Raw genomic sequence first — 126,546 nt, 5'->3', positions numbered from 1 at the left:
GTATTCCACCATCTTGGTGTCTCTTCCCCAGTATATACTACTTTTTCACCTTTCTGTGTGTATATGTGTGTGTGCGTGCACACGCGAGTGTGTAGTGGTAAGGTAACATTGATGGCCTTCCTTGGTGTTCTCAGAGACTATATGGAGAGGGTGAATGGGCTGTTTATTAATATATCAATAAGATCAATGTACCAATAATACCAGTAAGATATTTGGTTCCTAGCTCATGCGAGTGACAGTAACCAATTAGATTGACAGAGATTGAGGAAAGTGCTAAACGAGTTCAACTATTTGAGTAACCCTGATCCAAGCAAAGCCCAGTCAACACTCTTCCCTCAAGAAGAGGAGACAAAGAATATGCAGGTCCAGAGAGGGATTATGGACTTCAATTCTCTGTTCACTAGAGGCTACCCTGAAGTTCCTGCCATGTGGCCTCTCCCTAGGGCAGCTTACAGCATGCAGCCTTGCTTCATCAGAGTCAGCAAGTGGAAAGAACTCATGAGAAGGCAAGCAAGACAAGAGTCATGGTGCCTTGTGACCTGGTCTTAGAAGTGACATCCTCTATCTTACAGGAAAGTCAGCAGCGCTATCCTGCACTCAAGGAGAGAGGATTACAGAAAGATTGAATCACTGAAAGGAAGGGATCCCTCTGAGTTATTTAGAAGCTGCCTACCACACTGACCATGTTTTTAAATTTCAGATTGAGGGAAATTGTTCTTATTGGTTACTGGCACAACATACTAAAATTCATTTACTTAAAGAACTCAAGGCATGGTTGCCACAGGAATTTCGGGCACTGGTACTGATGTAAATGAAACCTTGTGTGACTGATATTACAGCTGCTTTGGCAATACCCTGCAGTACATACTGAGGCTGTTAGGGAAATTTGTTGGAACTGTTTGTAATGAGGTCTTGGCATCAATACCCAGAGTTACTCTTGGGTTACACTAGGCTAACTTCTTGCAAATGCCTATTGTTCCCAAGGAGATTGAGAAAGAATAGAAAACCATTCTTCCCATAAACTAGTAATTCATTCCATGAGTTGCAAAAACTTCTCAAGGTTGGCTAACAGCATAATCTTCACTAGGGGGCAGTAAGTTTCTCATGATAAATCTTTTATAATAGAATTTCCGTTGACTAGCACTCCTCTATTTGTGTGGTCAAATGTAAGCTCTGTTCACCTTTGTGAATAAAATATTGGTAATGATGAGGTTTATAAAATTTCTTCTGTTTTAGACTGAAGAGATTCCTTTTCCACCCTCTGATCATTTTAAAGTGGAAGATTTTTCTCCAAACGTCTAATAAAATCCTATTCTAGTTAATCCTATGTAATCTTATTCAAGTTAAGAAAACTTGTTAAGTGAGTTCTTTATATATGTTAGAACTCAGACAGGGTAATATATTTGGTTGGGGTAACTAACAATGAAAGTCAGACTGCCTTAAACAATGAGAAAATTTATTAATTGGCAAAATAGGAATGCTACCAAGTTACAGTCAGCTTCAGAAAAAAACAGAAAAAAGTATATTGTCAGGAGAAAAATAATGGTAATAAAAAATATATTCAACAAATTGAGTTCATCTTCCACATCCTTAACAAGTCTTCTTAACTTGGCACCCAAAGATTGGTTCCAGAACTCCTGTGCATATCAAAATCCACAGATAGTTAAGTTCCTTATATAAGGTGGTATAGTATTTGCATATACCCTATGTGCATCATCCTGTTTATTTAATTTTAAAAAAGTTTAAAAGATTTATTTGTTTATTTGAAAGAGTGACATAGAGAGAGAAGATAGATACAAAGAGATATTTTTCATTTGCTGATTTACTCCTCAAATGGCTGCAAATGCCAGGGCAGGGCCAGGTTGATGCCAAGAGCCAGGAACTCCACCCAGATTCCTTACGTGGGTGGTATGAGTCCAAGTACTTGGGCCACCTTCCATTGCATTTCCAGGCATATTAGCAGGAAGCTGTATCAGAAGCAGAGCAGTTGGGACTCCAACCAGCACTCAGATATCGGATGCTGGTATTGCAACAAGCAGCTTAATGTCACAAGGTGGGCCTCCTCTTGTATACTTTACATCATCTCTATATTATTCATAATATATAATACAATATAAATGCTATATAAATGGTTGTTATACAGTGTTGTTTAGGGAATGACAAGAAAAACAAGTCTGTATATGTTCAGTACATATTACTTTATAAAAATATTTTTGAACCATAGCTGTTTGAATCCACAGATGCAGAACTCATGAGTATGGAGGTCTGATTGTATACATGAATGTGTATGTATGCATCATATATTTGCTCATGATATATGTCTCCTAGGACCGTGGGTATATTTGCTGTGCCTTTCAGAATCATCTTTTGATGAAGGATATGCATGAAATATTAACCTATTGTTAGCGGCTGGTGCTGTGGCCCAATAGGCTAATCCTCTACCTAGCGGCGCCGGCACACTGGGTTCTAGTCCCGGTCGGAGCACTGGATTCTGTCCCGGTTGCCCCCATTCCAGGCCAGCTCTCTGCTGTGGCCCAGGAAGGCAGTGGAGGATGGCCCAAGTCCTTGGGCCCTGTACCCCATGGGAGACCAGGAGAAGCACCTGGCTCCTGCCTTCAGATCAGCACGGTGCGCCGGCCGCAGCGCGCCAGCCGTGGTGGCCATTGGAGGGTGAACCAACGGCAAAAAGGAAGACCCTCCTCTCTGTCTCTCTCTCTCACTATCCACTCTGCCTGTCAAAAAAAACAAAAAACAAAAAACTATTGTTAGCCAGATCTTTGCTGCCATCTGTTCATTGTCAATCACTTTGGTTGGTGGCATTATTTTGCTGTTTTCATTGATCAATTTCAGGAACAAATTATAACAGAATGAAGGACTTGGATTAGTAAACTGAGGGTCAATTAAGAAATTTAAAAATATTATTTATTTATTTGAGAGGCAGAGAAACAGGAGACAGAGGAAGAGCTCCTGTCCACTGGTTCACCCCTCAAATGCCCAGAGCAGCCAGTGCTAGGCCAAGACAAAAGTTAGGAGCCAGAAATATAGGCCAGGTCTCTCACATGGGTGGCTGGAGCCCAGCACTGGAACCATCATCGCTACCTCACAGGATCTATATTGGTGGGAAGCTGGAGTCAGGAACTGGTATCAAACCCAGCCACTCTTGACATGGGACTCATGCTTCTTAATTGACTTCTTAACTCCTAGACATTCTCTTTTTAACAGCTAAAAGTAATACATGTTGATCAAATGGAATTATACTGATGTATTTAAAGCTAAATGTGAAAATAGACATATCACATCCCATTCCCCAGAATTACTCATTTTAAAAAACACTTTGCGGGGCTGGCACTGTAGCACAGCAGGCAAAGCTGCCACCTGCAGTGCCGGCATCCTACATGGGCACTGGTTTGAGTCCTGGCTGCTCCACTTCTGATCCAGCTCTCTGCTATGGCCTGGGGAAGAAGTAGAAGATGGACCACGTCCTTGGGTCCCTAGACCCACATGGAAGACTCGGAAGAAACTCTTGGTATCTGGCTCCGGATCAGCCCAGCTCTGACCGTTGTGGCCATTTAGGGAGTGAACCAGCAGATGGAAGACCTCTCTCTCTCTCTGCCTCTGCCTCTCTCTAACTCTGCCTTTCAAATAAATAAATAAATAAATCTTAAAAACAAAAACAAAAACAAAAACAAAAAGCACTGCATGGGGATGGCATTGTGGTATAGAGAGTTTAAGCCCCTGCCTGCTATGTTAATATCCCATACAACCAGATTGGAGTGCTGGCTGCCCACTTCGTGGGCCAGCTCCCTGTTAACGGCCTGTGAAAGCAGTGGAAGATAGTCCAAGTACTTGGGCCTCTGCACCCAAGGGGAAGGTCTGGAAGAAGCTCCTGGCTCCCGGCTTCAGATTGGCCCAGCTCTAGCTGTTGCAGCCATTTGAGGAATGAACTAGTGGATCGAGGATCTTTATCTTTCTCTCCTTCTTTTCTCTCTGTAACTCTGCCTTTCAAATAAATAAATAAATAAATAAATAAATAAATAAATCTTACTTTGCTGGGGCCAGTGCTGTGGCAAAGTAGGTTAAGCTTCTGCCTGTGGCACTGGCATCCCATAAGTGCACAGGTTTGTGTCCTGGCTGCCTTTCTTCCAATCCAGCTCTCTGCTAATGGCATGGGAAAGCAGTAGAAGATGACCCAAATGGTTGGGCCCCTGCACCCAGGTGGGAGACCTGGAGGAAACCCCTTGCTTATGGATTCAGATCAGCCTAGCCTCTGGTCATTGCGGCCATTTGGGGAGTGAACTAGCAAATGGAAGACCTCTCTCTGTCTCGCCCTCTCTCTGTAACTCTGCCTCTCAAATAAATAATCTTAAAAAAAAATCACTTAGTTCCACTAGGATGCCATTCTGTAACAGTAGGGTCATGACTCCAGCACAGCCTAAAGTCTGCTTTTCTGTTTAGAGTGACATAGTAGTAAACAGAACAGTTTTGTGACCTATAGGTTTGTTGTCAATGAGTTATTTTACTATGCTATCTTTGAGGTTAGTTGCTGCAGTCTTTTTACATTTGTCTTTTTTTTTAAAGATTTATTTATTTGAAAAATAGAGTTACAGAGAGAGGTAGAGGCAGACAGAGAGAAAATGGGAACTGCAGATGTGATTACCATTAAGGGGAGAGAGGAAGAGAACTTTGAAGATGGAGAAAATGGGTTATGAGCAGAGGAACACAGGCAGCCTCTAGAAACTGCAGAAGGCAAGCAAATGAGTGCTCCTTGCCAGAAGAAATTTTTCCAACCAAAAAATTGCTAGCATAGTAAAATTCATGTTAAACTTTTTAAAAAACATTTATGTATTTATTAATTTGAAAGGCAGAGTGATAGAGAGCTCTTCCATTTGCTGCTTCATTTTCCAGGTGGCTGTAACAGCCAAGTCTAGACCAGGCAGAAGCCCAGAGCCAGGCACTCCAACTGGGTTTTCCATGTTAGTGGCAGGGACCCAAGTAATTGGGCCATCTTCAGGAGCTTTCGCAAGCATATATCAACAGGAAGCTGGCACAGAAGCTGAACTGGTACTCTGATATGGGATGCCAGAAGCTTAAGCCACTGCACCACATTTGGGCCCCACACTTATACTGAACTTAATAGAAGATAATAAATTGGGGCGGGTGTTGTAGCAAACAGGGTAAAGCAGCCACCTGGAGTACAGGCACTGTTTCAAGACCTGGCTGACCTCCACTTCCCATTTAGCTCCTTGCTAATGCACCCTGGGAAAGCGGATGATGGCCCAAGTGCTTGGGCCTCTGCACCCACGTAGAGACCCAGAAGAAGCTCCTGACTCCTGGCTTCAGATCAGCTCAGCTTCAGCCTTTGCAGCCATTTGGTGAGTGAACCAGTGGACGCCAGACCTCTTTCTTGCTCTCTTTCTCTCTGCCTCTGCTTCTGCCTCTCTGTGACTCTTCAAATAAACAAACAAATCTTAAAAAAAAAAAAAACCTAAAAAGGAAATTTATCTTGGTTTATGTCACTGAATTTGTGGTAATTTTTTACAGCTGTAAACATAAACAGTAAAAACACTGTTACTGTGTGTTTCTTCATAATCAATGTATAATATTGATTTAAAACTCGATCTTAATTTGGCATTTTTAGTAGAAATGTATTTGGTACATTTATAAATCTTTCAGTTTTAACAAAAACATGCTGTTGTATGTACATACCTGCCTAATAGCAGTGCAGTTGTATTTGTTATTTGAAGAAAGAGAGAGGAGCTGTGTCCTTTCCTAAGGAAAACGGGCTGAGGATAGGGTTGTCAGTATAACATACTGGTTGCCCAATTGAATCTAAAATGTAGATTACCAATGAGTAACTTTATTATTAACTGCAAATATTGCATGGAACATACAGTATTTGTGGAATCTGTAACCGTATGACTCACTTCTCAGCCTCGGTTTATCTTTAAAATAAGAATAAGAATGCCTTCTTCACTGAGCTGTTAAATCCAGATGAAAACCAATCTATTTACTAAAGCTAACTTTTTGAAAAGAATCACAGGGCTAAGGCTTGGGCCTTGCTCGCTGCCTCCAGGCGGAGCGCTGGGTTTGGGGGTCCTAGGTCCGCGTTCCCCGCCTGCTGAGCCCCTCTCCTCCAGAGCAGGCTGGCCACACAGCGAGCTACGCGTCCCTTCAGAGCCCACCTCGTGGTCGCTTGGTGTCCAGCTCCTCCCACGGAGCAAGCCCTCCTCAGCGCAACACTTCTCCCTAGGCTGTTTTGGCCCCTCCCGGCTTCCGCAGCGGTCACGTGCTTCTGATCACGTGACAGGCACTCCTGTCATTCTACTGCAGCGGCTCAGACTTCCTTCAGCCGGTGCGGTCCTAAACGTCTCTTTGGGCTGGGATCCCGTTCACTTTTTGGTCTCCGGGTGTCCCGCCGCTGCTCGGGTCTCCAGACCGGAAAGAGGACGCCGCTCGACTTTGACTCGGTTCCCCAGCCCAGCTGTGGCCCCGGCGTCCCGGACCGCCGCACCCTCCCTGCCACCTTTGGGTGCGTTGTGGGGGTCCCGGTGCTTGTTTTGTCTCCGGCACCCGCCCAGGTGAGGCTACCCTTGCGGTTTCTCCAGCTTCGCTGGTGCGTGCGGCCTCTCGCTGCTTGTCCACGCCCGTCTTCCTCTGGCCCCGGAATTCCTTTCCTTCTAGGCCTCAGGTTTGCGAAAACAGGCAGAGCCTTCCCTGCAGGTGGAATGACTGAGGGGCCGGGCCCGGTCGTGGTGGGGGATGGGTTTGGAAAGGCCGCTGGGGCTGTCTCCTCGGTTGCAGAGTTCCAGCTTGGCCCGGACGAGGCCTGTTCCTGCCCGATCTAGGCCTGGGTCTTGTTTAGGCAGCAGATCCTTAGATCTAGAGATAACGTTCCAAACTGACTAAGGTCGTTGGGAACCCGCAATAGAATTTTGAGTTATGAATTTAGCTTCTTGTGGCCAGACCCTGAATTTATATTTTGCGAATGGGAGCCTATGTTTTGTGTTGCAATAAAAATCTGTGTCCTTATGAAAGGCCTTTTATTGTAGGATCTTGTCTTCAGCCTTGATTCTCTGTTGGTTGTACCTAAATTGTAACAGACGTTTGTTCAACATTTCTTCCAAAATTGATTTTGAAAATACTGTAAATTTTGATTGATAGGGAAACCATTGCATTCCGAGAAATTACTGTCCCACTTTTTATATTTGAACTTGAAGGGATCAATTTTAGAAAGAGATTATAATTTTTATTATTTCAAATGTTGAAAAGTAAACATTAATATAGTAATTGCACTTACCTGTCAGAAAACAAAAATTGTCTAAATTGTATAAATTTAAAATAGTTTCCTATCTTGTGTGCCTAGTCTACTTAATCATGATTTCTGATGTCCGTATCTTAAGTGGTCACCTGACAAATCTCATTGCAATACTGATGACAATTTAAAAGAGCTTTCCTAGGAAAGAAAAAGCCTCTAGGAAATGCTTTTATGAATCAGTGCATAATTGGGCAAGATTTGGAATATAATGAATGATAGTGCTTTCAGACAGGATAGTTGTGAAGTAATAATGCCTGGTATTCTGTTTTTGCATTGAATCTAAATTGAAGATCTGTTGAAAAACACTCAAGATTATAAAATTTAAATGACCAAAATGGATATCCGAGGTGCTGTGGATGCTGCTGTCCCAACCAATATTATTGCTGCCAAGGCTGCAGAAGTTCGTGCAAACAAAGTGAACTGGCAGTCCTATCTTCAGTGAGTACCAATTTGCTGTGAATCATGGATAATCATGTGCTTTTGCATGGTCATGCTTCTATGAGAGAAATACTGGAAAAAGTACTGATAAATGTGGAAGAAACATTTCCTCAGAATAATTCCTGTGTTAGAGAGAAAAGGTAGAGTGGTGGAAACAGCTTGGGCCTCCAGTGGGGAAGTGGAGCTGCTCATGGTACATTTGATCTCTGTTAAGAAGTACTTTTTGAATGAGTGGGAAACATGGGTGAAAGTTGACTGGCTGTGTAGGGAGGAGGGGGATAATGAGTAAAGTGAGCCAGACTCTTTAGTGTGCCATGATGGGTTAATGAGGGGACCAGTGGTGTTGCAGAGTGGCTCACATGACAAATTAGTTGAGTGTTGAATTTGTGAGACTGGGTTTGAATTCTGTTTCTCTAGTAATAGAGTGATTTAAGGCAAATTGCTTACCTTCCTTGAGGTTCAATAAAGTAAATGTGAAATAGGAATAACTATCCTACAGACTTGTTGCAAAAATGAAGCATTTAAAGTATTAGCACAATTGAATACAATCATTAATATATTGACTCCACTTAATACATTTTGATTCTTCTTCTTGGTGTGTAGATTTAGTTTAAAGATAAGGAAATGGAAAGGCTGATTGCCTGGTATGGTTGGTTTAAGTTATGTAGATATATTGGAAAGCTACATTATACCCCTTAAAAGTGTGCAAGCATTGCATGTTAATCCAAAATTGAAAAAGAAAAAAGGTTTAGTGTGATGGTGTTTCAGTATCCTGTAAAATGTATCTGTAAAATGAGCATTCATTTGTTTTTGACCATATTTTATCCCGACTTAATTTGATATTTATTTGTTATATTTGTAACAGAATGAGTTACTAAGGAAATTCAGCTCAGATTTGCATGTGTGTTTTGGAAAACAAATTGGGGAATCTGATTTTGATACTTAACCGTTAGTTTTGCTGTAGAAGGGATATACATTATATGAAAGCAATCCTTTTATTTGTTAATTTAGTCACTTATCATTTATCGACTACCTCACAATTCTGAAGCATTTTCCCAGTCTTTGGGGCTACAGAAAAAGATAAAAGATACAGAGTACTGTCCCTAAAGGAACTTACACATTCGTGAGGAAATCAGATGTACAAACAACATTTTAATTCAGTTCAATAATGGAAGGATGCACAGGATCTGATGAGAAAAGACCAGGGAGATTTCCTAAAGGGGGTGGTCCTTGAACTGAGATTTGAAGAATGAAGATTTGAAGTATTTAGCTGTGTGACCACAAGGAACAGTCTTCTAAGTAGACTAGACCGTATGACAAAGGCAGGGAAGCAAAAAGTGGGAGTCACTCATGTTTTAGAGGCAGTCGGTGGGGAGGCAGTGAGAAGGCCAGAGAGGGTCTGATTGTGCCAGGGTCTGATTGGGAAGGTCCTGTGTGTTACTGGAAGTAATTTGGATTTGATACTATCAATTAGTACTTTTCAAGGTGAATTTTTTCTTTTTAAAGATTTATTTTATTTATTTATTTGAGAGGCAGAGTTAGAGAGAGAGAGAGAGAATGGGAGAGACTCTGAGAGACGTCTTCCATCACCTGGCTCAATCCCCAGATGGCCACAGTGGCCTGAGCTGGGCAGATCTGAAACCAGGAACCAGGAGCTTCTTCCCGGTCTCTGACATGGGTGCAGGGGCCCAAGCACTTGGGCCATCTTCCACTGCTTTCCCAGGCTATCAGCAGGGAGCTGGATTGGAAGTTAGCAGCTGGGACTTGAACCAGCACCCATAGTGGATGCTGACACTGCAGGTGGAGGCTTAACCTACTAGGCTGCAGTGCCGGCCTCTCAAGGTGATTCTTAAGCTGTGGTTGATTTAAAGAGTAATAATAAGGAAGCTTGTCATGTAAAGCAGATGAAAAAGCTTAATGAATTGGGGTCATTCACCATCTTCAGCAGGGCTTCAAGGAGTATGGTTTTAGTCACTGGTTGTTGGAAACTGCTGACATTTACAGCTGACAGTCAGATGATCAGATTTGCCTCTTGCATGGATTCTTCTGCTTTCAGTGTAAAGATAGCAAGAGGCAAAAGATTGAGATAAGTAGAATTTGTATGGATTTGAGAACATCTTAGTCATCAGCAGGTAAGAGAACTCTGGGATGACTGCTGGATTCCCATGTTAAGAAGATGGATTATCATGACAAGGAAAGGAGGAGTAGAGACTTTCTAATTCTTTGTTCATTGGTATCTGTGTAATTGTTTAATTCCCCTGTGAAGTTAAGAGGTCTGAGCTCTGTTCCCTATTTTCTTCAGCTCGAGTGCATTTAGACTAGAGGATATGGAATTTGATGTTTACAAAGCCTGAGTCTGTTTGTAACCTAAATAGAATGATATTGTTGATCATAAAGCAGTGGCTGACTGGCAGAGTGTTCTATTTGGAACACTTTTAGTTACAAGGAGTTTTTCAATTGCTTTCTCTTTGGTTTCTTTTGTTCCATGGGCCTCTGTGCTACATATGTTATATTTCCTCTTTTTCCTATTTCTGTTCTTTATTCTATTGTCTAGCTCACAATTTCCTATATAAAACTCCTCCACTCTATATGTCCGTGTGCTGTGTGTGCCTGCTGTTCAGCGTATTGAGTGGGGACACTAGGGTATGAAATGGACCTCTGTTAAAAGAGCTTACAGATTGTTTGGGTTGGAACTGACATACCAGTCATCACTTCAACATAACCTGCCAGTCATATGAGTGGGGTCAATAATAACAAATATAAAAGGACTGAAGAAAGCAGAAACAAAGGACAAAAAGTGAAGTGGTAATTTCAAAGTTACTTTTCTTGAAAGGCAGGAGCAGGGAGACATTAGAAAAATAACCAGTGAACTTTTGGTTTCATTTTTTGGTAAGGATTTAAGCAATGGAGACATTGGCTGCTTTCTCTCCTGATTTCTCAAGGAGGAATATTCTCAACTTAGTTTCTGTTTGGTGATGAGTGACTCTCCTTTGGTTTTTATTTAGTCTGTTGGGGCCTAGTATGGGAGTTTTGTTCAAAACAGTAGCCTCTTCTAACTTTATTTCAGACTACCAAGGAGAGAGGAGAAAGGTAGGGAATTCTCTGTTGTTTGCTCACTGTGGCTTTTCAGTTCTTATTGAACAAAATAACTTATTCTTGCTTTCTAGGGGGCAGATGATTTCTGCTGAAGATTGTGAGTTTATCCAAAGATTTGAGATGAAAAGAAGTCCTGAAGAGAAGCAAGAAATGCTTCAAACTGAAGGCAGTCAGGTGATCCCATATGAGCACATCCCCATGTCACAATGAATTCTAGAAAAATCTTAGTTGTTGTATATTACATTGTAGGTATGGATCATAATTTAACTAAAATCCCTTTACTGGAAAATATTTAAGTGATTTCCAATTTTCTTTGTTAATTTTGAAAGTAATGTTGTACTGAGTATGTTTAGACTACCTTCTCTACGTTTTTGAATACCTTTTTAGAATAGCTTTCCAGAAGCAAAGTGATTATTTCAGAGTATGTGAAGTTTTAAAATTGTTTAACTTTTTTTAAAGAATTTTTTTCTATTTTAGTTCTTACTACTTAAACAAAACTATGTACACATATCATTCCATTTTTGCAAAAACAAAGTTCATTTTTGCATTAATAAATGTGTAGATCATATATGCATAGCAAAATATCTAGAGAAGTATATACTGACATGCTGACACAGGAAGAAATAATGTTGCTTGGATTTTTTTTCTTTAATAGTACTTCCCCATTTTTCTGCAACAAACATGTATCTCAAAAAAGGGTAAAACTTCTGCTTTAGTTCTTATTACTTACTACTTTCCAACTTTAGTTCTTTCCCATTGTTTTATGGTTTTTTTTCATTATAATTCGTAAGGTTTTTGGTACTTTTTGATTGGTTTAGAAATCCTTTTACATAGAAAAATTATTAACATTTGCCATATTTGTGGCAAACATGGATACTGTTTCTTTTAATTTTTTTAGACTTTTTCATATACAGTTTAAAATGTTTACGGAGTTACATATGTTGAAGTGTTACTTTTTTTTTTTTTAAAGGTTTATTTATTTATTTGAATGTCAGAGTTACAGAGAGGCAGAGGCAGAGACAGAGAAGTCTTCCATCCACTGGTTCACTCCCCAGATGGCCACAATGGCCAGAGTTGAGCTGATCCAAAGCCAGGAGCCAGGAGATTCTTCTGGGTCTTCTACATGATGCAGGGGCCCAAGGACTTGGGCCATATTCTACGGTTTTCCCAGGCCATAGCAGAGAGCTAGATTGGAAGTGGAACAGCTGAGACTCCAACTGGTGCCCATATGGGGTCCCAGAACTGCAGGTGGCAGCTTTACCTGCTATGGCACAGCGCCAGCCCTGAAGTTTTACCTGGTATTTTTTTTTTTCTGACAGGCAGAGTGGACAGTGAGAGAGAGAGACAGAGAGAAAGGTCCTCCTTTTGCCGTTGGTTCACCCTCCAATGGCCGCTGCGGCCAGAGCGCTGCGGCCGGCGCACCGCGCTGATCTGAAGCCAGGAGCCAGGTGCTTCTCCTGGTTTCCCATGGGGTGCAGGGCCCAAGCACTTGGGCCATCCTCCACTGCCTTCCGGGCCACAGCAGAGAGCTGGCCTGGAAGAGGGGCAACCGGGACAGAATCTGGCGCCCCGACCGGGACCAGAACCCGGTGTGCCGGCGCCGCTAGGTGGAGGACCAGCCTGTTGAGCCGCGGCGCCGGCCTAGTTTTACCTGTTTTTGAGATACATGTTTGTTGCAGAAAAATAGGGAAGTATTATTAAGGAAAAAAAAAAACCCAGCAATATTATTTCTTCCTGAAAATACTCTATTCAAAATTTCCTTTGGCAGCACGTCAGTATATACTTCTCTAGATATTTTGCTACACATATATAATCTACACGTTTATTAATGCAAAAATGAACTTTGTTTTTGCAAAAATGGAGTGATATGTGTACATAGTTTTGTTCCTTTAAGTGATTATATTTCCTCTCACCCCATATAAAGATATTTCTATGGCTTTTAGAAGCAATTGTGTCATTTTCCATTTAATGGATGACTCATAATCCCTCCATGTTTTAGTTATTGCCGTTTTTCCCTGTTATAAGCAGTCTTGTGTTAAACATTCTTTTTTCTTCTAGTAGATTCTAGAAATATAATTATAGATTCTAGAAATGTAATTATTGATCAATTTGAGCATTTGTAAGAGTTTTGACATATGCCATGAAAATGCCTGCTTGTTAGCTTGTACCAATTATAAGCCTGCCAGCAATGTAGTATGCACTCTGGGTCTAACCAATCATTTTTATGTTTTTGTCATTTTGATAGGTGAAAAATAGGATCTTAATGTAATTGTAGTGTTGCACTTTTTAAAAATGATTTTTTGACCTCTGCTGAGTCCATAGTGACTACTTCTATTTATTTTTATGTGTCTACTTTTCAGTGGAGGTGTTTTTACTATTCTTACTGATTTGTTAGGTTTCCCTTATGTGTTACTTATACATAAGGTTCTGTATATGTCTTATTTCTCTAGCCTGTTGGCTGAGTTTTAAACTTCATTTATGGTACCCTTTGCCATATTAAAGTTTAAATTGTACAATCAGATCTATTCCCTTCTTTCCTTTGTGATGTCTGTTGTTGGTGTCATCCTTTGAAAATGTTTCCTTACCCCAAGTGCACATGCACTGGAAGAAACATCTCGTTCAGTTGTTTATGCAACCAAGGCATAAATGAGTCTGTATCATGTACACAGTAAGACTGGGAGAATGGTGTTAATAAGTCAAGACAGTTCCCTTAAGAAGTTAAAACCATTCTTTCTTAATTGCAATATCTGGTCTTCTACCGGTTGTTGTCAGGAAGTGTCTGCTTTTGTCCATACAAAACAGCAGTATATCTGAAAAGAAGAATTGTGACAGAAATGTCACAGGCAATTTATTTTATTTTATTTTATTTTTTGGCTAATAGGTTAAAGAGTTTCCCCTTTAGTATTTTGACTAAAAATACCCAATTATTTATTACTGTTAACTTTTTAAATGATGTTACAGGTATTAATTTTGTAATCTCTTCAGTTCTGTTATTCATTATGGTAAGTAGATTTTCTGTTCATGGAGGACATGGTTCATAAGTATGGGATAAGCTCTGGAATGAGTATGATTTTGATAAGGTATGATTTCATTGTAACATGACCTTTATTACATTCTGTTTGTTACATTGAGGATTTATTGAGTTAATGAACACTGAATGAAATGTACTTGAATTTATACATCCTTAGGAAAACTGAAAGTTTGTCAAAGTATGACTCAAGACGTATGCTTGAATGGTGTTGCGTACATAAAGCCATGTTGAAGGGGGAGCATTGTATTCCATTTTATTTATATGATGAGTTTAGAACCTGGTTTTTCCTCCCCCTTTCTCCCCCCTGCATTGGAAAGGCAGAATGAAAAAGAAAGAAGGAGAGAGAGAGGCTTCTATCTGCTGGTTCACTCCCAAATACAAATGCCAGCAACCAAGAATTACATTCCAGTCTCTCACATGGGTGGCAGGGGCCCAAGTACCTGGGCCATCTTCTGCTGCTTTCCTGGGCATATCAGCAGAGAACTTGATCAGAAGCTGAGCAGCTCGTATTTGAACAAGTGCTCTGATGTACTAATGATAGAAAATATATGAAAGGAATTTCAAAAGAGGTCATGGAGAATGTGCATTTTTTTTTAAAAAGATTTATTTGTCTACTTGAAAGGCAGAGTTAGAGAGAGAGAGGGAGACACAGAGAAAGAGGGAGAGATCTTCCATCCACTGGTTCATTCCTCAAATGGATGTGATCCTTGGATTGGGCCAGGTGGAACCCAAGAGCCTGGATCTCCATCCACCAGTGGATGGCAGATCTCTCTCTTTCTGTGTCTCTGTCATTAGTATCTAAAACTTAATATATTTATATCAAAATTTATGAAGGAAATGATTTACTAAAGGTACATTAAAATGTTGTTTTTGAAAATGAAAACAATAATTGGAATTAATTTTTTTTCTTAGTGTGCCAAGACATTTATAAACCTGATGACTCACATCTCCAAGGAACAGACAGTGCAGTATATACTGACTATGGTGGATGATATGCTGCAGGTAGGCAAATCTTTCCTTACCATTGGTGATGTCATCTATTGATGTGTTTCACAAAATCAACATTTTTTTTAAGGTTTTACTTGTAGCATTGGTTCTTTAATAGAGTGTAATAATATATTTTTCTTAATTATGTGAGTGTAATTTACTAATAGTACTAAAGGTGGAAATGCTCACACATTAGCATTTTTTGTTACTTTTCAGGATATCATTTTTAGGATATCAAGTAATCAAAGTGTATTTTTCCTTGAGATACCATTTTTTGTTGAACACCAGCAAAGTTTCGTGAATCACTTGAGACTTTGGATGCTCTATGTACTTCCATATATGGTTCATTTTCTTTCAGTCAGTCAACAAATTTTGATACCTTTATATTCCAGGCTAATACCAGGCTCTGGGGGTTTGACACTTTTGTTTCTTTTAAGAACAGTTTTGCTTATTATCTGAAACATTTCCATTTGTGTCAAATTTCTGTTTATTGCCTTACTGCCCATGAATGCAGAGGGGCTTGCTTTATTCATAATTTTGTGTTTTAGACTAGAGTTGAGTCTAGGCTTAGAGGTGTGCAGAGCAGTTCCTAGGAGATAACCCCTCCAGCTGGTGAATCCAATTGCTGTCTGCTTGTCTCAGGGGACTTGAAGAGACCTGCCAGTATATGTGCCCATGGAGTATTATTCTCCTTGTTTACAAGAAAAAACATATAGTGATGGATTACTGTGTTCTTGATGAGGATTCAAAGATTAAGAAGAATGGTGTTGTCTGGCTGGGGACCATCACGTTCTTTACAGGAACAAAGCAATTTTATTATGTGAGGAAGGAGCAACCTAAGCCTGGGCTGATGCAGACCTGTCTGAAAATGACCTTGCTCTGTCTCAGCACTTTTTCCTTTAAAATAGTAATTAAGAAAAATGAGAGTGTTAAGGTTGGCCTTGGCTGTCTTGATTATTGTATGGGGCTGCACCTTGGAATGCAGGAGCTGTTAGTTGGCATGTAGACTTAGGTTTTATATGCATGTGCATGCACACTCATGTCCTCAATTATTTTACATATATACATCTCTATAAATTAAAATCCATGAGTTCATAGTGATCTCCCATTTCATTTCAGCTCAGTACTGTAGATCAATTCAGTCTGTCTTTTCCCTGTTTGTAAGTCTTTTGTGACAGTAACACTGCAAGCTCCACTTCTCAGTGTCTTCGCTTGTTATGTTCTACAATACTCAGAAAGTTTTTCAAAGTTGCTGACTCATACAACTGTGAAAAACAAGCCTTTTACATAGAATTTAATATTTCTTTGTGGTTCTTTGTCTTAAAAGACTGAGGCTATGTAATTGCAATATTGTATTCAAGTTTCTTTCAGAGTGTTGGTTATTTATTTTTATTTTAATTAGTTTTTAACAGATTCAATGTGATTTATAGATACAATTCTAAGAACATAATGATATTCCCTTCCTCCCTCCCCTCCTCCTCCTCTCTCTCTCCCACCCTCCTTCTTTCAACTTTTCTGTCTTTTTAAATTTTTGAGATAACATTCTAAAATTACATTACAGTAAAAAGGTTTATTCTCTGAAGGGAGGAGAGAATTTCCACTTTGATTATGGCCTTGTCTAAATAAGGTTAGAATTTGTGAACTCAAGAGGCTTCCATAGCCTTGGCAGCTCATTGACAAGAGCCTTGGGTGATTACTGACATCATAAATAAGAGTGTCAGTTAAGTCAACAACAGGAGTCACTGTGCACTTACTCCCCATGTAGCATCTCTGTCTTTAATGTATTGTACTATGTGAATTAATGGTAAAATTAGTCTTCAAATAGTACTTTATACTTTGTGTGTCTGTATGGGTGCAATCTGTTGAAATCTTTACTTAGTATATACTAAGTTGATCTTCTGTATATAAAGATAATTAAAAATGCATCTTAATGAAGAATGGGATGGCAAAGGGAGTAGGAGATGGGATGGTTTGTGGGTAGGAGGGTGGTTACGGGGGGAAAAACAGCTATAATCCAAAGGTTGTACTTTCAAAATTTATATTTATTAAATAAAAGTTTTCTAAAAAAAAGGTTTAATACCTCACCAAATAAATTTAACAAGTGAAAAGCAGAAAGTCCCTAGTTTAATGGGAATATAGACAAAAGCTATTAATTATTGAATGGGAAAATGACCATTTCCCCAAATATACAATAATTTTTCAAGTAATCTCATATCATTAAAACTATAGTAGTACAACATTCCTAGCCATTGGTTTGTTGAAGATATAAAACAGAAGTTTTATAAAACTATGCAACCATACTGGTAGACAATTCTTTCTTTTTTCTTTCTGTTTGCTCTTTAAATTTTAACTCCCACATGTAAGGGAGAACATGCAATATTTGTCTTTCTGGGTCTGCCATATTTCACCCAATATGATGTCCTCCAGTTGCATCCATTTTGCTGAAAATAGTAGAATTTCATTTTTTATAGCTGCACAATACTTCATCGTGTATATATACCACATTTGCTTCCTTCATTTGGTGATGGACACCTTGGTTGCTTCCAGTTTTGGCTGTTGTGAATAGTGCTGCTGTGTTTGTGCAAATATGTTGCTGATACATTGTGTTCAAGTATTTTGAGTATACTTCTAGTAGTGGGATTGCAGGATCATATGGCAGGTCTATTTCAAGTTTTTAGAGAATTCCCACACTGCTTTCCACAGTGGCTGCATTAATTTACATTTCCACCAACAGTGTAGAAGTGTTCCCCTTTGTCCACATCCTTGCCAGAATTTATCACTCTCTGTATTTTAGGATTTTAGTCATTCTGACAGGGGTGAGATAATGTCTCATGATAGTTTTGATTTGCATTTCCCTGATGGCTAGTGATGTTGAGTATTTTTTTCATATATTTATTGGCCATTTGTATTTCTTCTTTTGAGAACTGTCTATTGAAATGCTTTGCCCATTACTTGATTGGTGGTTTTTTTTTTAAGTTTTTAAAATTGCTGATATATTCAGAATATTAATCCTTTGTCAGGCCAGGTGTTGGAGGTTGTCAAATGAGGAGATTTAGGTGAAGTCATCCAGAGGTTTTCCTGTAGCACTGTGAGGAAGGCGTAGAGTTGAGGCAGGGTAAAGGCCATTAGGCTGGAAGGTGGCTGTGCAGGTCCTGCTCAAGAATGGGAGGGCATTTAGTCTGCCAAACATGACTTCAAAGGGGCTGAGTTGTACAGTTTTTTTTTTTTTTTTTAATGAGGATCTGTTTGTCCTCTCGACCTTTCCTGATGATTGAGGCCTATAAGGAAAATGACATTTCTAAGGGATATGAAAGTCCTGAGGGACTTGTTGAGACACCTGGGAGGTGAATTTGGGCCCAATGTCTGATTGGAGGGAGGAGGAGAAGCCAAAATGTGGTATAATTTCTGTTAGGAAGTGAGCAACCATGGGGGCCCTTTTATTTGTAGTGGGGAATGCCTTGACTCCCCGAGAAAATGTCAACGAATACACGGAGAAAAAATTTCACTCTATGCACAGGTGGCATGTGAGTAAAGTCTGTCTGCCAGTCGATGGTAGGGAGGGAGCCCTGCATCTGGTGAATGGGGAACTTTGGAGGTGAAAGATTGGTGCCAAGATTGTCTGTTGGCAGGCGGGGCAGGTCTTAATGAGGTTTTCTAGAAATTGTTGGTCTAGGGTTTGTAAGGACAAGTGAGTCTTTATGAATTGCAGTAAGACTTCAGTGGAGGGATGAAAAAGGGAGTGTAGAGATTAGAGGATTTCAGGGGTAGAAGGGTTAGATGGGTGTTGGGATGGTTTTGAGGTTGTAGCTGTCAGGGCAAGTAGAGGGCTCTGGGAGCTGAGGGCAATCTGTTTTGCCGCTTAGTCTGTGATTTTACTTAAAATGGCCAAGGGGGATTTATCTCTTTGGTGACCCTGACAGTGGAGTATGGCAGCTTGTTTGAGAAGGAGGGCTGTATCGAGAAGAGCTTTAATGTGAGAGGCATTGACTATAGGGGTGTCCTTCTGAGTGAGAAAGCTGAGTTCTCTGTAGATTAGGATATTAGAGTGAAGAATATTATAGGTGTATTTAAGATGTTTACCTGTTTATCTTTTGTTAGTGTGAGAACCTGGGAAAGTGCAATAAGCTCTGGGAAGTAGTTTTGAGTGGCAAGGGTTGTGCTTCTAAAAGAGTGTGTTTAGAGAGACTAGAGATGTTTCCTTGTATGATTGCATATCCTGCCACACAGGGCAATGTCTTTTGGGAACTGTCATTGATGAACCAATGAGGGATGTGGGGGTCTTGGAGAGGCTTGTCAGTGTTATGGGAAAAGGAGTGAGGAATCGGCTTTGCATTTTGAGGTGGGCCCAGGAGGGAAAGAGGAGGAACAGAGAAGGAGTTCATAGGAGGAAAAGAGAGGAATGCCTGTAGGTATGGGGGAGAAACTGGACCCGCATAGTTGGAAATGGGGAGTGAGAGAATAGAGGGAGGAGAGAACCTTGGACTACTTGCCATTCTGTTTGAAGATGTTGCATAGGTCCATAAATAAAGGACATTTTGATTAGAAGTGCCGAATTTTGGCCAGTGGTTGTGGTTATCTAATTTGTATTGAGGCCAAATTTGTAAGCAAAGATGTGTCATTTTGCAAACTTGGAGGTCTGTCAGTTCCAGAGGTTTAAGATTTCTTAACATGCAGGCCAAGTTTTTTAGGAATTCAAATTCTGGACCCCTGGTGTGAAGCAAAGGACTCCTGCCTGTGGGCCAAGTTGTCACTTGACATAGAGACTGGAGAAATGGAGGCGCAGTAGTGAAATTGGGTGTCCCCTCCATTCACTGTGGGGCAGGCTGAAGCTGGAGCCAGTAGATAGAGTGTGTGCAGCAGTGGACTTAGTCCCCTCATTCACTGGTGGGTGCCACCAAAGCCAGAGCCTAAAGGCAGAGGATCTGGGTCCCCAGGACCTGAGGCCAGTATCCTAGGGCACCTCTTGTATATGTCCTGACAGAGGAGTCTTACCTTACCTCTCAAGGGGCTGAGGCCGGTGTTTGGATGTGATTTTGGTTGAATGACAAGAAGCCTCTGCTCTGGAGGTCAGCTTAATCGAAAAGGAAGGGAGAGAAGATGAAAATCTGGTCAGCAGATAGTGGTGTTCCTGAATGCCTCCGCAGGAAGGGGATTGGCAGGCTAAAGGTGAGACAAAACTTAGGACCTAAGCAGCTCTGGGCTCCTGTTCCCAATCAGGTCAGAAATGAAAGTAAAGTAGAGGTGCAAGGAAAATAGAGGTGATAGGAAAGAGAAGTAAGAGGTGGGCAGGGATTAGAGAAAAGTTCAGGATCTGATTCTGGAGCAGTATTGTGTTCTTCTGGAGGTGTCATGCTACCTTGCTGCTTCTTGTCTCCCGTGTCCCTATGTTGACTTCTGCTCATCTGGGGTATTCATCTCTTCTTTATGGAGAAGGTTTTATTGTAAAAGAGTTTATGGTTTAGCTGGCCTGCAGGTATCACTTGGCTTGTTGCTTTGCTTTAGTTCTAGTTGAGGCCAGGAGTGTAGTCTCTGAGTGCTTTCTTTTGTCTTAATCTATGTCAGCTGTGTCTAAAAGTGACACAGCGGACTAGCTTGCTGCAGATTGTAGGGCTAGGAATGTGGCTTTGAGAAGAGTAAGGGTTTCCTTGGTGTGTATCTTTGGTCCACACAGAGTTCAGGGTCCCCCTGGTGGATGTACTAGCCAAGGCCTTGTTCTTGGTGCTGAAGGAGACAAGGATGGTAGCCCCTTTGTCCTACTGGCAAGCCTAAGTGACGCTGGGGTTTGTGGCACCAATTGCTGTGGCTCTAGGACTGTGTGATACAGATTGACCCTTCCTAAGGTAAAGTCAGGAGAGTCTAAGTGATGCTGTGGCTTATAATGCCAATAGCCCTAGTCTTAAGACTAGGGGATGTGAACGGAACCCTATTTCAGCCCTATAGGGTGACTTCAAAGTATACAGGAGATTTTACTCTGGAGGATGGATATGAGTCCAGAGAGGTGGAATACAGGTAGGTTCTTCCCTATGTCCACCAGGTAGATTGCAGTGGCACTGAGAAATTTAGAACGAATTGTTAACAGTCATGCTGTTGCAGGGTATAGTGGGGTCATTTCCTGGATTTCCCAAGGTGGAACCAGATTCTTTTTCTTAAGGATTGCTTCTGGTGTTAGCCCCTAGAAGCTAAGGTGAACCCCTCTTGCTGATACAGAGTGTGTGAGTGTAGCTCTGGGGCTAATGCCCCACAACTCCCACCATTGCAGGATGCAGGGGATCTGTTCTTTGCTCTACATGTTGCCCTGACTCTTGCTATGAAGCTGGTAGAGCAGATGTGTGCTGTGTGACTTGACTTTTTGCTGCCGAGTTTTGTGCTCCGTGGGAGTGGAGCAGGGGAAGGAAGCAAGTCGGCCTCCCTGCTGCATGCCAGGCAGTTGCTCAGATCACTGTCAGCTCTTCAGGCTGAAGTAAAAGTAAGAGAGTGACTGTAGAACTCACTGTCAGCTAAAACTGTGAGTAGTAGGGTGCATGGCGATTTCTTCCTGCGTTGAGGTGGTAAGGTGGCGGTTCATAGCCAGTAGCTGGCTGCAATGCAGAGCTGGCAGAGGCAGTGTCTCTGGCTTCTCTTCTCTTGTCCCACGGAGTCTTTGTTGTTTTCTTTTCACTTCTTTGCTGGAAATTTCTGACAGACACCCGGAAATGTAGTCCTTCTTTTCTTATCCTAGAGCAGATTAAATTAATGTGACTATACCCTATTCAGCCATATTGGATCAATGGTTATTTTTTATTTTTTTTAAATCCTGTTATAGTCATTTGTTTCTGTTTATATTATACTTTAGTTTTTTTCTCCTTCATCTTTGTGCATGCTTTATTATTTTTGAGTGTGTAAAACATTAGCATGCTCCCAGAAGTCAAAGTTATGCAGAAACTTATGTTAAGAGAAATATCATGAACACCATTCCATCTCTTGCACCTCATTTCCACCTACTTCTTATCAGTGATCAACAACATTGGTTTCTGCTTTATCTTGTTTTCCTTCTTTTTGTAAAAACAGGCAGATTCAGTATTTTTCTTATCTCCCTCCTTTTGTTATATAAAGATACTATAAGCTCTTGTTATTTTCTTGTTTCCCTTAACAAAATACTTTCTAAATCATTCCATATCAGTTTATAAGATATTCCTTTTAAAAATTGCTTTTTAGAAAGCTTTTATTTAGTAAATACAAATTTCATAGGTACAGCTTTTGGAATATAGCAGTTCTTCCCCCCCATAGCCGTGCTCCCACCCCCAAACCATCCCACCTCCTAGTCCCTCTCTCATCCCATTCTTCATTAACATTAATTTTTAATTATCTAAAAAATTATTTATGTTCATTTTATTTGAAAGGCAGAGACAGAGCCAGACAGATGCAGAGAGATCGTCTATCCTTTGGTTCACTGCTGAAGTGCCTGCAGCAGCCAGGACTGGGTCAGGCCAAGGCAAGAGGCCCAAAACTCTATCTGTGTCACCCACTTGGGTGGCAGGGACCCAAATACTTGAGCTGTCACCTGCTGCCTCCCAGGGTGTACATTAGCAGGAAGCTTAATAGGAAGTGGAGTTGCCAGGATTTGAACCAGGTACTCTGATGTGGCATGTTGGCATCCAAGTAGCTATTTAACCACTGGGCCAATTGTCTACCCTTCCTTGCCAGTATTTGTTTGACAGCTACATAGTGCTCCATTAGTGGATCTATCATAGTTTTTTTTTTTTTTTTAACATAAATGGCATTGAAATTGGTTCATATATAATGTATATATATATATATATTAAATTTTTATTTATTTGAGGTTAGAGAGAGTCAGAGAAAAATGGACAGATGGACAGAGAGCATCCATCTGTTTTTTTTTTTCCCCCCCAAATGCCTGCAGTGGTCAGGGCTGGACTGGGATACAGCAAGGAGCTGAGAATATAATCTGGATCTCCTATCGGGGTGGCAGGATCCCAGTTACTTCAGCCATCACTCTTGCTTTTCAGGGTCAGCATAGGCAGGAAGTTGCAGCTAAGATCTGGGGCTGGGTGTCAAACCCAAGCACTGGGCATCTTAACCACTATGCCAAACACCTCTTCTCAGTATTTTGTCACTGGAAATGATGAAGCAAATAGTAGCCTTGTACAAATGTATTTTCATATTGTTGGGCATATACTTCATGATAAATTATTATAAACCAGCTTGATGGGTGAAAGGGAACTATATTATGTAACTTTGTTAAGATGCTGGCCATGTTCCATTCTGCATTCCTATCATGCATGGGTGAGTACATTTCCTTTCAACTTTGCCAACCAAGGGAGTTGTCAAGCTGTTATATTTTTGCAGTTGTAGTGGTATCTGAAGTTGCCCATCTTCAGAGATTCTTAAATATCACAAATACACACATATACACACTTGTACTCCATGGGTATTTGCTCATGTTTTTGCCCATTTTATTTTTTCTATCAGACTGTAGGTCTTTTTTTCCCTTGCAATTTTTTTTAAAGATTTATTTATTTATTTGAAAGAGTTACACAGAGAGGAAGAGACGGAGAGGGAGGAGAGGGGGAGGAAGAGGGGGAGGGAGAGCGGGAGGGGGAGAGAGAGGGGGAGGGGGAGAGGGGGAGGGAGAGGGAGAATCTTCCATCTGCTGGATCACTCCCCAATTGGCTGCAATGGCCGGAGCTGAGCTGATAGGAAGCCAGGAGCCAGGAGCTTCTTCCAGGTCTCTCACACAGGTGCAGGGACTCAAGGACTTTGGCCATCTTCTACTGCTTTGCCAGGGCATAGCAGAGAGCTGGATCAGAAGTAGAGCAGCCAGGACTTGAACCAGGCCCATATGGGATGCCGGCACTGCAGGCAGTGGCCCCACCCACTACACCACAGCACTGGCCCCTCCTCTTAATTATTTTTTAAAAAAGATTTATTTTATTTATTTGAAAGATCTACAGAGAGAGGTAGAGAGAGCGAGCGAGGTCTTCCATCCGCTGGTTCACTCCCCAGATGGCCACAACAGCTGGAACTGCACCGATCTGAAGGCAGGAGCCAGGAGCTTCTTCCGGGTCTCCCACGAGAGTGCAGGGGCTCAAGGACTTGGGCCATCTTCTGCTGCTTTCCCAGACCATAGCAGAGAGCTGGATCGGAAGAGGAGTTGCTGGGACTAGAGCCAGCACCCATATGGGATGCCAGTGCTTCAGGCCGGGGCTTTAACCTGCTGCATCACAGTGCTGGCCCCCTTCCTCTCAATTTTTAAGCGTTCTTTACATACAAGAATATGTCAATACATAGTACAGTTTGTCGTCATTTGTCAGTTACATTTTAAAATTTTTAAAAATTTATTTGAAAGGCATAGTGGAAAATAGGGAGAAAGAGTTGTTCCATCTGCTGGTGCAATCTCTAGATTATGATATTAGCCAGTGCTGGACCATCCCAAAACCAGCAGGCAGAACTAGATTTGGATGTCCCAGGGACCTAGCTACTTGAGCAATCACCTCTGCCACCCCAGGAGTTAGAAGCTGAGTTAGAAATGGAGCCTGGCACCTAGACACTTCAATATGGGACACGTGTGTCTTCACTGCTTTGCCAAATACCCATCCTGTGGTTTACTTTTATTTATTTATTTTTTTTAAGATTTATTTGAAAAGCAGAATTACAGAGATATCTTCCATCTGCTGGTTCACTTCCTAATTGGCCACAATTGCTAGGGCTGGGGCAAGTCAAATCTAGGAGTCAGGAACTCTGTCTACATGGTTGGCAGGGGCCCAAGGATTTGAGCCACCTTATGTTGCTTTCCCATGTGCATTAGTAGGGTACTGATTTGGAAATGGAACAGCCAGCACTAGAACCAGTGTCCATATTGGATTCTGGTGTTGTAGGTAGCTAGCCCACTATGCGACAACACTGGCCCTGATGCTGATTTTTTTAATGGTTAATTTAAAGATATGTTCTCTGTCCTCTTGTTATTCTGAGGGCATTAGTTTTGTGTAGTTTTATTTGGCCTTTTTGTTGATCTCTCTTTATGAAGGATCAACGGTGAGATTCAGAGATTCAGATTTAGGTGGCTGACATTATCTTCAGCTACCAGTTCTGTATATCTCTGTGTGTGTGTGTATTTGAGTGAGAGAGGTGAGGGAGGGGGAAGTACAGAGCATGTGTGAGTGCTCCTATCTGGGTTCACTGCCCAAATGGCTGCAATGATCGGGGCTGGGCCAGGCCAAACCTGGAGCCAGGAACTACATCCATGTTGCCATTGAGGGTGGCAGTGACCCAGCCACTTGATCCACCACTGCTACCTCCTAAGGTCCACATTAGCAGGAAGCTAGATCAGACTGAACCCAGGTGCTCCAATATGGGATGCATGCCTCTCAAACAGCATCTTTATTGCAAGGCCAGATACCAGTGTGGAAGAACACACATTGATGTGACATAAAATGAAAGATTGAGAAGCAATACAGACTTGATAATGTTTTTTTTTAGTAAAATTCATTCTGATTAATTATATTTCTTTCTTTTTTAGGAAAATCATCAACGTGTTAGCATTTTCTTTGACTATGCAAAACGTAGCAAGAACACTGCCTGGCCCTACTTTCTGCCAATGTTGAATCGCCAAGATCCCTTTACTGTTCATATGGTAAATTTTGAATTGATTACATTCTTCATTTTTTTTACTACAGTGTAAGAAGGGAATATATTTTTTAAACATTTGTTTTTTTCATAAGTTAACAGCTAAAATTGTGATCACATTCTGATTTAAGCAAGAAACAAATCTCCTCTGTTTATGAGCAGGTAACTTGCCTGCTCCCAGAGGAATGGCTGCTGTTATTAGCTTCTCTTTTTAGTGTTCAGTAAAGAAGAGTCATTGAGAGATCAGAAGGAGAAGGTTTCCTCAAATGGAGTTAAAATTTTTTAGACTATAATGATGATTTCATTAGCATCAAAATCTGTGGTGAATTTACACATACCAACAGCTCAAGCTTGTCTATAGCAGGATTGACCATGTTACTATGGAAAAATTTTGCTTTGAAACAGTGACTGCATTTTACTTTTATTTTAATTAAATGATTAAAATTACTTTTTAATACTTTAAATGCTATGTTTGGCAGCCAGCCCTAACACTGAAGAATCTTTTATGGTGTTTGGAGAAGGGATGAAAAGAAGGTTGAGAGAATAAACCTTTGCACAGCCATGCCTTCTAGAATCCCATCATGGAGTAGGCTGTGTGTGTACAGCCAAGAGACCTGAGCATTGTTTCATAGATGCCTTTTTTTTTTTTTTTTAAGATTTATTTATTTTACTTGAAAGAGTTACAGAGAGAGAGAGGGGTAGAGAGAGAGGTAGAGAGACATAGAGGTTTTCCATCCGTTGGTTCACTCCCCAGATGGCCACAACGATTGGAGCTGTACCGATCCAAAGCCAGGAGCCAGGCACTTTTTCCAGGTCTCCCATGCGGGTGCAGAGGCCCAAGGACTTGGGCCATCTTCTACTGCTTTCCCAGGCCAGAAAATCCAGAGCTGGATTGGAAGTGAAGCAGCCGGTACTTGAACCAGCGTCCATATGGGAATCTGGCACTGCAGGCAGCAGCTTGACCTGCTACACCACAGTGCCGGCCGCTCATAGATGCCTTTAAAAGTTTTCAATTCAAGGACCAATGCCAGTGAAACATTTTTGAGCATGTGTGTTCTCTCCCTCTCTCTTTGTCCTTTACTCCCCCTCCACATGTATCTATATTCATTTATATGCCAGTGTATTTGCATTTGTCTACATTATAAAACATTTATAAAAAGAGAAAAAAGAGAACTCATGAAATAAGCAGTACATTAAAGAATATTTTAAAACACTTGCTAGCATATTCTTTCAAAGAGTAGGAGCATGTTTTTATTGTAGAGATAGCTGGTTTAAAAATCTCCCTAATGTTGTAATATAATTGACAAGTTATATTATAGAACAAGTATACACCAAGGGCACAATTCACCATTAATTGTGTAGCTAAATCCATGTTAACTTCTTGATGATAAAAAATTTCTTTTGACCAATATTATCAATTTTGAGGGTCAGATTGTCATTGGTATACTATGTACCAATGAAGAGCTTAAGCTAGGGAGTGGACATATCAGGTTTCATGTTCCTTGGTCTTTTCCTCTGTGTTTGTATACCCACTGCTACTGGTAATATTTTTAGTTTTTGGGTTCCAAACAGGAATCTTATGAAGTCAGCTGTTTGTCATATACTGTATTTGTAAAGTCACTTATCTGAGCCTGTGAAAACTTCAGCATGTCACTAATCAGTAGTGAGGGAGTGAAGGTGCTCTGATTATAGCCCCTGTGTGCAGAATTCTACATAAACCAGGGCACGCAAGCAAGTGTCTAATCTTACTTTTGGAGCTTAAAATAATACAAGGCTCACTTAAATGTAGAGTCTGGAAATTCAAGGTGATCTCATAGAGTTTAGAAATATAATTGTGGTTACCAGAGGCTGGAGAGGGAAGGGTGAAGCGAAGGTCAGGGAAAGGTTGATTAGTGGGTGCTAGGTTATTGCTAGATGAGAATGAGTTCTGAGGTTCTATTACATAGTAGGGTGGCTACAGATAATATACTACATATTTTGTTACGAAGAAACTAACAGATAGGATTATTGGATGTTTTCATTTTAAACAAATGCTACAAGTTTGAATAAATAAATGATATGTTTACTTGATTGGACATTACATAATGTATACATGTACCAAAACATCACATTGTAGCCCATTACTATGTACAATTTTTTACATGTCAATTTTTAAAAAAAATAAAAAATATTAAAGTGGGAAAAATGTGGGGAATGGTACAAAATTCATAAAATGCAACCGATTTTGTTTCACTTTAGTGGAAATATTAAAAAGTATATTTTGAATGTTTATATTTCAAACTTTTTAAAAATGAATTATAAACAATGGTTTTGGGCAAGAGGTGAGTGTTAGAAAAATCATGTGGCAAAGTGGTTACAAATCCTGGACTTGTTAGGAACAGGGTGAGATTTTTAGAATCAATATAGTATTCAAATGTTTTTCTCTTTTGTTTTTAGGCAGCAAGAATTATTGCCAAGTTAGCAGCTTGGGGAAAAGAATTGATGGAGGGCAGTGACTTAAATTACTATTTCAATTGGATAAAAACTCAGCTGAGCTCACAGGTAAAAGAAATTCCTTCTAGTATCTTTGAGTGGAATGTAACATCCATGTTCTCTTAAGTTCTTATGGTAAATATGTTACAATTTTTTAAAAAAATAATGCCCTTTGAACTTGGTACATTCACCACACTCCTCTTAAGTACAATAGAATACTTTGCTTTCTTTGTTTGGCTACAATTCAAACCTTTCTGTCTTTTCTGCCACTCTGCATTTTCTACTCCTGCTTTTCAGAGGTCAGGGAGTATCTTGTGTTCCAGGTGGCTGCCAAGATTACAGTACTCGAGGTTGAAGAATTTGGTTTTTCTTCAAGATTGATTTATTTATTTGGAAGAGTTACAGACATACACACACACACACACACACACGCATGCATGCATGCACACACACATACATACAGATTGATTGATTGTTCATCTGTTGGTTCACTCCCCAAATGGATGCAATGGCCCAGGTTGGGCCTCGCCAAAGCCAGAATCCAGGAGCTTCTTCTAGACCTCCTACGTGGCAGGGTCCCAAGTGCTTGAGCCATCTTCAGCTGTTTTTCCAGGAGCATTAGTAGAGAGCTTGATCAGAAGTGGAGCAGCCTGGTGCTTATGTGGGATGTTGGCGTTGGAGGCAGCAGCTTAACCTGCTGCACCACAATGCTGGCCGCGTAGGTTGGATAATTGAAATGACCTGCACAACTCCACAAACACTCACATGAGACTTTTGACAAAGGAAGAAAAGTGGTACAGCAGGAGAGAGCATGCAGATGAATTCTGGGGTTGAGAAACTACAGGCATAGCTTCCATTTCTGCATTAGGGTTGTGAACCACTAAGATTTGTGCAAACTTTTGTTTCGGGAGACTTCTCTGAAAGTTTCTAAACGGAGTTTTTAAGTCCTTTTGATAACATAACCGGACCAAACTCTCTAACCAGTGATACCAGTAAACAAAGTGCCCTGGGTGCTGCCAGGAGGGTGCAGACTGAAAACACCACATTATAGATCAGCCTGCGTGGTATCCCTAAGTAAGCCTGGAGCTGCCAAAATGACTCTGTCTCACACAGTGGCTCCTTCCCTTGATTTCACAGTTTCTCAGTGGGATTGAATAGTGAGACTGAAAATTAAGACATGGCATCTGCTTATTGGTTGTCTTAGTTGCTTCTGGGCCTCTCTAGCTCACTTTTCCCTGGAGGAAAAGAGCTTGCTGGTGTGATAGCCCAGAAAATGACAAGTTTTCTGGTTTTAATCTTCATGGTTCTTCAGGATGGGGCAAAGACAGGACACTTAGCATGGCTCTGAGGAGGCTTTTTGTTAGGCTTCCAGTAACTAAATGCTACGTGAGAGGTCTAATGTGATTGATGCTCAGAAAAGAAATGAAATGAGGGTGGGGTGAGCACTATCTGGAGAAGAAAAGACAGAAGAGTGTATTGAGATTTTGGTTTGGGGTTGGACAACATGAAGGAAGGAGACCAAGAGGAATACTTTTTCTGGTTTTGTTGCCAACAATAGATTAAAAATATGTCTATTTGAAATAGACTTTTTTAGTTTTTATTTTTTGACAGGCAGAGTGGACAGTGAGAGAGAGAGACAGAGAGAAAGGTCTTCCTTTGCTCTTGGTTCACCCTCCAATGGCCGCCACGGCTGGCACACCGCGCTGATCCGATGGCAGGAGCCAGGTACTTCTCCTGGTCTCCCATGCGGTTGCAGGGCCCAAGTACTTGGGGCATCCTCCACTGCACTCCCTGGCCACAGCAGAGAGCTGGCCTGGAAGAGGGGCAACCGGGACAGAATCCGGCACCCCGACCGGGACTAGAACCCAGTGTGCTGGCGCCGCAAGGTGGAGGATTAGCCTAGTGAGCCGCGGCGCCGGCTGAAATAGACTTTTAGTAAGTTGCAATGTAGATTTCAGGAGACTTTGCTAGCGTTATTTTTACAGGTTTTAATTTGAGGCATGAGAGAGAAATGTCTTGACAGTTGGTTAGATTCACTATTGATCTTATCATTGTCTACCTTTGTGAGAGAGCCTAATTGCCTTTTGTATTTGAATAATTTTTTAAAAGATGTATTTATTTATTTGAAAATCAGAGAGAGACAGAGAAAGAGACAGAGATCTTCCATCTGCTGGTTCACGCCCTAGATGACTGCAGTGGCCAAGGCTGGGCCAGGCCAAAGCCAAGAGGTTCATCAGGGTCTTCCACTGGAGTGCAGGGACCCTAGCACTTGGGCTATCCTCTCCTGCTTTCCTAGGCCATTAGCAGTGAGTTGGATCATAAGTGGAGCAGCTGGGACACAAAGGGGTGCCCATAAGGATGCTGGCATCGCAGGCAGTGGCTTTATCCACTGTGCCACAACGCTGGACCCTGGATGGCTATTTCAGTGTCTTGAACAAAAATAAATCTTTTAAATGTCAGTAGTATCAATTTTAGCCTCTTTCTGGACTTAATTTTAAAAGATATTTTTAATAAGAACCACCAATTTCTAGATTTTACTGTTTGTGAGGTATTTCAAAAAACAAGTTTTTAAAACATGAAAAATCAGTATCTGAAAATGAGGTTTCAAATTTCAAAATGTTTGTTACTTTGACTTCAGAATGCTTAACTAGGAAACACTGCTCTGCCCCTCTCCCCCATTTTCTACTTTGAAATTCTATCTCCCTTTATATAAACTTCACCCTGCGTCAGTGTTGGCTTTCTGATACTAAGGGCCTCTTGTACCTGGGTCATGAAATAAAATTGGTGGAGAAGAATCTCTATACTACTGCAGCATGCTGCTAGCTTTGTGGGCCCTTTCACCTTTGACTTCTCATAGAAGTCACATTTATTTCTTGCCTCACAGGTGATTTGCCTTTCCTGGAATGGTTGACTGGTTGTAACCATGGTGGGGGAGACATTTCTGTCATCACTAGTGAAAGATAAAACAGATATCTCCGTGTCTAGAACACTTCTAATTAGAATTGAGCTACTTGATATTAGATAAATGCTCTTCAGGACCTCTTCTGTGTCTCTTAAGCGCACTCTATATCAGTCTTTGGCTTTAACTCGTGTTCTGGCCTTTCTGCTCTGTAAGCCCTTCTGCTATTGGGCCCCTCAGCAGGGCACCTTGTGCCTCTGGCTTTTCTCTTCAGAGTCTGGTCTTGCTTCAGCCTGCCTGTTATCCCACTCTCTTTGGCTGTGGGCAGACACATCATGTGCAGAGCCTTTGATCAGGATTAAATTATAGACTCCTTTATGAAGGTTGTGTAGCTGCTTTGTTCAAATGTCACATATGACATTTGTTCAAATGTCATATATCTGGTTTATCTGGAAGGTCTCTTTTTCTCTATCATGTGTGTTTTCTCCCTTATAAAGAGGACCACAACTTCATGATTCTAATAGAAATAAACGTACAAAAACCAAATTAGTTGCAACTTTGGGTATTTTTTTCCTCTGACTTTATGTGACATTTGGAAGCCTCCTTTTGGTAGTTTTATGCTTTGTTATGGAGGCTTGTGCCTGACACTTACTGAATCAAACAAAACTTTTCTTTTGGGAGTTCATTATCACTTTTCTCTTGCACTTTTCAACTTCTGACTTTCTGCTTTAAAATTTCTTTGGTCATTTCTATATAATACCTGAGATTTTGTTTGTTACTTTAACTTGATAGTACTTCTCTAGATAACCTCGTTTGATACTATATCATCTCTTCCTGTCATTAGGCACCTATTTTGAAAAACTTTGCCCCAGAATATAGTGCAAATAGTTCAGTTTAAAGCAGTCATCTTGCTGGTAGTCATTCAACAGGTAAATCCTGAGACTTAGAAATTTGCACTAGCCTCACAGAATTTAACTGGAGCTTAATATTCAGTTTGTTAGTAATTTATTAAGAAACTATCTGGAAGACTGTAATGAAATTCAGAGTATTTTGTCATCCTCATGCTTTCTTCAAGTAGAATTAGAGAAATAATTATAAAATTCATCCAGCTCCCTTCTGTAAGATGTTAAGTTAGGATAAAATTAAAAACAAAACTAAGTAATAAGTTATTTATTTTGTAATAGAAACTGCGTGGTAGCGGTGTTGCTGTTGAAACAGGAACAGTCTCTTCAAGTGATGTAAGTATATTCCTTCTTAATTCACTATCTCTTAACATCCTAAAAATAAATTATTTTGAGTCACAGAATTCTTAAAGTGTTTACTAGTTCCCAAACACTTAATTTCATGGATTTGTTTTATCACCTCCAATTAGGTTAATTGTGTTGCAAAACTGTATGTAAGTGTTTATGGTCCATAGTGGTCCCTTTTTCTGTGATAGATATGAGACTTGTTCTTCCCTATTGCTCTTCTTTTTCCAGATCACTTTATTTCAGACATGAGAGTCAAAGCAAGAGCCTAAATTCAGATGTATAACTGGAGTGAATAATCATGAAATCACTCTCTTCAAACTTCAGTTGTCTGATAAACAGTCTAATGACCTAATTGACAGGAGAACAGTGCATCAGTTGCTGGGAACTGAGTTAAATGATGGCACCGAAACTTGCAGCTGCACCATGCTGCTCAGTGCTTTAAGTGAGACTATGTGAGGGCCAAACTTGTTCCCTACCTTTTTCATGATCTCTCCATACATTTTTGTAGAGCCAGAAGATTAAAGGTTAAAAACCGTCCTATCTCCCAATGGTCGTTTCTTGACGTAAATTATCTTTCCTTCTTGGGAATGAGTTAACTTTGCTGTATCCCAGGAATAGCTTAAGATAGCAATAAGTTTGGACTAGTCAGGTTTGGCACGATGGGAGCCAGTCTAGAGAAAGAGAAAGAAGAGAAATGTAGGTGAGGTGCATATGATTTCGTTTGTTGGAAATATCTCTGGGAAACTGGGAAGTGTCTTTAGAGGGTGTTGTCTCTAACCTGCCTGTAATTGACCTAAATGAAGCTCTGTAGATACCATTTAATTAATGCCTATATTGATTACTGAGGCTTCTGTAATTACCTGTATGTGTGTCCTAAGACTGTAGCTGGCAGCAGAATCCAATTCTTTCTTTAATTTACTCATTTTCACTTTATTTGAAAGAGAGACAGAGGGACAGACAGAAATCCTCCATCGGCTACTTTACTGCTGAAATGTTCACAACAGCCAGGGCTGGGTCAGGCCAATCCGGGAACTCAATCTTGGTCTTCCACATGGGTGGCAGGGACCCAACTACTTGAGCTATCACCCAGGGTGCACATTAACAGGAAGCTGAATTGGAAATGGAGGAGCTATATCTGACACTCTGATGTGGGATACAGGCATCCCAAGCAGCCTCATAGCTGCTGCACCAAATGCATGCCCCAAGAATCTGTTTTCAGGGCTAACAGCTGGGATTGTCTTGGGGTGTAGGTTGATAGAAATGGAAATGAATCTTCCAAAGTGGAATCAGAGGAAGCTGTCAACTAAAGAAGCCATCTTAGAGCCAGGGTGGGGAGAAGTAGTAGGTAGGGAGTCTAATTATTTGGTCATAGGCAGGGTTTCACGTGGGAATCTTTATCTCGTGTGCCTTGAATTATTACCAGTTTGAAATTTTTGAAAAATTGTTCAGTTTTTGTATTTTATACATATTGGTGGATTTTTAAAAACAGATACTTTCAGGATTGTCTTACAAACTTGCCTAGGTAGTTGTTACAGTGTTGGTAAGTTATTAGAGCTTAACATGAGAAGGTATAAGCTCTGCAAACAGGACATTCTGATTTTGCTCTTCTTTCTCCAGTGTACTGACAAAACAAAACTGATAAGTTGGACTGGCAATGCGTTAGTCAAAGTGATTTATCAGTAGATTCATACACATATGTTCCAAATGGAATTAGTGGGTGTAACTGTGAGAATGGAAAAGACGGCTTTTGATTTCTCTCTTCTCTTGAGTACCCTTCAAACCTGAACATTTTCTGACGCTTCCTGAAGGCTCTCACTTTTTCAAATGACGGTCACTTGAAAAGAAGGCCTCAATAAGTGGACTGAGAAAGGTGTCACCTCTTCCTTTGATACCTGTGTTTTAAAAGGGGAATCTTAGTCTAGTAGGTACTACTTATTGAGCACCTACTATATACATGGCTCTGTTTTACTTATTTGACATTTACATACCCTTGAAGATCCACTTGCTGTCTTTTTCGTTGTTCATACTATTAGCCACACTTTGTGGCTGAGCCATGGGGCCAAGCAGAAAAGAGTACCAGTGTGCCCAAGTCATATAACAAATGAATGGCAGAGCTGCAACGAAATGGGTTACTCCCTAAGAGAACTGGACTGGAATTGGATCTTTAATGCATCTCTCAAATCAGAATGTCTACTCAGATTTTTTAATATATCCATATCATATCTTAAAATCCCCTTAGGTTTTCAGAATGGAGACAAACACAAACTGCATTCCATAACATTGCCACTTGATGGCAGTATAAGACAAACAAAATTTTGCATTATGAAATGCAAAATGAACACAGTTCAGCAGTCTTTTAAAAATAGTCACAGAAGTATTATCATGATTTATCAGTGGATCATTACAAACATTTTAATTTAAATGACATTATATAAATGGGACTTCCTCAAAATGCATTATCTTTATTTAGTTGTGAAAATAATAGACAACATCAAATTACAGGTAGTTACCTTAAACAGCCTGTTCAGTTCTTTACTGGTTCTTGAAAGGGAATTATAAATCATTTCTTCTGAGGAAGCAGTCCTGCCTGGGAAGTAGATTGTTGTGCTGATGTCCTGGTAAGAGGATGCTGTGATCTCTGACAGGATCTGGGAATTTTTTGCTTGTTTCTTTGTTTCCCTTTTTCCTGTGCCCACTTTCTTTGTAGGTGTATGTAGGAGAGCAGGGTGACTTCTTGCTCCTTAATTTGACTGTAACCTGTTCTCTAGCTCCTGTTGTTACAGATCCTGGTATAGCATTTAGTATTGCGTGATGGACGTTGTTTCACAGGAAATAAGTGACTTGATGAAGTTGTACGTTCTCCTTTGATCTTGCATCTTAATGTTTCTGCAGCAGCTCTGTTCTTTAGACTTGTGATGATAGAAAGGTTCTGTGTATCCACACTATCCTCTACAGAAGCCTTGTATGTCACTGGAGCACTTGGAAATGTGGCTAGTGAGAACAAGAAAGTAAATTTTCAATTTTAGTTAAGGATTTTTAAAAGCAGCTTTATTGAAGTAGATTTTACATACCATGATATTCATTGATTTTCAGGTGGGTGGACCTTAGTGTATCTGAGCTGTGCAACCATTGCCATAGTCTAACTTTGTGACATTTGTAGCACTTCAAAAAAAAAAAAAAAAAAAGAAACCAAATCCTGTACACATGAATAGTCTCTTTCTCATTTCTACTCTCCTCCCAACCCCTGGCAACCACATATCTACTTTCTGTCTTGGGATTTACCTTTTTCATGTAAACAATGATACACAGGGCCTTGTGTGCCTGATTTCTTTTGCTTAGCATAATGTTTTTTGAGATTCATCCATGTTTTAGCAAAGCTAAACCTAACAGCATTTTAGATGAGGAGAAAATATTTCTTTCTTTCTTTCTTTTTTTTTTTTTTGACTTTTGACTAGATTCCTTAAAGTTGTTTTCTGTGGCAGTTCTGATTCTGATGTCCTTGCTAGTAGAGGTGTTTTTTTTTTTTTTTTTTTTTTTTTTTTTTTTTTTTTTTTTTTTTAATCTTGTCACTTTGGCTTTGTTTTTAATTGAATGCTGCACTGATGTGACATTTGGCCATTTTACAGAAGAGGGGAGGACTCCCTGGGTTTAGTGCTTCACTTTTTGTTGATAAATCCATCAAAAGTGCTACCCAGGAGCCAGAGTTGCGGTGCATTGGGATAAATACCCTCTTGCAATGCCAGCATCCCATATGGCCACCAGTGAGTCTAAGCTGTTCCACTTCCAATCCACTTCCCTGCTAATTTACCTGGGAAAGCAGCTGAGGATGGCCCAAGTGCGTGGGACCCTGCACTTACATGGGAGACCTGAATGAAGCTCCTGGCTCCCGGCTTTGGCCTGGCCCAACCCCAGCCATTGTGGCCATTTAGGGAGTGAACCAGTGGGTAGACTATCTCTCTTGCTCTGTGTATCTCTCCCTCTCCTTCTGTAACTTCTTAAATAAAATAAGTCTTAAAAAGAAAGTGCTACCAAGCAGCAGAAATCAACTGGCTGTGAGAAACTCACATAACACAGAAAATCTGTTGCTTAACAGTAGTGTGCTCCAGCTGTGAGTTGTAAAGTGTGTGGGGACTCAGGGTACCTCAGTCAGTTACAGTCATCCTCCCTGCTTATTCATGGTTTTACTTTCCATGGTTTCATTTACCCATAGTCAGCTGAGGTCCCAAAATATTACCTGGAAAATACCAGAAATAACTCATAAAATTTAAAAATAGATTTAATTATAGTCTATTATTGTAATTGTTTTATTTTATGATTTGTTATAGTTGTCCATGATTTGGTGTGCCTAATTTATAAACTATATAGATATGTATGCACACATGGGAAAAAATAGGACATTTAGTGTTCAGTACTATTCTATAGTTTCTAGAATTCACTGGCAGTCTTGGAATGTATTCCTGGCAGATAAGTATTGGGAAGAATCACCTGTACATGTTTTTTTGTGTGTATTTCAGGAGCGTTGTTACTCACCTAAAGCAGTTTTTGATGTTTTTTTATTGTCTTTTTATCACAAAGTTAATATTTTTCATATATTATAAATCTTTAAAATATGTGCATGGGAGAATGTTAAGAGACTGCAGGAAAGATAAGAATCTATGACTTTGGTTTTTCTGATCAGATTTTGGAAGGATTGCCTGGAGGTATATTTTAGCAACTCAAAAGAAAGTTAAATGATTAATATTTGAGTATCAGAGTTTCTTTTTACATGTCATTTTCAAATACAGCACCATAAACAATAGTAGTAATACTATATCTTAAGTATGTTCTTGGAAGTTGTACACACAGCAATAATTTATATAGTAAATCATGTTTTCTTAGTTACATCGATAATCCCTGGGCTGGCATTGTGACATAATGGGTAAGGCCACTGTCTGTGTGATGCCAGCATCCCAGGTGTGCGCCGGTTCCAGTCCAAACTGTGCCACTTCTGATCCAGCTGTGTGCTAGTGCACCTGGACGAGCAGCGGAGGATGGTTCAGGTGCTTGAGCCCCTTCCACCCATGTCAGAGACCTAGTTGGGGCTCCTGACTTCTGGCTTTGGCCTGGCCCAGCCCTTGCCATTGCAGCCATTTGGGGAGTGAATCAGCCAATGGAAGACCTTTCTATATGTCTCTCCCTCTCACTCTAACCTGCCTTTCAAACACATGAAATGAATCTTAAAAAACAAAACTAAACAAACAAACAAAAAAACACAAAAAATCTTTTTACCTATAGTAAGGTCCCAAATAAGATTAAGAGTGTAGTTGAAGATTTATTTGTAAACTTGTAAATAGTGAAATATCTCTTTATGAGACTACCTTAATTTAATCTAAGTATTTTATGCATATTGACTAGAGGGTTTTTATTTTAAAGATTTATTTAGTTACTTGAAAGTCAGAGTTACACTGAGAGGCAGAGAGAGAGAGAGAGATACCGAACTTCCATCTGCTGGTTCACTTCCCAATTGGCAGTGCTGATCTGAAGCCAGGAGCCAGGAGCTTCTTCCAGGTCTCTCACATGGGTGCAGAGACCTAAGGACTTGAGCCATCTTCTGCTGCTTTCCCAGGCCATAGCAGAGAGCTGGATTGGAAGTGGAGCAGCCGGGCCTTGAACTGGCACTCTTATGGGATGCCGGCATTGTAGGTGGCGGCTTTACCTGCTAAGGCACAATGCCGGCCCCAACTGGAGGGGTTTTTTAGTAAGTCAACTTTAACATCATTCTTGCTATGTATATTTTAGTTCCTGAATATCAGATAATAATAGTTTACCTTACAATTATTTAATGTTTTATAGTAACTGATTTTGATTTCATAGCAGATTTTCTAAAAGAAACTTTTAGGTTGATGGGGTGGAAATTATTTTCCTTTTTTGATGAACCAACAACTTTGAAGGGGTTAAATGATTTGTTCAAGATAATGTGGCAGAACTTCTGATTGCTGGTTCTAGTGTTCAGTCCTTCCCCTCCTCTTCTTGTCTTTCTTTTTTTCATATTATGTCATAACCTACATAAAGAAAGATGCACAGATGTTAAGTGTTCACCAAGATGAATTATCCCTTATGGTTCATCTTACTTGATCCTTTTTTTTTTCATTTCAGCATTTATAAATGTTTCATTATTATGAACTCTAATATTGTTATCTACAATATCAATCTGTAAACTCTGTATTAATGGGATCATATACAGTATGAATTCTTAATGTTTCTTGATTTGTTTGCTTGCTATTGTATCTGTGATGTCAACTCATTTTCAGTGGTAATTCTTTTTCACTGATGTGTGTTATTCTATTATAAATGAATACAAGTGTAATCCATTCTCTTACTGGGTTCTAGTTTTTGGCTATTGTGAATAACATTGCTCTGAACATTCTTGTGCATGTCTTTTGGGGCAGTGGTATACAATTATGTGTGGAATGCATAATTCTAGAGTGGAATTGCAGGGTAATAGGATATATGTAAATTTCGTTTTAATAGATACTGGCAGTTATTTTTCTAAACCAATTTATGTTGCTCTTAACAAAGTATGAGAATCCTGTTTGTTCTATGTCCCTATTAACACCTGATTTTGTCCTGTGTTATTTTTTTAAGTAAATGATTCTGTAGTATAAGAAGAATTACACATATACATGTGTACAAGTTCACTTGTTCTACAGATGAATCTTTTCATAGGCATGAAACCTACTTAATGTTTCTGGGACCATTAATAATTTCCTACCATTTTATCTAAAACTAGTTTCTCAAACTTATTTTCACTTATTGTGTTTCACAAGTTCATGTTTGTGCTCCACTGATAGCAGGGTATTGCAATTTTCACTGTGAAACAGATGTTTTTTATGCAGTAGCTTGTTTTCTCAAGTGCTTACAACTCCAAAATGTAGATGTGAATACCATCCTTGCTTTTTAAATGTATTTTGCACATTCTATCACAAAAATATAAAGAAAAATATGAAACAGTGTGAACATTTTTATAACATTAAATTTACTTTGGTACAATATCACTCATGTTTCATGTTTATCTTTTGTTGCATACTTATTTTGTAATTTCTCATTTATGAATTTTTCTATAATTCTTCAGATTATGGTTCTTAAAGATGATATTCACCAGGCAGGTAAATCCTGTCAGTTGCTATTTCCCCTATGATATTATCATGTAATATAGTTGCAGTTAAGTGTGCTCACAGGTAAAAATAGGGTTTTTCTTTGCCATTGAAGTTTGCTGCATAGAAAGTGCATTTTTTGGCAAGTGCTTAGGATGTGCCAGGATATTGGCACAGTACAAAGAGCACTAGCTCAAACATGGAGCTGACTTCTATTACCACCCCAAGATTATGATAATGCTATATTGTTTATTATTTCTGTGCTATTAATTATTTTAAGTATAGAAATTTTGGTCAAATTTTTAAACTTTTAGACCTTTAAACTGTATGTATTAGAATATTGTTCATTTGGAATTAGTGTAAGATATAGAGTTAAGTTGCACTTTTGCTTGTTCATTCAAGAAATAATTATTGAGTGTCTTCTAGTTACAGTGCATCATGCTGAAAGATTAACACTGATCTCAGCAGGCGTGAGTCCTGCTTCAGAGGGTTATATTCTATCTGAGAGAACAGCCTGAACAAGTAATTGTGGAATGTATTCTTTCCGTAAACATGCAGCATTGTGTATAAGGGAGAAGCATGGAGTCCAAGAGCCCAATTAACGGTCTCATGTAGGGATTCAGATTTGCTTTGGCTATCCTAGGAAGTGTAAGGGATGAAAAGTGTGAGCCTGGGGAGAGGGGCCAATTGTGTTGTGTGGGTGTAAGGGGACACAGACCCTGCTGTGGGTCTGGGTTTTGGACAGGAGGAAGGTCAACTGTCTCTCCTAGGTGACAGGCATGTAAGAGTGGCTGGAAAGGTAGATCAGGTTGAAGGTGAGGTAATGGTAGTTTAGTGAGTCACTAGCAAGTAGGCTGTTTTTCTCTTACCTGCTGAGAGTGAGGGAAAGCAGCAGGATAGGAGAAGAGTAGTGAATGTGTGCAAGGATTCTGGGAACTGGTAGAAACAGCAGAGACCCAGGTGTTTGTGGCTTTGCGTGGTTGTATGAGTTTTCTCCAGAGCTATTGAATTTTCCCTGTGTAGCATTAGAGATGGTGACTGGTTGGATTGATCCAAAGTTGATTATTTTCTTTAAAAAAAAAATTGAATAATTTTTACAAGAGTAGTGAGACAATTTAAGTGATGACAAATGATGCATTCTATTTTGTTCAATTGAAAGCAATAATTCAGTCATTTAACAGTGCTGTTGTTACTCTGTACTTTGAAAAGCATATCTGGAATGATGTGGGAACTGCCTTGTAGTGTTTGATAGGACAGGGTACTGCCTGGCCTGGGACCAGCACCTTTTATATGCTTGTTTATAATGTGAATGCTCAAGCCATAAATAATGAAAAATCTGTATTTGTAGTGTGTTATGTATTTCCTTGTAACATGGTGAATGGACACAAGAAAGAAGGAGAAAGAACAAATTTTTGTGTTGAGAAGGAATTGATGATAAGTGGAAGAAGAGGGAATGCCCAGGTTGCCTTTATCAAATCCATTCAGTCTAGAAACCTTGCTCAGGTTCTCTCTCTAGATAAGAAAGTTGAAATTCATATCCTTCAGTCAAGGTTGCTACCTGCTGATGTAATTGGAAAAAGAAATTTTTTCCCACTATGAAAGATTATTTTAGAACTGAAAATGTTCTTTTTGGTTGTTAATTTCTGTTAATGTTTTGAGTTGTCAGGAAAATTACGTTCCTGGATATATTGTATAAACTGTGTTCACTACTTTCTAGTTGGAACATAAGATAATCTTTTCTTTATTTTTTATTTATTTTTTGACAGGCAAAGTTAGACAGTGAGAGAGAGAGAGGGAGAGACAGAAAGGTCTTCCTTCTGTTGGTTCACCCCCCAAATGGCCACTATGGCCGGCACACTGCGCCGATCCAAAGCAAGGAGCCAGGTGCTTCCTCCTGGTCTCCCATGCGGGTCCAGGGCCCAAGGACTTGGACCATCCTCCACTGCCCTCCCGGGCCACAGCAGAGAGCTGGAATGGAAGAGGAGCAACTGGGACAGAATCCGGCGCCCCAACCGGGACTAGAACCTGGGGTGCCGGCACTGCAGGCGGAGGATTAGCCAAGTGAGCCAAGGCGCCGGCCAAGATAATCTTTTCTTAATAATGTCCGTCCCAACAGGTGTATTTGTATTATTCTGATTGTATGTTTTAGTGCTTGCAGTTTCTTTGAAGTTTTAAATTTTATATGTTATTTAAATTAGAACACAAGATAGGTGTTATAGTGCATTGAGTTGCTACTTTATATGCCTGCAACCCATATCAGAGTGCTGGTGTTGAGTTCTCGCTATTCCACTTTCAATTCAACATTTCTGCTAATGCATGGCCTGGAAGATAGTAGATGATGTCTCAGGGACATGGGCCCTGTCACTCATGTGGGAGACCCAGATGGAGTTCCCAGCTCATGGCTTAACCTGGCTCAGTCCTGGCTGTTGAGGGCATTTGGTGAGTGAACAGTGGATAGAAAATCAATCTCTCTCTCTCTCTGTGTGCTTTTGAAATAGATGATAATAAATAAATTAACATTAATAAAAATTAGAACACAGTTTAGTGGCATCATATATATTAGCTTTCTGATTTTATGTAACATCTGTGATTCTTTTTTCTAAAAAAATTTTTCTTCTTTTTTTAACTAGCATGTTCCCTATGAAGTTTAGGGTCTGAAGTTTCCTTTTGTCTCTCTACTTCCTAAAGATAGAAAGAAAGCTCATTGTAAATATTTAGGAAAATGGATGCAGACTGGAAACTTCCTAGGTATGATTCCTTCTTTCTTTTTTTTTTTTAAAGATTTTATTTATTTATTTGAGAGGTAGAGTTACAGACAGTGAGTTACAGACAGTGAGTGAGAGGGAGAGAGAGAGAAAGGTCTTCCGTCCGCTGATTCATTCCCGAAATGGCCACAATGGCCGTAGCTGTGCTGATGCAAAGCCAGGATCCAGGAGCTTCCTCTGGGTCTCCCACTCGGGTGCAGGGGACCAAGCACTTGGGCCATCTTCTACTGCCCTCTCAGGCCCCAGCAGAGAGCTGGATTGGAAGAGGACCAGCAGAGACTAGAACTGGTGCTCATATGGGGTGCCAGTGGCACAGGCGGGGGATTAACCCACTGTGCCATAGCGCCAGCCCCTGCTTTTTTTCTTAAAAGATTTATTTATTATTTATTTGAAAGACAGAGTTACAGAGAAAGCAGGAGAAAGAGAGAGAGATCTATCTATCTTCCATCAGCTGGTTCAATCCCTAAATGACTGTAATGGCTGGGGCTGGGTCAGGCTGAAACCAGGAACTTATTCCAGGTCTCCCACATGGGTGCAGGGGCCCAAGCACTAGGGCCGTCCTCTGCTGCTTTCGCAGGTACATTATCAGGGAGCTGGATTGGAAGTGGAGTAGCTGGAATTTGAACCAGCACCCATATGGGATGCTGGCGTCTCCGGTGGCAGCTTACCCCACTGGGTCACAAAGCTGGCCCTGAATCTTGTTTATTTTAATAAATTTCAGATTTAAGCACGGTTTTTATGAGATGGTGCCATTGAACTTATTTTTTAAAAATCATAGACTATCTTTTACAAGTATTTAACTTTTTATATGCCATATAGATTTTTCTTTCTGTTTATGTGAGAGACAGAGAGCAGGGATGGGGGGGGGAGGGGGGAGGGGAGGGGAGGGGAGAAGAGAGGAGAGAAAGAAAACGAGAGAGAGAGAGAGAGAGAGACAGAGTTCCTATCTGCTGGTTCATTTTCCAAATGCCCACAGAGTCAGGCTGGGCCAGGTCAAAACTGAGAACTGGGAACTCAATTCAGGTCTCCCATATGAATGAGAGAGACCCAAACGCCTGAACCATTATCTGCTGCATCCCAGGTTGTACATTAGCAGGAAGCTAGAATTGGGAGCAGAGCCAGGACTCTGCTAGGGTTTATGGGTGTCCCAACAAATGATTTAACCAGTTGGCCCAACACTGACTTCCCAGGTCTTTTTTTTTTTTTTTTTTTAAGTTCAACCATTTATTGAGTTTTTCTAATATATCTACCTGTGTGCTAAATGGAATCATTTCCCTTCAACCCAATGATGTCCTTCAGGGTGCGTGACAGTGTGGTCCCCGTGAAGGAAGAAGAAACTGAATATTAGATCCGGTCGGAGATCATACAAATATAGGCTTGTCTCAAAGCAGATACTGTCAGGGTTTTTTGTTCTTTAATATTTGTGTTTTATGTCAAGTGGTATTCTTTCTATATACTGCCTCTATTCAGAGGTATGTGAAATGTTGCAAGGCAGAATGCTTATTTATCAAACTATATCAAAGTTATAACTATCCGTGCCTTTCCTAACTATGTGTGTTAAGTAGTCTTAACTTGTGTTGATTTAATTTAGGAGACAAAATCGTCTTCATTTTTAAGAGGTGGAGAAAAAGCAAAGATGAAGATCAGCCTTTGAAAAGATAGGGGGTTTTGGGTGCTCTCATGCTAACAAGTTCTAGTAAAATACCAGACCTTTCATCTAGACATTTGTGTGCGTGACTTTTTAAATGCTTTCCGAGTTTAAAAGTGTGCACTTCTTCTTGCATAGAGTTCTCAATACGTGCAGTGCGTTGCTGGGTGTTTGCAGCTGATGCTCCGGGTCAATGAGTACCGCTTTGCCTGGGTGGAAGCAGATGGGGTAAACTGGTGAGTGCCCTTTACTTTTAATGTAGAATAACATTGAAAAGTATTTCCCCTTGACATTTTCAAAGAAATTAATACATTTAATCATCTCAGTAGAGTACTATTTTTTTTTCATGTCTGTTTAACAATGGACTATGCTAACCTTCTTAGAAGTCAGTAACTATCAATCTGAATGTTTCCCTTCCCTTGCTTGGTCTGTGCTTTTATAAGAGGTTATAGTTTCCTAAGAACTTACTGCTGGTCAGAACAAATTCCAGGTATTTAGATAAAGAAATTACATAAGTATTTTGTGGTGAATGCAGGCAAAATCCATGAGAAAAGGTTGTACTCAGAAAAGAAGTGAGAATAAACCATTATTTCTAATGCCATATGATTTAGTTCATTTGTGGGGTTTTCATTTGCAGGTATAGAAACTTTGAGGATATGCCTCTGCCTATTCAGGTTTAACAAACTGACCGAAATAAACAACCTAACACTCTCCTCACCTAAATAAATACTGGAAATCCTATTTTACTACCCGAAAGCCAACTTATTTCCTAATGAGAGATATAACTACTTTTAACCCAAATACCATTTAGTAAGGGCATTATTTTTCTGTTGGCAAATTTGTACAGGAAGCTAGGTTAAGAACAGATTGCTTAGTGAATGAGAATTTAGAACAAGAGTTGATTGAATGATCTCATACTAGTGTCGTTAGACTCCGTCAGACTCCTACAGTACTTCTCCAGTGTAGGGATATCCCTGTGAAAGGGACCCAAAGATTCTGAATGTCTCATTGGACCTTTGCATGAACTATTCTGGGGTAGGTTACTTTTGCAAATGGCTGCTATTAGGAATTGGACTTAATTGTCACAAACTACTCAATAGTTATCAACTTAGAAAGGTAGTAATTGTTCTTGTATTTATCTGAAGAATTTCAGTCTATTACTGCTTAGTCTTCAATATTCCAGGAAAAATGGGCATCTTAGTTTTCTTTTTTTTTTTTTTTTTTTTTTGGCATCTTAGTTTTCTATCTGGGTCCAGTAGACCCTTTTATATATAGTCATTTTATAAAAATTAAACGAATTAGATAATAGACTAATCTTGTAATAAGTAAATTTTGAGGCCAGTATTGTGGCATAGTGGGTGAAGCCAGTTCCTACAATGCCAACATCTCATATGGGTGCTGGTTCAACTCCTGGCTGCTCCACTCTGATCCAGCTCTCTGCTAATGGCCTGGGAAAAGCAGCAGAATATGGCCCAAGTTCTTGGACCCTGCTACCCATCTGGGAGACCTGGAAGAAGCTCCTGGCATCATCATTGCAGCCATCTGGGGATGTGAACCAGTGGATGGAAGATCTCCTTCAGTAACTCTAACTTTCAAATATATAAATAAATCTTAAAGTAAATTTTGATGTACACATATCATAAAAGGTTAAAGAAAATCATGTCCTCTCATGGGCTTTTCAGCCAGATCCGAGTGCCTTTAGGGCTGATTCTGAGGCCAGAGTGCTATTTAGGACATCCGCCATTCTATGAGTCTGCTGAGTATCTCACTTCCCATGTTGGATCACTCTCCCCTTTATTTATTCTATCAGTTGGTGTTAGCAGATACTAGACTTGTTTATGTGCTCCCTTTGACTCTTAGTCCTTTCATTATGATCAATTGTGAACTGAAATTGATCACTTGGAGTAGTGAGATGGCATTGGCACATGCCACCTTGATGGGATTGAATTGGAATCCCCTGGTATGTTTCCAACTCTACCAATTGGGGCAAGTCAGCCCGAGCATGCCCCAAAGTATACATCTCTTCCCTCTCTTATTCCCACTCTTATGTTTAACAGGGATCACATTTCAGTTAATTTTCAACACTTAAGAATAACTGTGTGATAATTACAGAATTAAACCAGTCATATTAAGTAGAACAGACAAAAAAAAATACTATGAGGGATAATGTATTAAGTTGTCCATTAGCAGTCAGGGCTATGCTGATCAAGTCACCATTTCTCATAGTGTCCATTTCACTTCAGGAGGTTTCCTTTTTGGTGTTGAGTCAGTTGTCACCGATCAGGGAGAACATATGGTATTTGTCCCTTTGGGACTGGCTTACTTCACTCAGCATGATGTGTTCCAGATTCCTCCATTTTGTTGCAAATGACTGGATTTCGTTGTTTCTTACTGCGGTATAGTACTCTAAAGAATACATATCCCATAATTTCTTTATCCAGTCTACCGTTGATGGGCATTTAGGTTGGTTCCAGGTCTTGGCTATTGTGAATTGTGCTGCAATAAACATTAGGGTGCAGACCGCTTTTTTGTTTATCAATTTAAACTCCTTTGGGTAAATTCCAAGGAGTGGGATGGCTGGGTCGAACGGTAGGGTTATATTCAGGTTTCTGAGGAATCTCCAGACTGATTTCCATAGTGGCTTGACCAGTTTGCATTCCCACCAACAGTGGGTTAGTGTCCCTTTTTCCCCACATCCTCGCCAGCATCTGTTGTTGGTAGATTTCTGCATGTGAGCCATTCTAACCGGGGTGAGGTGAAACCTCATTGTGGTTTTGATTTGCATTTCCCTGATTGCTAGTGACCTTGAACATTTTTTCATGTGCCTGTTGGCCATTTGGATTTCCTCTTTTGAAAAATGTCTATTGAAGTCCTTGGCCCATCTCTTAAGTGGGTTGTTGGTTTTGTCAGGCATGGAAAGCCAAGACACTCTGGCAAAAAGATCTCTGTGAGTGAGATCCCAGTGGAAAGAACAGGTCTTCAAAGAGGGAGGTGCCTTTCTCTGAAGGGAGGAGAGAACCTCCACTTTGACTATGACCGTGTCTAAACAAGATAAGAGTCGGAGAACTCAAGGGGCTTCCATAGCCTTGGAAACTCATAACTGGTGCATAGGGAGATTACTGATGCCATAAACAGGAGTGTCAATTGGTAAAGTCAACAACAGGAGTCACTGTGCACTTACTCCTCATGTAGGATCTCTGTCCTTAACGTGCTGTACACGGAGGCTTAATGCTATAACGAGTACTCAAACAGTATATTTCACTTTGTGTTTCTATGGGGGTGCAAACGACTGAAATCTTTACTTAATGTACACTAAACTGATCTTCTGTAAAAAAAAAAAAAAAAAAAAAAAAAAAAAAGAAAGAAATTATCAATTCCCAACTTGACTCTCACTGGGATTAAACATGACAATAGGTCAGATCTGATTTCATCATCATTTAAAAAAAATCATCTATTATTTTTCACTTTATGTTTCTGTGTGGGAGCAAACTGTTGAAATACTTACTTAAGGTATACTAAGCTGATCTTCTGTATATTAAGATAATCGAAAATGAATCTTGATGTGAATGGAAGGGGAGAGGGAGTGGGAAAGGGGAGGGTTGTGGGTGGGAGGGACGGTATGGCGGGGGAAGCCATTGTAATCCATAAGTCGTACTTTGGAAATTTATATTCATTAAATAAAAGATAAAAAAAAAAAAAAGAAAATCATGTCCTTGATCAAAATAGCACAGCTTCTTGTTGCAGAGTATTTTCTCAAAATGTCTCATGTTGAATGGCTCGCTTGGTGAGAATGCTCTATTTTCTCCCTGTCCTTAAAAATACATTGTTCATTCATCAGTTTTTTTTGACAGGCAGAGTGGACAGTGAGAGAGAGAGACAGAGAGAAAGGTCTTCCTTTGCCGTTGGTTCACCCTCCAATGGCCGCCGCGGCTGGTGCGCTGTGGCCGGCGTACCGCGCTGATCTGAAGGCAGGAGCCAGGTGCTTATCCTGGTCTCCCATGGGGTGCAGGGCCCAAGTACTTGGGCCATCCTCCACTGCACTCCCTGGCCACAGCAGAGAGCTGGCCTTTCTTGATTTTGAGAGGAGTCATTCATGATGTAGTCATCTAAAGGCTCACCGTTGAAGATTTTACTTTAAAATGGTCATTTTCACCATCATTGTAAGAAAAGAGAGTGCTATTTATTACTTTCCCTCTTCTGATTAATAACTATGAAATGCCTTCCTCTGTTGATTGCCATTATGAATGGGAAATAAAAAATTCTGGATTCTTAGCTCTGTTTACACTGTGTTAGGAGACCGATTAGAAAGACTCATGGGACTCAGTTGAGAGTGATACTCATGGCTGAGAATTATTATAAAGAAATAGGATGCACAGCTGGATTGTAATCGATAAAGACACAGGCTGAATCTGGAAGAATTCATCTGGAGGCTTCTTTATACCCTGTCCCTCCCATGAGATGGGTCATACAAATTGCATGTTCCCCCAGCAACTTAAATGTGGCAACATTTGTATGAGGTTCCTGTCCAGGAAACTCATTAGAGACTCAACTCCTGGGTATTTTACTGGTGGTTACTCAGGTAGGCACACTCTGCCTGTGACATACCAAAATATCAGAGTCCTGAGAAGAAAATAAGAGTTTATAACAGATTTCTGTAGACTGGGAGGCTTATAAGCAGTGGGAATTTATCTCACGGTTCTGGAGGTTGGGACATCCAAGATCAAGGCACTAGCAGATTTGCTGTCTGTTGAGGGCTTGCTTTCTGGTTCATAGATGGCCATATTTTCACATAATGACAAGTGATAGAAAAATGAGGGGTCTATCTTGGGCCTCTTCACAAGGACACTAATCTCAGTCATGAGGGCTGTACCCTTATAACTTTATCACCCCCCAGAGGCTCCACCCTCTCATGCTATCACAATAGAGGCTAGGATTTCATTGTAGGAATTTTGAAGCAACATAAACATCTAAACCATAGCAGTAGGCATTTAGCATAAACCATGTTCTACAAACTGTTCAGGTAGTGAGCTGCCTTTATCATTTAGGGAACAGTTTGTATCAGTGTAGGAAACCATTTACCAATGAAGTTGTCAGAAGCCAATCAAGAGCCAACGTTGCAAGCCTCTCTTTCTTTTTTTTTTTTTTTAATTTTATTTAAGTTATACAACTTTCATATATTTCACACATACAGATGTTTTTTAAAATTTTTATTTTATTTATTTGAATTTTTTTTGAAAGACTGAGTTAAAGAGAGAGGTAGAGACAGAGAGAGATATCTCCCATCTGCGGGTTCACTCCCCAAATGGCTGCAACGTCCAGAGCTGTGCCAATCTGAAGCCAGGAGCCAGGATCTGCCTCCAGTTCCCCCATGTGAGTGCAGGGGCCTAAGGACCTGGACCACCTTCCAGTGCTTTCCCAGGCCACAGCAGAGACCTGGATCGGAAGACGAGCAGCTGGGACTAGAACCGGCGTTTATATGGGATGCCAGCGCTTCAGGCCAGGGCTTTAACCTGCTGCGCCACAGCGCTTACCCCCCATATATACAGATTTAGGAACATAGTGAGACATCCCCTCCCTCCTGCCCACATTCCAACCCTCCCCACCACGGCCTCATTCCCATTCTTAAATTTTAAAGTGATCTCTTATCAGTATATTTAGTCATCATTATAGTTAATCCTACTCTAGGTAAAGAAGTTCAGCAAATAGTGTGAAGAGAAAGAAAACAAAACAAAAGATTATTCCTCAATGGAAGAGACAAGGGCTATAAACAATCATCCATTCTCAAAATGTCTATTTTGCTGCAATATATTACGTTTCAGGTATTCTGTTAGTTGCATCAGATCAGGGAAAACATGATATTTGTCTTTTTGGGACTGGCTTATTTCACTAAGTATAATGGTTTTCAGTTGTGACCATCCTGTTGCAAGACAGATTTTTTTTTTTTTTTTACAGCTGAGTAATACTTCATAGTGTATATATATCATAATTTCTTTATGCAATCAATTGTGGATAGACATCTGGGTTGATTCCATATCTTAGCTATTGTGAATTGTGCTGCAATGAATGTGGGAGTACAGATAACTCTTTCATATACCTATTTCTTTTGGTTTGGGTAAATTCCCAGGAGTGAGATGACTGGATCATATGATCTGAGGCCGGCGCCTCAGCTCAATAGGGTAATCCTCCGCCTGTGGCACCGGCACACCGGGTTCTAGTCCCCGTTGGGGCGCCGGATTCTGTCCCGGTTGCCCTTCTTCCAGTCCAGCTCTCTGCTGTGGCCCGGGAGTGCAGTGGAGGATGGCCCAAGTGCTTGGGCCCTGCACCCGCGTGGGAGACCAGAAGAAGCACCTGGCTCCTGGCTTCGGATCAGCGCGGTGCACCTGCCACAGCGGCCATTGGGTTGTGAACCAACAGAAAAAGGAAGACGTTTCTCTCTAGAGAAACCTACTGTGTCACAGTGCTGACACCAAGGATCACTGAAATTTGCATGTTTGAAAGGGTGGCTGAATGAAGCTGAAATTTAATTTTATTTATATTTATTTGAGACGCAGACAGAAAGAGTGACAGAGATAGAGGGAACTTCTGTCTGCTTGTTTACTCACAAATGCCCACAATGGCTGGCCCTGGGCCAGGTGGAATTCAGGAGCTGAACTCAATCTGGGTCTCCTAGGTGGGTTGCAGGGACCAAGCTATTTGAGCCACCATATGCTGTCTCCCAGGGTGTGCACCAGCAGGAAGCTTGAATCCAGAATAGAACTGAGACTGAAACCCAGGTACCCTGATATGAATTGCAGGCATCCTAAAAGGTTAATGATTAGCCAAACACCTGCCCCTGAAGTGAAATTTAGAACTTTAGGGAGGTCTGATGTTGAACCAAGGAGAGGAAGGGCCCAGTTTGCTGGCTCTGGTATCTCTGAGGGTGTGTAATAAGGCTTGTTCTGCTAGAGCTGGAAAAACTACAAACTACACTTAGCTGCTGCCACGGGAAAGAACTGCTGCCAGAGTGAGTAAGTGTTGCTGGGGTGATGATCACAAGAGCCGGAAGCAGATGGAAGGAAGTTTCTTCTTCTTCCACCCTTGTCTTCAGCCTCTAGTTCCTGCGTTTGGTGGAGCCTAACGGGGAGCCAGCTGGTAAAGTAGAATTGTGGTTTCCAGGGTCTTGCCCACAGCATCACAAAGTGTGAAGGCTGAGTTTGATAACTGGATCAGAGAGCTAAGGAAACCAGAACAGAAACTAGGGGTGTTTATAATATAAAAGCATTTGAAATACTGATGTCATTATTAAATAAAAGCAAGCTTTACATAACGACCATAAATAGAGACTCAAAGAAACCATGCATGAGAAAATAAGGAAAATTTAGCAAATTTAGAACTCTATACAAATAACAGAAATGGAGAAACAGAGCAGATTCAAGTCTTCCACCAAGTTAATAGTAGGTTTAGATTGTAAAATTGGATTTAAGTTTATTAAATTTTTATTAACAGAGCAGCTTAAGGTTTACAGAAAAATATGCAAGGACAGAGTGTTCCCATATATGTCCTCCTCTTTCTCTCCAACATCGCACATTATTGTATTACAGTTGTCTCAATTGGTGACTCAATCTTGTTGCAATAACTTAGATCCATTATATATATATATGCATATATATATATATATTCAATCTTTCTGGTGGACACCTGTGGATTTTGAGTTCCCTTAACCCTTCTGGCCAATTTTTATTGATTTTGTTTGATTATTTGTGTCCTTCATTGTTTGCATGTGAGCATTCCCTGGGAAATTTCCTTAGCTTTCTTCTCTTATGTTTGTTCTCTCTCCTCTTTTGCTGCCCTATAGCTTTTCCAATTTTCTTTCTTCCTTTCTTCTTGTTTTCTTTTGTCTTTTTTTGTTTGTTTGTTTTTAAAGATTTATTTATTTATTTGAAAGGTAGAGAGTTACAGAGAAGCAGAGACAGAGAGAGAGAGGTCTTCTATCTGCTGGTTCACTCCCCAGATGACCTCAGTAGCCGGAGCTGGGCTGATATAAAGCCAGCAGCCAAGAACTTCTTCCAGGTCTCCCACATGGGTGAGGGGCCCAAGGACTTGAGCCATTTTCTACTGCTTTGCCAGGCCATAGCAGAGAGCTGGGTCAGAAGTGGAGCAGCTGGGACTTGAACTGGCGCTCATATGGGATGCCAGCACTGCAGGCAGTGGCTTTACCTGCTACACCATAGCGCCAGCCCCTCTGTTGTCTTTATTAAAAGATTTATTTATTTTATATGAAAGAGAGAGAGGCAGAGAGAGAGAGAGAGAGAGAGAGAGAGAGAGAGAGATCTTCCATCTGCTGGTTCACTCCACAAATGGCTGCAACAGTCAGTACTGGGCCAGGTCAAAGCCAGGAGCCAAGAACTTCATCTGGGTCTCCCATGTGCAGGAACCCAGGGATTTGAGCTATCTTCTGTTGCTTCCTCAGGCACATTTGCAGGGAGCTGAATTGGTAGTAGAGCAGCCGGGAATCAAACTGTCACCCATTTGGGATGCTGTTGTCCCAGGCAGTGGCTTAACCCTCTATACCACAATACTGGCCCTATAGTTTTCTCACCAGTAAAATAAGAGATCAGACTAGAAGCCTCCAAGTTTTTTCTGATTTTCCCAAAATCAGTGATTGGCTGTGTCAAATTTGGACTCGTCACAGATTTCCTCCAAGCTCATCCTGTTTTCTGTACATTTTATTTTTTTAAATATTTATTTATTTATTTGAAAGTCAGAGTTACACAGAGAGAAGAGAGGCAGAGAGAGAGAGAGAGAGAGAGAGAGAGAAAGAGAGGTCTTCCATCCGATCATTCACTCCCCAATTGGCTGCAACGGCTGGAGCTGTGCCGAACCGAAGCTAAAAAATGATCCTTTTGGTTGCCCAGGCTTAAAGTATTGATATATCCATTTTGTCACTGCAGCCTGCTGATTTGAGCTTCCTATTGTCTGTTAGATTGATTTTTTTTAAAGATTTATTTATTTGGAAGGCAGAGTTACAGAGAGGCAAAGGCAGAGAGAGAGAAGTCTTCAACTGCTGTTTCATTCCCCAAATGGCTGCTAGGGCTGGAGCTGGGCCGATTTGAAGCTAGGAGCCAGGAACTTCTTCCGGGTCTCCCAAACGCGCTCAGGGGCAAAGCACTTGGGCCATCTCCTACTACTTTCCCAGGCCATAACAGAGAGCTGAATTGGAAGAGGGGCAGCCAGGACTGAAACCAGTGCCCATATGGGATGCTGGCACTATAGGGGCAGCTTTACCCACTACAACACAGCATTGGCCCCCTGTTAGATTCTTGTCCCCATTCCCTCTGCCATGTTCCAAGTTTCTGCTGTTTGTCTTCTTGTTGCTTCTTTGTAGCAAGCATTCCTGCTTTCTGAGGTCCTGTGACTTCTGGAGAGAGGAGCTGTGCTGGAAATGGCCCTCTGTGAGTAGCAATCTAGCTGCATATTGCTACCAGCAGAAACAGAGGACATAATTCAGAGAAACTTGCTTCGTTAATGCAAAAAGGGAGTAATTTCCTCCTTCTTGTGCCATCATATTAAATGTTTTCTAAATGTGTGTGCCTTTTTTTTTTTCAGCATAATGGGAGTTTTGAGTAACAAGTGTGGTTTTCAACTCCAATATCAAATGATTTTTTCAATATGGCTCCTGGCATTCAGTCCTCAAATGTGTGAACACCTGCGGCGCTACAATATCATTCCTGTTCTGTCCGATATCCTTCAAGAATCCGTCAAAGAGAAAGTAACAAGAATCATTCTTGCAGCATTCCGTGTAAGTGGTCTGTATTTGATATGTAAGTGTCTGGCATTTTCCACTGTGCTATATTTTTGAGTTTTTAGCAGGTTGGAAAATGTTGCTTGTTTTCCCTGTTATTACAGAAAAAGTTGCTTGTTTTCCATGTGGTTGTGAAACTATAGAGTCGTGGTGAACATAGAGTGAAATACCACTAGTTTGTATTTCTGACATGTGACAATGGGACAAGTGGGAGGAGACCATCTAGATGAATGAAGTGTGTTCGTTTAAGAAAATGTCAGAGGGAGAGAGGTTCCATTTTGCAATAGTGCATTCTGAGACTGTTGAAATTTTTCTCTTCTTGTGCCCATATTTTAGTTATAGAGTTTTCTGGCATAGGATAAAATCAACATAGTTGAGAACAGAGTAAATAACATCTATTTGTGGCTATGCAGGATTGTAGTCTGGAAGACAGATTCAAGCAGTCTTGAAAGCATGCTCCAAGATTTTACAAGATGATAGCTGTATTTGAAGCTTAAGATCACAAAGTGGTGGTGGTGGTTACATTATTTGCTTGTTAAGAATTGTGCATGGTGCTGTCAAGAATCAAGCTGTCCTATAATTCAGGAGAGGCAGGGCGTTTTACAAATTGTTAACATAAGCTACTGAATTTCAGTTTGGTCTAGTCCAGTGAACAGCATGCACCTGGTTGCACACTCATTTAAAGATTTAGCTGCAAGTGTGTCTAGCTGAAATCTGGTTTAACAGTGGCTTCCCAACTCATTGTAAGTGCCCCAAACTAATGTTACTCCATTTTTTCCCCCTTCCTTGACCAACTGTGTTTTTGTTTCTAGATCTGTTGATTAGCACTATATTTCTGAGACACTATGCAGGTTTATTTATTTTTTAGGTTATTAAATCTATCAGTTATCTAAGTCAGCTTCCTCCCTTGAATAGGTGAGAAAGTTGAGCACCAGAGAGGAGCTGAGGTAGAATATGAAGCCCAGGTTTCCAGGCTGTTGTAACATACAAAGGAAGTACTGCTAATTGGTTACCAAGAGACAATGTATTCACTCTAGCAGTTGCCTTGATGATTTTGTTGTTTGCCTTGGGTGTTAGAGGGCTTCTGAGAAAATGGCTTGGTTGACATGTGTCTATATGTTTTTGTTTTTTTTTTTAAGATTTATTTTATTTGAAAGGCCGGGGGTGTTGCAGAGAGAGGTTTCTTCCATTCTCTGGTTCACTCACCAAATGGCTACAATGACCAGGGTTAGGCCAGGCCAAAGCCAGGAGCTGGGAGCTTCTTCCAGTTCTCCCACATGGGTGCAGGAGCTCAAGTACTCGGGCTGTCCTCTGCTGCTTTCCCAGGCACGTTAGCAGGGAAGTAGATTAGAAGTCAAGCAGCTGGAACTCAAACTGGTGCTGGTATGGGATGCAGGTGTTGCAGGAGGCAACTTTATCCACTATGCCACAACGTTGGCTCTGACCTAGGTCTTTTAAGAACACTACTCAACAGTGATAATAGTGAACCAATCTAGTGCTTGCTCGGTGCCTTCCACTTGCTCCAAGAGGGCCTTACATTTGTTAACTCATTTAATGCTCACCATAGTATATGGGTATGATGGGTATTTATGTTGGTCTTCACTTTGTAGATAGGGATAGTGAGGCAAAGGGATCACATTGTTGGTAGTTGATAGATATTCAATTATAGGTTATTGCCTTCAGAATCTTTTATCAAGATTTATTTATTTATTTGAAAGGCAGAGTTACACAGAGAAATGAAGAGATAGAGACAGAGCATCTTTCTTCTGCACAGTCAGGGCTGGTTCAGGCCAAAGCCAGGAGCCTGGAACTCCATCTGGGTCTCCTACGTGGGTGCAGGGGCCCATGCACTTGGCTATCCTACACTGCCTTCCCAGGGAGCTGGATTGGACATGGAGCAGTCAGGACTGGAAGTAGTGCCCACATCAGGATGTTGGTATTACAAATATTGACTTTAACCCTCTTTAACACTAGCCCCAGAATTTGTGTTCTTACCTACTCTTTGTTTATTTTTATTTTTATTTTTTATTTTTTTTTTTAATTTTTGACAGGCAGAGTGGACAGTGAGAGAGAGAGACAGAGAGAGAAAGGTCTTCCTTTGCCGTTGGTTCACCCTCCAATGGCCGCCGCTGCAGCCGGCGCACCGCGCTGATCCGATGGCAGGAGCCAGGATCCAGGTGCTTTTCCTGTTCTCCCATGGGGTGCAGGGCCCAAGCACCTGGGCCATCCTCCACTGCACTCCCTGGCCATAGCAGAGAGCTGGCCTGGAAGAGGGGCAACCGGGACAGAATCCGGCGCCCCAACCGGGACTAGAACCCGGTGTGCCGGCGCCGCAAGGTGGAGGATTAGCCTATTGAGCCACGGCGCCGGCTTACCTACTCTTTGTTCTTGTGATTTCTTTAAATAAACAAGTCAAAAATAAAAAGTAGTTAAGATATATGCAAAAATGTTAATAGTGTAGAAAACACATTTGCCAAATAGCAACTAACATTTCAGATATTTCTAAGCAGGTAGAGAGAAACATGTAAATAGATGTATGGTTTATTTGTATGTAAAAATAAAACAGCATTTTACTTTAAATACTGTTCTGCAACTTTTTAAAGACAGCAAAGAATAAATATATTTTCATTTCTGTATAAACAGATCTTTAGTATTCTTTTTAATGACTATATTTATTCCATTGTGTTGTTGTAAAGTGATTTATTTTACTAGTGTCCTGCTGTTGGTTATGTCAAGTATTTCCATTTTCTGTTACATGTGTTTTATGTGTTTCCCCACTTTGATGACTATTTCATTTGAATATAGTCAAGAGATGGAATTACTGAGTCAGAGAGATATGCTTTTTTACTCTTTTGATAAGTAATGCCAAATACTTTTTTTCCCACCAAAGAAACCTTTTATTTAATAAGTACAGATTTCTTTTTTATTTATTTATTTATTTATTTATTTATTTATTTATTTTTTTGACAGGCAGAGTGGATAGTGAGAGAGAGAGAGACAGAGAGAAAGGTCTTCCTTTGCCGTTGGTTCACCCTCCAATGGCCGCCGCTGCAGCCGGCGCACCGCGCTGATCCGATGGCAGGAGCCAGGATCCAGGTGCTTTTCCTGTTCTCCCATGGGGTGCAGGGCCCAAGCACCTGGGCCATCCTCCACTGCACTCCCTGGCCATAGCAGAGAGCTGGCCTGGAAGAGGGGCAACCGGGACAGAATCCGGCGCCCCGACTGGGACTAGAACCCGGTGTGCCGGCGCCGCAAGGTGGAGGATTAGCCTATTGAGCCACGGCGCCGGCCCAGATTTCTTAAGTATAACTTTAGGAATATAGTGATTCTTCCCACCATACCCGCCCTCCCAACCCCACTCCCACTCCACTACCTCCTCCCTCTGCCATTCCCAGTTCCATTCTCCATTAAGATTCATTTTTATTATAACTGCCTTGTAGTATGTCTTAAAATCTGGTATTATGATGCCTCCTTCTTTGTGTTTGTTGTGGAAGATTGCTTTAGCTATTTGAGGTCTCCTATATTTCCATATGAATTTTGGCATTATTTTTTCTAGATCTGGGAAGAATGTCTTTGGTATTTTGATTGCTATTGCATTGAATCTGTAAAATGCTTGTGGAAGAATGGACATTTTGATGATATTGCTTCTTCCAATCCATGAACATCGAAGATTTTTCCATTTATTTGTATGTTCTTCTGTTTCTTTCTTTAAAGCTTTGTAATTCTCATCATAGCAATCTTTAACATCCTTGGTTAAATTTATTCCAAGGTATTTGATTTTTTTTGTAGGCATTGTGAATGGGGTTGATCTTAGAATTTCTTTCTCAGCTATAGCAATGTCTGTGTATACAAAGGCTATTGATTTTTGTGTATTGATTTTGTATCCTGGAACTTTACAGAACTCTTCTATGAGTTCCAATAGTCTCTTTGTGGAGTCTTTTGGATCCCCTATATATCGAATCATGTCATCTACAAATAGGGATAGTTTGAGTTCCTCCTTCCCAATTTTTATCCCTTTGATTCCTTTTTTTTTTTTTTTTTTTATCCTGATGGCTCTGGCTAAAACTTCCAGGACATATTGAATAACAATGGTGAGAGTTGGCATCCTTGTCTGGTTTTGGATCTCAGTGGAATGCTTCCAACTTTTCCCCATTCCGTGTGGTGCTGGCCATGGGTTTGCCATAAATTTCCTTGATTGTGTTGAGGAATGTTCCTTCTATACCCAATTTGCTTAGAGTTTTCATCCTGAAAGGGTGTTGTGTTTTATCAAATGCTTTCTCTGCATCTATCAAGATAATCATATGTTTTTTGTTCTGCAGTTTGTTAATGTGATGTATCACATTGATTGATTTGCAAATGTTGAACCATCCCTGCACACCAAGGATAAATCCCACTTGGTCTGGGTGAATGATCTTTCTGATGTGTTGTTGGATTTGATTGACTAGAATTTTGTTGAGGATTTTTACATCTATGTTCATCAGGGACATTGGTCTGTAATCTGTTTCTCTGTTGCATCTTTTTCAGGTTTTTAGAAAACAATGGACTTCTAATAAGTTATAGTGCAGATTGAGTACTCCTTATCTGAAATGCTTGAGAGTAGAAGTGTATCAGATTTCACAGTTTTTCAGATTTGGGGATATTTGGAAAGACTCGACTGATTGATCATCCCTGTTCCAAAAATCAAAGCTCTGAATTGCCTGGCCAGAATGTTTTGGATTTTGGAACATTTTGAACTTTGAATTTTTGGGTCAGCGTAAACTACCTTAAACATCATAAGATAGCCATTATATCTGAGCTTCTGACAGTCTTTAGTTTTCTGTCCTCACTTAGTTGTTCCTTCTCTCCATTGTTTTTCATTTTGGATCATTACTATGTAAAGTAAATGGGTCATTGGAAATAGGTCTTTCTTCTTTCCTCCTTTCCTTCTGTCTCATGCATTATTCACCTAAGAATGCATTAGAAGTTTATTGAAGACCAAATATATGAAGGTAATGTGTTAGTTCTAAGGCTGTGCAAAGATGAAAAAGACTCTTTGTCTTGATGGAGTAACTTGATGAAATCACCATGTTTATAATATGCAGGCCCAATAATTCATAAAAGCATAGAGTGGATCCAAAATCATAGCCATTCTTTTGACCTGATTTGGGAGCTCTCTGGATCTGTGATGTACTTTTCATTGAAATTTGAGAAGTGGGGGCCAGCGCTGTGGCATAATGGGTAAAGCCGCCACCTCCAATGCCAGCATTCTGTTTGGGCACTCATTCAAGTCCAAGCTGCTCCAGTTCTGATCCAGCTCCTTGCTAGTGTGCCTGGGAAAGCAGTAGAAGATGGCCTATGTCCTTGGGCCCCTGCACCTGTGTGGGAGACTTGGATGAAGCTACTGGCTTCTGGCTTTGGATCGACACAGCTCTGGCTATTGTGGCCATTTGGGGAGTGAACCAGCAGATGGAAGACCTCTCTCTCTGCTTCTCTCTTGCCTTTCCATTCAAATAAATGAATAAATAAATAAATAAATTTAAAGAAAAAAGAAATTTGAGAAGTGGAATAGTGTAACTCTTTCCTCATTTTCAGTATGGTATGATAGAATGACAGACTGGAGTAGATAGAACTTGGAAGATGATTAATAATACTTAACTCTTTTCAATACTGCGTAGAGACTTAATGAGGTGACAAATGGAGTGCCTAGAAATAGTTACATACAATATTTGTTTCCCTGCTTTTTCTCTCTACAGCTTGCCTTTTTAGACCTTTTCTCTCCACAACTTGGAGTCGTGCTGAATTGATGTTGAGCCCAGACAAAAATCTAGTGAAGTTTTGTTTGATTTAGAAGAGGCAGCATGAATATTTTACAAATATTTAGCAAGATTTAAAAATCTTATTTTAAGCTGTATTTATAGTTGCTATATTTTTAAAAACCAAAATGCCTAGAACTTAATAGGATATCTTCTGAGCTTTCATTGTCTGATTTTGGATATCAGTTTATAGACCCAATCCATTGGCAGACATACTAGGGTTATTTTTATTTATTTATTTATTTTTTTTGTGGCTCTGCTATGCTAAATTTGAGTTAATACGGTTGCCATGCTAATATGCTGAGGACTGAAAGAAGAATGCTTTAGACATCCATACAACTGAATTAAAATTGAGCTATTATTAAGGCATACTATTTGGTGAATTTGTAGCATAGGGTTAAACCTTATGAGTGTAAAGTATACTGAAAATAGATCTTTATAAAAATTAGAGTGGAAATAGGATAGGAAGGACAAAGAAGGTTGGAGCATGGGCGGGAAAGAGGGTGGGGTGGGAAGTATCACTATGTTCCTAAATCTGTATATATGAAATAAGTAAAACTTATGTATCTTAAATAAATTTTAAAGGAAAGAAATAAACCTGTCATCATTGTGAAATAATGAATTGAAGACAGTAGCTCTGCAAGCTTCCTAAGGTCTTAAGCACAAAAACTTCAGGATATGGGAAAGAAATATGTGACCAGAACGTCTTCAAACAATCTCATCAGTGAAATCCTTTTTTTAAAGACTGTAGCAACTTGAGAATGGTTTTTTCAAAAAATCATTTTCCTCACTTGTTCAATGGCCTAAAAAATGGCATTGAAGTAGTTCTAGAAGCACATTAACTTGGTTTTGTGTTGCTACTCCACTTGTTATCTATAATAAATTTTAAAAAAAGATTACTAGAAATATTGACATTTATAGATGTAAACACTGAGGGGGTAATTTTAGGTTTACACATATTTTATTGACTCTCAACTGTAAACCAAATACTGTGCCAAGCACTGTGATACAAAGAAAAATGAGACACACTATTCTAAAGGTACTTAAAATCTGGTGAAAACCATAAAGGGAGGTTGATCTCACTAACTTCCACATGTTAGGCTGAATTTCTTTCTGCTTTTTTTTTTTAGCACAATTATTAAAGGTATAACTTGCTTACAATAAGACATTTTAAAATTACAATTTTGGGAACAATTAATTTGGAGTTAATAGTTACTAAGTGATTTTATATTATTATTATTATTTTAGCATTTGACAGATTGTCTTTACCAGAGTGGTGAAATAACTTTCTTGATTGGAGGGGCCCTAGCTTGTTTGTCCTTGGGTTGATCATGATCCTTTCTCAGAAATATTGGTTAATTTAATGAACAATTTTTAAGTTCACGAGTTCCTTTGCTATTTTTGTAAGTACTCTTGAAAGCAGAAAATTGTAGAAGGCTATGGAATTTTCTGGAATCAGAACACTTTTCTAATAATTGTTCAAGCAGGAGAGTTTTTCACTTTTCCCTGTTGTTCTTTGATTAGCCATTGGGGAAGATGACTGAGTGGAAACTAGAGATATTTGAAGAAACCTTTTTTCTAAGTACGTTAGGTGGGCAACGAACATGTTCACTGCAGTATGCTCAGGAGCAAGGTTGCAAGGAGGAAGGATTGCAATGGATTTCATAGTTAATATGTTCAGTATTTTGGGATTAAACATGACAATAGGTCTGATTTGATTTCATCATCATTTAAAAAAAATCATCTATTATTTTTCACTTTATGTTTCTGTGTGGGAGCAAACTGTTGAAATACTTACTTAAGGTATACTAAGCTGATCTTCTGTATATTAAGATAATCGAAAATGAATCTTGATGTGAATGGAAGGGGAGAGGGAGTGGGAAAGGGGAGGGTTGTGGGTGGGAGGGACGGTATGGGGGGGGAAGCCATTGTAACCCATGAGTTGTACTTTGGAAATTTATATTCATTAAATAAAAGATTAAAAAAAAATATGTTCAGTATTTTGAGATTCATGTGGATCAATAATTAAGGATGTTTAGTAAGCCAGTTATTATGTAAGTAATCATAAATAGGTTTCTGATAAAGGACGGGCTCAGGAAATAAGTTAGGATTTGAGATAAAGTCATCCACTTAAGGTGATGGTTAAACCTGAGATTAGGCAGAAGAGAGAAGGGTAAAAGAAAATGCAGAAGTCTTAGAACAGCACATGACAAATTATGTAGCTTCTCATTATCTGTTTGTCTTAACCCAGAACTTTTTAGAAAAATCAACTGAAAGAGAAACTCGCCAAGAATATGCTTTGGCAATGATTCAGTGCAAAGTTCTGAAGCAGTTGGAGAACTTGGAACAGCAGAAATATGATGACGAAGATATCAGTGAAGATATCAAATTTCTTCTGGAAAAACTTGGTGAGAGTGTCCAGGATCTTAGGTGTGTTGTTCTTTTTGAATTTGCACATGCTAGATCTGTTGGGCTTTGTTTCACTTGCATAGCTTTTTAAGAAAATCTGAATTTTTACCAACTATTAGAATCAAGTGAGACATCTTGTGTTAAGACGCCACACTTACATGGCGGTGTTTGGTCAGAGCTGTGTGTGACCTCTTCGTTTTCTGTTTAGAGCCTGAGTGCCTTACTCTCACAGGATGTTGGCCTGAACCTGGAACTCCTTGGGAGTCTTTTTAGGCAGCAATGGGACTTGGTTAATTTGTCAATGTTTGTTCAATTTGGAAAGTATTTTTTTCTATTTTTGAATGTTCTATTGGCATATTTTATTTTTTTATATTAGAAATCATAGAAATGTTATACATAAAAAAGAGGCCTCTTGCATAGTATATACTGAAGGGTCTCATTGCACCTGCCATCTTCTCCACCCAGTTTCCCTCCTCTGGATTTCTTTATTTGCTTCCAGAAGCCTCCTAGTCCCTTTTCCTTCCCCTCATCCCCCATACCTGGGGTTTTATACAGCCTTCTGCATCTTGTTTTGTTTAGTAATATCTTGATGATTTTCCCCATTAACAAGTATATTCTTTGTTTTTAAACTATTGACATATTTCTCTGGAAATAGAACCCTTCCTGTAGGTGGATTGGGTTTGGGAGCCAAAGCTGACTTGGACTTGAATTGTTTGACTATTTTCTCCATATGCATGGAGAAAAACATTCTGAATTTTTCTTTTGATTTCACAGTCATCAAAATGCTAATTTTGCATGATTTATTGTGAGGTTCCTACTGCCCAGCAATCCCTTCAGTGCAGTTCTGAGGGACCTTAAAAAAGTTCATAGAAAACACATAAATATGCACTATAAACATAACTATGAAACTTTTAGATACCAAAATAAACTTTACCTGTTAATTCCAGTTTTCATGAACTCTTTGAAGTGCCTCCATATATGCTATATAAATGTGTTTACTGGATAATTCAGTGAAGCCATAATGCCAGAGGATTTCATAGAGGTGGGAGCTGCTCTCTAAATCAGTGATTTGTGATAATTTTTACATGGAGGGATGCAATTATTACATTTTATAATTTCAAATAGGGAGAAGTTAATTACAATATGATAGGTCAGCAATAGGCTTCACAATTATAAAATTTATTATTATGTCTATTTTAAGAAATATGATCAATTCTGTAATCATCAAGGCTTGCTTTTAAAAATAATATTAATGATAGCTTTCTAAATTATTTAATTCATGTAGGCCAATTATTATTACTTACTGCTATTTCATCTTGAATTTCATAATTTGAAAAATACTATTTTTGATGTGAAGGTAATAGGATAATGGATGCAGCTGAAAGAAGTGTCTCTGTTTTTCTTTAGGTTTGGATATGAAAGTTAAAAATACTGACCTACTTTTTATAATAACTGACCTTACATTAAATTACTACCTTATTCAAACTGATCAACTTACCTAGAATATCCCAGTTATGTGGAATTATCAGTCGATGCTGAGATGCTACATTTCTTTTTAAAATTTTTTGCTTGAAAGAAAGTCTAAGCAAATTCTGATACTATGTTTGCCAACTAGCCTACCTCATTAAAAATGTTCATATTGTAAAGCTTCAAATAACAAACTAACAAATGATGAATAGTTTTTGAATCAAGGTGAATTATAGTTTGTTGTATACAGAAGTTTTATATTAAATTCATCTATAATGGATTCATTTAATGAATATGTTACCTCTACATTGTTGATAATCATATTATAAAATGTACTGATACTTTTGTGATATTGCTTTTGTGATATATTATGGTGGTTTGTGATATTTATACTTTCTATTTAGAGTTTATTATTTTGTGTACAAGGACTATGATTTTACATAATTTACATTAATATCTCTAGTAGTCTGCAAATTTTAAGTGCATAGTGATAGGAATTCTGGTAGATCTTTTTTTTTTTTTTTTTTACTGATATACATTCATGTATATATCGAGGTAAGGATTTTTGAAGGCAAGAACTCATTTCAGTGTTGCCTGCCAAGCATGCAAATGTAACAGGAGTGTTGCATTTTAATACCCTAAGTAAAATTTTACATGATTTGTTAGATATTTTAAAGTTGTTTACACTTTGTTTGATGGCACTGTTAATATATAAAGGATGGTTAGTTTTGTAAGTAAATCATCAGTGAAGATGTTGCATTTTGATTCAGATTTGTAAACTTTGAATTCTATGGAAATTTTTATAGCTCATTTGATGAGTACAGTTCGGAACTTAAATCTGGAAGGTTGGAATGGAGTCCTGTGCACAAATCTGAGAAATTTTGGAGAGAGAATGCAGTGAGGTTAAATGAGAAGAATTATGAACTCTTAAAGTAAGTTTTTTATTCCTCTTTTCAAATATTCACTGGCACGTTTTTGTCACTCTTTAAATTTAGTAGTCTAAAAGTTGTGTGGATGTGGTTTTTTTCCTCTCCCTTTCTGTTTCTCTCAAAACATCTGTTTGCTAAAACATTTGTTAGCACTGTTTGCTAAAAATAACATCTCCTCTGGTGCTTTGAGGTTTGCCTTTGTCATAATAAGATGGCCAAATATGTGTAAGTATCTTTCCTTTTTAGTGAGATATAATTCACATATCATACAATTCATCTGCTAGAAGTGTACAGTTCAGTGGTTTTCGTATATACGCAGATATGTACAGCCATCAACACTGTCCATTGTGAGCATTTTCATCACTTCAGAAAGAAACCTTATATTCTGTAGCTGTCAGATCTCTGTCCACCCATTTGCCTATCCTTAAGTGACCACAAATCTGTGTTCTGAAGATTTTCCTACTATAGAAATTTCATACAAATGGCATAATTTAGTATTTGTCCTTTTGTGACTGGCTTCTTTTGCTTACCATAATATATTGAAGCTTCACCAATGTTTTTATTCCTTTTTATGGTTGAACAATATTTGTTTTGGTCAGTGTTTCGTTACTACAATGAAAGTACTGGAGGCAGCCTAACTTTATGAAGAAGAGGTTTATTTGGCCCAGAGTTCTAGAGGTTCACAGTTCAGTTCAGTGGACTCTCTTGGTTCAGCTTCTGGTGATGGCAGTTTTTCTTTCTGGCAGAGTCCGTGAGGTGCACAGGGCATCATGTGGCAAGAAACAGGGAGCATGAGTGTGTACACTGGTCTCTCTTCTTATAAAGCTGCCATTGTTCAATCATGGGGGCTCTACCCTGTTGACCTGATTCTACCTGATCACTTCCCAAAGGTTCTATCTCAAAACAGCATAGTTGCATTAGGTTTTCAGCCTCTTCGTTCCATTAACATAAATAAGACTTTAGGAACTTAACCCCTAAGTTTGGTGGGACAAACATTCAAACCATAGCAATATTCATTGTATGGCTAAGAACACATTTTATTTATTCACTTATCAGTTCATGGATGTTTGAGTTATTTCTACCTTTTTTTTTTTTTAAGATTTATTTATTTACTCTAAAGAGTTACACAGAGGAGAGGTAGAGGTAGAGGTAGAGGTAGAGGTAGATGTAGAGGTAGGCCCTCCATCCGCTGGCTCACTCCCCAAATGGCTGCAACGGCCGGAGCTGCACCAATCCAAAGCCAGGAGACAGGAGCTTCTTCCAGGCCTCCTATGCGGGTGCAGGGGTCCAAGGACCTGGGCCATCTTCCACTGCTTTCCCAGGCCACAGCAGAGAGCAGGATCAGAAATGGAGCAGTTGGGATGCCACAGGAGATGCTGGCACAGCAGGGGCAGCCCCACCTGCTATGCCACAGCTAAGGCTCCTCTACCTTCTTGTTATTATGAATAATGCTGCCAGTAATACTTGCAATACAAAGTGTTGTGCAGAATTGTATTTTTGTTACCTTTGCCTGGTTGGGTACCTGTAAGTACAATTGCAGAGTCATGTAGTAGCTCTGTTTAGCCATTTGATGAACTACCGAAGTGCTTTCTAGCACTTTGTAGTGGTAGATGCAATATATGAGGGTTCTGATTTTTCCACCTCTTTGCCAAGACTTGTTAGTATATGACCTTTTGATTCTACAATCTTAGTGGGTTTGCAGCTGTATCTCTTTGTAGTTTCTGTTTGTATTTTTGGATGGCAAATGTTCTCAAGCATCTTTTCATGTGTTTATTGTACACTTGTATATCTTTGGCAAAGTTTGTATTCAGATTCTTTTTTTTGAAAAAAGTTTATTTTATTTATTTGAAAAGCAGAGTTACAGAGAGAGAGAGGGAGGGAGAGAGAGAGAGAGAGACAGATAGACAGAGACAGAGAGACAGAGAGAGGTCCTCCATCTGCTGGTTCACTCCCCAAATGACCACAGTGGCTGGGCTGTGCCAGCCCGAAACCAGTAGCCAGGAGCTTCTTCTGGGTCTCCCATGCTGGTGCAGGGCCCAAGGACTTGGACATCCTCTGCTGCTTTTCCAGGAACATTAGCAGGGAGCTGGATCAGAAGTGGAGCAGCTGGGACTCCAACTGGCACTCATATGGAATGCCGGTGCAACCGGCGGCAGCTAACTCTCTACTCCACAATGTTGGCCCCACTTACTCATTTTTTTTTTAAGATTTGTTTATTTGAAAGGCAGAATGTAGATAAAGAAAAGGAGAGAAGAAGAGAAAGAAAAGCAGGAGAAAGGGAGGAAGTAGTGGTAGAGGGAAAGAATCTTCCATCTGCTGGTTAACTCCTTAAATGCCTACAGTGGTGAGGCTGGGCCAAGCTGAAGTCAGGAGCCAGGAACTCTATCTGAGTTTTCAATATGGGTAGCAGGAACCCAAGTACTTGGGCCATCATCTGCTGCCTTCCCAGGTATACTGGCAGGAAGCTGGATCAAAAGCAGAGAATCCAGGACTCAAACTAGTACTCAGATAGGAGATGAGGGTGTCGCAACCAGTGGCTTAACCCATGTGCCACATGCTTGCCCTATCTTTGCTCAGCTTTTAGTTGAGTTGCCATTTTTTTCTTTAGTTGTAAAGGTTCTTTATACAGTGCTTCTCAATTTAGAATGGGGTTACATCCTGATAAATGTTATAAGTCAAAAATTCATTTAATTTCCATTCTACTGAACACAATAGCTTAGCAACACAGTATCCTATAGGGAATCAGTGGTTTGCACTCAGTGTATCATGGCAGACTGAGAGCTGATTTTGGTGCTGCTGCCCATTATCCAAGGATCACACTACATGCTGCTAGCCTGGCAAAATAAAATTTGAAGCATAGTTTCTACTGTTTGCCTATCAAACTTTTGTTCCATCATAAAGTTGAAAAATCATAAATCAAACTGTTGTAACCTGAGGATTATATATACTGGATATAAGTCCCTCATTTGAAATGTGACTTGCAAATATTTTTCCCATTTTGTGAGTTGTCTTCTCTCTTTCTTGATAGTATCCGTCAAAACATAAATGTTTTAAACTTTTGGTCCAGTTCATTTTGTTTTGTCTTTGGCTCCTCTTGCCAAAAATAAATTGACTCTAGACACATGTATTTGTTTCTGGACTCTCCATTGGTCTGATGGCTATCCTGATACAGCACCACACTGTCTTGATTACTATTGCTTTATATTAGGTTTCAAAAAGAGGAAGTGTGAGTCCTCTCCCTTTCTACCTCAATCCCTTCCCCTTCCTTCCTGTTTCTCACTTTATTTGGTCAGTCTCCCATTGATGGATATTTAAGATTATTTCCAGATTTTCCTGTTAATTCATTGCAAGAATTACTGTAACTTTTTATCAACTTTAATTTTTTTTCATTTTCAATTATCTTTATATACAGAAGATCGATTTAGTATATATTAAGTAAAGATTTCATCAGTTTGCACCCACACAGAAACACAAAGTGTAAAATACTGTTTACTAGTTATAGCATTACTTCACATTGGACAACACATTAAGGACAGATCCCACATGAAAAGTAAGTACACAGTGACTCTGTTGTTGACTTAACAATTTGACACTCTTGTTTATGGTGTCAGTAATCTCCCTAGGCTCTAGTCATGAGTAGCCAAGGCTATGGAAGCCTTTTGAGTTCTCTGACTTTGATCTTATTCCGACAGGGCCATAGTCAAAGTGGAAGTTCTCTCCTCCCTTCAGAGAAAGGTACCTCCTTCTTTGATGGCCCCGTTCTTTCCACTGGGATCTCACTTGCAGAGATCTTTCATTTAGGTCTTCTTCTTCTTCTTTTTTTTGTTTTTGTTTTTGTTTTTGTTTTTGTTTTTGTTTTTTTCCAGAGTGTCTTGGCTTTCCATGCCTAAAATACTCTCCTGGGCTCTTCAGCAGATCCAAATGCCTTAAGGGCTGATTCTGAGGCCAGAGTGCTATTTAGGACATCTGCCATTCTATGAGTCTGCTGTGTATCCTGCTTCCCATGATGGAGCATTCTCTCCTTTTTTGATTCTATCAGTTAGTATTAGCAGACACTAGTCTGTTTGTGTGATCCCTTTGACTCTTAGACCTATCAGTGTGATCAATTGTGAACTGAAATTGATCACTTGGACTAGTGAGATGGCATTGGTACATGCCACCTTGATGGGATTGTATTGGGATCCCCTGGCATGATTCTAACTCCACCATTTGGGGCAAGTCCGATTGAGCATGTCCCAAATTGTACATCTCCTCCCTCTCTTATTACCACTCTTATATTTAACAGGGATCACTTTTCAGTTAAAATTTAAACACCTAAGAATAATTGTGTGTTAATCACAGAGTTCAACCAATAGTTCTAGAACAAAACAAAAAAAATACTAAAATGGATGAAGTATTACATTGTACATCAACAGTCAGGACAAGAGCTGATCAAGTCACTGTTTCTCATAGTGTCGATTTCACTTCAACAGGTTTCCCCTTTGGTTGAGCAGAAAGTACTTGTGTAATCATATATTCCCTGGGGCTGGCGCTGTGGCACAGTGGGTTAATGCCCTGGCCTAAAGTGCTGGCATCCCATGTATGTGCCAGTTCGAGACCCAGCTCTACACTTCCAATCCAACTCTCTGCTGTGGCCTGGGAAAGCAGTGGAAGATGGCCCAAGTCCTTGGGCCTCTGCACCTGCGTGGGAGACTGGGAAGAAGTTCCTGGTTCCTGACTTCAGATTGGTGCAGCTCCGGCCATTGCGGTCAAATGGGGAGTGAACCATCAGATGAAAGACCTCTCTCTGCCTCTCCTCTCTCTGTGTAAAAAAAAAAAAAAATCATGTATTCCCTCTGTCTCCAGCAGCAGTTTCCCTGTTTTAACATCTTGTATTAGGGTATGGCACCCTTTTTTACAGTTGATAAACCAATATTGATACTTTATTAACTGAAGTCCATAATTTATATTATATTAGGGTTCACTTTTCTTATTGTATAGTTTACTCTCTGTGTTTTATGGTTCTATTGGTTTTGACAAGATTATCTTTCCTCCTTGGTTGGAGAAAGTTGACTATAGTTGTGTGGTTCTATTTCTGGGCTGTCTATTCTGTTTTATTTGTTCTTTTGCCAAAATCACACTGCCTTGATTATTGTAGCTTTACAGTAAGTTATCAAGCTGGTGGTGCTAGTCCTCTGACTTTGTTGTTCTTCTTCAGTGTTTTAATGGCCATTCTGAACTTTTTGGCTTTCCATAACTTGAAAATATAAGGAAACAAACTTTAGTTTGTTTGCCAGTATTTGTATAATAAGTTGCTAGAATTTTGATTGGGATTGCTTTGAATCTATAGATTGAGCAGAGAAGAATTTTATTTTATTTTATTTTTTTATTTTTTATTTTTTATTTATTTATTTTTTTGACAGGCAGAGTGGACAGTGAGAGAGAGAGACAGAGAGAAAGGTCTTCCTTTGCCGTTGGTTCACCCTCCAATGGCCGCCGCGGCCAGCGCGCTGCGGCCGGTGCACCATGCTGATCCGATGGCAGGAGCCAGGAGCCAGGTGCTTTTCCTGGTCTCCCATGGGGTGCAGGGCCCAAGCACCTGGGCCATCCTCCACTGCACTCCCTGGCCGCAGCAGAGGGCTGGCCTGGAAGAGGGGCAACCGGGACAGAATCCGGCGCCCCAAGCAGAGAAGAATTGATAGCTTGAAACAATGGAGTTTTCCTACCTATGAACATGGAATATCTTTCCACTTGGATTTTATTTGATTTCTTTCGTTTCTCTCCTATTTTCCTCATAGAGATCTTGTACTTGTTTTAGTAGATCTATACCTAGGTATTTTGGTTTTTAATCTCAGATTACAATTGTTCATTGATGGTGTATAGGAAAGAATTGGCTGTTAATTAACCTTGTATTCCACAACTTTGCTGTAATTGCTTATTTCTTTTATCCCTTCTTGTTTTGTCTTTAAACTAGCTAGTACCTCCAGCCTCCAGTGAATGAGTCTATAGTGAGTGGGGATGTTCTTGCTTTGTTTCCAGTCTTAAGGGAAAGATCTGTTTCTTATTATTCAGTCTGATATTAGTTGTAGATTTTCTTCCTTATCAAGTTGAAAGAATTCCCTTATATTCCTAATTTGCTGAGATTTTTTTATCATGGATGGATATTGAATTTTGTCAAGTGATTTTTTTCCTACGTATATTGCTGTGATCATGTGTTTTTTTATTCTTTAGTCTGTTGATGTGATGGAGTACATTAATTGATTCTCAAATATTGAACTAGTCTTGTATACTTGGAATCAGTGCTGACTGTGGTATGTCATTCTTTTTATATATTGTTGGATTTGATTTGCTATTTTTTGGAGGATTTTTTCATGTATATTTATGATGTCTTTGTCTGATTTGGGGATTATGGTAATGTTGGTCTAATAGAATGAGTCAAGAAGTGTTCCCTCTGCTTCTGTTTTTTTGAAGAGATTATAGAGAATTGGTGCCACTTGCTTTTTCAGTGTTTGATGGAATTCACCAGTGAGACTGTCTGGGCCTCTTGCTTTCTCTTTTGGAGGTTATACATTTTTGATTTAATATTTTTTGTAGATGCAGACCAATTCAGATTATTTGTTGGGTCTCTAGGAATTTTTCTTTCTTCTTATTCTTTATAGACAGTGAGAGAGAGAGAGAAAAAGGTCTTCCTTCCGTTGGTTCACTCCCCTAATAGCCGCTACGGCCGGCGCTGCGCCGCCGATCTGAAGCCAGGAGCCGGGTGCTTCTCACGGTCTCCCATGCGGGTGCAGGACCCAAGCACTTGGACCATCCTCTACTGCCTTCCCGGGCCACAGCAGAGAGCTGGACTGGAAGAGGAGCAACCCAACCAGGACTAGAACCCCGCATACCAGCGCTGCAGGTCGAGGGTTAGCCAAGTGAGCCATGGCACCGGCCCTTTTTATTGAGAGGTAGAGTTACAGACAGTGAGAGGAGGAGACAGAGAGAAAGGTCTTCTGTCCGATGGTTCACTCCCCAAATGGCCGCAATGTCCAGAGCTGCGCCATCCGAAGCCAGGAGCCAGGTGCCTCTTCCCAGACTCGTACATGGGTGCAGGGGCCCAAGGACTTGAGCCATCTTATACTGCTTTCCCAGGCCATAGCAGAGAGCTGGATTGGAAAAGGAGCAGCCGGGACTAGAACCAGCGCCCATATGGGATGCCAGTGCCATAGGCGGAGGATTAACCTACTGTATCACAGCGCTGGCCCCGAATTTTTTTTTTTTTTCAAAATAGTCCTTGCTTAATCTTTAGGAGTTAATCAATTACCCTTTAAGTATTCCTGACAACTGATGGATCCAATAGCAGTATTTGCTCCCAGTAAGCTTTGATTCTCTGTCTTCACCCCTCTAACTTGTGGTGGAAGTTTTCTCTGGGACCGCAATTTTCTGATTCCTGGATCTATAATGAATTATTGATTTTTAGTTTGACTAGGGTTTTGCTTGTGGGGATGGAATGATGAGTTCTATGCTGTTTACATGTTGAACTGGAAGTCAGTTCTTTTTATGATGGTTTTGACTATTGTGGGTCCCATTGCTAGTTCAGGTGAATTTTAGAATCACCTTGTTAATTTCTCCAAAAAACTGGTTGGGAATCTATTGAGGATTTTTTGAAACTTTCAATTTGGGAAATATTGGCATTTTAATAGCATTCACTATTCATATTTATGAGCAATATGTTTCTCCACTTATTTAGGTTATTTAAAGTTACTTCTAAATTTTTTTCCTTTTGATGCTATTGTGAACTGGAATTTTTTTTTAAAGATTTATTTATTTATTTATTTGAAAGTCACAGTTACATACTGAAGGAGAGGCAAGGAGAGAGAGAGGGAGAGGTCTTCCATCTGCTGGTTCACTCCCCAATTGGCTGTAACGGCTAGAGCTGTGCCGATCCAAACCCAGGAGCTCCTTCTAAGTCTCCAACGTGCGTGCGGGGGCCCAAGGATTTGTGCCATCCTCCACTGCTTTCCCAGGCCATAGCAGAGAGCTGGGGCTTCCAGTGGAGCAGCCGGGACTTGAGCTGGCACCCATATGGGATGCCAGAGCTTCAGGCTGGGGCTTTAACCTGCTGTGCTGCAGCACCAGCCCCACCATTTTTGTTTTTAACAGCAAAAAAAGAGCTTGGATATTGTTTTTTAAATGTAATCTTTGGAAAAGCTTAATATAATGGAGGGAAGCTTTTAGCAAATGATTACTAAAGCATTATGTGTATCTTCATTATGATACACATAATAAGAGCCTTTCAGAGTCTGTGTTCTGTTTTCTTGCATTAGCTTTTAATTTTTATTGTTCCTTCAGATTACTTCTTTTACCTTTGTTGTTTTTCTGTGTAGCTGAAAACACTGATATGTGGTATTTTGTTTTATTTTTATGTGATGATGAGAAATTTGAAATCAATGTTTATCTTTAATTTTTATTCCAATAAATTATCTGCGTGAAATCATGAAATGATTGATGGGATGGTTAGATGACTGACAGGAAAAGCATGGCAGGGCTGCCTTCAAATTAGTTGATAAAATTGATGCTAATGAATTCTTTATTTAATTTTACTATTTAAAAAAACCAAGTACTTCTGGGTCCCCCCCACCCCCTATCTGTGGAAAACCACACTTACATTAGATTATGACCTATTTTCTGTCCATTCCAAACTTAGCAAGTATCTAAGTTTATTTTTCCTTCTATCACTTTGAGCATAATAATATATAGAAAATAATTTTCTTAAAACAAAAATTTAAATACCAAGAAATCTCTGAAGTTAAGAGGCTGTATTGCAATGTTACAGGTGCTCATCAAAATAAAGGAGTCGTCCTTGGACAGTTTCCCTTGGCCACTAGCAGCATGGCAGATAGCATTTGAAAAATGTCCATGGACTCTAAAAAGGCAGGGCATTTTATAGGTAAAACTGAAGGAGAAAAAAATGTAAGTCACTTATATTGAACCTACACTGTCTATAAATAAGAGGGGTAGAACAATAGCCAATGGACTAAGTCCTGCGATAGAGGATAGTCCATGAAGAAAAGTGGTTGCTGCTTGTTGACTGGTTAATTCTGTTTGTCTGCTTGTCTGCTGCTTGTTGGCTGGTTAGTTGTGTTGCCTTTTTGTCTTATTTTCTCATGGAGGAAAGGAATGTGAAATAATTTCTTTTTGTCTTGTCTTTATTGGTTTAGCCCAGAGCTGTCAGTTTAATATAATCCTCTCTGAACTCTTTCTTCTGTCTTCTACCTTGTAACTTATTTTAGGACATCTGAGAATTCTTACCACCTTGTAGTTTGTAACTCATAATTTTGAACTAAGTATATATTTTTTGAAAAGGGAGATATTCTGAAATAGAAGAAAACATGGAGATGATAGAGGAAAAAGCAAAGGATGAGAGAGCACAAACAGATTTATGAACCTGGGGAAAATGTTGTGAAAGAGGACAACAGCAAATTTATTGAGTGATTAAGTAGAATAATAATGTAAATTTTGTTTAGATTTGAATAGACCTTTTTAAAGAGTACGTTTCCAGCAAATGTCAGAGTAGGAATTCACATTTAGTTCAAATACGAAGCTGCAGTATGTTGCTATTTGGACACCATGGGAGAATGTGACAAAATTAGGGCTTGTGGTTGATGTGGTGATAGGAATTTGGATTAGAATTGATGAATCCATTGTTGACTTAACAATAGTAGTAAGAGACAACTTGGAGGGAGCTCTCTTTTTTCTTACCACAAGAATCCTTTTCTTTGAACCTGTTCTTTGAACATTTTTTATAGATGATTTGAGTATAGAAGTAGCATGCTCAGCATATTTACAGATAATAATACTTTCACTGTTGCTGAAGATATTCAGTGGACCAAATGGCCCTACAGGATAACCATAAAAATCATTTCTGTGTTTCATAGATAGGATGAGAAATCTGATTACTTCCAATTCTAAGAATCTTTAAGGCAAAGACAATGCTTTACAAATGTTGATGGATCCTGCTAGAATGCAGATTCACCAGTAGGTCTAGAGTAGGGCCTGTTAGTTAGTATTTCTAGTAAGTATCCAGATGATACAGCTGCTGGTGTATATGCCATATCTTGAATGACACGAGTGTCAGCTCTATGGAGACACTTAAGTCACTGGTTTAAGGCAGTAATTGGCAAATACTTTCTGTTTAGGCCCAGATAGAAAATATTTTAGGGTTTGTGAGCTGTGAGTGTAGCTGTGTTCCATTAAAATTTTATTTAAAAGAAGAGAAAGCAGCCATGTTTGTACTTGAGATGTGATTTTTCTGACCTATGGTTTGAGGTATTCAGAGCAAATGATATGTTATGCATTTGAGGAATTTTATGTTAGGTTAATTTGATTATGATTTCATAAAATAATTTCTTAATACTAAATTTCAATAAAAATATCAAAGACACTTAATTCTTTGAAATTATTAAGCTGTTTCAGTTGAATTAAATTTAATTTTTAAATAATTTGCAAGCTAACCTTTTGGAAAGAGCATCCATAGTTTGATGTGTTAAAAATATAATTGTGTGAAGAGTTTCTATGAGAGAGAACTCAGAAATAAAACTTAACTCAATGTGCATTTCTTCATTTTCCCTAGCAATTTGTTACGCCATTTATGCTCTGCTTGAAGGATGAATTGAGAACATCGGGAATTATCTATGTATTGAATGGTCTCCATTTGCAAGCATGAGGGGCAGTCCTTTCCCAGTTCCTTGGGTTCTGAGCAGCATCAGTGTCCACCCCTTCACTCCCTAGGATCTGTACACCCCTGGGTATATGGTGGTCCTTGAGGAGGGAGACCAGAACTATGGCAGAGGAAGCCTTCTCTGATGTTAGTCCTTCGCTCCTGTTCTTAGAAGTCCCTTTTGGGTTCCAATAGAAATATTAGTTGGTATGGTTGCCTTGTAGAGAGTGTGAGGGGGACATGGAAGTCAGGATAGTAGTTGTGGGTTGCTGTCTTCTAAGAAACATTTGCTGTTGGGGTTTTAATTCTGTTTGTGACGTTTGTGTTATGTGTGCTCAGGGCTCAACCTACCATCTTGATCATAGGATGCTGAAAGGAATTTTCTCCACTACTAATAGTAGGGCCTGTGGTTTACAAGTGATTCATCAAGAAAATATAATTAGCAAAGATCCACTTGTAATCTTACTGAAATAACTTTAACTGATATTCTAGTTGTCTCTCTTGAGAGAGAGTAGGCGTCCTTGATGTTTAGGGAACTGCGCATCATAAACGTTGTGAATCTGAAAGTAATCAGTTATGTATGTATAAAGGTTTTAAAACTGCTAACTTATATGTAATAGTGAAATCCTTGGCAAAATATATTTATAGATATCTATTTTTAGGATGATACCTGTGTTATAGCTACACTGTGTTGTGCTTCATAGAAAAATTAGAACTTGATCTCTCTTTGAATTAAATTTATTTCAGAATCTTGACAAAACTTCTAGAGGTGTCAGATGACCCCCAAGTCTTAGCTGTGGCTGCTCACGATGTTGGAGAATATGTGCGGCATTATCCACGGGGCAAACGGTAAGACAAAACCATTGTTCTCATTTGGATTTGTTGAAATCTTCAACACAGGCTCCTAGATCATGAACATATCTGAAATAGAGCGGTTTAGTGAAAGAACTAGTGGAGTAAATGAAATAAAAATCACCATAGTAGTGGGTATTATGACAAACTCAGTTAAAAATTGGATAGTATAAAAACGACTACACTTGCTTACTATTTTATAGTAGCCACCAGAGATCACATTAAAAATTTTATGTTAGATATTTTCTTCAATTTGTATAATTAATTCACTCATTATTATTTGAGCACTGTTATTTTTTTAACTACCCTTTGTAACCACAGAGCTGAATTAGACATTGTTTTTGACTTTAGTAAGATTCAAAGTACAAAAGGAAAACATTTGTAAAGAAAAGTTACAGTAGGTGCATGATAATGGAATTATATATTTCAAAGTATTGAAGCATAGGAAGAGACAGGTAAGGTTTCATAGAGGAAGTGATACTGTCACATCATTTAAATTTTCTTAAATGTTCATACATTGCTTACAAAAATGGGTGGATTTATTTTGGAAAATTGAGAAATCAAAGAGTCAGTATTATAAGGGAGAAAACATTAAATGGGGCAAAAAGCCTTTTTTATTTTGTTGGAAAAATAGTAATCCTTAATGTGCTGTACATTGAGATTTAATGCTATAACGAGTACTCAAACAATATATTTCACTTTGTGTTTCTATGGGGGTGCAAACTGTTGAAATCCTTACTTAATGCATTCTAAACTGATCCTCTGTAAAAAAAAAAAAAGAAATTATCAATTCCCAACTTGACTCTCACTGGGATTAAACATGACAATAGGTCTGCTCTGATTTCATCATCATTTTAAAAAAAATCATCTATTATTTTTCACTTTATGTTTCTGTGTGGGAGCAAACTGTTGAAATCCATACTTGATGTATACTAAGCTGATCTTCTGTATATTAAGATAATCAAAAATGAATCTTGATGTGAATGGAAGGGGAGAGGGAGTGGGAAAGGGGAGGGTTGTGGGTGGGAGGGACGGTATGGGGGGGAAGCCATTGTAATCCATAAGTCGTACTTTGGAAATTTATATTCATTAAATAAAAGTTTTAAAAAAAATACCAGATTTTAGGACATACTTCAGGGCAGTTGTAATCAAAACAGCATGGTACTGGTACAGAAACAGATGGATAGACCAATGGAACAGAATTGAAACACCAGAAATCAACCCAAACATCTACAGCCAACTTATATTTGATCAAGGATCTAAAACTAATTCCTGGAGCAAGGACAGTCTATTCAATAAATGGTGCTGGGAAAATTGGATTTCCACGTGCAGAATCATGAAGCAAGACCCCTACCTTACACCTTACACAAAAATCCACTCAACATGGATTAAAGACCTAAATCTACGACCTGACACCATCAAGTTACTAGAGAACATTGGAGAAACCCTTCAAGATATTGGCACAGGCAAAGAATTTCTGGAAAAGACCCGGGAGGCACAGGCAGTCAAAGCCAAAATCAACTATTGGGATTGCATCAAATTGAGAAGTTTCTGTACTGCAAAAGAAACAGTCAGGAGAGTGAAGAGACAACCGACAGAATGGGAAAAAATATTTGCAAACTATGCAACAGATAAAGGGTTAATAACCAGAATCTACAAAGAAATCAAGAAACTCCACAAAAACAAAACCAACAACCCACTTAAGAGATGGGCCAAGGACCTCAATAGACATTTTTCAAAAGAGGAAATCCAAATGGCCAACAGGCACATGAAAAAATGTTCAAGGTCATTAGCAATCAGGGAAATGCAAATCAAAACCACAATGAGGTTTCACCTCACCCCGGTTAGAATGGCTCACATTCAGAAATCTACCAACAACAGATGCTGGCAAGGATGTGGGGAAAAAGGGACACTAACCCACTGTTGGTGGGAATGCAAACTAGTCAAGCCACTATGGAAGGCAGTCTGGAGATTCCTCAGAAACCTGAAGATAACCTTACCGTTCCACCCAGCCATCCCACTCCTTGGAATTTACCCAAAGGAATTTAAATTGGCAAACAAAAAAGCAGTCTGCACCCTAATGTTTATTGCAGCTCAATTCACAATAGCTAAAGACCTGGAACCAACCTAAATGCCCATCAACGATAGACTGGATAAAGAAATTATGAGATATGTACTCTTTAGAATACTATACCGCAGTAAGAAACAACGAAATCCAGTCATTTGCAACAAAATGGAGGAATCTGGAACACATCATGCTGAGTGAAATAAGCCAGTCCCAAAGGGACAAATACCATATGTTCTCCCTGATCGGTGACAACTGACTGAACACCAAGAGGGAAACCTGTTGGAGTGAGGTGGACACTATGGGAAATGGTGGCTTGATCAGCATAGCCCTGACTGTTGATGAACAACTTAATACATTATCCCTCATAGTATTTTTTTTTGTCTGTTCTACTTAATATGACTGGTTTAGTTCTGTAATTGATGTACAGTTATTCTTAAGTGTTGAAAATTAACTGAAATGTGATCCCTGTTGAACATGGGAGTGGGAATGGGAGAGGGAAGAGATGTATAATTTGGGGCATGCTCAGGCTGACTTGCCCCAAGTGGTGGAGTTGGAAGCATACCAGGGGATTCCAATTCAATCCCATCGAGGTGGCATGTACCAATGCCATCTCACTGTTCCAGGTGATCAGTTTCAGTTCACAGTTGGTCATGGTGGAGGGACTGGGAGTCAAAGGGAGCACATAGACAAGTCTAGTACCTGCTAACGCTAACCAATGGAGTAAATAAAGGGGAGAGTGATCCAACATGGGAAGTGAGATACTCAGCAGACTCATAGAATGGCAGATGTCCTAAATAGCACTCTGGCCTCAGAATCAGCCCTAAAGGCATTCGGAGCTGGCTGAAAAGCTCATGAGAGTATTTCAGGCATGGAAAGCCAAGACACTCTGGCAAAAGATCTCTGCGAGTGAGATCCCAGTGGAAAGAACAGGTCATCAAAGAAGGAGGTACCTTTCTCTGAAGGGAGGAGAGAACCTCCACTTTGACTATGACCTTGTCTAAACAAGATAAGAGTCGGAGAACTCAGAGGGCTTCCATAGCCTTGGAAACTCATGACTGGAGCATAGGGAGATTACTGATGCCATAGACAGGAATGTCAATTGGTAAAGTCAACAACAGGAGTCACTGTGCACTTACACTTCTTTTTTTTTAAAAAAGATTTTTATTTATTTATTTGAGAGGTAGAGTTACAGATAGTGAGAGGGAGAGACAGAGAGAAAGGTCTTCCGTCCGTTGACTCACTCCCCAAATGGCTGCAACAGCCGGAGCTGTGCCCATCCAAAGCCAGGAGCCAGATGCCTCTTCCTGGTCTCCCACGCGGGTGCAGGGACCCAAGCACTTGGGCCATCTTCTACTGCTTTCCCAGGCCACAGCAGAGAGCTGGATTGGAAGAGGAGCAGCTGGGACTAGAACCGGCGCTCGTATGGGATGCCTGCGCCACAGGCAGAGGATTAACCTACTGCACCGTGGTGCCAGCCCCTATCTTATTTTATTTCTATATTTTATAGCTCAGGCTGCTTTGCATTGTTGCATCTTGGTAACCCTAACTCCAAAATTATGATAGTTTCATCTGAAACAGAATTTTTTGTTACTATGGAATGTAACAACATTTGGGTCCCATACTAAGCTGTCAGGATTGACACTATTATATGGAGAACTTGGCTTAGAATAGGTAAGATACAGGTTCAGATAAGCAAAGGCAAGGTTGTAGTTCAGATCCTTTTGGAATGAGGGGACTGTCTTTGACATTTGTTTTAGATTGGAATAATGTGGAAACAATGGATAATTTTGCAAAATACAGCATGATAACCTCATGGGTGTTCTGCAATTGGAGCTTTTCTTGAGGATAAATGAGAAAAGAAACAGTAGGCGAGTGACACATGGGACATTATTCAGGATATTGGTAAATACTTTAGGGAAAGTGGGAACTGCTTTAGTATGGCTAGTGAATCACTCAGTGTTTATATGGTATTCATTTTCATTTTGATTCACTAGTGCAAATCCTTGTTACTGGGTCTTGTGTAGAACTTTAATCTGGGTACACCTCAGACAGCAAGTAGCACAGGTACAAATAGGCATATAAATATGTGTGTGTGTGTGTGTGTGTGTGTGTGTTAAAGAGCTTAGTGCATTACAAGAAGCTTCAAAGACAAATGGAGGGGCAGATGTTTGGTTTAGTGGTTAGGATACCTACATCCTAAGTTTAGGTGCCTGGTTTCAGTTACCTCCTCTGGCTCTGAATTCTAGGTTCCTTCTAATGAGGACCCTAGGAGGCAGCAGTGATGGCTCGAATAGTTGGGTTCTTGCCACTCACATGGGAGACCTAGATAGAGTTCCTGGCTCCTGGTGTTGCCCTTTGCCCAGCTCCAGCCATTGAAGGTTTTTGGGAGAATGAAACTGTAGATGTGAGCTTTCTGTCTGTCTGTCCCTCTGCGTCTCAAATAAATTAAGAAAACAAGAGGAATTGAACTGGAGATAAAACACGACATTACCAGTATGATCCTGAAGACAAAGCACAAAGCAAGGGCTACCAAGAGGTAGAAGTGGTCCAGTCAAAACAAAAACAACCTGTTCAAGAGCAGTGGTTTTAACAAGCATTTTTGGAGATGCTTAAGTCATTTTGCTTTTTGACTTTCTGGAAAGCTGAAGAATAATAACATCTGCTTACTGTGAGAGTATTTTGCTTTAGCAGAAAAACACCCAGCAAAGCTTTTTCAGGAGTCCTTGTCCATTATACAAATGAGTTATTGCATATTCCTTGCAATGAACAAGGGCAGTTTTGTGAGCTTTGATGAGAAACCAAAAGATGTGCACCTTACGCTTATATTTGACTCATCTGACTTCTTTTTGTTTCCTAATGTTCAAAAAAAAAATTCTTTCTAGTGCACCCATTCTTTTTTTAATTAATAACTTAAAAAAGACTGCGTTACCATGATTAAATTTCCAGGACCCTCAATTCCTTACTGGTGGACTAAATATCATGGCTTACAAAAGTATCTTGATTTTTTAAAAAATATTTTATATAGTAAATATAAATTTTCAAAGTACAGTTTATGGATTACAATGGCTTCCCTCCCCATAACTTCCCTTCCACTCACACCCCTCCCATCTCCCGCTCCCTCTCGCATTCCATTCACATCAAGATTCATTTTCAATTATCTTTATATACAGAAGATCGATTCAGTATATATTAAGTAAAGATTTCATCAGTTTGCACCCACACAGAAACACAAAGTATAAAATACTGTTTCAGTACTAGTTATAGCACTACTTCACATTGGACAACACAGTAAGGACAGATCCCACATGAGAAGTAAGTACACAGTGACTCCTGTAGTTGACTTAACAATTTGACACTCTTGTTTATGGTGTCAGTAATCTCCCTAGGCTCTAGTCATGAATTGCCAAGGCTATGGAAGCCTTTTGAGTTCTCTGACTTTGATCTTATTCTGACAGGGTCATAGTCAAAGTGGAAGTTCTCTCCTCCCTTCAGAGAAAGGTACCTCCTTCTTTGATGGCCCCGTTCTTTCCACTGGGATCTCACTTGCAGAGATCTTTCATTTAGGTCTTCTTCTTCTTCTTCTTTTTTTTTTTTTTCAGAGTGTCTTGGCTTTCCATGCCTAAAATACTCTCCTGGGCTCTTCAGCAGATCCAAATGCCTTAAGGGCTGATTCTGAGGCCAGAGTGCTATTTAGGACATCTGCCGTTCTATGAGTCTGCTGTGTATCCTGCTTCCCATGATGGAGCATTCTCTCCTTTTTTGATTCTATCAGTTAGTATTAGCAGACACTAGTCTTGTTTGTGTGATCCCTTTGACTCTTAGACCTATCAGTGTGACCGACTATGAACTGAAATTGATCACTTGGACTAGTGAGATGGCATTGGTACATGCCACCTTGATGGGATTGTATTGGGATCCCCTGGCATGATTTTAACTCCACCATTTGGGGCAAGTCCGATTGAGCATGTCCCAAATTGTATATCTCCTCCCTCTCTTATTCCCACTCTTATATTTAACAGGGATCACTTTTCAGTTAAAATTTAAACACCTAAGAATAATTGTGTGTTAATCACAGAGTTCAACCAATAGTTCTAGAACAAAACAAAAAAAATACTAAAATGGATGAAGTATTACATTGTACATCAACAGTCAGGACAAGAGCTGATCAAGTCACTGTTTCTCATAGTGTCCATTTCACTTCAACAGGTTTCCCCTTTGGTGCTCAGTTAGTTGTCACCAATCAGGGAGAACATATGATATTTGTCCCTTTGGGACTGGCTTAGTTCACTCAGCATAATGTTTTCCAGATTCCTCCATCTTGTTGCAAATGACCGGATTTCGTTGTTTTTGACTGCTGTATAGTATTTTGTCGAGTACATTTCCCATAATTTCTTTATCCAGTCTACTGTTGATGGGCATTTGGGTTGGTTCTAGGTCTTAGCTATAGTGAATTGAGCTGCAATAAATGTTAATGTGCAGACAGCTTATTTGTTTGCCAATTTCATTTCCTTTGGGTAAATTCCAAGGAGTGGGATGGCTGGGTTGAATGGGAGGGTTATATTCAGGTTTCTGAGGAATCTCCATACTGCCTTCCATAGTGGCTTAACCAGTTTGCATTCCCACCAACAGTGGGTTAGTGTCCCTTTTTCCCCACATCCTTGCCAGCATCTGTTGTTGGTAGATTTCTGCATGTGAGCCATTCTAACCGGGGTGGGGTGAAACCTCATTGTGGTTTTGATTTGCATTTCCCTGATTGCTAGTGATCTTGAACATTTTTTCATGTGCCTATTGGCCATTTGGATTTCCTCTTTTGAAAAATGTCTATTGAGGTCCTTGGTCCATCTCTTAAGTGGGTTGTTTGTTTTGTTTTTGTGGAGTTTCTTGATTTCTTTGTAGATTCTGGTGATCAACCCTTTATCTGTTGCATAGTTTGCGAATATTTTTTCCCATTCTGTTGGTTGCCTCTTCACTTTCCTGACTGTTTCTTTTGCAGTACAGAAACTTCTCAATTGGATGCAATCCCAAATGTTAATTTTGGCTTTGACTGCCTGTGCTTCTGGGGTATTTTCCAAGAAGTCTTTGCCAGTATCTATATCTTGCAGAGTTTCTCCAATGCTCTCTAATAATTTGATGGTGTCAGGTCGTAGATTTAAGTCTTTAATCCATGTTGAGTGAATTTTTGTGTAAGGTGAAAGGTAGGGGTCTTGCTTCATGGTTCTGTACATGGAAATCCAGTTTTCCCAGCACCATTTATTGAATAGACTGTCCTCACTCCAGGATTTGGTTTTGGATCCTTGATCAAATATAAGTTGGCTGTAGATGTTTGGATTGATTTCTGGTGTTTCTATTCTGTTCCATTGGTCTATCCATCTGTTTCTGTACCAGTACCATGCTGTTTTGATACCAGAGCCTTGTTGAACTCTCTTATGGAGCTTGTGCAGCTGCAAAGCCCTCTTTCTGCCATGGCTCTAGTTCAGCAAATCAGATGTAGTTTCCCCAGACTTCCAGCAGGAGTGAGTGAAGGAGGGAAGCAGGGTGAGCAGTCTTGAGAGGAGGAGTGATAGTATTCTGATGCCTGCGTGCAAGAAGAGTAAACTTCAAGGTCAGCTGCCCAGCCAGAACAGCACCCTTACTGGATACATCAATTGCCATTCAGCCTGGATAGCTTGCCTTCCTTTTAAAACAAGTTTATGTTTTATTAACATAAAGAGAACAGATTGCATGTAGTGCATAGGTCTAATTCTAAGAACGTAATGATGCTTCTCTCCCTCCCTTCTTCCTTCCCTTTCCTTTCCCTTTTTTAAATTTTTGTGATGACATTTTTAATTTACTTTATAGTCAAAGGCTTTATGCTCCAATAACAAGAAAAAAAGAGCACTGTTCTACAGGCATATAGGCAAGGACTTATAAATAATAAATCTGAAAATGTCAATTTTACTCATATACATTAAAATTTTTCAGACTCTATCTATTAGTTGCCATAAATCAGAGAAACATCTGATATTTGTCTCTTTGGATCTGGCTCATTTCAAGGTGCTGAATCAAGTTGAGTCAGGTTTCTGTTACTTGCATAAAAGTGCTGACTGTGACACAAGATTCTCCTTTTTTTAAGACAAACTTTTGATAGATGACACAAATGTCCAGCTTCTGTATGAAAGCACAATATTCTGTACATTTCTATTTCCACTATATTGAACTTCTCAAGTTATACAATAATAACCTGATTATGTCTCTTTCCCATACTAGATTGTGAACTTCTGAAAATAGAACAGCTGAATGTGACCTCTATAGCATTCACTACACAGTGGGAGATGAGAGCTACCGAAGAACTCATGCTTGTTCTCTTCAAATATAGACTTTTATATCCCATTAATGTCTCTCCTTTACACAAACCCAGAACAGCACATACAGATAAAAATCATTTTATCCATGAAACCTAATTAATTTTTGTAAATTCATAGTTAAGTAACAATTGCTCATTATAGAAAACTTGAAAAATGCAGAAAAGAATAGTGAAGGAGAAACACTTTTTTTTTTTTAAAAGATTTATTTATTTATTTGAAAGTCAGAGTTACAGAGAGAGGAAAAGTAGAGAGAGAGGTCTTCCATCGATGGTTCACTCTCCAATTGGCTGGAATGGCCGGAGCTGCGCCGATCCGAAGCCAGGAGCCAGGAGCTTCTTCTGCGTCTCCCACACGGGTGCAGGGGCCCAAGGACTTGGGCCATCTTCCATTGCTTTCCGAGGCCATAGTAGAGAATTGGATTGGAAGTGGAGCAGACGGGACTCAAACTGGCGCCCATATGGAATGCTGCACTACAGTTCCAGCCCTGGAAAAACACTTTTAATACTATAAACTCTGAGATGAAAGTTTATAACAATCAATTTTTCTCTTCTATGTATTTATTTTTCTTCCAGAACTGTGATAACTCTATCTTATCTTCTACTTTTACCTGTTTATGTGCAATATTCCCCACATAATTTTACAAACATTCTGCATAAAATTTTTAAAACGTAACTAACTTGGGGCAAGTGTTTGTTTAGTGGTTGGGATACCATACTGGAGTGCCTGGGCTTGAGTCCTATTTCTGTTCTCCAGCTGCCTCCTAGTATGCACCATGGGAGGCTTCAGGCAATGATTCGATTAGTTGGGTTCCTGCACCCATGTGAGAGACCCTGATTAAGTTCCTGAATCCTGATGTTGGCCTGTCCCAACACTGTTGGAGGCATTTAGGAAGTGAACCAACCAGCAATCTGTCTTACTGTCTGTCTCTCCCTTTTTCTCTACCTTTTGAACAAATAAAAATAAATAAATTTTAAAAGCAAGACTGATAAAAACAGAAAGATAACACACCATTTACAGTAATACTTTTATTAGCATTTTTTCTATGTGTTGGGCACTGTGCTAAATGCAAAATGCTTTGTATTTTGTATCTCATGTAATTTTCAAAACAAGTGTACTTACTGCCTTGGACTCTGTAGAAAAGTGTTTCTGGCACTTTGAAAACTTGCTTTTTTACACTATCTTTTCGTCGTACTTCCAGCCAAGAAGTTTTGGAGAGCTGTGCTTTTAACAATTGATATTATGCTACTTATTTATTAAGCATTCACTTTCAAACTATATGTTGCTGCTCTCCAACCAAGAGATTCTGGCTGTCTCACTGACAGTGGATAGTCTCACCCCACCGAAATTCACTGCTATGATACAAGTGAAGAACTGGTTACTTTCATATTAAAACATGTTTTATATCATGGGTGTTTGAATAAATGGTGGAAAAAGAATCAGTTGGCAGATTATAAAAAGACTGTTTAAAAGACAGGATATTTGTTGATTTAATGTAGAACTAAATTAGAATGCTTCACTTACAAGTTAGTAGCAAAACCTTGCTAACCATACTTCATTTTTTTCCAAAAAAGATTTATTTATACTTATTTGAAAGGCAGAGTTACAGAAAGAGAGAGAGAGAGGGAGGGAGGGAGGGAGGAAGAGAGAGAGAGAGAAAGAGAGAGAGAGAGAGAGAGGTTTCTTCCATCTGTTGGTTTGCTCCCCAAATGGCCACAACAGCCAGTTCTGGGCCATGTGGAAGCCAGGAGCCATGAGCTTCTTCCTGGTCTCTCACATGGGTGCAAGGGTTCAACTTGGGTCGTATTCTACTGCTTTCCTAGGTGCATTAGCAGGGAGCTATATCAAAAACAGAGCAGCTGGGGCACAAACCAGTGCCCATGTTAGATGCCAGCATAGCAGAAGGCAGCTTAACCTGCTATGCTACAACACTGGCCCCTTGCTAACTGTATTTCAAAACCATTGGAGTCAATAGTGTCTTGAGTTTTAAAGACTTGGAATATTATCATATACCATTAACAAGCTCCACACTGGCAAGAACATTTAAGGAATGCACCAGCTGGTGAAAACAGAGAAATGTATTTTTAGAATAAACCATAAATATCCTAAAAAGCACAGAACTATTTTCATTTGTTCCAAAGGTCTTTTCCCTATTAATGTAGTTAAAAATTCAGACAAATTTCTCTAAAATATGCTGATAAGGATTCTATTGTTTAGTATTCTGTTTATGGTTGTTAGTGCATAATGTAATTATATCACATGATATGATTACACACATATTGATAAAATAGTTATATTTCAGTTATAATTATGATAAAATAGTTATGTTTACATGAAAGCAAATGTGTTTATATCCATGTAGAAAAATACTGTCTATATTATAAGTTTCGTGAGCACAGAAACAAGTAACCTTCAACTTCATTGTGGTGGAAAACTTGAGTCATCATTAGCAAATTCCAAGCTAATGTAGAACAAGATGATGTGTTTGTTCTTGGACTATAAACATTTGTCCTTTACAGGATCTATTTAGTGGCACATCGTTTGAACTTCTGTGCTTGCTTTTTGCAATTTTGCTGTTCAAAATGGCTCCGAAATGTAGTGCCGAAGTATCACAAATGTTCCTAAGCCTAGGAGGCAGTGATATATGCACCTGTGGAGAAAATGTGTGGGTCAGGCCCATGTCCTTCAGGTGGAAGTTACAGTGCTACTGGCCCCCAGCCTGATGTGCAGAGCAAGCCCAGGAACTAAGAATGCTCTGTGGAGTGAGGCAGGTTCGCTATAGCAGCTGGTGAAAGGCCTGTTCATCATTGTAAAGATTTTGATCCTTTTGTTAAAAGCAGTGGGAGTCATGGAATTGTTTGAAGCAGGGGAAATGATATTGCGAGTTTTGTGAAAGACCAATTTGACTAAAGTAAGGAGAATGAATTGAAGAGGAGCAGCCCCTTGTATCCTCAGCATCATCATCATGGCAGTAGGCATGGGCTCACTGTCCTTTCATCTTCACAGCATTTTCAGGGAAAAATCCTCTAGATTAAATGACCTGCTTCATGTAAATAATCCAGTTAATGTGTTAGGTAAGATGACATTTCAAAACATAGTGCCTTGCACATGACAGGGCCTCTGATAGTATTTGGTTATGCTCATGTTGTGCTCTAAAATTTTATTGAATTTAAGGGAAAAAAAGATACTTAAAACACAAAGTATGAGAAGGTATACAGGTGAAAGCCTCCCTTTCCTCTCTGACCTCCATCCGTGCACTTCTTATCTGTTCTAGAAGCTTACTGATCTATGAAATTGTCTTAAATCATGAAATGCCCTATTGTGTTAAGGTGTCAACCATCTGACTAGGTGGATGGAGAAATCTACACTGTTGTGTTGGAGTCAAGAAATTAAACAACTCCACTATTGCATAGAAACAAAGAACCATTTTTTATTCATGAAGCATATAGCCATTTTCACTTCTTTTTGTGTCTGTAGAAAATAGATTTTCTGGGTGCTGGGGTACAATGGTAGGAGGTCAGTGTAGGTTGTTATCTTGTCCTGCTCTTGAAGATAAGAATTTTTTCTGTCTCACTGCCAGAGATCACATGGGATATCCTATCGATCCTCTGACCCCTATCCTCTCATCTAAAACCAATGCCTATGACACAGCACAATAACTGGTGATTTAATGTTGATCTTATATTGTTATGAATGTTAGATTTTATTCAGTTTTGATTTCAAGCAAGTCAGAAATACTGGTAATAAGTCAATACTCAGTCATGTTGAAAACTATAATCTGGAATACCATAGACTGTGAGGTATCCAAGTAGATGATATTTTCCTGGACTCAAAAATGAAAATAACAGGGGCAGTGTTGTGGCAAAGTGAGTTCATCTGATGCTTGTGATACCAGCATCCCAAAGTGAAGTGCTAGTGTTCCAATTCCAGCTGCTGCACTCTGGATCCAGTTCCCTGCTGATGCACAGCAGATGGTGACCCAAGTGCTTGGGCCCCTGCCACTCACTTAGGAGACCCAGATAGAGTTCCTCACTCTTGACTGCAGCCTGGCTTAGCCTCAGTTGTAGCTGTTTGGGGAATGAACAACAGACGAAGATATTTCTCTCTCTGTTTCTTTCTCTCTTCCCATCACAATTAAATAAATCCTAATTATAATAAGTGAGAATAATAGTTGGGTTTGTCCTTAGGAATTTTAAAGAGAAAATACTTGATTAAATCTATGATTCAGAGTATGACATAAAAAGGACATGTGTTGATTTACTTATACATATTGTGACTTTTCTTTTTAAAATCTCTTGGCAATGGGTCCATGAACTTTCTGCTCTTGAACAGAATGAGTTTGAAAATAATGGCAGCATCTTCATCAAGTCTCTTGCATTGTGCAGGGTTATTGAACAGCTTGGTGGGAAGCAGCTGGTGATGAACCACATGCATCATGAAGACCAACAGGTCCGCTACAATGCTCTGCTGGCCGTGCAGAAGCTCATGGTGCACAACTGGTATGTCACAGCTTTTTGTTCACACTTCTGTGTTGGTCTTCAGGCTCTTGTTTGGGCTATTTGAAAAGTTGTTATGTAAAATGTGCCCATGAAATATTGTTTTTAAAGTTGGTAATTTTCATTAGAAACTGAGAAATGTATTTTAGTAATTCAGAGCGTCAATGATGTGATAATTTTAGAGAGATGAACTGTGCAATGGTCTCACAAAATATACATTTGAAGTATTACTATCAAAAACGACTCCAGAGGTGACTGAGAGGGCCTTGTGGCATAAGTGAATACATGTTCTCTGGAGTTAATGTAATGTATTTACTTTACTGATTCTTCTACAGTTTTGCAAGTTTTAACTGTTAAGCATACAGTTAAGCTGAATGGATTTTACCAGCTCACATAAAAACACTGAAAACTGATCAACTCAGTTTCAACTCTCACATCTTATTTATTATATCTTTTTGCTTTTGAAGCAACCGAAGTCATGCTTTTCAAGAGTGTTGACCTTTTCTGTATCCACTTCAAATAAAATAAAGGATAACTGCTTGTAGTGGGGAGCCAGCCCTCTGTGTACGTGGTGAAACCAATTAAGATTCTCTTTGGCATGGCTGTCTTTAGCTGTGTGTTGGCTGTTCAGTACTATAATTTGTCTTGTGGAAAGTGCACATATTTCTTAATTCTCCACTTCACAGAAGGATACTCTGGTTTTGGACTATCCTTGTCAAGGCCCAATAAACAAATATGCACTGCCTCTAACTGATGACAATGCTACTAGTGCTTCCAAAGGAAAGAGTTAATGGTGCACTAGAAGGAGTACATTTGAAGATGCAAGCCAGTGCAGGGTAGGGGAATACCCAGGAGTGCTACTGTGATATCATATGTTAAAGGTTATGATTCTGTCACCTGAATGCTTTTCTTATAAATACTGACTTTTATGCCTTCTTAGAGCAGCTACTTTTTGAACATTTGCTTTGTATCATGTTATGTTAAATGCTGGGCTATAGATTTGATGATAATAAGTGAAACTTTTTATAGAGGATGAGTAAGAGAAGAACAATTAAGCTGAGATAATAAATAAGGAACCAGCCATACGGTTCAGTTATTGGGCTTAATTAAGCATTTCAGGTAGAGTGAATAAGAACAGGAAGACCATGGAGTAAGAATGATCTTGGCTTGTTTAAAGCAATGTATGGAGACACATTTAGTTGTGACATTTGGGGGATTGTTGCCACTTTCACCTGAGGGGTAGACACTAGGGATGCTGCTAAATATTCTGCATTGCACTGGAAGTCTGCTGCATGAGGCAGTTCTCTGGCCTTCTGTGTCAGTGCTCAGGCAGAGAAATTCATTCAAAGGAAGATGCATCGGTCAGCTTTGAAAAATATGGATGAGGAGAGTTAGGCAGGGATTTAGTTATGTGGATTCCTGTAGACTGTTGTTTGACTCTTGCTGTTGTACAAAGAGGTGAAAGCTGTTGAAAGGTTTTCAGGCAAGGCAAAGACAAGATTTGTTTATGTTATAAAGAACACTGTAGGCCGGCACCGCAGCTCACTTGGCTAATCCTCCGCCTGTGGCGCTGGCACCCCGGGTTCCAGTCCCAGTTGGGGCGCCGGATTCTGTCCTGGTTGCTCCTCTTCCAGTCTAGCTCTCTGCTGTGGCCTGGGAGGGCAGTGGGCAGTGGAGGATGGCCCAAGTGCTTGGGCCCTGCACCCGCATGGGAGATTGTGAAGGAAGCACCTGGCTCCTGGCTTCGGATCAGCGCAGTGCTCTAGCTGTAGCAGCCATTTGGGGGGTGAACCAACACAAAGAAGACCTTTCTCTCTGTCTGTCTGTCTCTCTCTCTCTCTCTGTATAACTCTGCTTGTCAAAAACAACAACAACAACAACAACAAGCCAGAATAGGGTAAATATGAAAACAAGAAGACTGTTTTAATTGATTCTCATGGTGGTCTAGTATAGAGTTGGTTGGTGATTTGGCTAGATAACAAAAACTGAGATGAGAAATAGATAGACTTGAAGAAAATTTCAGGGCTTGTGCTAACCACACTTGATGATCTAAAAGTATTTTTACTTTCTGGATGTCCTTAGTACAAGAGGAATGGAATTAAAGCAGAGAGTATGCTAAACTGTTTTTCATCTATTTAGTGGGAGGAAAGAACTTCAAGCCTGTCAGTAAAAGATGGAAATAAAAATTATATTTTAGCAACCCTATTTTCAGCAAAAAGGAAAAATAAAACTGACTTTCACAGAATCTTTAGGTTGAATTTCTCTTGTTTCACTTTACTCCAAAATAGAATTTTCAACATAAATGATTTGTTGAATAATTTGATATTTCTCAGTTTATTTATTTATCTTTTGTGGAATTAAAGAATGTTGATATTTAATAGTGTTCAATGCTATTCCAGCCAATAAACACAATATTTGCCAGATGTTTTTCTAAAGATTCTGTGAAATCTTTTCTAAAGATTTTTTCTTTTTGTTGAAATTAGGGTTGCTAAAATATAATTTTCATTTTTATTAATAAAGTTTTTTCATTCTTATAGTTCTTTTAAAAATTGCTGTAAGGTTTAATATTTTTCTTATTTTTTTTATTTTATGTAGTATTTGCTATTATGTACTGTTTTTCTTGTTTGTATTTTGTATGAAATAGAATGTTGATTTTTTTCCCTTTGCCAGTGAAGAAAAATTTTTGGTTGAGAATTTTTGTTGTTCAAGGATCACACATGAAAGATGAAAATTTTAAAATTAGATTTTTCCCCTTGAATTTAGGAACTTGCCTTAGTCTCTCAGTACATTTTTCCATGTGTGATTATGTGTGTATCTTTATAAACAGGGCATTTGTTCTTCCTTATTGACTAGAAGTTTCCCTTTTCTTTCCTGTCTCTAATTATGTTCCAGAGTATTGAGTATTTTATTATGACATATCTCTTTTGCATTTAATGGAGCAGCTTAGTTGCAGTTTTTCTATATATTTCTTTATAAAGACTTTTTCCTATAAAGGAAGATTAGAATTCACGTATGACCCCTGTACTTCCTTGTGATTTATTCTTTGGCTCTTTGTGCCAGAGAATGAAAATTGCTCCAGTTGTAGCAATTTAGTTTAATATCAGCTTACTATGAGACCAAATAGAATATCATTTGGGAAAGTAAACTTGCAAAATATATTCCCAAGTGTAAAAGGGGTTTCAATCAATGCTTTTGTGTAAGTATCCTACTTGCTTTTACTAAACTATACTAGTAAAGTCTGTCTTTCTACTTACCTAAAATATGGGCTTTTGGACCTGAAATATGCTACCATATTCTGAAGATATTGATTAAATCTTATAAAATTCTTTTGGAGTTCACTTTCATGCTATGTGAAAATTTGAAAACACATTGATTTTTCTTTTTTTGTAATCTTTGTTTTGATTTAGATTAGAATGAGTTATTATAATACTCCAAGTGAAATAAACTATTTGAAAGTAATTAAAATACAGTCATGGCTGAAAGGAGAGTAGAAGTCTGTGTGGCAGCAGACTGGGCCTCTCCTGACCCCCAGGATGGTCTCTAAGCCCGGTTTGCTGAGGCTGTGCTTTCAGATTTCCAGTACAACTTTGATGTTTTTACTGTTCTCCCCTAAATGAGTTTGATATTTTTTGATATTAGGCTACTCTGGAAGTTTCTATTAGACTAAATCATAAATTTGGATACAGTAAAGTTAACCTTTCTTTCTGCAGGGAATTTAAAAATAATGAGTATAATATTAAAATTAAGTTTTTAAGTTTAAATTAAATACTTAGAGCGTGATGGAACTGGCTAGCTATCTACCTTGGTTTTGATTCTGTTTTTAGGAGATAAATATTAGGTTTCTTGATGATATAGAGAAAGATTTGAGTTTATATATGGCATAGAATACAGTTATGTAACATGTTAAAATAATTCTTTTTCATGATTTTATGATTAATTCAAAACTATTTTCATGAATTATAGGTCTTAGAATAGCCAGTGTTTTTCCATTTCCACTTGACATCTGTATTGACATTACAAAATGGATTATAATAACCCTGAGTGGGGGTGGGGAATACAGTGGAGGAGTAGAGTTGCTGGGAGGGAGGGGACAGTTGGCACACACTGGGGCCCCTCAACTCAGGAGGTTGGGTAGGGTGATCCAACTCACGGGTGCCCCTCCAAATGATGCATGCAGATCTCTGATCCTGTCATACTCACTATGGCATTCCTGGTGCATCTCTTGTTCTTTTCAGCAGTACTACATTTTTATACTCATAAATTTGACAAGATTTATAAGCAATGACAACTTAACTTACTCTGAAGAACTTTTGTATTTACTCGCAGTTCAAACTTAATAATTTAACATCATAAAATGTCATCATTTTTCTCCTACAGAATGATTTTAAATGTAATCAACCTCTAATTCAGAAGCAGCAATGTGTGCATATGGACAGCTCAGGACTTCAGGAAAGACACACTGAATTTTGTAGGTAGAGGATCTTGTGTAGAACTTCTTGCTTGTGTTTCTAGATTTGTTTTCAACCTTTTCTCAAACGGAATAATAAGCTATATGAGTGTTACCCATTCTATATCTTTTATATATAGGTAAATTAATACAGCAAAGAAATTCACCAAGCCTCAGATATGGGTAATGCTACTTTGTTGTGTGATGTTTCCATATGCCTACAATATTTTTGTTTGTCTTTAAGGATGTAACCATGCATAGTGATTAAAATAGTAACTTATGGAGCTGGTGCTGTGGCGTAGTAGGCTAAGCCTCCGTCTGCAGCACTGGCATCCCATATGGATGCCGGTTCTAGTCCTGACTGTTCCTCTTCCAATCTTGCCTGGCCTGGGAAAGCAGTAGAAGATAGTCCAAGTCCTTGGGACCCTGGACCCGCATGGGAGACCCAGAAGAAGCTCCTGGCTCCTGGCTTTGGATTGGCTCAGCTCTGGCCATTGCAGCCATTTGGGGAGTGAACCAGCAGATGAAAGATCTTTCTCTCTGTCTATCTGTAACTCTACCTCTCAAATAAATAAACAAAATCTTAAAGAAAAAAAAAGATAGTAACTTATCTGAATTGAAGAAGAAAATCTTTTAACATTAATAATTATGTTACTAAGATATTCCATATGAATTTAAAAACTCATATGTCCAGATATAATATTTTTCCAGAATTAATTTAGAAAATTATAGTCTCTTTCTTGGTACCTGGAATTTTTCACAGTATTCTTAAGACATTTTTAATGGGGAACTCTTTCCAAATATCTGTACCATCCTAGGTTTTGTGTATTTTAAAAATACAAATGCAACCAGGTTTAAAACAATATCACAACCAATTCCAAGGAGAGAGGAATTCTTTGGAGCCGTTTTCTCACCATCAGTTGATGATTCCATTTTCTAGTCTAAAGTTGCTTCAGCTTTGCTAGTTAAGAGATGCTTCTTGGGGCCAGTGCCGTGGCACAGTAGGTTAATCCTCTGCCTGCAGCACCGGCATTCCATATGGGCACTGGTTCTAGTCCTGGTTGCTCCTCTGCTGTGGCCTGGGGTAGCAGTAGAAGATGGCCCAAATCCTTGGGCCCCTGCACTCACATGGAAGACTGAGAAGAAGCACCTGGCTCCTGGCTCCACATTGGCACAGCTTCGGCTGTTGCGGCCATTTAGGGAGTGAACCAATGGAAGGAAGACCTTTCTCTCTGTTTCCCCCTCTCACTCTCTGTAACTCTACCTCTCAAGTAAATAAATAATCTTTAAAAAAAATTAAAAAAAAGAGATGCTTCTTGAGGCTGTACTTTTTATTTCCCTGGACACTATGTACCCTACACTTAATTACAGTCACTTTAGAAATACCAGTGTAATACAAATTTTAGATGGTTGCAAAGCACCAACCTAAATTACCGTTTGGAAGAGATGGCTAATAGCCACTTGACAGTAAAGAAAGTAAAATGCCTGATGGGTAATGGAGTCTGTGTCCTTTATAAATAATTATGAAACCAGCTCAGATTTTGCACATGCGCATGTGACTGAGTTGTATGGATCTGTGGATTGAGTTCATGTTTTTGTTTGAATAAGACCAGTCAGTCAGTTAGACAAGTGAATATCTGAATTGGGTTTTGAAGGATTAGTAAAGCAATGACAAAAACAAAGGCTGTCCAGTAAGAAGCAACAGAGAAAACAAATGAGTTAACTTGCTTTGCTTTTAAATGTTTTCTCTCTTTTTTTCTTTCTGTGGGTGGGGCAGTTACATTGTGGTCACTGGCCTGTTTTATTTGGGCTTTGTGTGTGTGTATGTTTTATTATTTTATTATTTTAATTTTTAAAGATTTATTTATTTATTTGAAAGTCAGAATTACACAGAGAAAGAAGGATAGGCAGAGAAAGTTCATTCTGACTCCACTGTTTCACTTCCTGTTGGCTGCAACAGCCAGTGCTGGGCCAGTCTGAAGCCAGGAGCCAGGAACTTCCTCCAAGTCTTCCCATGCTGGTGCAGGGGCCCAAGGACTCGGGCTATCTTCTACTGCTTTCCCAGGCCATAGTAGAGAGCTGGAATTTGAACCGGCGCCCATATGTGATGCTGGCACTGTGGGTGATGACTTTACCCGCTACACCATAGCGCCAGCCCCATGTGTATATTTTAAATAATTAAACAGCAGTAGAATGGCCTGTAGATAATGCTAAAAATGAAAACTGAAGTAAACTTTGTATTTATCCCTTAAGAAGTTTAATTACATTTTTATAATTATTTTCCAAGTTTTCTTTTATGTGTGTCACCCAGTTGTTACATCTTGATGGAGACAACATAAACTTATGTATAATGGAAATGAACTGACAGGTCTTTGTCACTATTAAAAATCTGAGGAATTGCCCAAACAAATGGTTGTTAAGTCTGTCATCTTGATGTAAATATCCTTAAATTGAAGTTTTATGAAATTTACATTTAATAAGAATTATATAGCAATACAATAACTTTTTATATCATTAATTTATTATTATTATTTGCTTATTTTTATTTATGTGAGAAGTAGAGAAATACAGTCAGATGGAATGCCCATCTCCTGCTTCACTCCTTAAATGCCTGTAACAGATGAGGCTGGACCACATCAAAGCCAGGAGCAGGGAACTCAGCCTAAATTTCCTATGTGGTTGGCAGGAACCCAAGTGTCTGAGCCATTGCCACTGCCTCCCACGGTGTACAGTAGCAGGAAGCTGGAATCGGGAGTGGAAGAATTTGAATCCAGGCACTCTGATATGGGATACAGATGTCTCAAGAGGCATCTTCACTTCTAGCCTAAATGTCCTGTTTTCCACAGACTTTTTGAAGTCACTTCATATTTTTTGTCCAATCCAGAACCTCACATTGCATTTTGTTGTTATTGTCTCTTTAGTCTGTTTTAAATATAACAATTTTTTGGTCTTTCTTATCGTTGCTACCTTTGAAGACTATGGGGCAGCTACTTTTTAGAATGTCACTGTGATGCTTCCTTATGATTAGATCGAGGCTGTGCATTTTGTGCAGGAACACCACAAGGGCTATGTGATGTGCTTCCAGTGTTTCTGTCAGGAAGCTCCTGAGTCAGTTTGTCCAACAAACTGGGGGCAATTGCTACCTGGAAGAAGCTCCTGGCTTCTTGCTTTGGATCAGCCCAGCTCCAGCCATTCCAGCTCCAACCTTTGTGGGCATTTGGGGAGTGAACCAGCAGATAGGAGATCTCTCTCTGACTGTACCTCTCTCTCTCTTTGTAACTCTGACTTTCAAATAACATAAATCAATCTTATTTATAAAATTAAAAAAGCAAACAAAGAACATAACTCCTAAGGAATTTAGATTACTTCAGACATTTGTTTTCTTTAGTTACTAGTTCAGTTACTGTGAGTGAGATGTAGCGCATGGTAAGATTCCTATGTTCATGGCTTGTATGTTAGATATGCTAGTAGAACATTAAGCATGATAATTTTGAGACTGTTCTTTTTTCATATCTAATTTTGCTTTGCCTACATTACAGAACTGTGTTGTTGTGCCTGTGCAGGCATGCACACATTTCCTGTTTGTAAGATGTCTCTTGCATATTGTGTGTTTAAAGTCAGATATGTACAGTTTATTATTTCTTGACAACCTACACTTTTGTCAAAAATTTTTGTACTAAGAAGTACAAGTTATTAAGAAAATGTTTCCAGATTTATTACATTTTTGCTAAAATTTAAGTGATGTTAAAGTTGACCCTTCAATGATAATCTAAAAAAATGCACTCTTTTCATAGGTTGTCAGAAGAAGCTGTGCATTTAGCTAAGAAATAATGTAAATGATGACTTCTTAAAGATTTGTTTTATTTATTTGAAAGGCAAAGTTACAGAGAGACAGAGAGAGGGACAGAGAGAGCTTCCATTTGCTGTTTCATGCCCCAAATGGCTGCAACAGTTGGGGCTGGACTAGGCTGTAGCCAGGAGCTCTGCTGCTTTCCCACCACATTAGGAGAGAGCTGGGTCAGAAGTGGAGCAGGTAGGGCTCAAACCTGCTCCCATATGGGGTGCTGGTGCTGCAGGTGGTGGCTTAACCCAGTCTAAAAATAATATTTTAGAAAAAAGTTAGCTACTAGAGTTTCTACCAGAGCAAAACAGAATTGTAATTGGTTCTACTGGTGAAAAGAATATCTTAGTAAATTAAAGTCTAAATATATTTTGCTTGTTCCTTATCTTCACCAGGATTGGTTTGTTTGCCCAAAACGAAAGCCTACTCCAGTTAGCTTAAATACAGGAAGATTAATTCATTAGCTTAAATATAGGTAGCACACAAGATCTGATGGTAGGTAAAGTCAAGCTGTCTCCTCATACTGAGAACTAGAAAGCTGACAAGAAGCAAGTGGTAATTTTTTTCCATCTCCGTTTCCCTGTGAGCCACATGGTTTCTGACATCTCCAGCCTGTCTGTTGTACCAGGCAGATGGTGCTGCTGTGGAGCTTGTCTTTTCTGTTTTCATTGTGGATGTCTGTTGCTATTGCCTTATCCACCATCTCCCCAGCCCTGGCCAGTTCTGTCTCCATTGCAGCTGCTTTGCCAGCGGTTTATGGAATGATTTAAATGTTTCTTGTTGGTCTCTTCTTTTGTTCCTCCCACACACTCTGGCTTTTGTGCAGGAGATCTGACTATATGCAGGTCTTCCCTAGCAATCAGATTCTCCTTTCCTATGCCCAGGGACTAGGTCTGCCCCAGTAGGTTGACTGGCTGGCGTTAAGCACTGCATGCTGCTCCTGGCTGGCTGTTGGTAGAAGGAGATGCCTTTTCACCCCCGTTTCTCCTTTAGGTTTGGAGTGATGATTCTGTTGCCAGTAAAAGGGAAAGTGACTAGACTTCATTGGTGTTAAGAAAATGACTTCTGAGAAAAATAGAATTCCGCCTGACTCCTAAGCCCTAAATTAATCATCTTCCCGATAATTTTAAGAGTGGACAGAATATGAGTTACAGGTATTTTAATCAAGTAAATATGGCTATTATCTTTGCTTTCAGATTTTACAGATTAAATAAATACTATTTGCTTCTCTCTCCCTCTCTCTCTTTTTTGGTTTCTTGTTTTTTTAAGTCATGAGAATGATTTCTTTTTTTTTAAATTTTTAAATTTTTTTTTTATTCTTTGACAGGCAGAGTGGACAGTGAGAGAGAGAGAGACAGAGAGAAAGGTCTTTCTTTGCCGTTGGTTCACCCTCCAATGGCCGCCGCGGCTGGCGTGCTGCGGCCGGCGCACCGTGCTGATCCGATGGCAGGAGCCAGGTACTTCTCCTGGTCTCCCATGGGGTGCAGGGCCCAAGCACTTGGGCCATCCTCCACTGCACTCCTGGGCCACAGCAGAGAGCTGGCCTGGAAGAGGGGCAACCGGGACAGAATCCGGCTCCCCGACCAGGACTAGAACCCGGTGTGCCGGTGCCGCAAAGCAGAGGATTAGCCTGGTGAGCCTCAAGCCAGCTGAGAATGATTTCTATCTCATGTAATCACTTTGCTTGTTATGCTCATTTTAGTATAGAATCAAATAAATAAATTAGATAACTTATGTTAAATTAGTATTTTAAAATATTAAAGAACTGAGGCAGGCATTTAGCCTAGCAGTTAAGATGACTGCATCTTACCTCAGGGTACCTGGGTGTGATGCCTGCCTCCGGCTTCCTGTTAATGCAGACTCTGGGAGGCTGCAGTGATGACTCCAGTAATTGAATTCCTGACACCCTGGGAGACCTAGATTGAGTTCTCAGCTCCCAACTTCAGCCTCAGCCCAGCACCAGCTGGTGTGGGCATCTGGGAGGTGAACTGGTGGATAGAAGCTTTTTTCTCTCTGTTTTCCTCTTGGGTCTTTCGAAGAAAAAAAAGTTATAAAATCTGTGCCTATATTAAATATTCACTTGAGACTTTTTACAAGTAGTGATTTTTAATCCAGCAATTTTAGGGCCTGTTTTTTTCTTGTCCAAGACCCCATACTGTGAAATTTCTGTATTATCATCATATATTTTTAAGAAAACACTTCTTTATCATTTTGTAATCTCGTTGGAGTACTATTTTATGTTTCTCTTATGGTTTGCCTTTTTACATTTTAGGGTTTCAGATATACAGAAGTTATTTGCTGGTGATAGCAGAATATTTTAATTGTTGGGGGGCTCTTGTTTTTATGCTTTCAAAGAGAAATCATGAAGTCTTTTTTAAGTATTTATTTATTTGAAAGTTAGAGTTACAGAGAGCGAGAGAGAGAGAATTCTTCCATCAGCTGTTTCACTCCGCAGATGGCCACAGTGGTGAACCCAGCCAAAGCTAGGAGCTCTATTCAGGTCTCCCACGTGGATGGCAGGGGCCGAGTACTTGGGCTATCCTCCACTGCTTTTCCCAGGTCATTAGCAGGGAGCTGGATTGAAAGTAGAGCAGCCAGTGCCCAAATGTGTTGCTGGCATCACGGGTGGCAGCTTTACCTGCTATGCCACAATGCTGGCTCTGGGTGTCTTCTTTAAATAGTATTCTGAAGTTCCTCTTGGTAGCATGGTACAGTAGTGTCTACTTAGAATCTCTTAGCTTTGATTTATTTTAATGCTGCTCACTTGTCTCTATGGAAATTAAAAATTTTTGGTGCCTTAAACTTGAATAATTAAAAACATATCTTTTAAAATTATGACTATATTGAAAGGCCACCAGAAAACTCACCAAACACTGGCATAAGGGATAAGGTTTATTGTCGGGGGGTTGGGAGTGAGGAACCCGACAGGTTGGATGCAGAGAGCAAGAGAGAGGAGAGATGCTGTGTGGGAAAGCAGTCCTTGTTATAGCCTTGCAGAGATGAGGGAGTGGGAGCAGTGAATCTCGTTAGAATGGGTGGAGTTGACGCTTGTGGTTGGGCCATTTGGTCACCTGACTCCTAGTAAGCCAGGCTGGAATCTGGAGAGGCCAAACTTATTGTGCAAGGAGGCGACTGGGCCAGAGCCTAAGATGGCATCTGGGGCTGAAGATGGTGCCTCAGATAAGATGGCAGCATTCACTAACACCTCCCTTTTATTTTTTATAAAGCAAGTATTATGTGGGATTACATTGGCCTCAAGAGCCCAGGATGGGTGGTGGGATGATGATCTCTATCTTCTAGAACCACTTCCTGTTGACATGGGGCGACAAGTTACTCTCTGCTGGTATGGGGCGATGTCTCAAGCCACAATCTCCTGGGTAGAGAGCCGAGTATACCCCTGTAGCAGTATTTGGTTGACTGCCTGGTTGGTGAAGGCTTTGGTTCCTTCCATTATCACTCCCTGTATAAGCATTTAAACAAACAAGGTAATATAAAGGCCAGGGTGAGAATAGCAGTCAGTGTTCCTAGGAGTGGCAGTAATAAAGTAATTTAAATTTTGTTTTACCTGGCCCGATTGATTAATAGCAACATTGTTCTCCCAGAAAAATACAAATTTTCCCTTTTTAGCTGTCATAGGATTTAAGGTCCACCTGTTCTATAGGACCACGCCTATTAGTGAGGTAATTTGGCTTTGGAGACCTCAGATGGCATCAGCTGAGGTCTCAGTGGACCTAGTGACCTCTTCTTGTAACTTTTGGAGTTTTTGGAGTCGGTTTGTCAAGATACCGTTGTGGCCCAAAGCTGTTCCTGAGATCACTACTGAGGAGAGGAAGGCTGTGAAGTTGATCCCAACCAAAACCAGGAGAAAGGCCATTCATCTCTTGTGGGTAGAAGGGTTTGTCTGTAGAAAAATTCTGCTACCTTCACAGTCACCCTGGGCTCCTATGGGGTGATGGTTGTAGTTGGGTGGTGGAGTCTGGGCTCTTTTAATCCTTGGTTGCCAGTCCTAGAAGGCCAACTCAGGGCATGGGTGGATTGGAAGGCCACTGACCTGATAGACAAGAGGACAGTCCACACCCAAATGGTCCTTCTGGTGACATTTAGGATAAGGACTCAGTGGGTCCCTAGAGTCAGGACATGTTGTGGCCCAGTGGCCCATTTGGTCACATTTAAAGCACAGACCCAGAGGACCCCTGCAGTCAGTGGGGCTGTTGGAGGCAGCAGGTTGTAGAAAGGCCTTTGCCAGCATTTGAAATTTGGCCTTTTGAGCTCTCTTCCCACCTCTAGCATTTTTGCCTGTGGAGTTAATAGGCCCCTCTTGAGCCACTTTAACTTTGCCTTTCTGGTGGATTTTCTTACACCAGCTAATAAGCAGGTAATGAAATGATTTCTGGCCATTAAGCCATTGGGAGAGTCATAATCCCAGTTGGGGTCTTGTCCCAGGGCCACATCTGCACCCATGGGGTTGGCAGGGTCAGTCTGCCCATCCCAAACTTGCCTTTGCTCCTCTGGGAAGACAGTGTTAGAGGAGGATCATGAGATAGGCAAGGGGAGTAGAAATGGACAAGGGCTGATTCTGAGATAAGGGCAAGCAGGAGACAGGGGGAGTGGAAACAGATGCCACTGCTTGGAATTCCTGGGTGGGAGGAGGAGGTACAGAGCAGCAAACGTAGAAGAAAGGCATTTTGGCTCTTCAGTGGGAACCTTGGAAGCTATGAGGACCTGAGCTGGAGGACATGAGGTGCAGAGAGAGCATTTATAGTGGAGATAGGAGAAGGCTTAGACATAGGAAATTTCCTTTCACTTTTCCAAATGCTCACAGAAGTGGTAGAGATTCCCCAGTAATGTTGGGGTTAAACGTACCATCAAGTGGCCATTTGGCCTGGTTGTTGAGGTCATAAATGGGCCACACTTGATTACCAAGAAAGATGAGGTGATGGCATTTGAGTTCTGGGGCCAATTGAAAAGAAATGAGATTACTTAAGAGACAGCTGAAGGGAGAATCAGACGGACGGAATGTGGCATGAGGAAGCTCCCATAGTGATTTGTGGTGGTTGGGCTGGTGGATAGCAGGTGTCCCAGAGATCATGGCAGTCTGACAAGGAGAGTAAGGGAGCAGAGGGTAGGGGTCGTCACCTGTACCTGCTGGAGCCCGGTGCACAAAGCCTGAAGAAGGGAAACAGGGGTTGAGTCATCACCCACATCTGCTATTGCCCAGGACACAAAGTCTGTAGAGGGGCACGAGGCCATAGGAGTTGTGGTACCAGGTACCAGGACTTTGGGGTGAAGTCACATAGACCCACAACCCATAGAAAGTCACAATGAGAGAATCCTCCACCCATCCCGTCTTACCACAAAATTGTGAAGGGCCTGTGTGTGGATGGAGAGCATAGTATTCAATGGCAAAGAAGGAGGTCCGAGGGTATGTTTTGTGGTTGGCAGGAATCCAGGAAGCAGCTCAGATCCCCAAGGGGACAGCAGGGTTGACAGGAGAAACTGGATCTGAGTCACAGCACCATTGAAAGGCCACCACAAAACACAGCAAACACAGGAGTAAGGGAAAAAGTTTATTGTGGAGTTGGGGGTGGGTGGGGCGAGGGGACCTGACTGGCTGAAAGGAGAGAGCAAAAGAAAAAGAAGAGAGAGGCTGTGCAGGAAAGCACACCTTCTTGTAGCCTTGTAGGCATGAGGGGGTGGGAGCGGTGAATCCTGTTAAAGTGGGGGTGGAGTTGACGCTTGTGGTTGGGCCATTTGGTCACCTGACTCCTAGTAAGCCAGGCTGAATTCTGGAGAGGTCAAACTTACTGTACAAGATGGCGACTGGGCCAGAGCCTAAGATGGCATCTGGGGCTTAAGGTGGCACCTCAGATAGAATGGCACCATTTCACTAACATATATAAGAACAGAATTTTTTAAAAATATTATGACAAGTAGGAAGCAGTTAGTTTCCTGAAAATAAGAATTTTTAAAATATTTATTTATTTGAAAGTCAAAGTTACGGAGAGAAGAGGGAGAGAAAGAGTGGGAGAGAGGAAGAGAGGGAGAGAGAGAGAGAGAGAGAGAGAGAGAAAGATTATTTTGCTTTATATGACATTAAATGAAAGTAAATATGGTAAATTATGACATAAAATCAAGGTTGGTTGCTAAACACAAAAGAAAATATGTAAGTTTGCACAACAGAATATTTGCAGTTTTTGAAAGTATTCTTTTCTATGGCATAACATAGAGAAAACATTTTTTCAAAGATAGGTAACTAGTAGAGTGGCTCAGATTAATGTTTTTGAATGATTTTTGGGTAGATTTGAGTATAAGTTGTAATCTGCAATGTTTAAAAGAGAATTTTGGTTTACTCTGCATTTTGCTAATTAAAAATTTCTCCTAGTTTTTTTCTTCACTTCATGGCTTGTTGACAGTGGTACTGTTCTTCAAAGTTATCTGGTCATGTATTAGGGAGCTTCAACAAGTTTGTGGAAGTGCACATTCTGAAAAGAACTATGCATGGATTTCAAAAAATTTTTGTTAACAGAATGTTTTCTTTCTCTTTTCCATGAACTTTTTGAAGTACCTTTGTGTTATGCTTTTAGAAATATCATTAATATTTGATTTGAAATTTAAAAATCCTTTTTTAAAAGATTTATTTATTTATTTGAAAGTCAGAGTTACACAGAGAGAGGAGAGGCAGAGAGAGAGAGAGAGAGAGAAGAGAGAGAGAGGTGTTCCATCTGATGGTTCACTCCCCAACTGGCTGCAATGGCCGGAGCTGCGCCAATCTGAAGCCAAGAGCCAGGAGCTTCCTCCTGGTCTCCCATGCGAGTGCAGGGCCCAAGCACTTGGGCCATCCTCCACTGCCTTCCTGGGCCACAGCAGAGAGCTTGACTGGAAGAGGAGCAACTGGGACAGAATCCGGCGCCCCAACTGAGACTAGAACCCGGTGTGCCGGCGCCGCAGGCGGAGGATTAGCCAAGTGAGCCACAGCGCTGGCCATGTATCATTTATTATTAACCTTTATTTTGTTAGCTCTGGTCTCATGCCACAGTCAACCTTTGTGTTCATTTGCATGGATGAGAATTACAATTGGAGCAACAAATAATAGACAAGCTGTCAGGTGGGAATTGTGTCATCACTGTTGCATATTGAAATGAGCCACAGAGGAAACTTTTATACTTTTATTATTTAAAAATAATCTGAGTTTCACTGCTATCTGTGTGGATTTATTTAAGTTTTTTGTAACTAAACTATAAGCTAAGCATATTTTATCCAGGTTCACTGATCTAATCACATGCACTACCATTAAAACAAGTATGCCTGTATATATATTGATATTTTTATTCAAGAGAAGATATCACCAGAAGGATAGGTTCAACTAATGGTGTAATAGAACCCACAGAACAGGCATAGCATAAACAAGGTAGATGTGTGTTTCCACCTCATATAAAAATATGGGACTGGGAAGTACTTGGATCTAGGTTTCTTCTAGCTAAGCCTGCTTCCATCCCTGTGGTGTGGTTCTTTGCTCCTTATAGGTTTTCCAGGCAGTGGGGAGGATCCTAGGAGGATCCAAGGAACTAGAAAAGTCATTGTTCTGGTAGTCTGTGTGCTGCACCAAAATTCTGGGGTTCTCTTACCAGGGAAGAAAGAGACAAGAGTATTAGGGAACAACTGGCAGGTTCTTATTTGGTTGTAAAATTTGCTCTGTGCTCTTGTGAATTAAAATGATAATTGTTTTGATTTTGACCCTTAGGACTTTGGGAGCCATATGACCCACCTCCCATGGGTAGATAATCAAGGAAGATGTAATTAGGCCTGGGGTTCATGACCTTTCACAACCTCCTCATCTATATAAGAGTTTAGAAAAATCATTTTTTTTAACTTTTATTTAATGAATATAAATTTCCAAAGTACAGCTTATGGATTACAATGGCTTCCCCCCAATCATAAATTCCCTCCCACCTCCAACCTTCCCCTTTCCTGCTCCTTCACCCCTTCCATTCACATCAAGATTCATTTCAATTCTCTTTATATACAGAAGATCAGTTTAGCATACATTAAGGAAAGATTTCAACAGTTGGCACCCACATAGAAAAACAAAGTGTAAAATACTGTTTGAGTACTAGTTATAGCATTAAATCACAATGTACAGTCTTTAATCCATGTTGAGTGAATTTTTGTGTAAGGTGAAAGGTAGGGGTCTTGCTTCATGATTCTGCACGTGGAAATCCAATTTTCCCAGCACCATTTATTGAATAGACTGTCCTTACTCCAGGGATTGGTTTTGGATCCTTGATCAAATATGAGTTGGCTGTAAATGTTTGGATTGATTTCTGGTGTTTCAATTCTGTTCCATTGGTCTATCCATCTGTTTCTGTACCAGTACCATGCTGTTTTGATTACAACTGCCCTGTAGTATGTCCTGAAATCTGGTATTGTGATGCCTGCAGCTTTGTTTTTGTTGTACAAGACTGCTTTAGCTATTCGAGGTCTCCTGTGTCTCCATATGAATTTCAGCATCATTTTTTCCAGATCTGAGAAGAAGGTCTTCGGTGTCTTGATTGGTATCGCATTGAATCTATAAATTGCTTTTGGGAGAATGGACATTTTGATGATATTGATTCTTCCAATCCATGAGCATGGAAGATTTTTCCATTTCTTGGTATCCTCTTCTATTTCTTTCTTTAAGGTTTTGTAATTTTCATCGTAGAGATCTTTAACGTCCTTGGTTAAGTTTATTCCAGGTATTTGATTGTTTTTGTAGCTATTGTGAATGGGATTGATCTTAGAAGTTCTTCCTCAGCCATGGCATTGTCTGTGTATAGAAAGGCTGTTGATTGTTGTGGATTGATTTTATATCCTGCTACTTTGCCAAACTCTTCTATGAGTTCCAATAATCTCTTAGTAGAGTTCTTTGGGACCCCTAAATAATCATATCATCTGCAAAGAGGGATAGTTTGAGTTCTTCCTTCCCAATTTGTATCCCTTTAATTTCTTTTTCTTGCCTAATAGCTCTGGCTAGCACTTCCAGAACTATGTTAAATAGCAGTGGTGAGAGTGGGCATCCCTGTCTGGTACCAGATCTCAGTGGAAATGCTTCCAACTTTTCCACATTCAATAGGATGTTGGCTGTGGGTTTTTCATAGATTGCTTTGATTGTATTGAGGAATGTTCCTTCCATACCCAGTTTTCTTAGAGTTTTCATCATGAAAGGGTGTTGTATTTTATCAAATGCTTTCTTGGCGTCTCTTGAGATAATCATATAGTTTTTCTTCTGCAGTCTGTTAATGTGGTGTATCACATTGATTGATTTGCGAACATTAAACCATCCCTGCATACCAGGGATAAATACCACTTGGTCTGAGTGGATGATCTTTCTGATGTGTTGTTGCATTCTATTGGCGAGAATTTTATTGAGGATTTTTGTATCTATGTTCATCAGGGATATTGGTCTGTAATTCTCTTTCAATGCTGCATCTTTTTCTGGCTTAGGAATTAAGGTGATGCTGGCTTCATAGAAAGAATTTGGGAGGATTCCCTCTTTTTCGATTGTTCTGAATAGTTTGAGAAGAATTGGAGTCAGTTCTTTAAATGTCTGGTAGAATTCAGCAGTGAATCCATCTGGTCCTGGGCTTTTCTTTGTTGGGAGGGCCTTTATTACTGTTTCAATTTCTGTCTCATATATGGGTCTGTTTAGGTTTTCTATGTCTTCCTGGTTCAATTTAGGTAGATTGCATGTGTCCAGGAATCTATCCATTTCTGATAGGTTTCCCTGTTTGCTGGCATACAAGTCCTTGTAGTAATTTCTGATGATTCTTTTTATTTCTGTGGTGTCTGTTGTTACGTTTCCTTTTTCATCTCTGATTTTATTGATTTGGGTCTTTTCTATTTTTAGTTAGTTGGGCCAATGGGGTGTCAATTTTGTTTATTTTTTCAAAAAACCAGCTCCTCGTCTGGCTGATTTTTTGTAATGTTTTTTTGGATTCAATTCTGTTTATTTCTTCTCTGATTTTAATTATTTCTCTTCTCCTACTAGATTTGGGTCTGGTTTGCTGTAGATTTTCTAGATCCTTGAGGTGAATTGAAAGCTCATCTCTTTGGTGCCTTTCCAATTTCTTGATGTAGGCACCTATTGATATAAACTTTCCTCTTATCACTGCTTTTGCTGCGTCCCATAAGTTTTGGTATGTTGTGCTGTTATCCTCATTTACTTCCAGAAAATTTTTGATTTCTCTTTTGATTTCTTCTATGACCCATTGTTCATTCAGGAGCATGTTGTTCAATCTCCATGTGTTTGCATATGCTCTAGGGATTCCTGAGCTGCTAATTTCCAACTTCATTCCACTGTGGTTCTAGAAGCTGCATGGTATGATTCTAATTCTTTTGAATTTGCTGAGACTTGCTTTATGGCCTAGAATGTGGTCAATCCTAGAGAAGGTTCCATGTACTGCTGAGAAGAATGTAAAATCTTTAGCTGTAGGATTGAAAGTTCTGTAGATATCTGTTAGATCCATTTGGGCTATAGTGTCGTTTAAATCTACTGTATCCTTGTTGATCTTCTGTCCTATTGATCTGTCTATTTCTGAGAGTGGAGTATTGAAGTCCCGCAGTACTATTGTATTGGGGTCTAAGTCTCGCTTTAAGTCCCTTAACAAATCTTTTAGATAAACTGGTGCCCTGTAATTAGGTGCATATACATTGATAATTGTTATATCTTCCTGTTGAATTGATCCCTTAATCATTATATAGTGTCCCTCTTTGTCTCTCTTAAAAGTTTTTGTGGTAGGCCGGCGCCGCGGCTCACTAGGCTAATCCTCCGCCTAGCGGCGCCGGCACACCGGGTTCTAGTCCCGGTCGGGGCGCCGGATTCTGTCCCGGTTGCCCCTCTTCCAGGCCAGCCCTCTGCTGTGGCCAGGGAGTGCAGTGGAGGATGGCCCAGGTGCTTGGGCCCTGCACCCCATGGGAGACCAGGAAAAGCACCTGGCTCCTGGCTCCTGCCATCGGATCAGCGCGGTGCGCCGGCCGCAGCGCGCAGGCCGCGGCGGCCATTGGAGGGTGAACCAACGGCAAAAGGAAGACCTTTCTCTCTGTCTCTCTCTCTCACTGTCCACTCTGCCTGTCAAAAAAAAAAAAAAAAAAAAAAAAAGTTTTTGTGGTAAAGTTTATGTTGTCCGATATTAAGATAGCTACGCCCGCTCTTTTTTCATTTCTGTTGGCATGGTATATCTTTTTCCAGCCTTTCACTTTCAGTCTGTATGGATCTTTGTTGGAAAGATGTGTTTCTTGTAAGCAGCAAATAGATGGGTTTTGTTCCTTAACCCAATCAGCCAATCGGTGTCTTTTAACTGGATAGTTCAGGCCATTAATGTTCAATGTGACTAATGATAAGTGGTAACTTTGCCCTGCCATTTGCCAAAGATAAGTTCTAATATATGCTTTGAATTCCCTGTGATCTTTTGCTATGAGGTTTCCTTCCTTTACCTTCTTTCATATTGAGGACCGTGTTTCTGTGTTTCTGTGTGTAGCACATCTTTAAGCATCTTTTGCAGGGCTGGACGAGTGGCGACAAATTCTTTCAATTTCTGTTTGCTATGAAAAGTCTTTATTTCACCTTCATTCACAAATGAGAGCTTTGCAGGATATACTATTCTGGGCTGGCAGTTTTTCTCTCTTAGTACCTGGGCTATATCTCGCCATTCCCTCCTAGCTTGTAGGGTTTCTGATGAGAAGTCAGCTGTGAGTCTGATTGGAGATCCTCTGAGAGTAATCTGACGTTTCTCTCTTGCACATTTTAGGATCTTTTCTTTCTGTTTCACTGTGGAGAGTTTAATTACAACGTGTCATGGTGAGGATCTCTTTTGGTCGTGTTTATTAGGGGTTCTGTGAGCTTCCTGTACTAGGATTTCTCTGTCCTTCTCCAAACCTGGGAAATTTTCTGCTAGTATCTCACTAAAAAGGCCTTCTAATCCTTTCTCCCTCTCCATGCCTTCAGGAACTCCTAGAACCCAAATGTTGGGTTTTTTAATAGTATCCTGCAGATTCCCGACAATATGTTTTAGGTTTCTAATTTCCTCTTCTCTTCTTTGGTCTGACTGTATCCTTTCCTATGCTCTGTCTTCTAAGTCCAATATTCTCTCTTCTGCTTCACCCATTCTGTTTGTAAGGCTCTCTATTGTGTTTTTCATTTGATCTATTGAATTCTTCACTTCATTATGATTTCTCGTCACTATCACAGTTTCCTGTTCCTACTGGATGTTTCATTTCATTTTGATTCCTCCTTAATATTTCATTTTCACGAGAGAGATTTTCTATCTTGTCCATTAAGGATTTCTGTAGTTCAAAAATTTGTTTTTGAGAACTTCTTAATGTTCTTATCAATTTTTTGAGATCTGCTTCTTGCATTTCTTCTATGTCATCATCTTCATAATCTTGAATTGGGGTGTCTTTTTCATTTGAGGGCGTCATAGTGACTTCCTTGTTTTTATTACCTCGGTTTTTGCATTTGTTATTTGGCATATTGGAGATGTTTGGTTTATTCACTGTGGTACTTTTTCTTGTTATACTATGACTCTAGATTAAGTGGACTGTCTGGTTTTGATGGAGCCTTAGAGGCTTGAGATGGGTGTGGCCTGAGAGCTCTGTTTGGTGTGCCAAAGGTGACACTCCCAGGTTAGGCGTGGTAGATCTCTCTCTCTCTCTTTCTTTCTTTTTTTGATTCAAAAGGGAAGTAATTCCGCACAGCTGAATGAAGTTGGAGGTAGTTAGCAGGCAAATGATATACCCACAGGAGCCAGAGATCGGAAGCTCTTTCCCAAGGACCACACCGGGAATCTGTTCTGCCCTCAGAGAGGGCTCAAATTCTCCTTCAGTCTCCCACTGGGTTGCCAAAGTTACGGAATTGCAGCGTCTCTGGAGAGTACTCACATGAATTCCGTGAGTTCTCTCCCCCACCGTCTCTTTTTTCACAGTCTCAGTTCAGTAGCACCACAAATTCACTAGGTCATAATCTCCTGTTTATTCACCCCACCCAGAGTCAGGTTTTTCTGCTAGGCTTAGGGCCAGTGCAGACCTGAGGTCGCTCTGCTTATGACGTATGTCCAAGATGGCGCCTGCTCTTTGTCTTGCTCACCTTTAAGAGGTGAGCAGAGAGACAGAAACCCGTGTCCGTATTGGTCACTTTTTTTTTCTCTCTCTCTCTCTTCTAGTTAGCCTGGTGAACTTTCCCCCCCCGGGGGTCATTCCCTCTAGTCTCCTCTTTCTTTTTTTTTTTTTTTTTTTTTTTTTTGACAGGCAGAGTGGACAGTGAGAGAGAGAGACAGAGAGAAAGGTCTTCCTTTTGCCGTTGGTTCACCCTCCAATGGCCGCCGCTGCAGCCGGCGCACCGCGCTGATCCTGGCAGGAGCCAGGAGCCAGGTGCTTTTCCTGGTCTCCCATGGGGTGCAGGGCCCAAGCACCTGGGCCATCCTCCACTGCACTCCCTGGCCATAGCAGAGAGCTGGCCTGGAAGAGGGGCGACCGGGACAGAATCCGGCGCCCCAACTGGGACTAGAACCCGGTGTGCCGGCGCCGCAAGGTGGAGGATTAGCCTATTGAGCCACGGCGCCGGCCTTCTAGTCTCCTCTTTCTGCTTGCCTGCCGGTGTGTCAAGCTACTGAGGTTTGGCACACCTCGCGTTCCAGCGCTGGTGTGTGGAGTCTGCCGCTGGTGTCCCGAACTGTGGGCTCCCACGCTCTCCACGCAGGTCCACTGTGAATCACTAGTTCCGGAAGAGTTTCTTCTGCTGTTTCTTCCCCTACTCTTCCTTGAACCTGCAGTATCTCCACTTTTATTAAACTGTCTTTTCTGGACTATCAGTGTGCTCCCTTCCTATTCCACCATCTTGCCTGACACTACAAGATAGATTTTCTATCCTGTCCATTAAGGATTTCTGTAGTTCAAGAATTTGTTTTTTGAGAACTTCTTAATGTTCTTATCAATTTTTTGAGATCTGCTTCTTGCATTTCTTCTATCTCATCTTCTTCATGATCTTTAATTGTGGTGTCTTTTTCATCTGGGGGCATAATAGTGTCTTCCTTGTTCTTGTTACCTCTGTTTTTGCATTTGTTGTTTGGCATTGTGGAGATATTCTTTGGTTTCTTCACAGTGGTGCTTTTTCTCGTTATACTATGACTCTAGATTGAGTGGACTATCTGCTTTTGATGGATCCTTAGAGGCTGTGATGGGTGTGGCCAGGGAGCTCTGTTTGGTTCTTCAGGTTTAAGGGTGTGTCAAAGGTGACTCATCTAGATTGTTCTCTCTCTCTCTCTTGTATTTTTTTTTTTTTGACTCAGTTGGGAAGTAATTCCACACAGCTGAGTGGAATTGAGGGTAGTTGATGTATGAAGTCTGGCTCCTATGTGTATTCATCTGTTCTACCGCTGGAACCACACACAGAGTTTATGCAGCCCTCAGTGTGGTCTCGAATTTCTCCACAGTCTCTCACGGGGTTGCCAGGGTTACCGAGTTTGTGTACTCGGTGAGTTCTCTTGCTTCCCCCTCAGATTTTCACAGTCTCAGTTCGTTAGCTCCACCCTTTCACAAGGTCTTAGCCACCTGGTATTTCTCCCCACCAGAGTCAGTTTTTTCTGCTTGGCTGATGGCGGGCGCCGCTTTATGTATGTCCAAAATTGGTGTCTGCTCTTTGTCTTGTTTGGCTTTGTAAGGTGAGTGGAGAGAGAGGCTAGTGTCCGTGCTGGTTCCCCTTATTTATTTATTTATTTATTTTTTCTCTCCTCCAGTCAGCCTGGTGAACTTTCCCCAGTGGGGCTTCAAGCCTCGTTCCCTCTAGGCTTTTTCTGCCTTTCCCCGCCAATGTCTCGGGTTACCGAGGTTTTTGTCTCACCTCCACTTCCAGCGCTGGCGCGCAGACTCTGCGGCTGGGCTTCCACGCGGTGGGCAACCTTGCTCTTCCCATAGGTCCTCCGTGTCACATCCACTAGATCTGGAAGAGTTTCCTCTGCGATTTTTTCCTGAGTCTTTTCCTGAGACTACAGTAACTCCACTTTTATTAAACTATCTTTTCCAGGACTATCAGTGCGCGCCCTCACTATTCTGGCATCTTGCGGGAAATCCCTAGAAAAATCATTTGTAATCCTTGCACGTTAATACTTAGTAATTCTTACAGCATAGATATTGCCAATAATTTTTATGTTTAAATGTTTAGAAATTAAAACCACTGAACTAGTTGTACCACTTCTATTGAATTATTAACTGAAAAATACCTGATTATGGGTTCTATTTAAATGAAATTCATTTTAATTTAATTTGAATACTGTTTTTTGACACACAAGTTCAATGGTTGTTGGCAGGTCTATACTTATGACATTTATATTAGATTTCCAAATATGAACAAATCTAAATTTTCTGGATATCCCTTTTTGGCAGGGAAAGCTAGATTGTTCATCCTGTGGTGGAAGGTGACAAACATACTTCATTATCATAATATGGGGAAAGGATTTGTGACCATGTGGAAAATGGGCCTGGTCCAGACCTGTGAAGGTTCTTGGCTGAGAGCTGTTAACTGCTAGGAGGAAGTAGGCAGTAAAGGTACTTTGGGAAGATGGGATGGGGATGTTCCAGGAAGGGAGAGCCATGAATTTGTATATGTTGAGTTAGAAGACCTTGACCCAGCTGGAGTGTTACCAGTGGTTCCAAATCACTGGCATCTTGTTAAGAAACTAAAAATAAGGTTAGAGACATCCACAGTGACCCAATCATGACAAACCACCTTGGCTGAGATGAGAAATTTGATTACTTTCTGAAAGCTATGGAAAACTACCAAGTGACTGTAAAAATTAAATCAAGACTATTTGAGAGACAGTGGAAGCCCTTGGATTGGATAGGATAAGACTGGAGGAAAAACACCATTAAGGAGGCTGCAGATTTAAGCTACACTGTACAGTATGAGCATATCCACTGAGTAAGGCAGGAGCAAGGGTTGGAGAGGATAGGATGGGCTCAGTATATTGAGGAAATAGACTGTAAGACCTGAAGACCAGTTGGATGTGGGGAAAATAAGACAAGGGAGACTAACAATTCCCCAGGTTTTTCGCTGATATTCTTAGTTACCAAAAAGAATCAGAGAAACCAAAGCTTGTTGCTTGTGTGTAGTGTGCCAGTGTTTTATAACTTGCTTCATTCTTTAATTAGCTCTGAAACCCATTTTAGGTTATAATTCATATTGAAGAAACAATTAGCTGACATGGTTTTGTTTATTTTAGATCTTTTGCATATCTCGGGGGAAATGATTCCCAAAGAATACTTTTGTAAGCCAGGAGTCTTTTAAGTTTAATTATAAAATAGTTTATTTAATTCTACTTCCACCCCTATCATTAAAACATTGAACTCGCTTCCTAAAATATTGATTCTTTACCATGGATTTAATTGAACATTCTTGTGTTATAAGCAGAGTATAATTTTTTTTAAAGTTACGTTTTTGTTTGAGCAGGTATGTGGAAGTAGAGTGGCTGTCTCTACTGGGGTTTGAGCACTTTGCACGTTAAGGAGAAGAATGCACCCTTTTAAAGGGTCTAGGATCCTTGTAGGATTCTTCAGCTTCTTTTCATTTTATAGTCATTCAGCTCTTAGTTTATGCCAGGCTCTGATCTGAGTAAGATGGATCAGATACCCTCTCTGCGCTCAGGTACTTAGTCTAGCATTCTAAATATCCTTAAGAAAAAGGAGTCTGTAGTTCAAGTGGACTTTGCTTTCCTGCTGTCTTTGTAACAAGTTTAAAATAAACTTTCTCTTTAAAAGTCATTATAACAACATAGCCCTACCTATCTCCCACTGTGCACATTGTGTAACTGGATTTGTATATATTGTGGTCATTGAGGGGCATGCTGTGCATATTGCTTGTGGTTGTAACTACTTGCTGATCAGGAACCAGCATTTTGAAGAGGAAGTGGAGTGTTTACTGCCAGCTTTAGCTTTTTGAGAGGTTCAGGTTCTATGCAACCATAGATTACAAACAGGATGACCTGTATTACTAAGATACTGCTGGTGTAGGGATAGCACTGGTAGATCAGGTAAGCAGGTACAAAACTAACTTGTTACTGAGAACTTAAATACAACTGCTTTTAAAATGTGTGCTTTTGTTTCTGATTTGCTATAACTTGCATAAGTAGACTATTTCTTAGGATCACTAATTGTTTTTAAAGATTTTATTTATTTATTTAAGAGGTAAAGTTGTAGACAGAGAGAGGGAGAGGCAGAGAGACAAGTCTTCCATCCATTGGTTCATTCCCCCAAATGGCCGCAATGGCCAGAGCTGGGCTGATCCTAAGCCAGGAGCCATGAGCTTCTTCTGGATCTCCTATGTGGATGCAGGGACCTAGGCACTTAGGTCAGCTTCTGCTGCTTTCCCAAGCCATTAGCAGAGAGCTGGATCTGAAGAGGAGCAGCTAGGACATGAACCCATGCCCGTATGGGATGCCAGTGCTGCAGACAGAGTCTTAGCCTACTATGCTGCAGTGCTGGCCCCAGGATCACTGACTGTTTAAAAAAATTCCATGAATCACCTCTTTAGGAATTCTGCTAATCTGTCAATCTTTGAATCTTGATGCTATTAGAAAAGAAAATGGCCAGTGATTATGAAAATATATTTGAGAATATAAATTGAGGGTTCACATAGAAATGTTCTTGCACTTACTCTGCTTAAATCTACACAATAATAGCTCTACAGCCAGTAGGAAGTAGAATAATGTACTAGGAGGCAGTAGTGTGTAGTGATTAAAACTGAATTTTAAAGTCAGGCAAAATTGAGCAGATATGTTGTCTGCTAATAATTGGTTTTCCTAACTTTATATGTCATTTATCATTGCTAAACTCTAGCTGTTTATTTATAAAATGGGATTCATTTATATTTATGGATATTATTGTGAAGAAAATTTATTTCAAGCAAGTAGCACAGTGTTTAAATAAATAGCAAACACTAAGGAATAGTTTGTATTGTGATGTTAAATACTATATTACTGAGTTTAAAATATTGTGGAAACTGGCTATACAGTACTTACTTTTGGAATTTAAATGTTTCTATAAATTGGATGCAAATAATTTTTATGTGCTCACTTTTTACATAGGAAAAGCTATTTTTTTCAGTTCATAAAAACAAAAATTGCTTTATGTTTAATATTCAAAATCCAGATAAAGTAGGGGGAATTACTAAATTCATTAACTAAACTATAGTGAGTTAGCATTAAGACAGTAATTATAAAATTGTTTACACTATTTTTCTCTTTACCAAATATAAATTAGAATTATAAAAAACTACAAAGTTCATATTTTCTAAGATAAATTGTTTTTGTACATTTGAAAACAAGATTTTATTAATGCTCTGTATTATACTAACTTGTTTCCAAAGCAGAATAGGTAAAAGTTATGACAAATAGATCAAATAAAATGCACTTTTATTAATTATTATGATAAACATGCAGAAAACTGGGGTTTAGAATTCTGGGAACACTATGATTTTAGTTATGAAAAATTTACATACTGAAAGAAAACTAGGGAAAATAGTACAAAAATACTATTAATAGTGGGTTTTCTGTTGAACTTTTGTGGGAGTCAAGGCAAAAGAAAAATAAGACTTTGGATTTTTGTTGCCTGATATGTTTGTTAGTCAAAAATTCATTTTTTTTCATGCCACTAAATTTTATAGGTAAACTTACCAAGTGCTTTTTAGCACTAAACTATATAGCTGAAGTTACCATGTGTTTCAAACTACACAGGTGAAGTTAACAGGTCACACTCTATCAGTCAGTATCTTCAAGTACAGTTTTAAAGAAAGAACATTTGAGTCTTGAAACAACTAAGGAACTATGACAGTGTGGCTTACCTGTACATAACACATTGAAGGCCTTTCTGATATTCTGAGTTAATGATGCTTCCTGGTGCCTTAGCTTCTAGAAATCAGAATGGAAGCCAGATAGCAAACATTATCTTCAGCCTCTGTCCCATCTCAGCTGCTTCATGGTGCCTTATAGGACTGGCAAGCAGCTTTTCAGTATTTCTTAGGGAGATGCAGACACTTTTGCACCAGATGGTGTGATCTCTTTGTGAACTGTTTTTGGATTCTTAACAAGGCAAGTTGATGTTTAGACTACTCCTTTTTTTCAGTTTCAGAGATGTTGGGATTCCAAAATATTTCAGTTAGGGATGAAATCAAAGAGAAACATTTATACTTCTCAGATTATGGTTTGTAGGTAGTAGAAGTGAAGATTTGACTTCTGAAGATTGCTGATATAAGTCAGGCTCCTTTTCAGTGAATTGTAAGTGGAATTTTTGTTGGTCATCTTCACGTGTATAAAGAAAGATTGACTCAGTACTCAGATAATTCTTTTAAAACATCTCTTCCTGAGTCCTTTGTTATAATTATAACCCCTAAAGTAAAATCCATACTAATTTTTTCTTTTGTCTTAATAGTAATGTAACTTTAATCTGAAGAAATATTCACACCTTCTAGTTGTCTTCCAATCTGAAAAACAGAAAACAGCATCTATTTTCTGCACCTTTCCAGGCTCTTTTTGGAAACTGGCAGCTGTCCTAGGGAAGGGAGCACCTACTTCACCAGGGGCATAAAACAATGAAAGGGGATAATGTGTGGATGTCCTGAAGTAAATGTTCTGTGAGAGCTTGTGATTCAGTGGGAATGGTGGTAGCCAGTCTGTATTCTCAATCCTCAGTTCGTGTTGTTAAACTTCACTGTGCCTGGGGTCACTGGGATTCAGAGGCAGGACTTGTGTCCTTTCATCTTGGGAATGTTATCATTGATGATAGGTAGCATTTGGGCCCAGGGGAGCAGATTATGACACTTTATAAGCCAAGTTCAAAGGAGTCAGTTTCCTTCCAACCCTTGTGTATATTAAGTCCTTTGCTTGCTTTTTTTTTTCAACTTAGATTTATTTGAAAAGTAGAGTGACAAGAAGAGCAAAATGGTGTAGGCTGTGGCTTAAGTTTCTACACCACAACAGCAGTTCCAGTCCTTTTCCATAGTACAGGATCTTTTCCACGTGAGCACTAGTCAGCTCCCTCCAGTATTTTAACAACCCCCACACCACACCAAACATGGTGATTTTAAGAACCCTTCAGGAGATTTGATTAGTTTCTCTATGCCTACTGTCTGGATTCTTCGTTTGATTGGCCTTTGTCATTTTGTGATCTATATTTCCACAAGTTCAGCTCACGAAGTTCCATGTGGGGCCCTTGGCCTCTAAGTTGTCAGTTGCATCATTTATGTCTATCTGTGTCCCTGTCTTTCCCCCAAATACTAAATTATATAGACTCCTTGGCAGACAGAGGAAAGGAGACTGTGATTTTTCCACAGGTTATGCAGAAGGAGATGCCTCTGGTATGCACCTGTATATATGGAAAAAATGAGAGTGTAGGAGAGGTTGTTGTCCAAATGTATACTTTTGGCCAGGAGAACAAATGGAAGAAGATGAACAGGAAAGGAGCTGTGATTTGCTTTATCTCTAAATTCTCTGCTAGAACAACTCACCTCCTTGTTGTTGAAATACCCTCCTGCCTTGACCCTCCTTCAGTAATGCCCTGTTTGGGAATCAGTGATTTTCCCCAGCTCCAAGAATTCACTCTTGTTCCCTAAATATTGGTTCAGTCTGGTAGGGGAATGAGCCAGGCTTTAAATATCTGGAGGCCTCTGTGTGTGACGAAACCCGTGAGGACCTTTTGTGTCACTTAGCAGTTCACAGTGTGAGCTCCTAGAGGCATTGCTACTTCCTCTTGCCAGGTGTCTAGGAAACTTACATCTTAGGACAAGGTCCTTGACATTGGTCCTTTATGGCAAGAACCATGGCTGAGGAATTGAAGGCAGCACAAAGTCTTTAAGTTCCCTGTTTACATTTTTTTTCTAAGAAACCACACTAAACAGAGGAGCATTCAAAGTCAGAATATTTGAAGAGCCCCTTGAAGTGCATATATCTAAATTCAGGCTTAATTACTTATGTACATTTAGAAAAAGCTAATGCAAGATCTGGAAATTGTGTGGTAAATGTCATCACCCCACCCTGCAGCCACCCACCCTAAGAACACCAACCTTGGCAGCACAGATACGTCTTAGTTTCAGGCCTTCCCAGAGGAGCATCATGAACAGTTGTCGTAAACTCTTGCAATTTTCCTTCTAATGAAGTTTATAGGATGGCTTTCCTTTTAATCTTTACATAAATTAGACATTGCTATTTACAGAATAATTTACAGAATTAAGATTCCATTGCCTATTTATGTTGGGTAGTTGCTAGTAACATGAAACTATTATACACTTTGATGTGACACCCCAAATTAGTGAGTCAGTCATCAGAACTTTCCTGTAAGGATAAAAAAAGATCATAAACCATTTTCATGTCAGCCTCCCAGCGTCTGCAACCACCATTCACTTTCTTCAGCCTTTAAGGGATCTGGGACATCTCAGAAGTAGGGATTTCCTTCTTCCTTCTCCTATACCACTGCGTGTCATTTTCCCCTTTCCTGTTGTGTGGGCTTCTTGCTTTTCTCAGTCTTGTTTCCTATCTTAGTGCTCTGAACTAGGCTGTAACAGCAAAGTACAGTGCATAGCAGGTGGAACACACAGGTTATTCCTTTTTCCTTATTCAGGCCTCTCTGGAGAAAGGAAGAGTAGCAATTTTCACTAGACACTGATGGCACCCAAAGTTTCCTAGTGGGGCACAAACAAGAAGAGGTGTGGCATAGCAGGTTAAGCTGCTGTCTGTGGTGCCAGCATCCCATATGAGTGCAAGTTCAAGTCCCAACTGCTCCACTTCCTACGCAGGTCCCCATTAATGCACCTGGGGAAACAGTAGAAGGTGTGTGGGGCCCTTGCCCCCAAGTAGGAGGCCTGGATAACGCTCTTGGCTTCCACCTGGCCCAGCCCTGGCCATTGCAGCCATTTTGGGGGTGAACCAATAGGATCTCTCTCTCTCTCTCTCTCTCTCTCTCTGTATGTCTCCTCTGCTTTTCAAATAAATAAATACATAAATAAATAGAAGCGATGGAATGGCTGGTTGAAAGGCAGGAGGGGATGGTGCTGACTCATGCTGCCTGCTGCTTATCCTGGGCCATCACACACAGTACCTCTGAACCCTTGCAGGGACATTGTGACCCCTGGGGCTAGAATGTCTATGAAGTGAAGGAGCTGGAATGCAAACCTAGGTCTCCGAAACATGTTTTCTTCTTTTTTATAAAAGGGAATATTTTTCATAGTCTTAAAAAATATTTTTCTGGGCTCTTGTTAGTTAGTTCTAAAGAAAAGTTTGGGCAACTCCTTCACAGGCTAGAGGAAAAGATTATTTTTTTGTCCTGGACTGAATAGAAGCATCTGTATGTTACATAGAGCTAAATTGTGGGTACATAGTCAGTTTTTTTCTCTGAAGGAGACTGCTCCAAGGTGCTGTTGCTCCATGTGTAGAGTGGGCATCCCATCACTCAGCGCTTGTGATGGTTCTGGGGGTTCAGTGCAATTGGCTTCGTGCAGGCGTTCGGCCGAGCCATGCAAAATGAGTGCACCTCACAGTTTCTGTTAGATCTGTGATCCTGATGTTACTCTCAGGCCTCCCCTTCCTGTGCGTGCAGGTTCCCCCAAGGGTGCAGATGGGTGTGTTCTCTAGCATCAGGAAATGTGCTTTCCATACTAATTTCCATGTAGGAGGCCACTTGGAATCATAATTCAGTTGATTTTTTTGAACTTCTAAAATTGAGGAAGTGGCAGTGGTAATAAACAAAACTTTCATCTGAACAGGAAAGTAGACTTTCCTCGGGAAATCTGCTCACATTGCCTTGTGATCATTCATGCTTGCAGAATTACTAGTTGTGTGTCATGACTTACTTTTATAGGGTACAAAGAGTAGAGTCCATATAGTACAAGTACTTTTGAAATGTGGAAAATTTAGTTTGCTAGGGCTATTCTATTACTAACTTTCAGATGTTAAAATAAGTCTATAATGACAGTGTATTTGTGTTTCAATTTTGAAAGTGTTCCTTAAATTCTAATTTGCTTCTGTCATTTCATTCTTATTTTTTAGGGAATATCTCGGCAAACAGCTTCAATCAGAGCAGCCTCAGACTACTGCTGCACGGAGTTGAGCGCTGCCTCTCAGCCCCCTTATCTGTGGCAGAGCACCTGGAGTGGGGACCTCAGTGTTTAGGGTTGAGAATGAATCACTTTTCATTTTGCTAGTATTTTTCTTCCATCGTGTGGCTTTTCTCAGTGCTATTTTCAAAAACAAGTGTTTGGTCTTTAAGTTGTAAAAAAGTTGCTGCTTTCTGTATCTAAAGAAAATACTACTGTTATATATACTGCTTGCAATTCCTGTATTTATTGTTCTCTGGAAATGAATATAGTTATTAAAGGATTCTCACTCCAGACGTGTCATTTTGTGTTACTTCTTCCTGACTTGGAACAAAAGTCACCTGTTGTCCTTTTTCAAAGCAAATTGAAAGAATTTTTCTTGCAAGGTATTTAATGGCAAGTAAATGTTTTGAAGTTATCTATCATCCAACTATCCATTATCTGTAACATACGTCCATCTATCTGTCCACCTGTCAGTCATCCATCCCTCATCTCTAATGTCTGTCTCTTCATGTCTACTCTATCAGCTATCTGTACACACACTGTATCTGTTATCTGTTACTTAGAGTTAGCAATATTTAGAGAGCCTTAAAATCTTCTCCTGGTCTCCCATGGGGTGCAGGGCCCAAGTACTTGGGCCATCCTCCACTGCACTCCCTGGCCACAGCAGAGAGCTGGCCTGGAAGAGGGGCAACCGGGACAGAATCCGGCTCCCCGACCGGGACTAGAACCCGGTGTGCCGGCGCCGCAAGGTGGAGGATTAGCCTAGTGAGCCGTGGCGCCGGCCGAGCCTTAAAATCTTAAATTAATTTTTAACATGATGTTATGGTGTAAAAGTTTTGCTTTTGAGCTCAATGAAAAGTTTTAGCTTTAGATTAATTTCATTGATTTTCTATATATCTTTAAAAAGATTTATTTATTTGAAAGGCAGAATAGCAGAGAGGGAGAGAAAGAGAGATCTTTCCTCCACTGGTTTACTCCCCAAATGGCCACAATAGCCAAATCTGGGCCATCCTTCAGCAAGGAGCCAGAAACTCCAACCTGGTCTCCCACAAGCACTTGGACCATCATCCACTGCCTTCTCAGGCACATTAGTAGGAAGCTGGGTTAGAAGCAGGTAGCTGGGGCCCAAACCAGCATTTCAATATGGGATCCTGGTGTCACAACCAGCAGTTTAACCTTCTGTGCTGTAGTGCCAGTCCTGATTTTCTGTATTTTTATCCTTGGTTTTAATGCCTAAAGTTTGTTCTGTTGCTATACTTTTTGACTTAACTATTGCCAGTAAATATTTTATTTTTCCCCTTCCCCTTTTTTTCTAGAGCTCTAGCCCTTCAACAGGGCATCCATGGCATGCATGAAAACTTTTCATTCCTAGCAGTTTTATGGGTTTTCAGTCATTGAGCAAATATGCTAGGATAAATTTATTTATTTTGATAGTTTTTTTTCATATAAAAAGACATTTAGAGGCTTCATAACTTGCTTATGTTAAAACGGAAACAATCTCCTTAGAGACCTATAAGAAAAAATAGTTACAATGATGGATGTTTTTGGTTTGGCAGTGTGTTTATGTGACTGGGTGGGTTATATTTGCTAGAATATAAGTAGTGTGATCAAATTAACATTTTTTTGACTGAATGTTTAAAATTTTAAAAATTGCTTAGCTTCGACTGGTGCTGTTCATAATAGGTTAAGGCTCTGCCTGCAGGTGCTTGCATCCCATATGGGCACCAGTTCGAGTCCTGGCTGCTCCACTTGCAATCCAGCTCCCTAGTGGTGGCCTGGGAAAGCAGTAGAAGATGGCCCAACACCCACATTGGAGACCTGGCTTCTGGCTTTGGATCTGCCTAGCTCTACCATTGTAGCCAATGGGGAATGAACCAGTGAGGCTTCTCTCTCTGTCTCTCCCTCTCTGTAACTCTGTCTCTCAAATAAATAAATCAATCTTTAAAAAAAAATAGTTTAAACCTAGATATTTTTACTCTCTGAAAAATGCACAAATACCAGAATGAGCTTTTTTTCAGTGGTGATTGCAGATTTTATATTAGCAAAAGATCAATTTTCATGTTAATGTATTAATGGTCTCTAAAGCTATTAGACTTTAAATTAGTCAATCTCTTGAAATTCTTATATCTAGAGACACTGGAATCATCTGCATTTCACAAGGACACATTGATTCTTTGATGTTGTGGATTCTGATCTTAATTTCATTTTGTATAACCCTGTAGTCCTAAAAGTAGAGATCAGTGACTATCATTCTGTTACTGGAAGTCTGGTCCTTGTCATTCATACCAAATCAGAATAATGAGGACAAGGTTTGGGGATAAAGGAAAGAGAAAGCTTAACAATCCCTCAGTGAATAAGAAGGGTGGCAGATTAATGTTTCAAGAACTACCATCCTCATCAGTGAGCGTTGTCTGGGGTTTTTAAGGAGTGAAAAAGAAGTTAGGCTGCTGAGAATGGCTAATGGCATGTCAGAAGTAGAGAGGTGGGGCCAGTGTTGTGACGTAGTGGGTAAAGCCAATGCCTGCAGTGCTGGCATCCCATATGGGTGCCGGTTCGAGACCTGGCTGTTCCATTTCCAATCCAGCTCTCTGCTATGGCCTGGGAAGTCAGAAGATGGCCCAAGTCCTTGGGTCCCTGACCTGCATGGAAGACCTGGAAGAAGCTCCTGGCTCCTGGCTTCAGATCAGCAAAGCTCTGGCCATTGCTGCCAGCTCGAGAGTGAACCAGCGATGGAAGATCTCTCTCTCTCTCTCTCTCTCTCTCTCTGCCTCTCCTTTTCTCACTGTGTAACTTTTCCTTTCAAATAAATAAATAAATCTTAAAAAAAAAAAAAAAGAAGTAGAGAGGCACTGAAACCAGTGTTGATAATGGTGTTTTATGAATCTTGAATGTCAACACAGCTCCTTGAGAAACTTGCTGATGACTTGACATTATCATGCAGAAGGCAAAACTGGATGGTCTGCACAAGGAAGCAGCTACAGAGTATTATTTGGCTAGTGTATGAAAGAGCCCAAGTATTCAGTTAAGTGTTTGACTAACCCTGATGAGGCCCACTCAGCCTAGGGCACAAGCTTATTATGCCCTTAGTTATTTGTATCCCTTTTCATTCTGTTGCAAAACACCCAATCCTGTGGTCATGCTGACCCGGGAGGGCCGGATTGCTTTGCAACTTCAGCTGACTCCCAAGGCTGGTTTCTGGAATTCACAAACAAGCATTGTGTGTTGAATTGAACAGACACTAATTAGTTGCAAGCTCAGTAGTTAATCAGAACATGAAAGATGTTTTTGGTACAGTTACAATTCCAGTGGAAATCATTAGTGCTTTAGTTCCCAAAAAGTGCTTTTTGTATATGAGAAGCGGTACTCCCATGTTGTGTTCTGATTATTATCCTGTATATTAAAATTAGGCATCTCTAGGTACCTTTTCCCCTTTAAACATTTACTCTTAGCTTACAGAACATATAGAATTCAAAAACATACTTTCAATTTTTCTTTGTATAATATTTTTGATTAGTAGTGATTAAATCCTCCTTAAAATTTAATACTAGTTACATGTTCAATTAAACGGTGAACATCTAACAGAGTAGCTATATAAATCTGGCAAAATCTAAGGAGTAAATACTTATGAGTCTAATCAGGCATACATATAGTAGAACAAGTTCTATTAAGCATTTTTTTTTTTAATTTTTGACAGAGTGGACAGTGAGAGAGACAGAGAGAAAGGTCTTCCTTTTCCATTGGTTCACCCCTCAGTGGCCGCTGCGGCTGGCGCACCATGCTAATCCAAAGCCTGGAGCCATGTGCTTCTCCTGGTCTCCCATGGGGGTGCAGGGCCCAAGGACTTGGGCCATCCTCCACTGCACTCCCAGGCCACAGCAGAGAGCTAGACTGGAAGAGGAGCAACCGGGACTAGAACCTGGGGTGCTGGTGCCGCAGGCGGAGGATTAGCCTATTGAGCCGCGGCGCCGGCCAAGCATTTCTTTTAAGAACAGCATAAACGAAGAGTCCAATAATTGTGTGTTATTTATTATACCCATATATAGTCACAGTTTACACAAAATCATCAATTTTATAGGCATTAATAGTTGTTTCATTTTCTCTGGCTGGTTTGTTAGGACTGACCCAACACAGAGGGCCAAGACCTAGCATTTCAGGCCAGCTGAGGTTACTAGATTAAGACTCTGAGTATCTGTCACAGAGCTGTGAATGACACTTGGTTGAATATGTGAGGCACCACATGGGCTAAGCAATAAACCTTTTTTTTTTTTTTTTTTTTTTTTTTGACAGAGTGGACAGTGAGAGAGACAGAGAAAAAGGTCTTCCTTTTCTGTTGGTTCACCCCTCAATGGCCGCAGTGGCCGGTGCACCGCGCTAATCCGAAGCCAGGAGCCACGTGCTTCTCCTGGTATCCCATGTGGGTGCAGGGCCCAAGCACTTGGGCCATCCTCCACTTCCCTCCCAGGCCACAGCAGAGAGCTGGACAGGAAGAGGAGCGACCGGGACAGAATCCAGCACCCCGACTGGGACTAGAACCCGGGGTGCCAGCACCACAGGTGGAGGATTAGCCTATTGAGCTGCGGCACTGGCCAAGCAATAAACCTTGATAGAGATCTGGGGACTGGAAGTGCTGTCCCAGACAATCCAACTGCTGATGGGGCACATTTCATATGGTGGTGTGGTCAGCTTTTTTTTCCATTAGAGTTTTTAAAACTGAGGCTCTTCAGGTGGTCTAATCAATTATGCAAATTTATTTTTGCAACAAGGTAATGTATACAACCTGAGTTCAGTGTTGCCTGTTAGGAGCACTTTTTTTTTTTTATTATTTAATAAATGTGAATTTACAAAGTGCAACTTTTGTATTGTTGTGGCTCCCCCCCAACCTCTCTCCCTCCCGCAGCCCTCCCCTCTCCCTCCCTCTCCCATCCCGCCCTTCATCGAGTTTCATTTTCAATTACCTTTATATACAGAAGATCAACTTAGTATACACTAAGCAAGGATTTCAACAGGCTGCACTCACACAACCGCACAAGGTATAGGGCATTGTTCAACTAGTAGTGTTTTTAAGTTTCATAGTAAAACACATTAAGGACAGAGATCCTGCATGGGGAGCCTGTACCCAGTGACTTCCGTTGTTGATTTAACAATTGGCACTCTTATTTATGACATCAGCAATCACCCGAGATTCTTGCTATGAGCTGTCTAGGCTATGGAAGCCCCTTGAGTTCACCGACTCTGAACTTGTTTAGTCAAGGCCATATCACAGTGGGGGTTCCTTCCTCCCTTCAGAGAAAGGCGCCTCCCTCCTTGATGGCCTGTTCCTTCTGCTGGGGTCTTGTTCACCAGGATCTTTCATTTAGATTGCTTTTTGCCACCGCGTCATGGCTTCCCATGCCTGTGAGACTCTCATGGACCTTTTAGCCACTTTCTCTCTTTTCTTAAAAATCCTTTTGTGTTTCATTGGCCATCAGTCTGTTCTTAACTTATCAAAAACAATTTCACTAACATTGAAATACACTGGAAAAGACTTAGTGTAGAATTTACATGTGTGTTTGGATTTCTTATAGGGCATAATAGGTTCTATAGAGTTTAACAAGAGACCCAACCAAATAAACCAATTTCTAAAATTTCATCCATTAATCATTAGCCATCAGATTACCCTGAACATATGCATAGAAATTTGATGAAAAGAAAACTTCCAACATTTTCAGAAGCACACATTCACATTGAAGGAAGAATTAACTCATACCTTGTTTTCTTGTGGGTCTTACTCTGCTTTTTTTAATTAATTTATTTATTTGAAAGAGTTACACAGAGAAGGAGAGGCAAAGAGAGAGGGAGAGAGAGGTCTTTCATCTGCTGATTCACTCCCCAGAAGGCCACAATGGCTGGAGCTGTGCCGATGAGGAGCTAGGAGCTTCTTCCCTGTCTCCCACGTGGATGCAGGGGCCCAGGGAGTTGGGCCATCTTCTACTGTTTTCCCAGGCCATAGCAGAGAGCTGGGTTGGAAGTGGAACAGCTGGGACTCAAACCAGTGCCCATATGGGATGCTGGCACTGCAGGCAGTAGCTTTACCCACTATGCCACAGCACAGGCTTCACCCTGCTTCTTTTAAAAGACACATCAGATGCCCATACCTTTTGGCAGGTGGAGCTCATTCCCACACATTGCACCTGCCACGTACAAATATCAGAAGACTTCAATTAAAAAAATCTATTTAGCCATATCAGAATAATGGGTTAATTTGCATATAATTAAAATTTAAATACTTTTGTAACTTCCAGTTGTCAAATCTGGGAAGCACCGTGTCAAGCTTGGTGCTTTTGATTTATTTGAACATTACTTAAAAGGTTTTCTGTTCTTGTTCTTTGCCTTTGATAATACAAAATACATCAGATTAAATTTTGAAATCAGTCAAAGTTAGTAGGTGGCAAAGTTACTTTCCAAATCTGAACCTTGAGATGAAATCTCTTTTTAGTTTGAAGTTTTTCTCTTGTTTGCTATACAAAATGTTCTGTTCTGGTTAAGAGATGTGGCTCCTTTAACTTCCTGAACAAGTTTCCAGTGGGAGTCAGTTGAAGGAAGGTCTCTGAACAATTTTAAGCTCCTTCAACATGGTGTGCAAATCTGACACTAAGCTCACATTCTTTTTTAGTTCTCCAAAGAGAAAGTGCAATTAGT

General features: G+C 40.0%; 1 protein-coding gene across 2 annotated transcripts; it reads left to right on the top strand.

Moving 5' to 3' along the window:
• The first annotated feature begins 6,207 nt into the window (after positions 1-6,207).
• ATP6V1H (ATPase H+ transporting V1 subunit H) lies at positions 6,208-120,159 on the top strand. 2 transcript variants are annotated; one of them, XM_008255525.5, is made up of 14 exons: positions 6,208-6,578; positions 7,606-7,753; positions 10,921-11,023; positions 14,793-14,882; positions 25,384-25,497; positions 27,927-28,031; positions 32,046-32,099; positions 43,796-43,893; positions 53,243-53,435; positions 61,482-61,660; positions 63,913-64,038; positions 75,464-75,565; positions 88,363-88,476; positions 119,819-120,159. In XM_008255525.5, exons 2-14 carry the CDS (start codon positions 7,641-7,643, stop codon positions 119,877-119,879), a joined length of 1,452 nt encoding a protein of 483 aa, XP_008253747.1. In that variant the 5' UTR covers positions 6,208-6,578; positions 7,606-7,640; the 3' UTR covers positions 119,880-120,159. The 2 variants fall into 2 exon arrangements, with proteins under 2 accessions (XP_008253747.1, XP_008253748.1); XM_008255526.5 differs by lacking the exon at positions 32,046-32,099 and having other exon boundaries at positions 6,269-6,578.
• The last annotated feature ends 6,387 nt before the right edge of the window (positions 120,160-126,546 follow it).

The sequence above is a fragment of the Oryctolagus cuniculus genome, chromosome 6 (genome assembly GCF_051225735.1).
Source record: "Oryctolagus cuniculus isolate XC-2025 breed Fujian yellow rabbit chromosome 6, ASM5122573v1, whole genome shotgun sequence".
Taxonomy (NCBI): Eukaryota; Metazoa; Chordata; class Mammalia; order Lagomorpha; family Leporidae; genus Oryctolagus; species Oryctolagus cuniculus.
The sequence above is the reverse complement of the archived record's forward strand: the minus strand, read 5'-3'. Positions and strand labels throughout refer to the sequence as shown.

Coding starts and splice junctions, on each gene's coding strand:
- ATP6V1H (XM_008255525.5), top strand. CDS start 7,641: ATGACCAAAATGGATATCCGAGGTGCTGTGGATGCTGCTGTCCCAACC. Junction 28,032..32,045: donor AAACTCAGCTGAGCTCACAG/GTAAAAGAAATT, acceptor ATTTTGTAATAG/AAACTGCGTGGTAGCGGTGT. Junction 64,039..75,463: donor AAGAATTATGAACTCTTAAA/GTAAGTTTTTTA, acceptor AATTTATTTCAG/AATCTTGACAAAACTTCTAG.